Source organism: Adiantum capillus-veneris, chromosome 10, assembly GCF_014529385.1.
Source record: "Adiantum capillus-veneris isolate H3 chromosome 10, ASM1452938v2, whole genome shotgun sequence".
Lineage (NCBI taxonomy): Eukaryota > Viridiplantae > Streptophyta > Polypodiopsida > Polypodiales > Pteridaceae > Adiantum > Adiantum capillus-veneris.
Window position 1 is genome coordinate 34480860 of NC_140940.1, and position 144179 is coordinate 34625038.

At 43.2% G+C, this 144179-nt stretch overlaps 1 protein-coding gene across 1 annotated transcript; it reads right to left on the minus strand.

The window, feature by feature from the left end:
• Window positions 1–37582: 37582 nt before the first annotated feature.
• On the minus strand, window positions 37583–90308 carry LOC147448674 (acetylajmalan esterase 2-like). Its single transcript, XM_086522426.1, has 5 exons — window positions 90001–90308; window positions 89282–89500; window positions 88762–88916; window positions 88383–88644; window positions 37583–38229 (listed from the first exon to the last, which is right to left on the minus strand). The coding sequence occupies exons 1-5, from the start codon at window positions 90254–90256 to the stop codon at window positions 38003–38005; spliced, it is 1119 nt and encodes a 372-aa protein (XP_086378552.1). The 5' UTR covers window positions 90257–90308; the 3' UTR covers window positions 37583–38002.
• Window positions 90309–144179: the final 53871 nt, after the last annotated feature.

Genomic DNA, 144179 nt, shown 5'->3' on the forward strand with positions numbered 1-144179 from the left:
TTCAAAAAGTGTACTTTTAGTAGATTCTTTACCCTTCTGAACATTCATCCGTAATGATTGAGGGATAATCTTCTTTTCAGTTGCATTGAATGAACCTCGTCAACATGGAGGGAACGAGGCTAACATGGAGGGACGAAGCCGCAGCAACTATGCACTTTTCATTAAACCTGCACCTTTGGCTAATGGCGCACTCCTCAAATGGCACAAATGTTACACAGAAACAAGCCAAATATCACCTTCACATTGATTTGGACAACGAGTACCAACCATTGATTAAGCGGAGTAAAACAAACACACATATACCTCCCGCATCCATAGACATGCTCAGAGCTCAGGGAGCTAAACACATAGATATATGGACGAGAGGCTCTCTCTATCCCAAGAATCCAATGACTAATGCGTCTCCAGTATTTGTCACTCCTACAAGCTTATTGACCTTTGCTGGTGATGGAGAAAACGGCCTTCTGCGTTATTGTAAATCTCTTATAATGCAAGCTGAAACTTATAAGGGCATTCTCCAAGCTCAACAGTGTGAGATTGTTTGTCTCTCACATTTGCATTCTACAGATCAGGTTACCATTTTGCAACACAAAGCAGAGGTACATGAACTGAAAGGAAAGGTAGGAAGTTGTCAAATGAAGGACACCATCTTGGGTGGTTGTATCCGAAAGAAGAAATTGTGCAATCTTGAAACATTGCAGGTTGCATCCGGAGGTCTTAAGAAAAGAATCTGAGCATTAAGGTGATGCTTCTTGGTTGACTAAATAGTCTTAGTTAAGTACATTTTTTGTTTTTCTAATTATGCATTGTTTTCATGTGTCTAAATAGTGTTAGTTAAGTAAATTTTCTGTTATTTACTTATGCATTGTCTTCATGTAGAGATTCAATCTATCCTGACAAGGAAAACATTGACCCCAAAGACAATATAGGAAAGAGATTGAAGCCACTTATAAGTAGAAGCCTTGCAGCAGATATAGTACATGACAAGAAGTTTAAGGTCCTACAACGAAATGTAGTGGACCGTTTTATTTCAGAGAACTCAGTGCCTGCAAAAGAGATACAAGGCACACTTGATTCACTTGGTGTAAGCAAAAGAGGATATTTGGCTATATAGAAATCTATCTCATCCATCTTTGTTAAGAAGGGAATAAATCCAAACTTCTACCATTAGCTTCAAGTGTTTGGAAAGAGAGGCTTCAACTTAACGACGCACAGGGAGAATATCTTGGATAGCCGTTTCATATTAAAGCAACTTACAGTGGCCGTGGAGCAAACATAGCATATAATGAGTTCAATAATATTTTTATGGACCCGCAAATGTTGCAGAAGAGAATGGTGGAGTTTTACAACATCACATTTGAAGAGTCATGAGGGGTATTACATTTTGTGTTGAAACTGGATGAGTGTGAGCTTGTTAAAGACAAGAAGCTAGAGCGTGTTACTATTAATTTAATGAATAGAGCCCTCTCAAAGTGTCCCACTGATGATCCTTTGTATTTTAGTGTTCAATCAGAATCTAACATATGGTGGCTTGGTGCTTTTGAGGTAAGTGAGATTCTCAGCTGAGCTCAAATGTTCACATCTACTTAAGTCTCATTTATTTTGTGTTGCAGGTAAAGAAAGAAGATCATGACATTCTATATTGGGTGTTCCATCAAACTAATGTTCCAGAGGTGATTGATCGACAGACTAACCAGGGAGAGGTACTACGTCTAGATGGAAGGGGAGACTTTCAAGTTCAGTGGCATCTTGCAGGTGACCTCAAAACATTAAAGTGCATGTATAATTGTGGAATAGGTGCAATGGCAAAGTCGCCGTGTTTGTTCTGCATGGAGCTTGCAAAGGTCATGGACCCAAAGTGGTGGAGAAAAGCTCCAACACGTCACATTGAGGACCCTGCTTTTCGACCAGTTTTGAAAATACCACTACATTTGTACAATGCATGCCCTTTGTAGAATTGTATAGAAATTGGTCTACTTATATATCGAGTTTGCTTGAAAAATCAAGAACTCAGCAGAGCGACAGATGGCCTTGCAGTGCTTAGAATTGGATATGGGGCTTCATGGTGGCAATGTGAAAATCCAGTGGGATGAAAAGAGATCAACTGCTGAGAAGGATGTCCCATGCAAACCATCCATCAGTGGGATGAAGGCACGGAGGTTTTTATCTAAACCCCAAGGAATACGAGATCCGAAGCTAACAAAGCATGGAAAAATATATAACACATCTTATGTTAGCAAGGTAGAGTATCAGAGCTGGAAAAATCTACATATTGCAGTCAAAGATCAAGAACCAACTACTCGTAACACGAAGGCTGAGGTTTGGCGATCGATAGACATGCTATTTTTGATGTGTGACAAAGATGACTGGTCACAAGGTGATATGAACAAGTTCAAGGAGAATCTCAACCTTCTCAAGAAATCATTCAAGACAGCATGGACAGACACCCAGATTACTCACTACATGGTATTATTGTGTATTTTGATTCTCTTTTATGTGTAACTATGTGAGTGTAAAACATTCTAAGTAATCTGTTCTCATATCCAGCACATCATTTTCAATCATTTATCATATTTTATACAAAAGTATGGGAACCCGGCCATATGGAATACCCAAGGGATGAAAAAGTCTCATTACATGGCCAAAAATGCCTATTTCAGGCACACACGACATGGTGGCTCTCGAATCAAGGCTAACAATTTGAGAGAACTATTTGAATGGTTCTATCGTAGAATCATTCATCGAATGCAGGCAAAATAAGTCTTGGCCTCTTCAACAACAGCACAAGCCATCAGACATTTACAACAAAATAAAATTAAAAGATCAATGGCATACAACAACTCCAATGCTCGTGAAGGTCAACGAAGGTGGAGAGAGACAATGGTGTATGTGAACCACAAGTGGAGAAAGATACTCTCAGTGGAGAGAGACAATGGTGTATGTGAACCACAAGTGGAGAAAGATACTCTGAGTGGATAACATTGTACAAAATTTCAATATTTCTGTAATACATGCTCTTAATACAATTGCTACTTGAAGTGTATCAAGATTTTGAAGGTTCAATTTTGTTTTTTGGCACATCACCCTTGTAACAAATCATGAGATGTTTGTCATATTCTAACAGTTCATCCGGGTTTTGTCTGCCAAGAGCTAGTGCCATTGCTGTGTAAGTGTAGTAATACGCCGCCCGACCACCTGTATAGCCCGGGCAATAACCAAAACCATCTCTACTTTGTCCACAAGAATGACTTTATCTTCACTTTTGGGCAGCACGGGTCCACCCAAGAAGCGTGATAGTGTCTTTAATGTGTAAGTTGCTGTTGTACCCTCTTGTGACATTCCATTGTGAAAAACTATTATCGGCGCCTTGTAAAGCTTTGAAAGGTACTGTGCTAGGGCCGCATCCCTTCCATGATACTCTTGAGTCCGCCGCGTCGAAGGAAGTCATCCTTGTCAGCAATCCAAGACTGCACATATCATGTCTGAGTAAGTGACACGCACACGCACACGCACACGCACACGCACACGCACACGCACACGCACACACACACACACACACACACACACACACACACACACACACACACACACACACACACACACAGTTACCATGAAGCTCTCATCCTGCAAAAAGAGGTTTTCTTGCCATAGGTCCACAGATGTAGTTGACTCCTGACCTGAATGGTTAAACCAATCCGCCACTTCTTTGTGACTTGTTGATGGTCTTAGGCTTTGTCTTATTGCTTGGAAGGTGGCTTCATCCGGTAGTGTCTCCTTTTATTTTTCAGCTTTCTCAAAGCAACTTCGGAGGCATTCCATTGGATTGCTGGATGTTTCCATTGTCTCATCATCGCTACTATCCTCTGAAACAAATCCACTCCTCTCCTCTTGGATTCTGGAAATGATAGCCAGGGAGAAGTCCTCCCTTAAATAAAATATGCTTTGCACATCATGTAAAAAGATATAGGTCCTGTCTCCAATCCTGAACTCAGGCACAACAGGCAACATCATCTGAGTATGCTTCTCAGTGAAGTTACTGACATCCAAGGGTAGTTTGATTTCTGTTGTTTTCACAGAGAGCATCTTACTTCTTTGAACTTCAATTGCCTCAACCTCAAGGTCGACTGTATCTTCAACCTCCTCGACTTCTTGTATGTGTGTTGTCTCCTTGTATTCTTCGTCTGGTGCTGCATCCTGCTCCTCTATCACCTCATCAGGATTCTGCATGAGGAATCCAAACAGGCTATTCAGGTAAATCATAAAGCCAAAGGATTCCTGAATAAGTTTGCACTCTTTTTGGTGCAAAGGGAAAGTTGAATGTCAACAAGCAGGTGGTTATTCCCTATACTTCTTCAGTTCGTGTCCTTTGCCACCGCAGTCATTTAAATGAACCACAGCCATACTGGGCAAAACAACCCTCCCTACCTGCACCATAAGTTCAAATTGATCTCTGTAGCGCTGCAAGAATTCACTGTGCTGAGCTAAAAGGTCTTCAATATCAAATTTTGGGTTAAACATAGAATGAACTAGATCACATTTGTCCCCAGCACCACACAATGCTGCAAAATAGAACAGCCTCTCATCAGTTACAGCTGGCTATTCCAGAGAAGGCACATCCTCTTTGGCTTTACCTTTACTTGCACAAGGACTGCTTACTGGGAGATGTGCATCATTTGAGAAGTCTATATTCCTCTTTCTTGTATTTTTCTTGACAAGTACTGTAGAGGGTGAGGGAACCTTGTAGGGTGAGGGATCCTCTTGGCTAGCCGACTTGTCTGACTCATCTTCACAGATGGACTCTTCTTGATCCAAGTCCTGACAAAAGTCAACAGTTCTTTTGGAAGAAGCGCTAAGCAACTGAGCCTATAAAGGTTGGAATCCTTGTAGGGTGAGGAATCCTCTTGGCTAGTCGACTTGTCTGACTCATCTTCACAGATGGACTCTTCTTGATCAAAGTCCTGACAAAAGTCAACAGTTCTTTTGGAAGAAGCGCTAAGCAATTGAGCCTGTAAAGGTTGGAATCTTGGCACAAGCTCTGGGTCCGGTTTTAGTCTCTTCTGCCTACTGCACCTTAATCCTATTAATAAGGAATCAATGTCAAGTCTTTGTTCTCTCTCTCTCTCTCTCTCTCTCTCTCTCTCTCTCTCTCTCTCCAAAACACATCAAAACACACACACACACACACACACAAACTCTCTCTCTCTCTCTCTCTCTCTCTCTCTCTCTCTCTCTCTCAAAACAGACACACACACACACACAAACTCTCTCTCTCTCTCTCTCTTTCTCTCTGCCTCTCCACAATACTAAAGGCATGCGTATGGACTTCCAAAGTGTACCTGGTTGTCTCCGCATGCCTTTAGTACACACACACACACACACACACACACAGAGAGAGAGAGAGAGAGAGAGAGAGAGAGAGAGAGAGAGAGAGAGAGAGAGAGAGAGAGAGAGAGAGAGAGAGAGAGAGAGAGAGAGAGTTTCTCTCTCTGTGTGTGTGTTCAACAGTATAGATTTGTTTGTTTCCACACACACACACACACACTCTGCTAGCTATTGTTAGAGAGAGAGAGAGAGAGAGAGAGAGAGAGAGAGAGAGAGAGAGAGAGAGAGAGAGAGAGAGAGAGAGAGAGAGAGAGAGAGAGAAAGAGATGACATTTTTTGGGAGGAGTCTACAGAAACTCCTTGGGAGGCGTCTGCTCCATTGCTCTCTCTCTCTCTCTTTGACAAGAATCAGTCCCTCTCTCTCTCTCGCTCAATTTCTGAGTCTCTCTTTCTATGATTCTCTCTCTCTCTCTCTCTCTCTATGTCTCTCTCTCTCTCTCTCTCTCTCTCTCTCCCTCTAGACACGTATAACAGTTAGCACCTGGCGGTACCCCACGTGTGTCATTAAAATAGTATCTTTACGGAATGATGCCCCACGTTTGGTCATTTAATGTGGCGCAATTGGTTAGTGAGTGAAACGTAAAAAGTATGAGAGAGAAAGATAGAGACCAAGAGAGTGAGAGACAGAGCAACCAAGAGAGTGAGAGAGTGAGAGTGAGAGTCTGCAACATAGAGTGCGTCTGCGACGACAGAGAGAAGGAGAAAGAGAGACAGACTCTCTGTGACAACGAAAACCAAGGTTTGGCCGCGTGTGTGTGTGTGTGTGTGTGTCTTTCTCTCTCTCTCTTTCTCTGTCACAGGAAATTTCCATATCTCTCTCTCTTAAACACACACACACACACACACACACACACACACACTCACACACAAAAACTCTCTCTGTGTGTGTGTGTGTGTGTACTAAAGGCGCGCGGAGACAACCAACTACTCTTTGGATGTCTCTACGCACGCCTTTAGTACTGTGGAGAGGCAGAGAGAATGAGTGAGAGAGAGGGAGTGTGTGTGTGTGTGTGTGTGTGTGTTTTGGTCTGCTTTGGAGAGAGAGAGACAGAGTTTGTGTGTGTGTTATAGACAGAGGGAGAAATAGGTGGAGACAGGGGGGAGAGAGAGAGAGAGAGTGTGTGTGTTCTCTCTCTCTCTCTCTCTCTCTCTCTCTCTCTCTCTCTCTCTCTTTCCTTTTCACTAATGGCACGCGGAGGCGTATTTTATCGTCATAAACTTCTTTCATGCGCGCCGTTAGTGATGAGATAAGTTTTGGTGAGAGACACGGAGAGTTTTGGAGAGAGAGAGAGAGAGAGAGAGAGAGAGAGAGAGAGAGAGAGAGAGAGAGAGAGAGAGAGAGAGAGAGAGAGAGAGAGAGAGAGAGAGAGTTAGTTCTATTATCGTCCTGGGAGGTCAAATATGACCTATGGGACCAAATGAACATGTCACGTGGTGTGAGTGGAGTTCATAAGTGACTCTCGATGCTCAAAAATGGCTGAAATGAGCGTCACAATAGAGAGTCCACATCGTGGTTGGGAGAGGAAGGTATGTAGGGAGAGATCATGGCTGAATATATGGGGAAAAGAGGACCTAATGTGGTCAAAAGCTGAGCACTCCTCAAATGCATAATAGGCCCTCTTTCCGGCTTCCAAGCGACGCATTGCACAATCCTTCCATTTATGATTGGATGGAACCTCAAGGCCAAGGTACTTGAAGTGATCTACCACTTCAAGTTTCTCATTGTTGTATACAATGCATGGATTTTCATCATTGAGGGTCTTTACAAGCATAACCTTGGTTTTGGATCCATTCACGATCAGCCCGCTATGTAGGCAAAAGCGTTCCAAGACACTCATAAGCTTTTGTGCATCTTCTAAGGTATGTGCCAAGAGCACTACATCATCGGCATAAAGCAAAAGCATGATCACCGCATTTCCGATCTTAACCTCTTCTATGCCTTCTTGCTGCATAAAGTCAAGAACCATGCATTCCAATTCATCAATGAGTAGCCCAAAGAGGGTTGGGGAAAGTGGGCATCCTTGTTTGACACCATTAGTGCTTGCAAAAAATTCTGAAATTCCATCTCCAATATGTAATCGACATATCACTTTTTGGTAGAGGCGAAAGATTGCATGCATAAATTCTCTCGGCACTTGAAGGCTTTGCATACGTCTCCAAAGATTTCCTCGCGGTACCATGTCAAAAGCTTTCTTGAAATCCACAAAGCAACAATACAACTTTTTTCCTTTCAATCGAGACGCTTCCATAAGAACTCGAAGAGTGATAAGGTGATCAATAGTGCTATGATGCTTTTGAAAACCTGCTTGGCCAAGTGCACGTTTGCCATTCTTTTCACCCCATTCACTTATCTTCATCTCCATGATACATCCAAATAACTTTGCCATCAAAGAACCAACCATTATAGTGCGATAGTTGTTCACATTGTTTACATCTCCTCCTTTGTGCAAAGGTTTGATCCAATTTGCACTCCAATCATGAGGCATGCCATACTGAAGTGCAAGGTTAAACATATCGCATATCCAATATCGTGTTTTCTTGCTTGTCCATTTAATCATTTCAGCCTTGACACCTTGAAGGTCACCTGCCTTGCGAGTAGCAAGTTTCTCAAGCGCGCGGCATACATCTTCAATGGTAAAGACGGGAGACATAAACGGAAGGGAGCTACAACACTCCATCTTATCAACATTGGGTTGCTCATAGAGGTTCTTACAATGCATATACATATCCTTAAGAGTCAAGTCACCAAAGCTCTCAACGCGCTTGCCTTTTAGATTTTGCCAAAACTTGCCACATGCATGTGCTTTCTCTTGTGCTAAAAGAAGTTGTTTTTCGACTTGCCACCTTCTCCTCTTCTTTTGAACAAGTGCTTTGTATGTGTGTGAACATTCCAAGTAAACTTCCTTGTCTTTGATTGCATTCAATCTTAGCAAGTGTTTTCGGGCTTGACTACATTCCATGTCAAACCATTTCTTCTTGGTGCTACCCTTCTTAGACCTTTTGCAAGACATGTGTTTCGCCGAAAAGCATTCCTTCGCACAAGAGAAAATTACTTCTTTGAAAACTTTCCACTTGCATTCTAATGTTGGGCTCTCTTGATGCTCTATCATGCTTAACATTTGGTCCACCATATCAGCATATATAAGTGCTCGTTTGAGGTCTAGACGTAGGTACAAATGATTCACATCATGATTGAAGGCTACATGCTCCTGAGAGAGAGAGAGAGAGAGAGAGAGAGAGAGAGAGAGAGAGAGAGAGAGAGAGAGAGAGAGAGAGAGAGAGAGAGTGTCTGTGTGCGCCCCTGTGTCTGTGTGTGAGTGAGTGTGAGTGTGTGTGTGTGTGTTTTGTAGAGAGAGAGAGAGAGAGAGAGAGAGAGAGAGAGAGAGAGAGTTTCTCGTGTCTGTGTGCGCCCCTGTGTCTGTGTGTGTGAGTGAGTGTGAGTGTGTGTGTGTGTGTTTTGTAGAGAGAGAGAGAGAGAGAGAGAGAGAGAGAGAGAGTTTCTCTCTCTCTCTCTCTCTGTGTGTGTGTGTGTGTGTGTGTGTGTGTGTGTGTGTGTGTGTGTGTGTGTCTCTCCGTGTCTCTCACCAAAACTTATCTCATCACTAACGGCGCGCGTGAAAGAAGTTTATGACGATAAAATACGCCTCCGCGTGCCGTTAGTGAAAGGAGAGAGAGAGAGAGAGAGAGAGAGAGAGAGAGAGAGAGAGAGAGAGAGAGAGAGAGAGAGAGAGAGAGAGAGAGAGAGAGAGAGAACACACACACACACTCTCTCTCTCTCCCCTGTCTCCACCTATTTCTCCCTCTCTCTATAACACACACACACACACACAAACTCTCTCTCTCTCTCTCTCTCTCTGTCTCTCTCTCCAAAGCAGACCAAAACACACACACACACACACACACACACACACACACACACACACACACACACACTCCCTCTCTCTCACTCATTCTCTCTGCCTCTCCACAGTACTAAAGGCGTGCGTAGAGACATCCAAAGAGTAGTTGGTTGTCTCCGCGCGCCTTTAGTACACACACACACACAAAGTTTCTGTGTGTGAGTGAGTGTGTGTGTGTGTGTGTGTTTAAGAGAGAGAGATATGGAAATTTCCTGTGACAGAGAAAGAGAGAGAGAGAGAAAGACACACACACACACACACACACACACACACACACACACACACACACACACACACACACACACACACACACACACATGGGGCCAAACCTTGGTTTTCGTTGTCACAAACTCTTTCTCCTTCTCTCTGTCGTTGCAGACGCACTCTATGTTGCAGACTCTCACTCTCTCACTCTTTCTCACTCTCACTCTCTTTGTTGCTCTGTCTCTCACTCTCTTTCACTCTCTTGGTCTCTATCTTTCTCTCTCATACTTTTTACGTTTCACTCACTAACCAATTGCGCCACATTAAATGACCAAACGTGGGGCATCATTCCGTAAAGATACTATTTTAATGACACACGTGGGGTGCCGCCAGGTGTTAACTGTTATACGTGTCTAGAGAGAGAGAGAGAGAGAGAGAGAGAGAGAGAGAGAGAGAGAGAGAGAGAGAGAGAGAGAGAGAGAGAGAGAGAGAGAGAGAGACTCTTCTATTTGTATACAGTGGGATGGCTAGAACAAAGGCCACTGCAAGAAAGGGGGGCAAGGGACCAGGATTAGCAGCTAAGGCGAGTAGCAGATCTGCAACCCCAAAGAAGAGACCTGGAAAACCAAGCAAGATTTTGAAAGGTCCAAGGATGAAGAAGTTACAAAGCTGCATGGGACTTTTCAGAGAAATCAAGAAGGCGCAGAAATGTGTTGATTTGTGCATACCAAAGCTGCCCTTCCAGAGGATGGTGAGGTCCATTTGTGAGGAAGCGACCTGGGGCACTAAAAGGTGGAAAGTGGTTGCATTGATGGCTCTACAGGAAGCAACAAAGGACTTCCTGCTTGAATACTTCAGTGACATGACCATTGTAGCAGCCCATGCCCACAGGGTGACTGTAATGAACAAAGACAGCGAGACACTAAAAAGGGTAAGGTGGAGGTATGACAAACTTCTAGTACCCAATGACTGCAGGGATAAGAAAATGAGGGAAATTTTGTTATACCCCCCTGAACTATTGCCACAAGTCACAGTTATACAATGTGACCTGATCCATAGATGCCAGCAACAAAGATACTCTACTTTCAATGAAGGATGGTTTGCTTGCAGAGATACCATTTATAGATGGAGCCAGAAAGCTGGCTCTGGATACAGTGGACGTTAATATATTGCTGGATCCAGATGCTCAGATAACAGATACAATTATCTACGTTTGTCTTAAGTAAGTTTTAATATTTTGCTAACTTTGAAAACTCAAATGATAGGTGTACTAAATCAGGCACACTCCTTGCAGTTTGATAAAAAATCAACTTCCACCGCACACCCACACGGAGGTGTTTCTTCTTGATCCACAAATGTCTATGATTATTAGACAGAAGAACACTCCATCTGGCACATTCGAAAGTTGGTTTCTCCATTGTGCTAAGCGGGAAGTAACTGTCATCATCTTTCCTTATGAGAACAACCATCAATGGAGTCTCATATGCCTTGATGTTGACCATCCAACAGTGTGGGTGTTCAATTCAATAAAAGGAACCCACCTTGAAATTAGGCTGTAAGTGTTATGTATCAAAACCTGTTTCTTATGGATATCCATGTAAATTTGAAAGCCTCAAGCTAACATCGTGATACTCCTTTATGCAGTTGTGTAAAGAGATTATTGCTTTCTTATGGCAAGCTATGTGGAAGGTATGAACTATACAAGGCCCCAATCAAAGATGTGCTTGTACCAAATCAAACCGATGCAACTTCTTGCGGTTGGAGATGTCTTCTCCATGCAGAATATTTCCTACAAAGCTACTTTGCATTACAACCTTTCATGACTAAGGTAACCATTTGGCAATGCATTCTGTCAGTTTTGGTTTTCTTTATACAAGACTTCTCACTATGTGGTCTTTCAATTTTTCAGAGTGTTGTGGAGAACTATACATATGATTATTTGCAAAGATATCGGGCAACTATAATACAACACCTGCTCACTATGTCGAACCCAAGAGAAGCTGAAGATAGCTGCTTGGACGACCGCACAATCAATATGACAATATGTGAAGAGCCACCACCACAAGCCCCTGCATCAGACACAGTGGAACCACAACAGGCCGAGAGGGTCATACCAGCCAAAGATGAAAGGGCTCACGATGCAGAAAGGCCAAACGAGGATATGCAAGGTGCTAGTGTACAAGCAGAGGGGCTTATGGAGGAGACAATGAAAGAGGCAAGTAGGCCAGTGGAGGAGCCAAAAAAGCCCATGGAGGAAACCCTGGATGAGGCAAGCCAGTCTCAGGAGGAGCCCCAAAAGCAAGCAAGCATGGATGAGGAAAGCAGGCCTATGGATGAGGCAATCCGGTCAATGGAGGAGCCCCAAAAGGATATGGATGAGGCAAGCCGGCCACCGGAGGGTGAGGAAAAGACCTTGGAGGAAACCATGGAAGACAAGCGAACTGATGAGGCACAAAGAGCCATGGGGGAGACCCTTGATGAAGATGAGAACGATGTAAAGACGACAAAGCAAAATCAGAGGATAGCAACAACAACAACAACAACAACACTATAGAGACCCAGTATGGACCCTTGCTACCTGTAGATAGGGTTGTTCCGGTAATGTCTATTCAAGTATGGCAAAATATGTTCAGCTTCTAACTACTTATATGTACTTGTCAACTTTTGCAGAGGTTGATTATCTTGAACAAAATGGATTGCTGTTGATGCGCCCGCCTCTGGGTATAACAGACACCTACGAGGATTTGCAAACATTTTGAATGGGTACTTATCGAGTTGTGGTTCGTCCAGGAACAAAAGAATTTATTCAGTTTCTTCTTATGCACTTCAGAGTTGCCGTATGGTCTTCAGTGCAAAGGCAAAACTTGTTGCCACTAGTTAGAATAGTTTGCATTGTATCCGGTGCTGATACGACAGATTTTGCCTTTTTGTATGATCAGAGAAGATGCGTTACCATCGAGGGCCACTACCACCCTAAAAAACCCAACTTACACAAACCGTTCAGCCAAATTGATGTACCCTTTGATGCAAATAATACACTACTGATTGATGATACTCCTGAAAAGGGAGACCTAAATCCACCAGGAACAACTATCTCACCACCCTCTTTTGAAGGGCATACCTTTGATTTTTACCTTGAAGACATTTTGATTCCATACTTACAAAAATTTTATCTCAGTCCATTGTTCACGGACAAGTTTGTACTTTCTAATGAATTAAGATGACTCTTCTATCATGTCTTTGTGTTGCCTTACACACACACACACACACACACACACACACACACACACACACACACACACACACACACACACACACAGAGAGAGAGAGAGAGAGAGAGAGAGAGAGAGAGAGAGAGAGAGAGAGAGAAAGAGATGTGGCAATGGCTAAAGAAATGTATTTCAAGAACACTTATATTCACAGACCACAATTGACAAATGAGCTCAAAAAAACTTCATGTATTGAAAGTCACTCGTATATACTTGGGTTCACAAGAATCTCTATTACATTGACACTATTTCAACCTGACCATTCAACTCTTTGCACAAAATATCCTTCTCCCTATGCCGCATCAGCTTAAAGCGCGACCTCACACCGTATGCCAATCTCTTCCTTTACATACCATCCTCTGTCAAGAAGTTTGTCACAGGATGACTGCTGAAATGACTTGCACATGAACATAGTTTTCATAACACGTATATTGTAGGTATGAAACAACTCTATGAACAGTGCAGTAGGACAAAAGTTTTCAATTCTAACCAGTTTGGTGGGAATAGAGCTACGTAGAGACCTCTGTATATCCTTGTAGAGCTTACTTCGCATTGCCTCCACCATTGTTCCCTCAGGAACTAGCCAGTCCACAGTGTTCCAATCGGTTGGTAGAGGCACTTTCACCAACATGCCATTCTTATTCCCTGGGCAAAGTTGGTAGAAGTGGTCATAGAAAAATATTCCTTCATCAGCCAGGCTTTTGCTGGTTCTCCCTGAATACTGTAGAGAACCAATGTGGGCATGAACGACAAGGAAGAGGCCTATTATGCACTCCACAGGCTCCCATTGCTCATAAGAAGAGGGATAAACATCTGCAAAATATATAACAAGAGTTAAACTAAGAGTATCAATAAGTGAAAATGACAAATCTAATGTAGTTGAGATGTGAAGAATGGAGCCATTGCTCATCAGAAGAGGGATAAACGTTGCAAAAGATATAACAAAAGCTAAACTGAGAGTATCAATAAGTGAAATGACAAATCAAATGCAGTTGAGATGTGAAGAATACTTACAATTGCAACGTGGTTGATGTATGTCTGACACATTTCCACTGTTTGCTATCACGTCTGGATGGGTAAATACATGCTAAACAAGAACTTCCTTTACAGATCTTTTGCCGATTTCAACTTTGAAATCCAACACTCTGGCCTTCCAAGCTGAGCGGTAAACATTGATAGCACTAGATCTCTTGGCTCTTCTTGGTTGCATTAGGACCCATGAACCTTTGTTTATCCTTTGTCCAACCCATTGGTTCTCTGCACTTATTGAAGTTGATATTGTAATTGATGATATGCTACTACTTGGCCTTCTAGGCAAAGTGCAGGTATTGCTAGTTGGTGTGAGAGACCATAAACACCTAGAGCTTCTTGGGCGGGAAGACGTGGAAGCCATAGCTCTGAGAGAAAAGCTTTAGTGGAGGGAGATTCACTTTGAAAGTATCCTAATGGAGGGAAAGTGTTTTACAATTCCAATATCTTGTGTGGGTAATGGCCACCCTCCAGTACGTTAATGACCATAAGAGAATATCAGCAATGGGACCACACACATGCACATAACAACTCGGTAAAAGCAAAGAAGTTATGATGCCACAATCCTAGATTCATGAAAGTTTTTAAATAATTTTACTATTTCTTGAGTCTTTCCACGTATTTTCCTACGTAACGAAGCCCTGAAGCTCATTGGACGCGCTCTATTTTCTCTCTCTTTCATATGGCCCTCTAAATGACCTCCAAATTTTTCATGATATTTAGCTATGATTTACGCAGTATCGCTACCACCTTCTTGCCAACAAGTTTGTTTTCTATGTGGATCATCAAGCATTGATGTATCTAGTAAATAAACCTTGTTCCACGGGAAGAATTACACGATGGTTGTTAATTCTCCTTGAGTTTGATTTTACCGTTGTGGTGAGACCTGGTAAAAGACATGTCATGGCGGATCATTTGTCTCGCATACCCAATGGTGAAGCCCCTATTGGAGTCGATGATGAATTGTCCCCGATACTTCTCTATTCCTAGTCGAAACCATACCTGAATGGAGTGAGAAGATTGTGAACTTTCTAGTTAATGGTTTTCCACCCAAAGAGCTTTGTAAGGACATAGCTCGAAAACTGTTAAAAGAATGTGAACCTTATTCTCTCATTGCAAGAACTCTCTACAGGCTAGGGAAGGATGATATTCTTAGACATTGTGCTTGTGAGGATGAGTATTTGGACATACTGCAAGAAGATCACATGGGTATAGAATGATGCATCACTTTTTGCAAAAGGATGTGATGAATGCCAATGTTACAAGATCACACAACAAAAGGATAATATGCCCTTACATCCTGTTAAAGTGACTCAACCATTTGAAAAATGGGGGTTGGACTTTGTAGGCCCAATTAGTCTGGCAGCTCGTAGCACTCAATCTGGATATATTATTGTTGCCACTGACTATGTGACAAAGTGGGTGGAAGCCAGAGCGACACGTAAGGCTGATGCAAGGTCAACGCCAAGTTTCTCTTTGAGAACATTATTACAAGATTTGGTTGTCCCTTTGAGATTGTGAGTGACAATGGCACTCATTTTATAAATGGAGTGATAAAAGAACTCACTACCAACTTCATGATAGCTCACTATAAGTCCACACCTTATTATCCACAAGCAAATGGCCAAGCTAAGAGCACCAACAAGACCTTAATCTCTATCTTGACCAAAATGGTGGAAGCTCATCGCACAGATTGGGATTTGAAGCTGACTTCAACCCTATGGGCTTATCATACTTCTTACAAAGTGACTATTAATTGTACACCATTCAAAATGATATATGGCCAAGAAGCAGTTATGCCATGGGAGTTTGTAATTCCTAGTCTGCGTGTAGCTTCACAAGAAGATTGGGATGGTAACCCTTCAGTTGAGCGCTTATATATTCTTGAAAGGTTAGATGAAGAAAGGAAATCGGTTGTACAAAACGCACTCGTGGAGAAAGATAGGAGGAAGAAATGGTTTGACCGTCATCTAATGAACAAGAATATGAATGTTGGTGATAAAGTCCTTATGTATGGAGCGCATAACGAAAAGAAAAAGTTGAAATATGTAGGAAAAGGACCATATAGAGTATGTGAAATCACCCCACAAGGGACAATTCGTGTGGAGACTCTTGATGGAGTTGAAACCATTGGATTCCTCAATGGGAGAAAATTTAAAAGATACTATGATTCTTTAAGCCAACAGGAACTACGTGCCATCCATAAAAAAAAGGTAGTCAAGTCACAAGCAGAATTGAAGAAGATACAAGCTCAAGCTGAGGCTAAGGAGTGATAACAGCGCATAAGACGCCAACGAGAGGCTAACTTGGGAGTTACACATGCATTCCACGTTGAAACACCGACGAGGATTGATTGGACTCTGACACACCTCTACGATACCTATTGAGCTTAATAGCACCTATGGAAAAGTAATGTATAACGCCTTATTGAACACGGGTACTAAGTATAATCTGCTATGATATGGGGTGTGGTGTCGGCTAGGAAAGCCATCTCTATCTGAGAGTATTATCCATGTCAAGGGTGTCAACAAGAAAAAAACCACAATTTTTGGTATGTGGCACACTTTCGTTAGTATTGACAATGGGGTTGTAGCTCAAGACTTTTTGGTCATGCCTGCTAGAGCTATGGAGTGTAACATAAACCTTGGATGCACGTGGATGTTGGCAACCAAATGCACTATTGATTGGGGTACTGGTAGTGTCACGACGCGACCACCGACTCTTACCCCTATCCTTGAAGCAAAGTCACTTACGTTGTAGACTCTAGCAAAGTTGCATGATAGCCAAGATTCACAAACCAAAGTGGTTAACTCGTTTTTGTTGGCTGCCCATGAACCTAGCACTTCAATACTTGTAGTTGCAGCAAGCAGTAATATTGCAAGTACTCAACTTGCACGACCTAAGAGTACATATCAATGGTCCCCAAGGCCTTACTTCCAGATACCTCAACCCTTCCTCCATTTCAAGAAAAATTTCTCATGGAAAACCAAGAGCGCGCTCTAGGAGAGTCAATATCAAATCACGATGGATTCGAAAATGACTATTAGAAGCCCAGGGCTACTATGATGGAAATGATAAAATTTAGGTACCTAAACATAAAATGTGTCTTTCCCTATCACCTACAAAACCATGTGAATCAATCAGTGTAACTCCATGAAGGGGATTGGGGAGCACCACAGACGGAGAGTGAGAGAGAGAGAGAGAAGGAGACACACAACACACAGATATGGGTGGGGAGACTCAAAAGAGTGAGTAGCCCCCTATACACTTATGCTATGTATAAGGTATACAAGTCAGTGGGTGCCTAGACTCTGGGCGGCCCGGGCAAGGCACAGACGCCTATACCCCAACAACCTCCCACTTAAAGGCGACTGTGCCTTTAAGCAAGAGAACCTAGTCTAAAGACTACAAAAGGCGAGAGAAAACCGCTCTCAACCGATGCCCACTGACTGGCTGTGATCGTGTGCATCCGGCTGTCCTGCTCCTGTGTAAGTCCATACACCACCAGACGTACCGTACACGTACTGCAAGTATGTACGCAATACCTGCATATCTCCCTCATGCACTATGCCATCATCAGTCAACAAACGACTGACAACCCCAACTGCAAATGCTCCCACTGCAGCTGCTATGTCGGGCCTCGAGATCAACATCTCGTACATGAGGACACCGAATGTTGATGCAACCCTGGCAACCTCTGCCACCTCCAACTCAGAACTCAACTCATGGCAATCCTGTCCCCTATCATAGAGACCATGGCACTCTGACTCTGAGCTCTGGAGTGACTCCTCGTGCCCACCACATATCACATGTGTACCAAGAGTATCCATATGTCCTGAATCTGCATCAAGCTCTAGCATAAGCATATCAAGAAATGACTCCACAATAGCCGACATCTCAGCATCCATGTGAGTCATCTCTGTCATCACCTCTGATGACTCATCCTGCTGTGACTCACTAGAGCTGTCCCGCTCTACTTGTGCAGCCATAGACGCAACCTGCACAACAAGGTCACTGCTCTGCACTCCATGCAAAGCATCCTGCAACCCACAAGCAAAAGAGACTCGCCTGCTCTTTCGCTCTCTACTTGGCTGCATGATCACAGAGACAACACCGTCTCTCTCGTGATCCACATGCAATGGGTAACCTGTATCACTCCTGGCACCTCTCGCAATCACTAGCGAACCCAAATGCATCACAAAATCTCGCTCTCGTAGCGAAATCTGACATCCACAATCTCTAAGCTGACCAATCGAGATCAAACTCACTGTCAAATCTGGTACATAGCGCACATGTCGTAACAAGTAAGATGCACCACTCGGTAATGACAGTCTCACATCTCCTGCACCTGCTATCGCATGCACCGATCCATCGGTCAAACGTACACTGCCAAGCATCCCGCTAGAATAGCTACAAAACCATTCACGATGCGACTGACATGAAACATAGCATCTGCGTCTAGCAACCACTGCGAAGGGAGTGCACTATCCACATGTATAGCATCTCGTGCATAGCTCGAGGTAAAAGTGACATCCCCGTCACTAGTATACTCCGACACTACATCTGCCTCAACTGTCAAAGCAACTGAGTCCATGGCATCACTACATACATCTCTGAGACTGCCATGTCTCCTACGATGTCGCATACGACGAAAACAACGCCGTCTAACGTGTCCAGAATGACCACAATACCAACATGTCACCTGTCGGCATACTCGTGAATGTACATGTCTCACACGAGTCCTTGATGACTCATATCTATCATACATATCATGTAATCTGCGCCAAAGTGCTCTCGAAGTAGCCTCATACACAGCAAGAGCATATACAGATTCCGCAAGGTGCAAAGAGAGTGTAGATAGTGCCATCTTCTCTAGCTCCTGCCACTGATCGTCAGACATGTTTGAAGGTCTACCTACATCACCACTCAATGGTCGATGCAACCCTCGCTGTGTCAATGCATCAAGCATACACTCTCTCCATGCCGCAAAGTCTGACCCATCAAACACGCGCATCTGTGAGAGGTCACAATCTGATCGATCACCTGTCTCTGCCATGAGCACAATGTAGCAAACTAGAAAGCAAAACCACCTCACCAACAACACCTGGAAACTGTCTACCAATATGGCCAGAAACACAATGTAAAACCTGTGAGACACACTCCAAAATAGAGCTCCCGCAATGTCAATACAAGCCTCGCATGCTCTAGTATCACACTGCAATCTGTGAGCTAATCACCAAGCCCACACTGTGCGGTATCGATGCATACACACGCACAAATCTCCCACCTGCAGAGAACACCGCACACAAATGCTGAGTGCAACTTGCAATCTCTACCTAGATCGTATAAATGATACGCATAAAACTCCTGGGAAAATTTCGCCAGAGTTTCGACGCACAATGGCTATCAACACAAAATAACCATTGTCCGGCAAGCTCAATACAATGAGCAATCAATGCGCATCAAACTACACTCAACATACATGCATAAGCTCTGCAAAACTATGGCAAACAATGCTCGAGATCACAAGACTCTCCCACCCGAGAGCAAACCACTGTCTCAAGCAAAGAAAGATACACAACTCCTCACTCTTGCGAGAGTGGATACAAAAACACAAAACTGTGTCCAAACTGACAAAACCTGTCAAAGTTAGAGTAAACACTCGATCACAAACTATGGCGAGAATCTGGGAAAAATCGGACAGAATTTCCCCTGAAAACTGAGCAAAAAACTCAAGTACAATCTCTACCATAAACCATAACACTACTCAATGCCAATGAGTAGAAATGCCAAAATGGCTCCACATTTTCACATACAATGGCAATCCGCACTCAACGTACATCAACGGAGTGACCGCGCATAAGCAAGCGCCAAAAGATTTGCAATCCGGAAACTTATTCAATGCGAAAACAATGCTCTCAAGAGAGCTCACCGGCACTTGAAAGTGCTCGTCAAAATGCATGTATAATTGGCATCAACCATGCGCCATAACCATATGCAAACCATCCGCAAAGACCATGAATCCAAGCACAAAATCACTGCCAAAGTATCCTGTGAAAACCAGTGAAAGAAGCTCCACTTGTGTGCTCCAAAAAACTGCGTCTCTCAAGAGACCGCTTCTGTGGTGTGTAAACGCCTCCGTACTTCGTTGCCCAAGTCTACCAAAAAACTCTCAAACCACTAGCTTAACACAAGCTGCAATTGCATCTTCAGCTCAGAATTTATGCACTCAACTTCAAGCATCTCCCATGCTTCCAAAAGTGCATCAAACTCGCACACAATGCGACAACAAAAAATCTGGAATTTCTGTATACAGTCAGTCTGAGCTGAATATCAGCAAAACGGTGAGGAATTTGCAAAAAGTTTCTTCTGCAAAGTTGTAGACCACGTCGAAACGGATGGGCAACCCCGACAAAATTCTCAGATCTGCATTCTACAAGGAGAAAAACGAATCTGAAAACAGTGCTGCTGCGCACACAGTTTTAGGACAGCACCTTCACTTACACACAATCTTCCACATTCCTTTCTGAGCTTCCACAAGAGCATACATCACTCTCAACTGAGTTCACAAGCTCCCATTGCATTCTCACAAAGCTTCCAAGCTTTCTTAATCTCTCCACCGCCGAGAGCGAGCGAGCTATCGTCTCGAAGCTCTCAAAGCCGTCGTGCTCTCCGCGGTCACCATAGCTCTGATACCAATTGAAGGGGATCGGGGAGCACACCACAGACGGAGAGTCAGAGAGAGAGAGAAGGAGAGACACACACGATGTGGATGGGGAGACTGTGAAGTGGCAGCTCCCCCTATACAATATACTCACTATAAGTATAGGGTAACAGTGGGCGGGCGCCCATGACCTGGGCGACCGGTCAAGGCACATACGCCTTAACCCCAACACTCCAAAGCCAATGGCAGACCGTGGAAAGGGAAAGATCACAGAATGCTACACACCTATTCCAGAGCTAGTTTGGGTTCCAAGGCAAAAGCAAATCATTCCACCTAGCTCAGGAAGGGGGGAGTCCCATGAAGCTTCTAGCTCCTTATGTAATGCATCCATAGAGGTAAAAGCTTCTCCACGGCCTCCACCTACAATAGTGGATCTCCATGAAGCTACAAAGGAATCCACACCTCCCAGTGTTCAACAATCACTTGATGAACCACTTCAAGCTCGATCCTGGGAGAGTACCTTAACACCCTTGCAACTCGATGAGGAACCTAAGGTAATAGAAAACTAATGGCAAAAATCCTCACCTATTACCAACTGGAACAATTGTTTTCAAAGGGTGACGAGCACATTTCAAACAGTATGACCTACCCAAGGAAGGGGGGAGCCCTCACTCACGTCAATATTTTGGATCCCCATCCTCTTAAACTTTCTTCCCTGACATGTAAACTCTGCAATTGAGGGGCTGCATATACATAGCCTTATACTAGTTCTAGCAAAAAAGAAAAAAAAAAGAAATAGTAAAAGAGCAAGAGCGACTAGCAACGAGAGAGCACCCTATCAGATCCTACACATAAGTCCAAATTCACCATGTCACATCAAGCAACACACAAAAACAACTCTTGTGTTTTAAAGACCTAACCAAATCTATGTGTATACTCAGAGATGACTAGTTCACCAGAGGCATGCGCTTCTATTTTTTATGAAAGGTACTCTTTTTATTTTTCTCAAGTATTTCACATCTGCTACCTTGTACTTTCTTGCGAATGGGATTTTGTAGAGAGACTTGCACGTGAGAGAAATTTTGAGGAGTTAGAATGGTTGATACGTCTATGGATAACTAGTGATCCCTACCCAGTAGTGAATGTTTCTCCAGTGGCAAATGCTTATTCTTTTGCACAAGATGAGTATCCACATATAGCAAGGTTCTTGATTAACACGCTTGCGCAAGAGGATGATGAAGAAGAAATAATAGAGACCGAGGAAGACTATGGCCTCACGAAAAATGATTTTGTTTATCTAGATGATGAGGATAGAGGCCTAGCCGTAGGGATACCACCCGATTTATATAATATCCTCTTTCCTTGATTCTAAAAGGGATGACAGATAGGTAGGTTATGGGTCTGGATTGTGTTTTGAGTTTGTTTTCTAGGAGTTTTAATTTTTTCACACTGACGTGCCTCCTAGAGGTATAGTGCCTTGTTGTTTGATATTGTTATGTAGGACTTATATGGATTTCCATCCACGTGGATGAGGACATCTGCTTCGACGAAATGAGCAACTCCATACTTTCACGTGTACTACTTTCCATGATTCATGCTGGTGGATATGTATAATTGCTAATTGTGGTTTTTCATGGTTTGTTTGAGTGCAATAGTTATGTTTGTTATCTGCCATTATAGACGTATAAATTTTTCTTTGCTTAAGTTGATTGAACTAGAGTTTAATCTTATAGATGAGCCTTGAGATTAGGAGACCGTGACTTTAGATTAACTAATTTACTTGACCACTAAGTCCTATTTGATAAAATTATCTGAGTGTTTGAGACCTTAGGAATGTTTTAGGCATAGAGAAGCTTGCTCACTTAAACAACAAAAGACACTAGTGAGAATATCAAGGAAATGGAAGCAAAACACATAAGTGCCACAAATGAAAAATCTTACGCTGGAAGAGAAATCCTGGCCTCATTTGGTACTTCACTCACATGTACTATCTATGGTACTAGATCCCTAGAGGTTCCCAGTGTGGGCGCTTTTTCTTGAGAAGCAAAAAACCCTGGGCATGCAAAATAAGCACACATGTCAAATGATTGTGAACCAAAGTAAAAGAAAACCCTGGGCATGCAAAATAAGCACACATGTCAAATGATTGTGAACCAAAGTAAAAGAAAAAAGACAAAAAAATGACATTTAAAAGACTTCCACTGAGCTTACAGTTAAAATTTCAACCTTTTGTTTGGAGTTGTGAGAGCTAGTTGGCTAATCAAAGCTGAAAAGCACAATCAAGGAATCTTGCATTTAGATAATCTTCTTAGCTTAGCTAGTACTAGAGTAGTTGTTTTAACCTTAGTCATAGCTAACTAATTGATAAACTCACCCATAAGCCCAAAACTCTTGATTAATTAATTTCATCAGTGTAATTTATTTGTCCTTAGTGGCAACCTAGCATTTCATAAATCTTGCATTTACTCATTTCCACATGTACTTTACATTTCTCTCATGATTTATTGCCATATAATTTCGCTTGCATAAAATAGTGACTTTGCCTTGCAGATTCAATCCAGATGCTCTACAACATGGACAAAATGGGTTTTTTCTCACTAGCTTCCGAGGGTGGAGTCTACATCAGGAAAGGGGGCATGTTACCACCAAGCGACCACCTTTTATGTAGCCATGGACCGGGCTTGTCGGACCCGCTAGTAGTGTATTATTTTATTGGTCAGGCTTGTCGGTCAAGTAGGAATGGTTAAGAGTAATCGCCGATGAGAGGCGCACTCTAAAACTGGAACCTATAATGTTTGGGTAAGATTGGCTAAGTGTGGGCACCCAAATGTGAACGGGCAACCCCATATTAAAGTCAATCTAAACCTAAAATACCTCATTCTCTCATTCGTGCAATGCAAGAAGAGTGCTCTTGCTCCATGTCCTTCTCCGTCTCCTTTGTGTACTAGTGTGTGTGTGTGTGTGCTTGAGAGAGAGAGAGAGAGAGAGAGAGAGAGAGAGAGAGAGAGAGAGAGAGAGAGAGAGAGAGAGAGAGAGAGAGTGATCGAGCATTGCGGTGGCACGACGGCAGCGAGGCAGTTGAGAGCGGGCCCAACGGCGGCTCCCTCTTTTTTGCGGCGAGGAATTCTCCACGACAACAAGCGTAGAGCGGTGAGTGACACACCATTGTCATCTTTGAGCTTACTAGTTTAGGATAGTTGCGTTCTTGGAGCCATCTGTGGCTTTCACACAGTGCTAGGCAAGTCCCTTGCTTCGATATGTGCGATAGAAGCCCACAGGGAATTACTCTCTCTCTCTCTCTCTCTCTCTCTCTCTCTCTCTCTCTCTCTCTCTTCCCCCCAAATTGAAAGGGTAAATTTTTTGCATCCAAGGCACAACATTTGAAATGTATGTCAAAATTCTTATTTATGGGGATAATGCTTTTCTACTTCTCTTGTAAAGAGGTGGGCACTAACATTGGCACACTACCAATTGTTAAGAGACCTCTATACACGCTATTGGGGACAAAGGGGTAGAGAAACTCAATGAGAAGGGCTTCCATACATGGTAGACAAAGCTACGGGGATACCTCATGAGTAGTTTGATTAGAACTTCCTTATCATCATTTATATCCTTAATTCTCTCTTCCTCACCTCTAATAATTATTAGGCTAATTAGTTGTGAGCAAGATCATACTAGGGAGAGTTGCTAGGTGTTGCAAGCTCTTCTTTATAGGAGAGTTTTGCTGCATTTGATCATATTAGGGAGTGAAAAAGGAGGAAGCAATTCATAGCCATGACAAAAGGGGTGAGAAAAACACCTAACCTACTACACATATAAAGTGAGATGTACAATTTCATTAAAAATGAGGTGCAATGAAAACAAGTAAATGGGGTGCAAGACCAATGAAAAAAATGCCAAAAGAAGGTAGAAAATAAATTGAAATAAGAGAAAGAAAAAAATCCCTTAAGGAAACCAAACCATCTGAAACTCTTGATAAAACCAAAAAGGGAAAGGAAAAGGAGATTCAAGTAATGAGAAAGTGACCTCCATAACCCCTTGAGAAGAAGCTCAATAATGTGAGAGGAATAAATCAAAGAGGTCCATTGAAGGCCAAGGAGTACTATAACTAATGCAAGGACAGATTGTGGCAAACTTGGGAGAATGTTTATGATCTTAATTCGTATCTAAGGAAGCATCTTTAAAACAATCTAAAAATTCATGCTTGAGGAAAAGAAGATAGTGATGGAAAACCATAAGCAAACACCTGTTGAAAACAAGGTGAGTCTTATGATGGCCAAAAACATTGAAGCAAATTGAGTCCGTTAGTTAGCAGATAGTAATGGAATTTTCATGTTGTACAAGGATTTGAACGGGGTTGATCCTGCAAGATGCCAACACCTTATCCCTCTCAAAGAAGATGCTAAGCCAAAAAATAGAGGCACTACACATATATATAAAATGACATTTAAAAAATCAAAGAAGGGATAAAAGACTTTCTAGATGTGGAGTCTTACAAAATTGAGCACACTAAGTGAGTTATCTTCTAATGTAGTGGTTGCAAAAAAGAATGAAAATCTAACCTAAGAAGTAAGTGCAAGTGCATCTTCTAGTAAGGGAGAATTTTGGGCCGCCATATTCTATCAAGACATTGCATGAGTATCGATCTAGGGAAACAAAAGCTTTAGTGAATCTCCCTATACGTAAAGGTTCCAAGCATGTTCAAATCTTCATGGAGCATTGAACATATTTTCAAAGGTCCATCTATGTATGTTTTTCAAGTTTGACTGGATCACCTGATTGCACTTGTGCTTACAAGAGTCTCAAGTAGGCATTGATCAATGCAACAATGTTGAGAGATTGGGGTAGGGGTAATTTTTTTCCATGTGCACATTTATGCAAGGAGCATTGCTATAGCATACATCTTAGCTCAGGTTGGGAAAAAACTTTGATGTATGCAAGTAGGCAACCAAATAACCAACAAAAAACTATAACATGATAGAGAGTGTGTTAACAAATGGATGCAAACCTTATGAACTACATCATTTTGAGTCATGGGCGGTGCTTGTCAGTTCCGTATATAGATAATAGGTGATTGGGTGATCACCAATTGTATATGAAAGGTGAACCGCAACTCTAACAAATAAGGTTCAGTGTTGGCCGTCTAAGTGTGGATGCCCGTGTGTAAAATTGTTGGCCCATATATGAGCCATTATAAACCTAAAACTCTCTCATTCTTTGAAGTGCTAATGCAAGTTCTCTTGCTCCTACTCTCCTTCTCCAGGCAAGTTTTTCATTCCAAGTCTTCATGTGACTCCTCAAGTAAAGGTTACATTAGCTCTCCAAGCCTATCATAACGATTACAAATTCGCCATTAATTGCACCTCATTTAAAATGGTATATAGCCAAGAAGCAGAAATACCTTGGGAGTGTCATTTCAAGTCTTTGAGTGACTGCTTGAGAAGCTAAGATGGTAATCCCATAGGAAGAAGTGGTTTGATCGCCATTTAAAACACAAAGATACCAACCTTGGGGATAAAGTTTTTCTATGTGGAGTGCATAAGTTAAAACACATTGGGAAAGGACCCTAGAGAGTATGTGAGATTGCCCCACAAGGTACCATTCACATGGAGAATTTAGACAGAGTTAAAACTATTGGATTGTTCAATCGGAGTAAATTCAAAAGGTACTATGATCTACTAGGCCAAGCAGAACCATGTGCCATCCATCAAGAGAAAGTAGCAAAAGAACAAGCAGAGTTAAGAAAGATACAAACCAACGTTGAGGCTTGAGAACAACAATAGCATATTAGGTGCCAACGGGAGGCTAACCTTGAAATTACACATGAATTTTTCATGGAGTCTGATGAGAATTCCGTAGTATGATCCACCCCTTTGATACCCAATTGAACTGAACAACCTCTACGGAAAGGTGTTGTACAACGCATTACTGGACATAGGCACTAAACATAATGGATAATTGTATGGAGTGTGGTGTCAACTAGGGAATCCATCCTTATCCAAAGGCCCCATCCAAGTCAAGGGTATAATAAAAAGAAGGTGATAGTGTTGGGAATATTGAACACTCTAGTTGCCTATGATAATGAGACTGTAGTGCAAAACTTTTTGGTTATGCATACCCGTGTTATGGAAGGCAACATAACCATATGACAAATGTAAATGTCTACAACCAAGTGCACCATTGATTGGGGAACTAAGAGTATCAAAACACAGAAACTATCTCCTAGCCTTATCTCTCAAGAGACAAAACGCAAAAGCCAACCCCTAGCCTTATAACTCAATACTCGAGCCGATAGCTCTTAAAGTGATGCAGAGGACTGGCACTCCACAATCACAAGAGGTTAAAACATCCCCCATCGTTTTCAACCACTCTAAGGCTTCAACCTCCACAATTAACACAACACATGTTGTTAGGTTATGGTGGATAGGTTAGTGTGCCATTCATGGCATAAACATGATTAGAATAGAGTTAGCTTAGGGCTTGATATTGGACACACAGTACAATATAGTATAGTTGAAAATGATAGACTTAGTTTTTATTGATCATAATGTTCCTCTATATAGGCATATACAAGGAAATAGCCTTTTGACACATGAATCATGTATGTGGTTGCCTATGCACAAACACAAGATGTGGCTGCCTATGCACAAACACAAGATGTGGCTTCCTATGCACAAATACAAGTGGTTGTGCTTTACACATGGATTGTAAGAGGTTCTTCACATGGGTTATTGACAAATCACATCCCTTTTCTAGGTGGAAGAGGTTGTTCACACAAGAGATGCAACAAAAGCCCGCATCCCAACAATCCTACCCTATGTGGGTTTCGATTGCATAGTGTGTCCACTTTAAGTTCTTTTTGTGATTGCGATTGTAGCGGTTGAATGAGACAATACAAGTTCCATTTGTCGTTGGTTGATTACCTTTCAACTTCTTTTCGTGCTCTTGAAGAGAGTTTATTACATCCTCAAGTTTAGGGATTGGATCTTTGTCTTTAAGCACTGTTACGATTTGTCCAAAATCTGCATCAGCCTTAGCTTTGAGAAGCACATCAATTTGGTCTTTTTTTTCTATTGGGCATTTTATATATGTCAACTATGTGCATATACTTTTGAGCCTATTGGCAAGAAATGACACATCTTCTCCAGGCTCCATAATTAATACGTAGAATTTCATTTTTAACGCAATTTTAGAATGCTTGGCAATAGCACCAAAATGATGCTCGAAGGCATTCCATGCTTCGTGTGTAGTGGTGCAATCATCCAAATGATGCACAAAGTTGTTGTCAAGGGATGTGAGAAGAATGTCGAGAGCTTGCTCATGTTTAGCTACAAATTGTGCAAAGCTTTACCGTGTTTCTACTCTGTCATCTTCAGCTAGTGGCTCAATAACATACCATAATTTCTTTCGCATTAAGTAGCCCTTAGTCTTTTCTTGCCATGCGTGAAAAAAATGGCAATTAAATTTATCAATGGCACCGTGTGCGCCCTCTCATCGGGTGATTGGGCAGTGTCTAGTCCTTGTGATCACTTAACCTCGTTACAAAATTATTTGTGAAGTCACTCTCCAATAATATGGAGTACCCCTTCACAAAGCTTGTGGTATACTTCGAGGCTCAAAATATTTGAAATTGAAGATTACAAAATTTTGAGGACCTTGGGGGTTTAAAAACCTTGAGATGATAGCTTGTGGAAAGGCTCCCTTAAGAAGAAATTGTTGGTAGTCCATGAGAATCAGGTCCCTTGATAGTGGCAAGAGGCCTTCTAGAGGCTTGGTAACTTTCAGGAGAAGAGGGCGGCCTTGTGGGAAACAGCCCCAAGGGGGTGAGGGCCTTTGAGCTTGAGGGTGAGCTTGAGGGAGGCCTTGTGGGAAATAGCCCCAGTCGGGGTCAGCGGACGACCGGACGGCAAGGCACAACAAAATTTGTGTTCGGCGGCCAACTGTTGCAGGCCACCAGTCGGAGCCAATTAGACAGAGGAGGATTCACATGCAGGAGATTTTCCTATCAATCGGTCCGTTTGGACCCAAAATCAGGAAAAATTTGGATTTGATGCTGCTGAAGTCTTCCGGATTGGCCTTCCTTTGACCGTGGTTGAGACACCTAGTTACCCACCAACTGAGCCTATTGGAGAGGTGTTTCCCACTCTCGTTTTGTCCATATAGCCACACACACACACACACACACACACACACACCACGATTAGAAATCTGATTAGTACTTTCAATCTCAGCCAAATTTGGAGATTGAGCAGTCTATTGAAAGCTCTCACAAAGCACAATCAAAGTACACAATTGTAAAATCGAAATGGAGCTTCCGGATATATAATAAAATCAAGCAAAAACCACACAAAATTAGTGCAAAATAGAGCTTAATTGATACTAATTATTTAATAATTAGCTAAGAATTGAATCGATAGGGGCTCAATTACCGCAACCAATTAGTGCATAAAGAAAAACTAGGCTATAGTGCATACTTATTGAGACCAAAACCTATTTCAATCACTTATTTAAGGTAGTGGCTCTAGGCATTACCTCCATAGGAGTTAGTGCAATCCTTGACGTAGATGGGGAAGGGTCAGAAAAACCTCCTGGTGGGGAAAATTCTTCTTCGCCTCTCTCATGCTCATCACCTCCAAGCGAAGTATCCATTCCAATCTTGTGAGCAAGAAGGAGACCCACAAAATCTAGCATAGAAGGGGATGCCTAGGATCTAATTAGATTAGGAAATGCTAATCTAAGCCACACTCTGATACCAGTTGTTAGGCTATGGTGGATGGGTTAGTGTGCCGTTCATGGCATAAGCACGATTAGAAAAGAGTTAGCTAAGGGCTTGATATTAGACACACAATACAATAGAGTATAGTTGCAAATGATACACTTAGTTTTTATTTAAGCATAATGTGCCTCTATATAGGCATATACAAGGAAGCAGCCTTTTGACACATGAACCATGTCATAATAATCAATATCTAATTCTCCTAAATGATTTTCTCATATTAAACTGATCATTTAATGTGGGGAAGGCCAGGGGAGAAAAAGCTAGAATATTGGTTAAGCTAGCAGACCGGCCACAGTAGGGATCCAAAGGGGGGGCCATCTGCAAAAGAGCCATGTGCAACAATGGGCTAAAAAGACCCTAAGGTTCAGCCCATTAAGACTTCCAAAATGCCAAGGTTCCAAAAATTCAAAGGTTGTGTCCAAAGGTCAACCCTAGGGAAAATTGGATGCTTTGTGTGTGCCCTAAAGGTCTTTGCACATCCCTACATGGGAGGGGGCGAGCCCTAAAGGTAGGGGATGAGAGAGAAAGCCACACACACACACAGGCTCCCTTTACACAAAGGGAATGAGGGACACATGTCAGCTCCCTAGGCCAGATGCCCACAAGGTGTGCCCAATTCCTATTGGAAGACCCTTGAAGTGGACCAATGAGAATTAAGCTAGAGTAAATGTAGTTTAATTAATTTAAAAACATTTAATAAAAGAAACCAATGAGAATTAAGTCTCCTAGAAGACTATTGGGCAGTCTCCCAAAGGGTCCAATGAGCATTCAGAAGCCCCATGGCTTGCCTGATTTCTATTGGCCAGGAGGCAAAGGGGTCCAATGAGAGTTTAGTTTAATTATTTAATTACCTAAAGCTCTCACAAAAGGGGAAAGGGGGACACATGTCAGAAGGCTATCACTTATGCTGCTTAATACCCATTGGCTTGACTTGGGGAGGTCCAATGAGGCAAAAGCCAGACCAAATTAGCAACAAGGGCTCGCCCAAGAGAGAGAGGGGGCTGATTTTTGCTTGGCATTGACACACACACACACACACACACACACACTCTCACTTGACCATGTGTGAAGGAAGAATACTCTATCTCCTCCCAAGCTTTAATGGAGAGCTCATCACCTACTCCAAGCTTGTGAGATAGAAGCCTACATCAACACTCTCTTGGCATGTGGATGCAAATCCAACCAAGAGCCAAGCTTCAATGCATGCTCATCTCCTCTACCAAGCTAATTACTAAGCTAAGTTATGCTAATATGAGTGATTATGTGAGGAGATGTACATCTTTCTTGTGAGATACTCCTTCTTCCTCTCAATCTACTCTCATATCCTGCTAGCTCTCACCATCTTCGAAGGTGTGTGAGGTCTTGGGTTTGAGAACGGGGATAATTCAAGTTGTGTTTGATTAAGTGTTTTGCTTGGTGCATGAAGCTTCCATCTTCATTGCACTAGCTAGTCTTGAAGGAACACAAAGAATTGTATTGTACAATGTCTCTCTTGATGGGAGAAACCATAATACAAAGCCTTTTGGAGGGGGGACCGGCTCCATGCAAATCTGGTCCTCAACTGTTGTCAATAGCTTAATTTCTCTCTCTTTTGAAAGTATTGTCGATGCTATCTAACTAGGTGTTATGCTTTTTGTTGCTCTCTCCACCCAAGCACTCTTGTAATTCTCATTAGGAATCTATTCTAATGAAATGCCCACTATGTTCATGTTAATTTCCGCTACACATAAGTTATTAGGCCATTAAATGTTACAAACCATATATGTGGCTCCCTATGCACAAACATGAGTGGTTGTGATTTACACATGGATTGTAAGAGGTTTGTTATAAGACAAACCGAACAGGTGCCCAACTGGTCGGACATGTAACCGCATTTGTATATTAGTTTTTCGAGCTAGTGTAGTAATACTCTGTGTAAATCCTGATTCCAGAGTAGTGGATCAATTCTCTGGGTTGTAATGTTGTAATGATATTTGTAAAGGTCCATGTGAGTCGGCCCCACTGACCATTTAGAATGCCCTAGGTATAAATGTCAATAACCTTAATGTGAAAAGAAGGCTTATCTTTAGAGAAGAAAGAGCTATGTTGTACATACACTCAAGCTATGAAGCTGCTCCAACTTGTAATCTTCGCAACTAATGATTGGGTAATCCATTTTCAGTTTTGAAACTTGCATTGTGTTCCTCTTTCTTTGCTCTTTTATTCAAGTGTAAGCATTGTCAGTTTTGCTATGGTTCACGACTACGCATTAATGAGCCTCTTTCTTTGCTCTTTTATTCAAGTATAAGCATTGTTAGTTTTGCTATGGTTTACGACTACGCGTTAATGAGCCTTAATTGCATATTTGAGTGCTTAAATCACTGTTTTTTGTCATTTTGACCATAGGAGAGTGTTCTTAGACCATAGGACGACCTTTCTAGATAGTTCTGTTACAGTTTTCAAGACCTTTTTCATGATGGATCGTGATTTTGATATCTTGTTGAATTGCGACTAGACTTGGTAGGATAGTGCCCCGAGCTGTCGTAGACCTCCTCCTAAAGTTTCGTTGCATTTCGAGTCCCTTCAATGGAATGATGACCTAGAGTTGTGAGAAAGGATATAGACAAATTTCTCTGATCATTGAGTGTTGGTTTGCTTGTTGAATTAGTGTGTTTGCTTGTTAAGGTTCACTTCTTGAGATTGACGATCTCAAAGAGTCTATGTGCCCCATCCAAGTCACTTCCCTGAGTATTAACATTATGTTAGTGCTAAATCGCTATGCTATAGACGTCTGTCGTGGCGGCGATCTGCTAGCATTGGTGCCACTGTCGGGAACGAACGTTTGTAGCATAGTGATCTAGCACTAACATAATGTCAATACTGAGGGAAGTGACTTGGATGGGGCATGGAGACTCTTTGAGATCGTCAATGTCAAGAAGTGAACCTTAACAAGCAAACACACTAACTCAACAAACAAACCAACACTCAATGATCATGAAAATTTAGCTATGTTCTTTCTCACAACTCTAGGTCATCACGCCATTTCGGCACTCGAACGGACTCAAAATGCAACGAAACTTTAGGAGGAGGTCTATGATAGCTCGGGGCACTATCCTATCAAGTCTGGTCGTAATCCAACAAGGTACCAAAATCGTGATGCATCATGAAAAAGATCTTGAAAACTCCAACAGAACTATCTAGAAAGGTCGCCCTATGGTCTAAGAACACCCTCCTATGGTCAAAATGACAAAAAAACAATGATTTAAGCACTCAAATCTACAATTAAGTTTCACTAACGCGTAGTCGCGAACCATAGAAAAACTGATAATACTTACACTCGAATGAAAGAGAAAAGAAAGAGGAACACAATGCAAGTTTCAAAACTGAAAATGGATTACCCAATCATTAGTTGAGATGATTACAAGTTGGAGCAGCTTTGTAGCTTGAGCGTACGTACAACATAGCTCTTTCTTCTCTAAAGATAAGCCTTCTTTTCACATTAAGGTTATTGACATTTATACCTAGGGCATTCTAAATGGTCAGTGACTGACTCACATGGACCTTTACAAATATCATTACACCATTACAACCGAGGGAATTGATCCACTACTCTGGAATCAGGATTTACACAGAGTATTACTACACTAGCTCGAAAAACTAATAGAGTACAAATGTGGTGTCCGGCTACATGTTCGACTAGTTGGGCACCCGTTCGGTCTGTCTCATAACAAGGTTCTTCACATGGGTTGTTGACACATCACTTTTCTAGGCGGAAGAGGTTGTTCACACAAGAGATGCAACAAAAGTCCGCATCCCAACAAATGTTACCCCAAGGTTTCAACCTGCTGTGACACACATTAAGTATGAATGGGTTCCCAAGACTTTATCGATTAACTCTTCTATTTAGTTCCAAGGAGAATTCTCATAGAAAATGCACCCATACTTGCAATCTCAAGGTTACCTCTCATTGTATACCTAAAGCATTGCTAAAAGCCCAAGACCACTATAATGAAAATTGTCAAATTTGGGTACCTAAATATAGGCTGAGTCAGTCCCCGTCACTTGTGAAAAATTGACAGTCACCTTCTATAAGTCCAACACTTATTGACAACCATAATAAGGAAAAGATTACTGATCATGCTGTGACCAGACCCCAAAATAATTTTGATGCCCAAAAGATATCAATCCTTCCCATCTAGCTCAAAAAGCAAAGATTCATTTGAAGTTTACATCTCCTCATGTAGTTCATCAATTGATGTCAAATCTTCTACAACATCACTCTCTTCCAATGTACATTCTCCTGAAAACATAAAATGACATACATCACACATTGTAAATTTACTATCAAATAGAATACTTCATGTTCATTCATGAGAAATTACCTTACCACCTTTGTAGCTTGAAATTGCACTTAGGGTCATACATTTTTTTTTTCAAAGTCACCACCTGTTGATAGCTAGACCAATTAGTTTCAAAGGGTGACAACATCATTGCAAAAGGTATGATCTACCCAAGGAAGGGGGAGTACTTACTAATATATTGCTTCCCTATTAACCTTCCTTCCCTGGTCTCGTAACTTTTAGATTTTAGGGAATGTGTATATATATACTCAATCACATAAAAAAATAAAAACTAGTAAACGAGCAAGAGCAATATAACCATGAGGATAACAACACAAGATTCATGTCATATCACACACACACACACACACACACACACACACACACACACACACACACACACACACACTATGAAACAAAATTTTAATTATCTTCTACAAACCTGATGATACATTTATTATGTTCACACATATGGAAAATTTGTAAGTGTCACCCACTTCATCCACTTTTACTTTCGGTGAGAGATATCCTCTTTACTTTTCTCGAGTGTGTTGCATAGGCTATCCTATACTTGCCTCTAAATGGAATTTGGTAGCTAAACTAGCGTATGGGGAGAATTTTGAGGATTTTGAATGGTTGATACGTCTATTGACCACGATGATTCCTACCCGGTAGAGAATGCTTCCCCAATTGGATAGGGTTATCCTTTTGCACAAGATGAGTATCCATGCCTAGTGAAATTCTTAGTGAACCTATGTGTATAGAATGAAGAGAAAGATTTAACAATTCGAAACTTATGGTCTCGTTGAAGACAATTTTAATCATCTTGACAATGAGGATAGAGGTTTAGCCTTAGGACTACCAGCCAACTTATACAACATTGTCTTATCTTGATCATACAATGTTAGTATGGTGGTTGATAGTAGGTTAGTGTTCAAACTAAATTTTGAGTTTATTTTTGCTTCAAGTGAATAAATGAGTTCTTTTCATGTTGATATGCCTCCTAGAGGTACAATGTTCTCTTAGCATACTTGTACAAGTAAAAGATGTTTGAAATAGGTCTAGCCATTCATAGTGCCGAGACCATCGCCAAAATTGACACAAGAATATCCAAATCGACATGCGGCCATCTTCATCGACAAAAGGAGATCCGCATTATAGGAAGAGATTGCTGGTCACACATTATGATTCCACTTTACACTTCTTCAACTACATCTACTCTAGGAACTGAGTGCCATGATTACAAGTGTACTACTTCCTATGATTTTTGTTTTGATTTTGGTATTTTGTATTTGACGGCATGGTTTTATATTGTTGATATAGTCATATGTGCATTATACTTGACGAGTAGATGCTTATATATTTTACATATGCGTAGGTTAATTAGTTCATTTGTTTCATTATTAAATAGTGTTTAAATTCAAATTGTATTTCAATTAATTGTTTGAATTTTTCTTAGATGCATGGTACTTCTTTTCATAGCATAGTCTTAGAATTATCTTGTATTGATGGAGGCTTTGCATGTGTCTTAAACCTATTAGGGATTAAACTAAGTAACACTCCTAGTGAGTAAATGACCTACTCAAAGGATTGAAAGTTAAAAACAATGCTCATAGGATATTCAGTATTTGTATCCACAAAAGGGGATTACCCAAAATAAATCCAACAAAAAATTTCAATAAATATGGCCAGTCAGAGTTTTTGCCTTGAGCACTAGAGATTTCCTTGAGAGTACTCTACTAAATCCAAAAGCAAAAAGGCAAAAAATGAAAATTAAAAGACATATTTTTATGAGCTTTAAGTATAGAATTATTAGTTGCGCGAGTTGTGAAAGGCTAATCATTGAGAAAGCGTAGGATGCTAACGAGTCCCTTTATTATGTTATAATCCTCTACCTTTGCTATGAATTAAGTGCTCCATTTTAGCTTGACTGACAGATGCAAACCTTATGAACTGCATCATTTTGAGTCATGGGTCGACGGGCTTGTTGGTTCCACATGTAGATAGTAGGAGATTAGGTGATCATTGATTGTATATGAAAGGTACATCGCAACGCCAACAAATAAGGTTCAAGGTTGGCCGTCCGAGTATGGACGTTGTGAAATGGCTGACACATATATAAGCCATTGTAAACCTTAAACTTTCTCATTCTCTCAAGTGTTAATGCAAGTGCTTTTGCTCCTACTCTCCTTCTCCACATGCATGTCTGAGTTCGAGTGCGTGTGTGAGAGAGGGAGAGTGTGTGTATGCGATCGAGCATTGGTAGTGGCGTTGAAAGTGGTGAGGTAGTCGAGCAGCAACAATGAGCTTTTTCTTCTCTATGGTGCGAGGATCTCTCATCCATGGGGGTACAAAGAGGTGAGCGATAGACCCTTTGCTCTATATCGAGCTTGTATGCACCTTGGTTGTGTGCTTGCAGCTTCTGTGGCTCACGCATGGCGCAAGGCAAGTTCCCTAGCTCCAACAAGTACAATAGGAGTGTACAAAGAGAGGGCTTGTCAATCATATACTCGATAAAGAAATTGCAACATAACTTTCAAACAACAAATTTATTTCTTCATGGATACCATTGTCTACATTGTTTACGCAATAAACCTAGCGCTTTAAGTAGAATAGGGAGATGGTTTGTGCCCCTTCTATAACTCGATTTAAACTTGAAATATGCCAAAGCACAAAGCACCAAAGAGAAAATGACTTATCACACATCCCAAGCAAAGTTGTTCGACACGTTCGTCTTCACTACAATATTACCAACCATGCTGAGTAAGTGGAATCCCAAGCAGACTTTGTGCAACAAATTGTGGGCACCTACTAGCACAAGAAGTTTTGGACAAATTCTCACAATAATTCCCACATTGTGACTTACCTCAACATCAGGAGCTTCTGTGAGGGAGGCACCGCATACCTAGCTAGGTACGATTGAAAAAGACTACATGAGAAAATTTCTAAATAATCTTGTGTAGTGGAGAGGAAAAAATATTTATTTGTATGAAGATTCTTCAACATCTCAACCAAGTAAAACTATAATCCTTGGTGGTACACCAAACACCGACTCAGGAAGCCACCCTGCTGCTGCTGCTATGGTGACCTGCTATTGGTCTCCACCCACCAACTGCTGCAATGGATGTCCCCTCCGCAGCCTGCTGCACAAATCCTGCATGCAGTATGGTGCTCTTGTCCCCCTTTTAAAAATACAGCACCCCATGCCTAGCTGCTAAGCTGCCACACTAACGCCATGCAAACAAAATGCTAAAAAGAACTGCTGCATCCACTACACTCTTCTTTACCTTCTCTTTTTGCCCCTTCCACCAATGGACTCTTTTTCGATTTTCTGCCAACCTTGTGCTTAAGATCGTCTTCTTGGATGATATTGTTTCAAGCTTTAGAGCTTTGACACCTAGTCAAAGATCGTTTCGTATGACATATCAAGCTGCATGTCTCACAAGAACATTTAGAGATTTTCTCATGTAGGAAAACGAAGTCTTTTCCAGTGTTTTGCATAACATCATGAGCTTCTGCTCGAGAGGCACCCCATATCTAGCTAGGTACGATTGGGGGCAAGGGACCACCGGCCCCCCAGAAGCTCATGATGTTGAGGTAAGTCACAATGTGGGAATTATTGTGAGAATTTGTCCAAAACTTCTTGTGCGATCTATTGGTGGTGGCTAACAATGAAAGAGGATCCAAGGTATGTAAATGCAAAACTAACATGTATGCACTATTTTAGCAACAAACACTAGAGTGCAATATTAAAGAAAACTTTACATGTGCGATCAATTAAGAACATACCAACAAGAGCCCGAGTAGCCAATGTAACTTAGTGCATGGCTCCATTCTTCGGCTTGCATAGTTGACCCTACTCACCACAACACACATTCCTATCAAAGGCAACGAGCAATCACTTGGTGAAATAGGGCTCATCTATTGTTACAAGCTCAAAATTAAAAACCAAAGCAATCACTTCCCATAAGGAAGACTTACAAACCATTTGACGACAATTTGGACTGTATGAGAATATCATGTGCTAGAACCAAACAAAGCCATGAGATTCTATGCCTCAACTTAACCATCAAGAAATGTACAATGTCTTAATATAATTGATTCATCAATCAATACATATACATTCATCCTTGTAAAGACAAGATAATATTTGAGGGCCAATTGTAGGCTTTAAAAATGTATGTGCTTAATACGAGCAATAAATCTTGTCATGAATTGACAATATGAATTCCTACTATGTATGCATCCAATATAATTGGAGTAGAAAAATTCCTAATCAAGTGGCTCCAGACCTGCTGAACTACTAACCATGAAAGCTCTAAAGCATTTGCTCCAATCTCTCTCTCAAATTACCCAAATATGATTACCCACGTATGTGGCTGTAGATTACCCAAATATGATTATACACATATGTGAATGATCCATAGAAAAAGCTTCTCGAGCATGGAAGTTCATCTTCATGACAATGCTTTATGGGCACCATCAAGGAAAGAGCCAGTGATAAAAGTTTGGTTGAAAATCTGGACATGGAAAGCATCTGTGAAATGCACCCCATCCCAACTTATGTACGCGGTTGGATCAGAGCAAAGCGAGGCACTGTTTTCATTGCACTCATCATCAGCGTTATAATTATAAGGATAGTCATCTCCGGCACCACAACATGCTTCTAAGCTCTTTACAAAACCTGTCCCATCACCAGACAGTATTAGTGTCACTGGTTGCAGTCAGGAAATCTGAGTCTCATTTTTTCCTTTTCAAGCCAAAAAAGGTTCCTTTCGAAATGAAAAGACGTGTTTTTGTGTGCATGTGCGTGCATGTGTTTGTGCAGTGTGTGTGTGTGTGTGTGTGTGTGTGAGAGAGAGAGAGAGAGAGAGAGAGAGAGAGAGAGAGAGAGAGAGAGAGAAGAAGAAGAAGAAGAGAATTTTAACGTCGTAGGAAACTATCCGAAGAGACCTTAAAGATCTATCCAACGAGGAGAGTTGAACTCAAGACCTGTTATTCAAGAGGGAAATGGCATAACCAATCTACCACACTTGAGAGAGAGAGAAAGAGAGAGAGAGAGAGAGAGAGAGAGAGAGAGAGAGAGAGAGAGAGAGATCACTACCGTCCTCAAAGGTCAAATATGACCTATGACCTATGGGACCAAATAAACATCACATGTGGGGAATAAGCTGATAAGTGACTTTCGTCACAATTACGCTTTAACGTGGTCAAAAGCTAAGCACTCAAGTAGGTTTTGATCCTCAAATTCGTGTAATTTTTGGGGCAGAAGAGAGTTCATAGTCGATGAGACTCCTCGTTGGTGCCCCGCTATTAAGAGTTACACTGCTTCTCCTTAGGTAGGTTAAGCATACTTATACAGCTAGTGCGCTCCCCGGGCCCATCTCGATAAATTTCGAGCGCTGGCACAATTGAATGCCATCGGATTCCTCTCATCAAGTCTTTTGAAGAGCGCTCGCTAGTGCCACGTAGGCACTAGCGCTCGAAATCTATCATCGCCCGGGCCCGGGCTGGTCATCCACATGCACGGCAAATTATGTTGCATTTGTTCGAGGCTGGGCCACATTGGCAGGCCGGACATTGTCTAGAGCCCACACTTAGGGGGCCTTCTCAGGTGTCCTCTTATTTTCCCATTCATAGATGTCGTGGGGTTTCTTATGAGGCTGGCCAACCTGAGGCTTAGTCCCTATATAAGTAGCCCTTGTCTTCACCCTTTGGGAATGGTTGTTTCTATAGGAGGCATCCCTTCTAGGGAGTCACCGTCCACCCTTTGGTCATGAGCATGGGCATTCAGCCCCTTCACCTCTATATAGCCTTTGCTCTTTCTCTCTCTCTCTCTCTCTCTCTCTCTCTCTCTCTCTCTCTCTCTCTCTCTCTCTCTCTGGCACTCACACAAGGTACCTCAAGGTGATCAAGGTATAGTCTTGGGCAATCCCCTTCCTCCTCATGAAGTCTAGCGTTTTTTGCCCAAAACGCGAATGAATGTTCCACAATAGACTGCTTGAAACCAATCCTCATCAAGAACTTGCTTATCTTCTCACACCACGCTCTAGGTGCCTACTTCAAGCCATAAAGTGCTTTCTTCAATTTACACACACAGTGCAGAAAATTAGGATGCTCATAACCTTTAGGCTATTAAATATTTCATGTAAACTTCTTCTTGCAAGTCACCATTCATTTTTGAAATCCATTTGTCACAACTTCCAACTTTACTTTTTACTTTTTTGGGCTAGAGCCGGCGAGCCAGCAAGGAACTGCCTTTGCTTCGCGTGCACGCAAACGAGTCAAAGACAAGTTATCTTGCGGACTTGCCGACAAGGGGAAAAGCGCCTCCATGCCGTATCGTGGCATGTCAACGGGGAATGGAAGCAAGTTTCCCCCTCGGGGGAGTAAAAAGTCTTTTCATGCCATGTTAGTCAGTCCATGTTCCCTTGTTAGTCACGCCACCCGAGGGTAACGTCGGGAAATCACCAAACGAATTCAGTGATGCATTTAAGGACCAAGGCTGAGAGAGAGGGACATACCCTTGTAACTCACAGACCGTGTTGAATCCTGCCCAGGTACTCCAGGATTTTCGCCTGGTAGAAAAAGGCCCCCGTCCAGCGGATGTCCGGTAGGACTGCCATACCCAAAGTGGGCGTCGGCTCAAAGGAGGCATCCCGATCCGGCCAACCATGGTCACCAAGGCCCGCTCGGAAAGCCCCAGGACCATGTTAGGCGAGACCGCACCGTACACAATAACTACAAGCCCTACGAGCTTCACAACTTCCAACCATGCAACTCACCATGGCTATTACCATTCTCATTGTTTTTATCTTTGCAATTGGACTAAATGTCCCATCGTAGTCAAGACCTTGTGTTCGTACACAACCTTCAGAAACCAGCTTTGCCTTGTATCTTTCCAAACCACCATCTGACTTGCACCTCACTTTGTATACCCATTTTGAACAAATTGCTTTCTTTCCAATGGGAAGGCAAACCAAATCTCAAGTGTCTTTCTTAACAAGAGCATCCATCTCTTCATGCCATGAACTTTCAACCAAGTTTATTGATTCTGGTCCCAAGGTCGGTCTGGAATAGGTAAAGACTTTGGGAGTCTTGCCAATTTGTGACCGGGAGCTATTCATTTCCAAGATTTTCTTTAGAGAGAAGTGTTTGAACAGCAATAGGATCTTCCTCATCACTTTTGGAGCAAGTTTCTATGGCTATGTTTTCTCGGAGGAGATGGATTGGCAGATTTGCTGTGCCTTTTGCAAATGCACGTCTCTCTTGGAATTGTTGACGGAACTACCTATCCATTAAGTAGCAGGTTGATGATTCGGTTGCACTGTCGTACCAAATTGTGGATTATGGATGACAGAGGGTGATCTCTTCCCTTCTTGAAGCAGAGGACGTTCCATGATTTTCCATTGTCCATCTAAGGATGGAAGTTCCACTTCCGGCTTCAATTCACTCTTGTTCATCCGGTATGCAGCTTTTCAGGTGCATGTTCCAGTGCATGTGTTTGAGTTGGCTTTGACATGCAGAGGGGGATACTTTTCTCTCTAGAACCACTTCTTGTGTGATCATCCAACTCTCTTGGATGAGGTTTAGAGGTGGAGCATGTGGTGCCAAACCCTTACCCAACAATGACAACACTTTGAGGAGGCCTTGATGGAGTTTGGACCTCCCCTTTCTCCATATTCTTTCCTTCCCCGGTGGTAGTGTGGCCCTACAAATTTGGTCACTCCTTTGCCCTTTTGTGAGCTTGTCAATACTAGTTGTGGACGATTTACGATCTTTTGTGAGCTTGTTAGCACCAGTTTTGGGACATCTTTGCAACCTTCTATGTGCATTTTTTCTTGATGATCGACAACAAATTTGTCGAGATCCTTTGGATGACAGGTTTGCAAGTGTCGACGGGTGGTGGGGACATCTAGTTTCTACTCCCACAGTCAGCAACGTTCGAATGCTTCTTCCATACATCCCTTTGGAGACCTCCAACCTTGGGGGCAGGCCTCTTCGGGTGTAAATTTAGCCACAGTTGGCTAGTATAGCAGGTTCTTCCCTTGCAGTCTTTTGCCCCACTTTCTAGCATGTTACAAATCAGCCCCAACGTCTTTACGGGCTTGTTCCCCGAGCCGGTTCCTTAACTCTCCCTTTGAGTATTGGAGTTATGTTGTGTATTGAATATTGATTGCACAGTTTAGTTGTGGATGTTCTCTTCAGCACAAGTACAAAGGACATAATAAGAGATGAAGATTTTAAGGAAGCAAGTTACAACATTGGGAGTATATGTGCTCTTTCGAGTTTGTGTACAATTTGGGCATATTGTATTGGATTATACCTACAAGTTTGATATTGGCAGATGCACAGAAGTGACGGACATTTGGTTTGATCTAAAGGAGTTTGCTTGAGTAGCTAGGTCTTTTTGGACCCGGACAGCTTCTTTGGCAAACATGGTCCTCTGGTGATGACCTTTCAAGTCTTCCTATTCTTAGCAGTCTGAGTTTACAGATAGTGTGATTCTCTTTGAGTCTCGAGTTTCATGAGATTCACGTTTCGCTATTCAATTACGGAGGAAGCAGTTTTACTCCAGGTTGTCTCAGATTTTTTACTGGTGGTACTCGTTCTCTTTTCCCAAGATTGAGCGAGAGGGGGACTTCTTATCTTGAGGGGAGTTCTCAGCTTTAGCTGTGGAGCTTTCAGTGGTAGTGTTTGCTCTATTTCGACGTGGGGGTGAGTCAATTGTTACCTCAGAGCGTACTTTTGAGGATACTTCTCTTTCATAGGGGGGTTCCAGGTTATTATCTTCAGTCGACTACCGGTGCTCCATTTAGCAAAGTACCACAGACAATGTCTTCTAGTCCTTGGTTTCCTTACCCATTTCTTGCGGCTTTGGATAGTGTGCTTTAGCCCACAATGCAGTTAGTATCTCGGCGGATGTTTTCTTCAACCATTTTGGTGGTTGACTCGTCTTTCGGAATCGTGGTGTGACGGTTGTGCTCTTCCCAGTGCATCCAAGCAGTAGTTCCTATGTCTCGACCTCTAGATTGATCCCGGAAGGCTGTACCATTAAAGACGCACGTAATCCTTTATCCTTAGACTGGCATGTTATCCCGTGTGGATAGTGGTCCTTCTCGGACTAGGAACCAGTTACAGTCAACCGACATAATCTAGGAGGGGAGACAGTCTTCTTAGCTCTCCCAGATTTGGTTCCAGGTTCCACATGTATATTTCCTTTCGAATTCACCTACCTTTGGTGATCGAGTTACACAGACAAAGACTGTTGGTTATGATAGTTATCCATGGTTCAGGTATTCTCCCTTCAAAGATGTGGAGCGAGCTTGGGAGTCAGTCTGTGCACACTACTTCCATATAGTTCTTGTGGTTCCATGTGCACTGGACAGGATTGACAGTCTATTCGGTGGCTTTCTATAGCACCTTGTTTTTCTCTTGCAGAGCTTGAGAGCAAGGTCTCTTGATCTTGCTGTTTCAACTACAGTCTCAGTATTGATTTGTGTTCTTTTCTACTGGATGTTTATTCTCGATTCATTTGAGAGTGGGGTGATATTCTCTCGGGTGGTTTTCAGACAGATGAAGATCAATAGCACGTTTTCACTCTCAGTTCCGATGAAGTTCCTTTAGATGCGGTTCGCAGTTCATCATTGTATATGATGGTTGGTGCAATTCTTTGGTTCTTCATTTTCGGAGATATAATTCCTCAGTAGCCTTGGTTGCCCCATTTTTTGGACTTCCGTAGCAGCTTGGAGATTTTGGCATGTGGTATGTAAGATGTGAGCTTTGTCCTAGAGTAATAGAGTATGAGTCAAGAAGAGAAAAGGTGGAATTATCCCACATGCAGTGGTGCAAGGCTGTAGAGCTACTTAAAGCTCATTTCATGAATAAGCAAACCTATTCTATTTTGCATTACATCTCTCTTGTTTATGGTGAGCTTATGATGGCTTAGAAACTACTCAAGATCGTGTTTATGAGTTCAAGTTAATTGATCTTGGAACCTAATTCGCTTGAGTGATAATCTAACCAACACACACTCACTTGTGTGCACAATGTTTCTCTTTCCTCCGCCCTAGCTAGCATGGTCCCATTCCCATCAAGTGGTATCAGAGCACAGGTATGCTAGCTAGGTTTGTTATTATGCATTTGCGTGTAAGTATGATTAGCACTTCTTAATCATCATTAGCAAGATCCATTAGGTTTACTCTCCTATTGCATATCTCATGCCTAATTAGTATTCCATTGGCTAGCATGAGCATGTTCTTGAGTTAAAGACTCTTAGGCCACTACTCACTGGCTAATTGGAAGCCTAATTAGCATTAGAGTTCATTAATCTGTCATTAGCAACTTGCATTTGCATTTTAGATTGCATTCAAGCCTATTTCTGCTCATCTTGCGTCAAAAGCTGCTCCTCACTCTAGCAAAATTAGCGCTTGCAATTGTGGTGTGTGCGTAGCCCATCTCGAGAGCTTTCCATAGAGCCCTAAATCATTGAAATTGGTGGGCATTAGCATCCCCAATTCGCTTGGCAAAATTATGCTCAATCTCTGTTTTTCTGCAGGCAACAGACATAGAAAGTGTGTGTGTGTGTGTGTGTGTGTGTGTGTGTATGTGTGCGCACGCTTTAGGGCATTCAATGCTCAAAGCACATTTTTGATGGAGCAAGAACCCTTTTTTCCCCTTTTGTTGCCTTCAACCACGTGGGAAAACCCCCTTTTTTGGGGAGTTCAAAGTCAAAAGCCACAAGGGCGCTCACACACACAAGGCCGCCCAGGCAGAACTCAGCCGCTCGATCAAGTGGATTTAGTAGCCCCAGGCGGGTCCGCCACTGGCCTGACCGGCGGTTCCTGGTTATCCCCTCCGTCCAGTGTATTCTTCTCCACGGGGCCGATCGGCCGCCTCTGCTCCTCTGGTTTGTCGTCCAATTAGTTCGGCCACGAACCTCACCCGAGCGGTGAACAACATTTCAACAACGGTTCGGATCCACCCTTATAGGGCGTCCCTTTTCCCACGGCCAGCTCATCTCAAGGGGCACTTGAGCCTTTCACCTTGGAGTTCCTTCCCACCTACTCCAGAGCACCCCACTCCCGCAGGCCCTTGTTCACATGGCTTGACCTGGAGTGCAGTCCCGCCAGCGGCATCAAGTCCTACAAAGGGCCGATTCCCGTCTGCAGACAAAGCTAAAAGAGCACTCAAATTCCCGAGCTCCAAGCAAAAGCTTCGCACTCCAAAGCATTAAAAAGGCTCACAAGTTCAAAGGAAAAGCCATCAAAACTTCAAAGAAAAAATTCTTGCAACCAAGGCACTTTGTGAAGAGGAGCTTCACAAAAGGGATCTCTCTCTCTCTCTCTCTCTCTCTCTCTCTCTCTCTCTCTCTCTCTCTCATTAAATCCTAAATTTTTGCAACCAAGCGCAACATCTTTTGCAATGTATATCGTCATCTACATTTATGGAGATGATTTTCTAGTTGTACTCATGCATGGGTTTAGACACTGTCTATACATTATGTATATGGTGAGACCTACCTCTCACTCACTTGCCTCGAGCATGTACATGGAGCCCATAAACATGAAATCTGAAGATCATGAAGACCATCAACATGAAGACAAAGCCTAGCGGAAGAAGAATTGGACGAAGTAGAAGACAAAGACCATGAAGCAGTTGAAGACAAAGCATTGAAGAAGACGAAGGTGCTCTTGGATTAGAGCCACGAAGACATTTTTCAGGATTTTGCTCTTGGATTAGAGCGTTGTTTTTTGCTCCTGGATTGGAGTGTTATTTTGTTTGTCTCCTGGATTGGGGATGTATGTTGTCTGTGCTCCTGGATTGGAGTGTTGTCTTTCTTCATCAAATTATAGCCCAAAGTTCAAGGGGAGGATTCCTCTTGTATTGCCATCCTTGGTGGATAAAGAACCTTCATTGTATTGTCCTAGTCCAAACCTCAAGGGGAGGATTGTAAGGTGTGAGCTTTGTCCTAGAGTACTAGAGTATGAGTCAAGGAGAGAAAAGGTGGAATTATCCCACATGCAATAGTGCGAGGCTGTAGAGCTAATTAAAGCTCATTTCATGAATAAGCAAACCTATTCTATTTTGCATTACATCTCTCTTGTTTATGGTGAGCTTGTGATGGCTTAGCAACTACTCAAGATCGTCTTTACGAGTCCAAGTTAATTGATCTTGGAACCTAATTTGCTTGAGTGATAATCTAGCCAACATACACTCACTTGTGTGCACGATGTTTCCTTTCATCCACCCTAGCTAGCACGATCCCGTTTCCATCATGGTGTATGACTGGAGGTGCACATTTCCGACTCTTACCTCAAGGATGGAGTACTTACGAGTTGAGAAATGATCCGGATACCAATATTTTTATGCCTTTACCCTTAGGTTTGATGCATTCTCTTGGAGCGGTCAACAGCAGTAGTTTCTGCAGATGCTCATTGTGCGACTTGTGAGTCGGTTGGGTTGAGGAGATTCTTGAGGAAGGCGCCATTTGAGATTGTTGAGGGTGTCAGAAAGGTTCCACTGATTCTGCGCATCAAGGACAAGATTTTTGAAGCAGATCAGTACACACAAGATCTAGACACTGCTTTTGCCAAGGTGAAGGAGGCTTTGCAAAAGTCTCAAGCACGGCATAAGAAGGCAACAGACAAGCATTGATGCGACTTGAAATTGAAGGAGAATGATTGGATGCTACTTCCGTTTGAGAAAGCATGCCTAAGAAAGCGGAAGGGTAAGGAGAGGCTTTTCCCACACCTTAGCATGCCATACTATGGGCCTTCCCAGTTGCAAGAAAAGATCAACGATGTATCCTTTCGACTGAAGTTGCCAGATAATTCGCAATGCATTTCATTTGAGTATATTGAGACCTTTCAAAGGTGAAGTGCCAGAGAACAAGGAGCCAAACAAGCATCCAAAGTGGAAGAGACGGAAGAGATTCTCATTCTAGAACAATTCCTAGTGCACAAGGTACGCAAAGTGAAGGGTAAGCTGGTCCGCCAAATATTTGGTCAAGTTTAGAAACTATCTAGGTCTTGATGCAAAGTGGATAGAGGAGGACTTAGCAGATTCTCCTCAGATACAAGAGATTTACCTTGAGGCTTTTATTTTAGCACCAACTATTCCGAAAGTGTCCGACTATTTAGCAAGCTAAATCTGGTCAGGTGCGAACTGCACAAGAGGGGAGCCACGCCACTCCCTTTGTCACAGGTTGCCTAGAATGGAATAAATTCTCCATGAGATTTTAGGGATACTAACAGGCCGACGGTATTTTGTGTTAGAATTATGGCATCTCTCTCAATTCGCCTAGTCAATCCTCATATCTCCTAGGGACAAGTGACAAGGAGTGAGGGTTGTTTTATGGCGATGCGCGGCCAAAGTGAGGTAGTTTTATCACGTCCGGACTTTCGTAGCCTGGTTTAGTCCCTGGGTTTGGCCTCTTTTCCAACCATATAGTCTCCTACTAGCCTAGAGGTTTTTTCCCTCGTTTTCTGGGTGCTCGCAGTTGCTCTATTGGCCGCTTTTGACACTTTTTCCTGTTGAACTGGCCTATTTTCAGGTCTGGGGGGCAGCATGTGTGTTGGGCAGCCAGGGTTTTGGCCTATATATGGGCATGGTGGGGGTCACCTCATTGAGCCCAGCAAGGCACCATCCATGGGCTGCCCTTTGCCACGCTCGGCCGGCCATGTTTTAGGGGCATAGTCACCACCGTAAACGGAAACGGCAGAAACGAAAATGAGAAAAAAGTGTTTCGAAATTTTGTCCGAGGCAAAAACGGTCAAGAAAGGGCTTTTTTTAAAATAAAATTATTTATAAACAAAGTATTTTATAAAACAAGTAGCCTAGGGATGGCTATAGGTGTATTTTTAACCAAAACATGATTGAGAAGTTTCAAAAAACTTAAGGCTTCAAAAGAAGAAACGGTAAACCGTAAACCTACAATCTACAACCCTACAAATTACAACTTAATAGACTATTTTTAAATACTACAGAGTGTCAAATCACTTACAAGATACATCATACAGGTCACAAGTCAAGATTGTCTATACGCTACAAGAGCCTATCTTTTCCTGTGTGCAAACACTCATTATTAGTTGACTTCCGATGTGTGAGAGCGAGCAGCGGAGAGGGTGAGCGCCACGCACGCTGAAAACGCTGGAGAGAGAGAGAGAGAGAGAGAGAGAGAGAGAGAGAGAGAGAGAGAGAGAGAGAGAGAGAGCACAAGTGCTTTGCAAATGATGCTCTCAATACACAATGTATGACTATAAGACCCTAACCATTCTATTTATAGAATGTTAGGTTGAGGTAGGGCAAAATGTGTAACTGGTGCAAAAAACATAAAAGTCCAAAAATGGCTAAAAATGTATGCACCCAACTAGGCTCAAAATTTGACCAGTTGGACACGTGCTAAGGTGTCCACCCATGCAATCTACATGATGTGTGATGGGTGACCAACCCGAGACAATCACTAGCCATACAAAATGGTGAGCAACAGTGGTGTAACTCTAACACTCTCTCAGCACCGGATGTTGAGACAACACAGATGAGTCGAAGGTGAGAAGCCAAAGTCCGCTGAGGTACAGCCTTCGTGAAGATGTATGTTGCATTGTCTGTTGTAGGGGCATACTCCAAATGAAGATCTCCAACCAAAACCTGCTCCAAAACATAGTGGTACTGCACCTCAATGTGCTTTGTCCGAGCGTCAAAGATAGGGTTCTTGGCAATAACAATGTGTAAGGTGCAACGGAATGAATGTTGAACTTTGCTCAAGATGAGTGCTCCGAACTATGCTCAAGGTTCCTTTTTCTTAGGGAAGGGAGAGCCTTCCGTTCTTAATGAGAGAGTACAAGTGATCACAAACAAAGTGAATGGACAATGTGAATGAAGGTGCATGAGACTGAGAGATAGAGAGAGAAGAGAATACGACACCAGAGACGTTGTAAAACCCTCCTCCGAAGGCCCCACTCTCGATGGCGAGAGTGGTCTACTATTGATTGCACAATCTGGTACAATGATTGATGCAAATCTAATGGCTATGTCGAGGTCGACAGTGTGGACGACGAGGACGAGGCTAATGCTGAAAACTGAGTGCTTGAACGCGTACTTGCTACTGTTGCAAAAACGCTGGCTTGCTAGGCTTCATGTCGCCGAATTGGCTGATGTTGCTCTTCTTTCTGCTGAATTTTGCCTTGCTGAAAACGCTGGTATGGCAGTGCAAAAACGCTGATGGAAGTTGGCAAAAACGCTAAAGTGGCTGGTCTCTTAAGCGCTGCTTTTCTGCAGCAAAACGCTGATCATAGGCTGCTGAAAATCGCTGGTTTTGAGGGCTGAATATCTGTTGCAGAATCGCTAATTGCAGGGCCTTGCTTGTTGAATGTCCTTGCTGAAAACGCTGGAGTCCAGGTGATGAAAAACGCCAGGCTGATGGGGGTCTATTCTTGTTGAGAGGGAGAGGGAGACGCCTGCTGCAAGGGGGCCTTGCCTGTGCACTTTCCTCTTCTTCTGCCAGAAAGTGCTAGCTCTGGTTTGCTTATATATTATCTTAGCAAAATTGCCCTACCTAGTTCCCAACAAAAGTCACTTAATAAATAAGTGAAAAATGTCAAATATATGAAAAATAGGTTTAATGCAATGGAAAATTCCCCTGATGGATTCTGATGGTAATGCTGATGATCATGCTGTGTGTAACCAGAGGATATGCATCTACTCTTCAGTGTCTGGACATGCACGGTCTGTGAACAGACTCACAAAAGTGTCAGATCACTTCCTATTCTAGACTGACTTGACTAAACTGAATCCTGGTCATGCTCTAGCTTGTCCACGGACACATAAGGTTGGATGTGTCACGTGACATCCCCTCCTTTTCAAAGTGAGGTACTGGTACCGAACTGTATGGCGTCGAGGGAGATCGCCAACAACATCCGGAATCCTGGGAAGGTCTCTTCGCCGGCCCACTCTGATGTGTGGGTCGTGCGATACTGGAACTTCATAAAGGTCTGCAATGCCTTCTTCTTTGGGCCGCGCCGAAAGCGACACAATCTTCTGTGGCTTGTTCCATGCTTCTACTTCGTCTATAGTCATGCTTCTTCCTTCTTCAAGAATCTCCATGGCTAAAAATTCCTGAAACCACTTTCAACACAAAAACATGAACATACCTATTCCATGTAAGGTGACTGGAAAAAATCTCATCTTTTCGAAAGATTGTGCATGCAATGTAGATGAACAAAGAGACGGAGTGCCACACCGTTCACCACAAACACGCAAACAATGAGATCGAATCTTTCTCTTCTAATCTAAATCAATCAACTGTGGCAATTCACAATGGAAATGCCCATACTTTCTCGTGCTCTTTCTACGACTGTGTCGTGCCAAGGAAGAGACATGGAATGTGACTTCCTTGACCGCACACTTTTCAGCTTTTCATGAATAACCCGCATACATCTGTGCTCATTCATGAGTGAAACGTGCTCAACATACAATATGTCATGCCTAGGAAAAGGGATCACATAAAGACACTGACTAAAATACAGGAAAGGATCACGAATAAAACAATCGAACAATGTGTGTTGACGAATCATTCGAACACATAGTACTTTCTATAAGGGTTCTTTGGAACTAGGCTCGAGAGCGAAGATCGGTTCGTCGTGTTTGATCAAACCTGCCTGGGGGGTGCTGTGGACCTTGACTCGAAAGCCAAGATCGATTCTTCGTGATTGATCGACTCTGCACAACGAGGTTAGCTTCGCTAGAAAAAACATCAACTAAACCATCATCCTTGTGAACAATCACGTCTTGATCATACAAATCATCATGCTCGTGAGAAATCACACCTTGATCATGCAAATCATCATGCTTGTCCTTATCATCCAAATTATCATGCGTATCATTATCATTCAATTCATCATGCTTATCATCATGCAAATCCTGTGTGTCATGCTTTGGAGAAGAAGAGACTGAGAGAGTCTCCTTCTCCTGAATCCTTTCAATCTTCGCCTGCACATTAGAAATGAGAGATGGAGAATGAACAACTTGCTATCCACGAATGACAATGGGAGAGTCACTTTTGGCATTGAAAGTAAACGTATTTTCCGCCCAATCAATGAGAGGGTTATGCTCACGAAACCATCAAATGCCCAAAGTCATATCACATCCTAAGAGAGAGAGACGAAAAATTTTCTACGGAAAGCAGCTTGTTGAACTGTAAACAACACATCAAGGCACTCCTTCGTGATGAGAGAATCCATACCGGGAGCGAAGCCAGAGACCTCAAGAGGAGATTTCTGACTAACCTCTAGGCGGGCTCTCTCAACAAGAGAGGGACTAATCACATCATGCATACTACCTAGGACAAACAATATGACAAAACACTGCCCCGTCATATGACCATAACATTTAATGAGAGACTCATCAAAGGGAGGGTCATGAGAAACTTGGGACACACTTGTGTTGTCATTGATTGCATTGACAGAGGAAGTGGGTTCTGTGGATTCTTTACATCATTAGAGTCAAGCTTAGGACATGTTCTTTTTATGTGACCCTTAATGTGACAATGAAAACAACGACCTTCCTTAGAATAAGTGCTTTGCTCGTCCGACGTGATGTATCCTCCTAAAATTCCTTGTGCTACCTTTTCATCTAGAGTGAGCTTAGGTTTAGCAATTGTGTTAGCTTTACCCTTAGGTTCACTGTAAGAGTTCTTATCTGAGAGACTATTGGAAGATTGGTTAAAAGAGTTACCGTTCTTACCGTTCTTACCATTCTTACCGCTCTTACCATTCTGAGGGTTCTGAGAAGTCTGAGAGGTACTTGTTGACGTCTTGTTTTCCTTGGGCTTTCCCTTGTTGTGCTTCATCTCCTGTGCGAGAGCAATCGCTACCGCCTTGTTGAGATCAATTGGATCAAGCACCTCGACATCATACTTGATATACTCGTCCAATCCATAAAGGAATGCCTCCTTGCGCTCCGCATCCGATTTGCGTAATTGAGTGCCGATCTGCAAAACACGATTAGAGAAAGACATAACTGGCATACCATTTTGCTTGAGACCGCGCCAATCGTCCTTCAATCGTGCGAGATACTGAGGTGGCATAAACCGCGCCTCGAGCTTGTCTTGGAAATCGGCCCAATTGAAGGATAGGGGCGTGAATTCGTCGGCTTCCTCTAGGTGCGCGGCTAACTATGCTTCTTGCCATGCGTGATACCAATTTATGGCATCACCAACAAGGTACATGGCTGTCGTCAAAACCTTGCTATTTCCTGTCTTCTTAGTTGTGCAAAATAAGCATTAAATTGATGCAACCAAGAATGAATTACCGTAGCATCCATCTTACCATCATACTTACTGAACTGGATCTTCTCTGTGACTGGGTTGTTGGAGTCCGAATCTCGGCTCGCGCCACTTGATGAACTACCAACATCTTTGGCTGGCTCGGACTTCGAGGTGAGAACATGTCGGACCAACTCTTGCATGCATCATTCACTCTACGCTGCACGCTCTGCATGTCTTTCTTCGGCCACCAAACAATTCGCTTCTTGTTGTGCCATCATGTCCAACATTGACTTGACCAAAGCCTCCATAGGATTTGGTACAATCCGTGGCGTAGATAGGGAAGGAGGAGGGTCGGGAAAACCTCCTGGTCGGAAAAACTCTTCTTCGCCACTCCCATGCGAAGTATCCATTCCGCTTCGGGTGATGACCATACACTGTGATCTTGGTTCTTAAGTTCTCGAGGAACTTGGGTTCTTGTGGGTCTTGGGTTCCTGGGTTCTTGGGGGTCTTGAGTTCTTGAGGTTCTTGAGGTTCTTCTTTCGCTTGCAATCTGTGTTAGAGAAGGATCTTCTCTTCACCCGAGTTCTGCTCTTTTCCGCGGGCGCACCCCTTGGCGGCCTTGCGCTCACACCAAGGTTGCTTTTTCCCACCTCACGTCGATTGGTCGGTCGCTAAGTGCACGGTCCGCTCTCAATGAGTGAAAAGAGTTACAAGGGGAGGCTGGACAAGCCCTTCTTTCTTGGGTTTCCTGTCACTCTTCAAAAACACGATTAGGAACCGACACGCCCAAGAAGTCTTGGGTTACGTGCGACCGCAACAAGCAAAAAAAATTATGTGGTTCTTGTGGTTCTTTCCTTGAGTGATACAGAACACTGCCAAAGCTCTGAGTCTTCCGTTCTTAATGAGAGAGTGCAAGTGATCACAAACAAAGTGAATGGACATTGTGAATGAAGGTGCATGAGACTGAGAGATAGAGAGAGAAGAGAATACGACACCAGAGACGTAAAACCCTCCTCCGAAGACCCCACTCTCGATGGCGAGAGTGGTCTACTATTGATTGCACAATCTGGTACAATGACTGATACAAAACTAATGGCTATATCGAGGTCGACAGTGTGGACGACGAGGACGAGGCTAATGCTGAAAACTGAGTGCTTGAACGTGTACTTGCTACTGTTGCAAAAACGTTGGCTTGCTAGGCTTAATGTCGCTGAATTGGCTGATGCAAAACGCTGATATGCTGCTCTTCTTTCTGCTGAATTTTGCCTTGCCGAAAACGCTGGTATGGCAGTGCAAAAACGCTGATGCAAGTTGGCAAAAACGCTGAAGTGGCTGGTCTCTTCAGCGCTGCAATTCTGCAGAAAAACGCTGATCATAGGCTGCTGAAAATCGCTGGTTCTGAGGGCTGAATATCTGTTGCAGAATCGCTAATTGCAGGGCCTTGCTTGTTGAATGTCCTTGCTGAAAACGCGAGTCCAGGTGATGTAAAATGCCAGGCTGATGGGGGTCTATTCTTGCTGAGAGAGGGAGAGGGAGACGCCTACTGCAAGGGGGCCTTGCCTGTGCACTTTCCTCTTCTTCTGCCAGAAAGTGCTAGCTCTGTTTGCTTATATATTATCTTAGCAAAATTGCCCTACCTAGTTCCCAACAAAAGTCACTTAATAAATAAGTGAAAAATGTCAAAAATAGGAAAAATAGGTTTAATGCATTGAAAAATTCCCCTGATGGATTCTGATGGATTCTAATGGTAATGTTGATGAGCATGTTGTGTGCAACCAGAGAATATGCATCTACTCTAAGTGTTTGGACATGCACGGCCTGCGAACAGACTCACAAAAGTGTCAGATCACTTCCTATTCTAGACTGACTTGAATGAACTGAACCCTGGTCATGCTGTAGCTTGTCCACGGACACATAGGGTTGGATGTGTCACGTGACACAATGCAACTTTGATTGTCGCACAAAAGACGAGTTGTAGCAGTCTGGGAAAAACACAACTCTCCCAGTAATCTTCGTAGCCATATGGCCTCACAAGCAGTATACCAAGCTACTCTGTACTCCGCCTCTGTAGAAGATAGCGCAACGCTGGGTTGCCGCTTACTGCTCCATGAAATGAGTCCAGAGCCGAGTGTGAAAACTACTCTTGTAGTAGAGCATCGAGTATCTGGATTTCCTGCCAAACCTGAATCGCACCAACTAAGTAAGGTGCAACCCTTGGACTGACCATAGAACACACCATGGTCCAAGGAGCCGCCAATGTACCGCAAAGTACGTTGGGCACACTGCCAATATCATTGACGAGGTCAGGCGTTGAAGGAACTGAGGATAGAAGCTGTGTAACAAATGCCCGGTCGAGAATAAGTCAGCCTGTCACGTGACACATCTAACCCTACGTGTACGTGGACAAGCTACTTCATGACAAGGGTTCAGTCAGTCCAGTCAGTTTAGCTTACGAAGTGTTCTGGCACTTTTGTGAGTCTATTCGCAGACCGTGCATGCCCAGGCACTTAGAGTAGATGCATATCCTCTGGTTGCACACAGCATGATCATCAGCGTTGCCATCAAAATCCATTTAGGAGCATTTTCCAATGCACAGAACCTATTTTTTCTATTTTTGACGTTTTTCACTTATTATTTTTAAGTGACTTTTGTTGGGAACTAGGTAGGGCAATTTTGATAAGATAATATATAAGCAAACCTAGCGCTAGCACAATCTGGAAGAAGAGGAGGAATGCACAGGCAATTCACTTTGCAGCAGGCATCTCTATCTCTATCTCAAGCAAGGACTTGAAGGCTTGGCGTTTTCCCAACAGTTAAGCCAACGTTTTCAGCAGAGATCTCCTGGCGATTTTCAGCCAACTATCAACAGCGTTTTCAGCACCAAGTCCACAGCATTTTCAGCCAGCTGTCCACAGCGATTTCAGCCAAGTACTACAGCAATTTTCAGCCTGCTGCTACAGTGTTTTTCAAGGCCAACACTTCAGCGTTTTCATAACCAGTAGGTAGCGTTTTTGGACAGCATAGAGTAGCGTTTTGGGACAGCATAGAGTAGTGTTTTTGGACAGCATAGAGCAGCGTTTTGGGACAGCAGAGATCACCGTTTTTACAGCAGCCAACTCGGCGTTTGCAGCAGCCATTACAACAGCAGATAGCATTCCCAGTAGTCGTTACCATCGTCTCCACACATTGAATCATAGTCTCTCAAGTTTGCATCAACATCTTGTACCCGATTGTGCAATCATTAGCATAGACCTCTCTCGCCATCGAGAGAGGGGCCCTTGGAGGAGGGTTTGACAACTTTCTGGTGTCGTATTCTTCTCTCTCTTTCTCTCAGTCTCAGCACCTTCATTCACAATGTTTATCCACTTTGTTTGTGATCACTTGAACTCTCTTATTAAAGGCACGGAAGGCTCTCCCTTCCGTAAGTAAAAGGAACCTTGAGCACAGTGCGGAGCACTCATCTTGAGCAAAGTTCAACATTCACTTCCGATGCATCTTACATTGGTATCAGAGCTTAGACAGTGTTCTGTATCACTCAGGAAAGAACCACATTTTTTTTTTTTGCTTGTTGCAGTCACACGTATCCCAAGTTTTCTTGAAGAGTGACAGGAAACCCAAGAAAGAAGGGCTTGTCTAGCCTCCCCTTGTGTCTTTTTTCGCTCATTGAGAGCGGACCATGCACTTAGCGGCTAACCATCAACGTGAGGTAGAAAAAAGCAACCTTGGTGTGAGCACAAGGCCGCCAAGGGGTGCGCCCGCGGAAAAGAGCAGAACTCGGGTGAAGAGAAGATCCTTCTCTAACACAGATTGCAAGCTAAAGAAGCTCAAGACCCAAGACCCACAAGAACCCAAGTTCCTCATGAACTTAAGAACCAAAGATCACAGTGTATGGTCATCACCCGGAGCAGAATGGATACTTCGCATGGAGGTGATGGGCATGACAGTAGCAAAGAAGAATCTCACCACCAAGGAGGTTTTTCTGACCCTCCTCCTTCCCCATCTACGCAAGGGGTTGTACCAAATCCTATGGAGGCTTTGGTCAAGTCGATGATGGACATGATGGCACAACAACAAGAAGCGAATCGCATTGCGATGGCACAACTAGAAGCGAATCGCATTGCCATGGAGCGTGAACGCCAAACCAAACAGGAAACCTTAGACCGCGAAGCGCGCCAAGCGGCCGAGGAACGAAAAGAAAGAAAAGCACAAAGAAAGGAGGCGGCCGAAGAAAGACGAGCGGCCTTGGAGGCCGATCGTGAGACATAGAGAGAACTACGCATGCAAGAATTGGTTTGTCAGGTTCTCGCCTCGAAGTCCGAGCCAACCAAAGATGTTGGTAGTTCATCAAGTGGCGCAAGCCGAGATTCAGACTCCAACAACCCAATCACCGAGAAGTTGACTTTCAATAAGTATGATGGTAAGATGGATGCTCCTGTTATCATTCTTGGTTGCATCAATTTAAAGCTTATTTTGCGACAACTAAGAAGACAGGCAATAGCAAGGTTTTGACGGCAGCCATGTACCTTGCCGATGATGCCATTAATTGGTACCGCGCATGGCAAGAGGCACAGTTGGCCGCGCACCTAGAGGAAGCCGACGCAGACGCGCCCCTTTCCTTCAATTGGGCTGACTTCCAAGCTCAAGGTGCGGTTTATGCCACCCCAGTACCTCGCACGATTGAAGGAGGATTAGCACGCTCTCAAGCAAAATGGTATGCCAGTTATGTCTATCTCTAATCGTGTCCTTGCAGCTCGGCACTCGATTACGCTGTTAGGAGTTTTTTGGAAGAAGTGATTGCGCATATGTACATACACATGCATGGTGCATCGAATAAAGGATTGCCCATTTTCCAGAGCCAGGTGGTTACGTGGGGCCCACATGTGTACAGGTAGGGCAGCATGTACATAGTGCATCGATTTTCATCGTCACCAGTATCAGTGTGTTTTTCCTATAATAATGAGGAGTTGGTGGCACGTAAAACTTCTCGAGGAAGCTATCCGCGGGTCGACGCCATGAGGTAAGCAGGTGCGTCAGATGGCATCTAATGGCGTCAGAAGATCGAATGGGGTCAAGACTTGCACGTGGATAAGTACGAACACAACGTGGGTGTTTTCTTGTGATAATTATGCAAAAAGGTCATCATGAGAATTGTATTTGGTGGCCACTTTTTGGCCTGTTCGGGGTCCGCTTGAGGTCAACTAAAAGGCCAAAGGTGCCCAAGTAATAAAGCTAAATGTGGGAACTGAAAAACCTGAGAGAAGACTAGAAAAAATGTGGAGAGAAGAGGAGGAACAGCCGCAACTAAGTTTTTGCTGTTTTTGGAGCTTGTTTTGGCCATAAATTGCTCATCCGAGGTCGGATTTGAGCACTTTGACATTGTAGACTGGGGTTTTGGGCCATTCCGGACACGATGGCGCTGTCCAATTTGCCAAATTTCTCACTGTTTTTCTGCTGTTTTGGCTGTGTAAGTTTCTCCTATGAGCGAAGCTTCTGCTCCAATTTGTGATTGTATCTGGCATACTTTACCCATATTGTGTGAGCTATTTGCCCCATTGGTGTTGGCCCAAGCTCAATTGTATCTAAACATCAAAAATTCTCCTCTTTTGAGCTTGGGCCAACAACAATGAGGCAAATATAGGAGATTCACACAGGTACAGGTAGCTGGAGTAGAGTGATACACTGGCAAGTGGGAGTCACTTGTAGTTGCCGTGGTTATGCATCATTTGGCGCCTGTTTGAGCACATTGTCTGCTAGTATTGTACATTACTTGTGGAAACTGCCATTGTATGCTTTTGTGGAGCCATACTTGGTTTTATTTGGCAGTCCCAACCATTTCTGAGACTTGGTCTGGAAGATAGTCATTTCTGAGACTTGACTATACGAGATTTGCATAAGCTTTCATGAGAGGGTCGATAGTGTGAGGTTTTATTGAGCTGGGGGATTCTCAAATGTGAGATCCTTTCGGTGATACAGGTGGCTGGAGCATCTTTTTCGTGACCTCGCAATAGGCTATGTACTAGTGATTCCTACTTGATGCTCGGGTTCTATTTGTGGCAGGTTATGCATACATTTACAGTCTATATTTTGGGTTCTTACTGCTCTACTTATGGGGAAACTCTGCCAAAATTTTTCCAAGTTATGATGGCTGGTTTTTTGGTCTTTTGAGTCATTTATGCTGTTATGCTGCTGAAATTCTAGCAAAATCAGAGGATAAGTCAGGTGTGTCTTCTTGGGAGCTGCATGGTTGGCTTTAATGGATGATCAAAACGGACCTCAATTTACTTCTTTTCATTTAACACAAAGAATCCAAACAAATGTTCATATATTCATGAAGATTTTTTTCCAGCAGCGCATAGTCTTTATGTTCGGGCCAAGAAGATTAAGAGAGATACTGGAATGCCCTTTGCATGTTGTAATTCCAATGATTAACTGTGAAAACTCATTTGATGTGCATGTGTTTGTCCTTATCTAAAGTTGAGCTCCATTTAAGTTTCTGAGGATTGATTCAGTCAAAAGTTTTGGGTTCTTGTATGTGTGTTCGAAGGGGTTCTCAAAGCATTGAAACTTAGGTAGCCATGGCTTTCTCTTATCCGGAATTTCATGGAAGAAGTGATGAAGATGTGGAAGACTTTTTGGAAAAGATGGAGGTTGCTTGCATTAGCAACCAGATTCATGATCCGGCACAGATGCTACGTCTTCTTCATATTTGTTTGAAGAGTGATGCACCAGTTTGGTCCAAAGCATTTGAAGAGGAGTTACGTGCGGTGGATCCACCTGTAAGATTGAGTTGGGACAATCTAAGGCATGGATTGGAAGTGGAGTTTGTGAAGACAGAAGATCCTGACAAAGTGTGGCAAGAAGTACAAGGTTTGGTGCAAAAGGAAGGTGAGCCAGTAGATGCGCACATACGTAAGTTTTCATTGGCATGGGAGCGGATGTGTAAGGCCTTAGCACCACAAGTATCCCCACCTGACATGATGAAGAAGGACATATTCTTGGCTGGTTTTTGGGAGAATATACGTTGGAGAGTGGAGCTAAAGAAGCCTAGAACATATGAAGATGCATTAGAAGTGGCAAGGAACAAAGAGTGGAAGCTGAGGAAAATGAGCCAGCTAGGAGTAGTGTCTTTGCCCATGAGGTCTGAATTTCAGTCCATGGATTCTTTGCAAGGTCGCATGCCAGGGGTTCATCATGAACCAGTGGTTTCGGTTACTCCTCAGGTTATGCCAGCAATGGTCACTACAGCAGTGCAAGATGATGGGCTAAGGCAAGCAGGGTGGTCTCGTACGGTCACGTACGTTTTGTCCACGTACGAAGACGTACGGTACTCATCGAACTAGAAAATTTTATGTCGTACGACATGGTTACGTACGTTCAAAAATAAAAACATGCAATTCTTAACCCTAGATTTTACGCTTGGGACAATTAGACAATTGATTATCACAGTGGGGATGTCATGGTAGTTAGTCAATACTATGCATGATGGAGCTGATGGTTATATTGTCTTGTGGGTGACTACCATGGGTCTATACCTTGCACTTTCCTTTACGGGTGAATCTAGGCTTATCCTGGATTCATTGAGCCATTGAGCAATCTCTCATAACTCATGAGAGAGCTTGAGAATGACTCGTGAGCTTGAGCCTTGAGTTGGAACATAATGCAGAGGAACAGAAAGAGAGCATCCATATATAGATTTAGAGTGTAGATACTTGCCCTTGAACAAGAGAGAGTTAGATGAGAGGATGAGAGAGAGAGAGAGAGAGAGAGAGAGAGAGAGAGAGAGAGAGAGAGAAAGGAGCCTAATGGAATCCAAGGTGAAGGACCAAAGCAATGAGAGAGAGTGTGTGTGTGTGTGTGTGTGTGTGTGTGTGAGAGAGAGAGAGAGAGAGAGAGAGAGAGAGAGGAGGCTCAGGGCATGTGGGAGATGGGAGGAGGGAGGGGTGGGATCCTAAGCTAGGTGGGAGGGATCCTATGCCAAAAGGTAACCCAAAAACCTCCCGAAAAAAGCACAGTCAACGGACTAAAAAACCGGTCAAACGTACTAAAAAACCACCGGACGCAACGCACGCCTTGACCAGACGGGACGCCACCGTACGCCTCGTTCCGTCCGACGGACGAGAACAACCCTGAAGGCAAGACATGAGGTAGATTTAATGAAGAATCTCAACCTAAACATGCCAGGTAATGTGGGAAATAATCGAGGTCGGGGAAGGTTTGCAAATCAACAAGGAGGTTAAGAAGAACCCAGGAATGGTGTTGGACAAAGCAATGGTAGGTTCTGGAGGGAGACGTCCACGTGTTATAATTGTGGAGAGTTGGGACACATCAGCCCGCAATGTGATAAGCCACCAAGGATGGGAGGAGACATATATCCATTGCCAAGACAGGTGCTAACGAGGTCAAATGATTATGGCATTGAAATTAAGGAAGAAGAAGGAACCAGTGGATTAAACCCAAGAGGAAAAGTGAAAGACAAAAGTGATAAGTGTGGTTACCTTGAAGAAGGCATCAAAGCTAGAGGATACATTAGTGATGCCTATTAGGAAGAGGACCACAGAGAACAAGGAAGGAAGAAGTGCCCCAGGTCCCAGTAAGAAGAAGGGAAAGAGCCATGAAGGCGAAGATGTCAAGGCCAAGAGGAAAAGAAGGGCTCGTCGCAAGTTTCATGTTTCAGATTTTCTACTAGGGGATGGGCAATTAAGCTATGACTTGAAGGAGGATCTGACAAGCAAGAAGGCAAATGTTACTTTTAGGCAGCTTATAGAGATGGTGCCTGAGCTAAAGCGACAGTGGAAGAGGATGGTTAACCCAATGGAGAAAGAACCAGAAAGAGATTCAGTGAAGGTGTTGGCGATGGATGAGCTACCAGACATTTGCCCAATAGTAGATGTGTGGCACAAAAGAAAAAAATATGGGACAAGGTTATGTAGATGGTGGAGCCCAAATATGTGTCATAACACACTCATGCGTTGAAAAGATTGGTCTTACAGTGACTCGAGTGTCAGGCTTCCGGATTAGATTGGCAAACCATCAAAAAGTAAAATGTTTGGGTGTTGTAAAGAGCTTAGAAGTGGAGGCGTATGATGCAAAGGCGGTGGTTGATTTTCATGTGATGCCAACGGGGTTAGGAGCATATCCTATTATACTGGGCAGACCATGGTTACGTGCAGTGGGAGCTGTTCAAGATTGGCGACGTGGTACGATTAGTCTCTATGGAAAGACAGGTGCCAAGAAGCTATATAATATGGACACAAGGAAATGATTGGAGGAGCTTTATGAAGATAAGGATGAGTCTAGTGATGAAGACTATTCCACAATGACTGATGAGGACAATGATAGTACTACCAGCAGTGATGAGGATGTTGATGTTGCATTTCTTTTGATAGACAAAAAAATCCAGGAGTCTCGTTTAGTCGCATTTGCAAATGATATTGAAGATGAAAGTGAAGGGCCTTATGAAGTGATTGAAGGGCTGATGCAAACCAAGGTTGAATTGTCAAAGAAGCAAGAATTGATGACACAAATGATCAGTGGAGACCTCTCAACTATGGAGAAGGAGACATATTTGCACATGCTGGCTAGTTTTCCTGATTTGTTCATTACTTCATATGAAGAGATCAGAGGGTTCAAGGACGAAGAGATGCATATAGAGCTGAAAGAAGGTGCTAAGAAGGAGACATATTTGCACATGCTAGCTAGTTTTCCTGATTTGTTCATTACTTCATATGAAGAGATCAGAGGGTTCAAGGGCGAAGAGATGCATATAGAGCTGAAAGAAGGTGCTAAGCTAGTGCGGCAAAGGCTAAGAAGGATGGGTCAAGAGGAAATGGAAGCCTTGCGGGAAGAGGTAGACAAGTCATTGAATGCAGGGTTCATAGTTCCAGTGGAAACCACAAAATGGGTGAGTCTAGTAGTAGTCAGTCCAAAGAAGGATGGGAAGTGTAGAATTTGTGTAGATTTTAAACCCTTAAATGCAACAACTAAGAAGAACCCATATCCTCTTCCATTCATCGATCAGATCTTGGATTCAGTGGCAGGTTATGAGAGGTACAGTGTGTGTGATGGTTTTTCAGGCTATTTTCAATTGAAGATTGCTCTTAAAGACCGAACAAAGACAACTTTCATTACGCCATGGGACTGCTATTGCTACATGGTATTGCCATTTGGGTTGTCAAATGGACCATCTTTCTATCAAGAGAGAGCAAATTGGGTATTGGAACCATTCATTGGTAGTTATGTTAAAGCTTTTATGGATGACTTCTATGTCTACAGCAGTAGAGCTAAACACCATGAGAAGCTACAGATGGTATTAGCTTGATATGATAAATGTGGAGGACAACTAAATCCAAAGAAATGTCATCTAGCACAGCCAAGGGTAAAGTTATTGGGCCACATGGTGTCAGAAAATGGCATTGAGGCTGATCCAGACAAGGTTAAGTCTATTATTCTTCTTCCATCACCTACGAGTACAAAGCAATTGGCAACCTTTATACACAAAGTGAAGTATATGGCGCGGTTTATTCCATTGTCTTCACAGCTCCTTTATCCATTACAACAAGTGGCAAAGCATGATCCATTGCAATGGGATGACAAGTGTGAAGAAGTGTTTCAAGAGGTGAAAGAGGTGTTAGGGGGGTTGTCAGCCATGCAGGCTCCTGATTGGGAGAAAGTTTTTTATGTAAATCCATCACTAGGGGATGATGCCATTGGAGCCATGCTATTGCAAATGGGGAAGGGCAGTCATTATATGAGGCTAGTGTATTGTGCAAGCCGAGTGAAGTTGGTAGCAGAGAGAAAATTGTCAGAAGTAGAGTTAGTGATGGCCAGTGTAATATTTGCTTGTTGACGATTTCGTCATTACTTGCTACCATGACCTATTGTTTTCTTAACAAGTTACACCTTTTTACCACAGTTAATTAATGGCACGAACATATCAAATGTGGTCAAGAAATGGGTAATTGAGCTGCAAGAGTTTGAGTTCTCTTTTCTAGTGGAAGACGGTACAAGGGCTACCCTAGCTGATTTGCTGACTTACAAGGAGAATCCCCTTATTGTTAAGGAACAGGCGGTGAGAAGGGTAGTTGAAGAAGTGCCACAGATTAGCAATGCTCATGTTTTGTTCTTTGATGGCTCATACAGGAAGAGCCATGATGCGGCTTCAGGGGGTATAGCACTCTATGATCCAGAGGGGAAGCTAGTATGCAAGAGAGGGTTCAAATTGGATGCGCATAGTAACAATGAGGCTGAATATGCTACATTGGAAGCTGGATTACACATTTGTTTGAAGCATGGGATTAGAAGGTTGAGCATAAAAGGTGATGCCTTGTTAGTTGTGAAGCAAGTGTTGGGTGTGTGGAAGAGTAAGAACACCTCATTGAAGGAAATGTGTTTCAGAATTAAAGGCCTATTAAAAAAGTTCGAAGCATGGAGCATCAGACACATTGAACGTGCTCTAAATGGAGAGGCACATGAAGCAGCTCAAAGCATGATTGGGGAGCTATTTGTGTTGAGGACCAATTTACCTCTTTATCATGGCCGGGAAAGTTTGGCTCAAGAAGAGGGGTTTTGCTAATAGGAATCATTTCGAAGGACATTCAGAAGTCTAAGAAGTATGGTTTTGTGCGTAGAGCATCCAGGTACAAATTGATTGGTGATGTCTTGTACATGAAAGGGGCTGATCTCGTGTTGAGACGTGTACTTAGCAGGAGGAGCTTTACAGAGTGCTGGAACAGAATCATGAAGGCGCATGTGGCGGCCATTTTGCTCTAAAGATCACCTTGCATAAGATCTTGCAGGAGGGGTATGTATGGCCTAGTTTGCACAAGGATGTTCACCATTGGTGTAGGTCTTGCAATAGGTGTCAAGCATTTGGGAAGAGAGTGTTGAAGCCAGAGCTACGAAAAACCATTATGGCCTTTGATGTGTTTGAAAAGTGGGGGATTGATGCAATAGGCCCGTTACCTATCACAAGCATGGGCAAAAGCTATATTTTGACTGCAGTAGACTATCTCTCTAGATGGGCAGAGGCTATAGCAGTAAAACAAATCATAGCAAAGGATGTGGCAAAATTTGTGTACGATGAAATATGTTGCAAGTTTGGGGTGCCCCTAGAGCTACTTTCGGATAAGGCGCCAGGATTTAGAGCCAAACTGCTAGACTTTTTATGCGCGAAGATGAAGATTAGGCACTAGCATACCACTCCTTATTACCCACAGTGTAATGGCTTAAATGAAAGATTTAATGGTGAGTTGGTACAAATCCTTTCAAAAGTGACAAAGCACCAAGGAAAGAATTGGGATTTGGAATTGCCTAGTGCATTATGGGCTTACCGTACTTCGGTGAAGACAGGTATAGGGTTTACTCCCTTTCATTTGGTGTATGGAAAGAAAGCACTATTGCCTGTGGAAGTAGAGTTGCCTCTGCGGTCAAGAAGTTAGAGAAGTTGCTTGGGCAGCCTAGTGATGCATTCAAAGAGAGGCTCTTACGGTTACAAGAGGTTCGGCTGGATAGGATGAGTGCATTGGAACAGTATGGGCATATGCAGGATAAGGCTTTGGCAAAGATAAATGAAAAGGTCAAAAGCAAGGGTATCAAGAAGCATGACTTGGTTTTGCGCTACAACAATAAGCTGGAAAACACCTTCCAAAAGAAGTTTCAAATTAAGTGGGAAGGCCCTTTCAAGGAGGTGGAGTGTTTTTCAAATGGTACATATATGAGTTGGCTAACTTGGATGGGATTTTACATAAGTCAAGGGTAAATGGATTACGTCTTAAATTATATCATGCCAGGTTAATGATGGTGGAGCAAGATGAGCTGTCAGTGGAGCAAGAAATGTGTGTAAGGGATGACGAAACCTTTGATGCAGCGAGTCTCATATCTCTTTTTGCTACTGCTGATCATGAATGATCTAGCAGGCTAGGCGATGGGCAAATTATGTTAGCAGTTTTTTGGAAGAAGTGATTGCGCATATGTACATACACATGCATGGTGCATCGAATAAAGGATTGCCCATTTCCAGAGCCAGGTGGTTACGTGGAGCCCACATGTGTACAGGTAGGGCAATATCTACATAGTGCATCGATTTTCATTGTCACCAGTATCAGTGTGTTTTTTCTATAATACTGAGGAGTTGGTGGCGCGTAAAACTTCTCGAGGAAGCTATCCGCGGGTCGACGCCATGAGGTAAGCAGGTGCGTCAGATGGCATCTAGTGGCGTCAGGAGATCGAATGGGGTCAAGACTTGCACGTGGATAAGTACGGACACAACGTGGGTGTTTTCTTGTGATAATTATGCAAAAAGGTCATCATGAGAATTGTATTTGGGAGCCACTTTTTGGCCTGTTCGGGGTCCGCCGTTTGAGGTCAACTAAATGGCCAAAGGTGCCCAAGTAATAAAGCTAAGTGTGGTAACTGAAAAACCTGAGAGAAGACCAGAAAAAACGTGGAGAGAAGAGGAGGAACAGCCGCAACTGAGTTTTGCTGTTTCTGGAGCCTGTTTTGGCCATAAGCTGCTCATCCGAGGTCAGATTTGAGCACTTTGACATTGTAGACTGGGGTTTTGGGCCATGCGTTATCCATTTTGGAAAATTCCTCACTGTTTTTCTGTTGTTTTGGCTGTGTAAGTTTCTCCTATGAGCGAAGCTTCTGCTCCAATTTGTGATTGTATCTGGCATACTTTACCCATATTGTGTGAGCTATTTGCCCCATTGGTGTTGGCCCAAGCTCAATTGTATCTAAACATCAAAAATTCTCCTCTTTTGAGCTGAGTTTTTTTTTTGGGGGTGTGTGTGTGTGTCTATGTGGAGTGGGCAAATGGATAGTCTCTCTCCTCTCACTCCATCGGTGTGTTCCCTGTCTCGGCCAGGTGGGTTGTGTAAGCCGAGTGGTGCCCCATAGTGTGTGTGTGTATCATCCCAAGAGTGTGTGTCGGGTCATTATAGAGGCGTTGTGTGTGTTTTCATCTTGCTCACAACGCAAATCGGATGCGTAGCGCAAAGAGGCATTCCTTTATGGATTGGACAAGTATATCAACTTTGATGTGGAGGTACTTGATCCAATCAATCTCAACAAGGCGGTAGGATTGCTCTCGATGGCGTACAAACTGTGGTCCTAGATATTCCACGAGACAATCCTCACGGGGTTAATGAGAGAAGAGAGATGCCTACAATAGCAAGGTGAGCAATCTTCGAGCCCGGTTTGGATGGGAAGTTATCCGCACCCCAAGACAAACGAGACTGCATCACATGCCCCACAAAGGCCCAAGATGCCTGTGTAGGGCCACATCCTTTGCCAAAGAATCCTCATGAGTGTATACATAGCAAGGTGAGAACTGCACATTTGCAAAAAAGTGAACAATAATGTGTCTGCAATCTGTGGCATTGGGCAAAGTCACTGTGAACTTGCCAATGGCCAGAGGGTATGCACCACCAAATCAATAATCCCAAGGTCCCCCATGTGATGGGAGAACTGTAACAAACTACTGACGTGTCGAAGCCTAAAGAATGGAGCCAACTTACAGATGCCGACCGAGGGGCCTAAACCCTAAGAAGAACAAATAACATAAGAAGAAGTCCTACCAACTTATGGGGACCCCGTCTGATGGGGCCCCAAGTGACATAAAGGATTAAAATAAAGCAGGACCCGCAAGTGATGACGTGGCAGTTTCTGAAAATTGCGTTGGCATGATGACGTGGCAAGCTATACGGATTTCTGCGTTTTGCGCTCACTGATGTATAGATTTCCGTGATTTACGCTGGCAGCTTTTTGGCTTTGCTTTTGGACCAAATGCTTTTGAGTTTGAAGGCTTTTCACTCTAATTGCTTTTTAGGCCAAGGGCCTTTAAATATGAGATTAGGGCTCATTCTCTGGCATGCTTCCTGGAGAAGGTGCAGAGTCTAGAGTACCGGCTTGTACTGTGTTGATGCAATATGAAGAAATACCAAAAGGGGCGCCAAGGTTTGGGGCCAATACTCTCTTGGGTGGAATTCCGTCACTCCGTGTCGCGTGTCGTCTCTCTCTTTCAGTTTAGTTGTAATTGAAGTGCTAAAAGTCTGTTCAGTCTGTTCTTTTCTATTGGCACGTGGTGCCCGTCTTGTGACAAGAACTCACGGCCCTAGGACTGGAGCCAACAAGTGTTGAATCCAAGTCCAATCCCGCTAGTCCCGACCACAAAGTGGAAAAGAGTATCCCACAGTTTCCCACTGCAGAGTCTAAAGCATCTGTGCCGTGTGCTGTGAGAAATAGGGCATGAACCCGAAAAAGGGGGGATGGGGAAAAGGAGAATGTCGCGTGTGGGAGAGCAAGGGGGGGAGGGGTGGTTTGAGCCCTCCTTTCCGAAACAAGTGGAGGGTCAAGGGTTTGGGGTGGTCTCTTGCTACGGAGGTTCGAAGCGGTTTCACGTGGGAACCCACTCCTGGTGAGGAACTGTGGGACAACCTCCCGGACGAGGTGTCTAGTCCTGTCGATGGCAGCCTCTCACCTACTGCCATCCCTTCTCACTCGGGCTATCTATTGCTGCTGGAGCTGCATCTCAGGGGGTCTCCGAAGCCTTGGTAGGGGAAACCTTGGAACTAGAAGAGGGGCTCGCCCTAGGGATATGTGGCTCTGGAGCTGTTGCGTAGCATGCCGCCTTGGTAAGATGGCCCAACTGTCTACAAATGAAACATTGGTTCAGGAGGCCCAAATACTCCACACTCTCCAACCACCACTCACCCGAGGCAATAAAACCACCCTCAGAAAAGTGTGTATCCCCCGAACAAGAACCCGCACAGTGGGTGACCCTTCTGTCTTGGCCACAACTGAAGTTGAGGTGCGCGGGGTCTCCAAGACCGCCCCAATCATAGAAGCAATCCTAGAAAGTAGGGGGAGATACTCCCGCCTCAAGCTTGGGAAGCAAACTGAGATAGGAAGATGTTAGGTGCAACTGAATTGAAATGTTGAATATCTAGGTTTTACATTTCAACAAATCCTTTTCTTTCTTTCCTTGCTTTAGTGGTTGCTTTTAGCTTGAATGATGGTTCCTTTTACTTTTTCCTGAAGAGAGGAATGAGAGAGTGCGGTAGAGATGTGTACACGGAGAGAGAAAGAGAGAGAAGAGGAGAATGACACCCAAAGGGGTCCCAACCAACCCTCTCAAGGGACCCCCACACCGTTGCTGATGTGGTATTTGCTTTAGAGTGCGTAAATGGAATGTACACACATGCAATACCTCAAGTGCAGACTTCTATTGACTCGAATGGTGAATGTCGGCACAGTAACTCTTGAAGACGAGGCACCTCCAAGGCTGATTTGATGCACCTTTGGATCCTTTTCGATGTGGGATTACCGATGGCCACCAAGGGGAAGATCTAAAGGGATGAATTTCTCTCCCGATGTGAGAGGAATGAAGGGATGAAAGTTGGATGCAAAAACGAACATTTGACATGAAAAATGCAGCAGATCTCTCGTGAGAAACACAGACAAAAACGCAGCTGATGATGGAGCAAATGATGGACAGCGAAGTGAGCACTTGATGAGGCGAGGGAATGGCCGGGAGAGAGGCTCGCTGTGCTGCAAAGGCTCTGGCTGCAACAGAGAGTCTAGCATTAGCAGATCCGTGGCTCTTCCAGTGAGGGAAAGGGCTGAAAACTGAAAACGTTGGCTGCTATGGCTTATCCGGCGTAGATGATCGCGACGCAGGTCCAAAACACCAAGGGGCTGATCTACAAAAACGTTGGGCTGATCTCTGGCACTGGCTCATCTGATCCAAAACGTTAGCTCTACTACTCCCTTTATAGCACAAGATATTGGTTATAAACCTTTTTTAGGTTGAGGTAGCCTCGGGTAGGGAAAATTGTCCACCAAACTCAACAAAATAAACCATAAACATGACTTATTAATAAGTTTGGCCAAGGGGTCAATTTCCAAGTGAGCTTATCGCACATCTGCCCAACTCGGAATCTCAGCGACGCGGAGAATGGCTCGTTGGATTCCTCTATCCTAAAACTACATGTATGTCATGCCAGATGCCAACCGTAGTGCCATAACATCTATCAAAACGCGTGTACAAACCATTGATGCAAGAAGGTTCCAAAACTAGAAAACCTAATCTAATAGACTCGTCCAAATATGCCATAGTTACCCGGAACGCGGAACGGGAACGGTGACGGGATCCCTGCGGAACGGGGGAACGGCTAGGGGTCCGGAACGGGAACGGCGCGGAACGGGAGGTATAAAAAACACCCAAATAGTGCATTTTTTAGCTCCTTGTGTTTAAATACAAGGAGTATTAGAGTGCTTTGATTGTAATACTCACAAAAAACACGTTTTGAAGACCATTCAACCTTGCTATGACTAGATGATGATGATGAGAGAGGGAGAGACTCGAGAGTGAGAGGGAGAGGGAGAGATTTGAGAGAGTGGGAGGGAGAGGAAGAGAGCTTGAAGGCGTGAAGCCTTGAGCCTTGAGAGAGTGAGTCTTGAGAGGGAGAGATCTTGAGAGTGTGAGAGGGAGAGAGCTTGAGCCTTGAGGATTAGCTTGTGGAGAGAAAGGGGGAGGGGGGTGCATTTTATGTGTCCTTGAGGCCTTGCACACTTCAAAAAGAAGCCCAAACATTTACTTCAATTTTTTCAATTTTTGCCAAATTTGTTTGTAGCCGTTGGCCGTTCCAAGGGCATTCCGGAACGTTCCGGGGGCGTTCCGGAACGGCCGTTCCGGTTTGCACTGGCCACCCGGAACGTCAAACGTTTCGGGACGTTTCGGAACGTTCGGGAAGGGAACTGCCCCCCGGAACACCGGAACGGAGGCTAGGGGGCGTTCCCCGGTAACTCTGAAATATGCAAGTCCTACGAACAGGCTCACAAAATTTAAGGTACTAATCCTCCTAGGATTCTAGACACTCCTACCTAGGAAGAAGGGGAAAATTGGCTCTGGAAGTTGATGAAGCATGTCCACATGGCACATAGAGTCATGTGCACGTGACATCCCCTTCTGCTTAAGGTGAGATACTGGTACCGAACTCCATGCACGTGACATCCCCTTCTGCTTAAGGAGATGTCATGTGCACATAGAGCCATGTGCATGTGACATCCCTTTCTTAAGGTGAGGTACTGGTACAAAACTCCATGCACGCCATAAGATGGTTTCGGATCAAGTTCCTTTTGGATGATGTCCTCTACAGCGACTTTTGAGAGAGAGGCTTCCCTGGGTGATGTGGAAATGTCCAAAACACAAGGATGGTGATGATGCATCTACTCGCAAACAATGGACTGCCTCTTGGATCGACGATGCCCTTGTTGGGTATCGGCCAATAATAACCTTTGCTGCCCCAACTCAGATGGTGTGAACCAAGCTGCAAATCGGATGGATGCTCATATAGCGAATGGCGGGATATGCAAACGCCGATGTCCACGAAGGTTACCGGCCTATGTTGCCCCTATGCGGGAAGATTGGTGAGAGCAATGCCGAATGGGAGATGAAGATGGATATGTGCTTTGGAATGCCCCGAACCATGGCAAGTCCTCTATCTGATGTCTGATGAAACCGCCAAGTAACTCGTCATAGATACAGGATCCTCTTGGGGCTTCCACTAGATTGTCGTATGATGGAAGCTCTAAATGAATCCTCATCTCTACAGCGGATGTGGCTGTGAATCTAAGCTCACGATGCATACGAACTCCCATGCTAATTTGTCTCTGATTGGAACCCTTTGGCTCCGGATTGATGGTGGCTACTGATTGCTAAGAAAATGCAAATGGTGTGGACCCGATGTGCTACCAAAAGATGTGTACTGATCAATGACAATGCAATGCCTCTTCTGGAATGAGCGAATTGTCCAAGTGAATGGAAGAGATGATTGTTCAAACAATGCCAAGACTCCAAAGCTAATAGGCCGATCTCAATGGCCCCTTCCTTTGTCATCATATCCTGCTAACAAATCCTGACACTCGCAATCATTATCTTCACGTTTCCAATGCATGCCTTCAATGATGCAATCTGTCTGATGTCATGCCAAAGAAGTTATGACTGCAAATATCCATAATAGGATTTCTTTATGTCGAGGTGATCAAGCGCGCACACCAAGTCAACTACCCTCTCGCAGGTGCACCACAACCACCCCCAGTATACAGTGTTTGCATGTCCTACGCTCAAGGACACGGTCCTGCACGCAATGGCAGGTCCTGCAATTCCCCTGAGTGAGAGAAGCGTCCTTGGGTGAAACGCTACAGCACATACTCAAACACTAGAGAAAAAAAAATTCCAAAGATTAGCCAATTACTGCAAAATCTTCAAAGCTCTGATACCTATCACGGAGACGGACACCACGTGCCAATGGGAAAGAATAGACTGAATGTCACGTGACACATCCAACCCTATGCGTCCGTGGACAAGCTACAGCATGATCAGGGTTCAATCAGTCCAGTCAGTCTAGATTAGAAGTGGTCTGGCACTTTTGTGAGTCTATTCGTAAACCGTACATGCCCAATCACTTAGTGTAGATGCATATCCTTTGGTTGCACACAGCATGATCATCAGTATTTCCATCAGAATCCATTAGAATCAGTTAGGGGATTTTTCCAGTAAATTTAGCCTACTTTCCCTATTTTTGGCATTTTTCACTTATTAATTTAAGTGACTTTCCAACAAAAGTAGGTAGGGCAATTTTGCTAAGTTTGTATATAAGCAAACTAGAGCTAGCACTATTTGGCAGAAGAGGCAGCAGGAGCTCCACGCTCAATAGGCAACTTCTCAGCAGAACCCCCCCAAGGGACCTAGCGTTTTTGCTCCACAGCAACAGCCTAGCGTTTTTGGACCAGATCAGCTAGCGATTTACACTTGCAGATTCCAGCAACAGCAGGACATTAGATCAGCCTTGCGTTTTGCATTTGCAAGACAAACGGCGTTAGAATTGCAGATTTTTAGCCCTAGCGTTTTTGCATCTCTAGCCAACCCTAGCGTTTTGCAGATTCTCCGCGACGGAAAGTCAAGGAACATCAACGTTTTCAGTTTTCAGCAGTTAGTACCCGCATATCATCCCCGAACCTCGCATATCTCACCTTCCCGCAGCAATTCCTCGCCGCACGGTCAATTTCCACAAGGTCTACAGTTTCAGCCCGGAAAACGCAGATTTCAGCATCTGCGTTTTCAGCGTGTCATCGTCGCATCGTCGTCATCAACATCATCACCGACATAGAGTCAGAATTCAACAGATAAAAGACTAGCAAATTTCAGCCCATAGCGTTTTTGGACAGCAGTAGAAAGATTGCAGATTTCAGCCCTTAGGTCGACTTCGTCATCCCCGTCGTCATCGTCGACATAGCCTAAACTTGCATCAGTCTCATGCATACCATTTGTACCAGATTGTGCAGTCAATAGTAGACCACTCTCGCCGACGAGAGTGGGGCCTTCGGAGGAGGGTTTTACAACGTCTCTGGTGTCGTATCTCTCTTCTCTGTCTATCTCTCAGTCTCATACACTTGCACGAACAGTGTCCATTCACTTTCTTTGTGATCATAGCATTCTCTCATTAAGAACAAAACGTTGTCCCTTCCATAAGAACTAAAAGGAACCTTGAGCACAGTTTGGAGCACTCATCTTGAGCAAAGCGCAAACATTCATTTTGCTGCACCTAACATTGGTATCAAAGCTTTGGCAGTGTTCTGTATCACTCAAGGAAAGAACCACAACAATCACAACAAAAAAATTGCTTGTTGCGGTCGCACGAACCCAAGTTCGCTTAGGCGTGTCGATTCCTAATCGTGTTTTTGAAGAGTGACAGGAATCCCAAGAAAGAAGGGCTTGTCCAGCCTCCCCTTGTGTCTCTTTTCACTCATTGAGAGCGGACCGTGCACTTAGCGGCCGGCCAATCGACGTGAGGTGGGAAAAAGCAACCTTGGTGTGAGCGCAAGGCCGCCAAGGGGTGCGCCCCCAGAAAAGAGTAGAACTCGAGTGAAGAGAAGATCCTTCTCAAACACGCTTTGCAAGCGAAAGAAAACCTCAAGAACCTCAAGACCCTCAAGAACCCAAGACCCACAAGAACCCACGACTTCGGGATAGTCATCACTCGGAGTGGAATGGATACTTCGCTTGGAGGTGATGAGCATGAGAGAGGCGAAGAAGAATTTTCCCCACCAGGAGGTTTTTTTGACCCTTCCCCGTCTACGTCAAGGATTGCACTAACTCCTATGGAGGCTTTGGAGCAATTGTTTCTGGAACAGAATTTAGAACGTTGTCAGGAGTTTTTTGGAGCAAGGGATTGCGCATATGTACATACACATGCATGGTGCATCAAATAAAGAATTGCCCATTTTCCAGAGCCAGGTGGTTACGTGGGGTCCACATGCGTACGTGTAGGACAGCATGTACATAGTGCATCGATTTTCACTATCACCAATACCAGTATGTTTTTTCTACAATAATGAGGAGTTTATAGCGCGTAAAACTTCTCGAGGAAGCTATCCGCGGGCCGACGACATGAGGTAAGTAGGTGCGTCAGATGGCATCTAGTGGCGTCAGGAGGGCGAACGGGGTCAATATTTGCACGCGGATGAGGACGGACACAACGTGGGTGTTTTCTTGTGAGAGTTATGCAAAAAGGTCATCATTAGGACCACTTTTTGGGGCCACTTCACGTGGTTGCGAGACGCATTATTGAAAAGAAATGAGTGCAGGTGTGCGGATGATGTAAAAAGGTGACAACTATGCACTGCGAGGTCAGTTTTTGGCCTGTTCGAGGTCCGTTTGAGGTCATCTAAAAGGCCAAGGGTGCCCAACTAATAAAGCTAAGTGTGGGAACTGAAAAAACTGAGAGAAGACCAAAAAAAACGTGGAGAAGAGAGGAGGAACAGCCGCAGGTGTGTTTTTTGGGTTTTTGGAGCCTGTTTTGGCCGTAAACTGCTCATCCGAGGTCGGATTTGAGCACTTTGACATTGTAGACTGGGGTTTTGGGCCGTTCCGGACGCGATGGCGCTGTCCATTTTGCCAAATTCCTCACTCTTTTTCTGCTGTTTTTGTTGTGTTAGTTTCTCCTATGATCGAAGCTTCTGCTCCAGTTTGTGATTGTATCTGGCTTATTTTACCCATATTGTGTGAGCTATTTGCCCCATTGGTGTTGGCCCAAGCTCATTTGTATCTAAACATCAGAAATTCTCCCCTTTTGAGCTGAGTTTTTTTTTTGTGTGTGTGTGTGTATCTCTCTGTGTGGAGTGGGTAAACGGATCGTCTCTCTCCTCTCACTCCATAGGTGTGTTCCCTGTCTCGGCCAGGTGTGTTGTGTAAGCCGAGTGGTGCCCCATAGTGTGTGTATGTGTATCTTCCCAAGAGTGTGTGTCGGGTCGTTATAGAGGCGCTGTGTGTGTTTTCATCCCGCTCACATTCTTTTGGCGCCCCCACGGAGGATCTTCTTCGAGTACCTTCTGCTTCGAGCTTCGAGCTTCGAGATTGGGGATTACAGGTTACAAGTTGCAGGTTGCAGATTACAGGTTACAGGGACAGGTACAGGTACAAGTGATTCACGCAGGTACACGTAGCTGGAGTACAGTGATATACTAGCAGTGATGTCACTTGCAGTTGTTGTGGGTATGCAACACTTGGCGCCTATTTGAGCGCATTGTCTGCTGGATTGTACGTTACTTGTGGAAACTGCCATTGTACGCATTTGTGGAGCCATACTTGGTTGTATTTGGCAGTCCCAGCCAATTCTGAGACTTGGTCTGGAAGATAGTCATTTCTGAGACTTGACTATACGCGATTTGCATTAGCCTTCGTGGGAGGGTCGATAGCGTGAGGTTTTTATTGAGCTGGGGAATTCTCAAATGTAGAGATCCTTTCGGTGATACAGGTAGCTGGAGCATCCTTTTTGTGACCTCGCCATAGGCTATGTACTAGTGAGTCCTACTTGATGCTCGAGTTCTATTGTTGGCAGTTTATGCATACATATACAGTCTATATTTTGGGTTCCTACTGCTCTACTTCTGGGGAAACTCTGTCAAAATTTTTCCAAGTTATGATGGCTGGTTTCTTGGTCTTTTGAGCCATTTATGCTGCTGAAATTTTGGCAAAATCAGAGGTTAAGTCAGGTGTGCCTTCTTGGGAGTTTCATGGGTGGCTTTAATGGATGATCAAAATGCCCTCAATTCACTCCATTTCATTTAACTCAAAGAATCTAGATAAATGTTCATGTGTCCAGGAAGATTTTTTTCCAGCAGCGCATAGTCTTTATGTTCGGGCCAAGAAGATTACAAGAGATCTTGGAATGTCCTTTGCCTGTTGTAATTCCGATGATCAACTATGAAAACTCATTTGATGTGCATGTGTTTGTCCTTATCTAAAGTTGAGCTCCATTGAAGTTTCTGGGGATTGGGTAGTCAAAAGTTTTGGGTTCTTGCACGTGTGTTCAAAGGGGTTCTCAAAGCATTGAAACTTGGGTAGCCATGGCTTTCTTTTATCCTGAGTTTCATGGAAGAAGTGATGAAGATGTGGAAGAATTTTTGGAAAAGATGGAGGTTGTCTGCATTAGCAACCAGATTCATGATCCAGCACAGATGCTACGTCTTCTCCATATTTGTTTGAAGAGTGATGCACCAGTTTGGTCCAAAGCATTTGAAGAGGAGTTGCGTGCGGTGGATCCACCTGTAAGATTGAGTTGGGACAATCTAAGGCATGGATTGGAAGTGGAGTTTGTGAAGACAGAAGATCCTGACAAAGTGTGGCAAGAAGTACAAGGTTTGGTGCAAAAGGAATGAGCCAGTAGATGCGCACATACGTAAGTTTTCATTGGCATGGGAGCGGATGTGTAAGGCCTTAGCACCACAAGTATCCCCACCTGACATGATGAAGAAGGACATATTCTTGGCTGGTTTTTGGGAGAATATACGTTAGAGAGTGGAGCTAAAGAAGCGTAGAACATATGAAGATGCATTAGAAGTGGCAAGGAACAAAGAGTGGAAGCTGAGGAAAATGAGCCAGTTAGGGGTGGAGTCTTTGCCCATGAGGTCTAAATTTCAGCCTATAGAGTCTTTACAAGGTCGCATGTCAGGGGTTCATCACGAACCAGTGGTTCCTATTACTACTCAGGTTATGCCAGCAGTGGTCACTACAGCAGTGCAAGATGATGGGCTAAGGCAAGACATGAGACAAATGGTAGATTTGATGAAGAATCTCAGCCTAAACATGCTAGGTCAAGTGGGAAATAATCGAGGTCGAGGGAGGTTTGCAAATCAGCCAAGAGGTGAAGAAAGGCCTAGGAATGGTGTTGGACAAAGCAATGGTAGGTTTTGGAGGCAGACGCCCACAAGTTATAATTGTGGAGAGTTGGATCACATCAGCCCGCAATGTGATAAGCCACCAAGGATGGGGGGAGACATGTATCCATTGCCAAGATAGGTGCTAACTAGGTCAAATGATTATGGCATCGAAATTAAGGGAGACGAAGGAACCAGTGGACTGACCTAGGAGGAAAAGGGAAAGACAAAAGTGCTAAGTGTAGTCACCTTGGAGAAGGCATCAAAGCTAGAGGATACATTAGTGATGCCTATTGGGAAGAGGGCCACAGAGGATAAGGAAGGAAGAAGTGCCCCAGGTCCTAGTAAGAAGAAAGGAAAGAGCCATGAAGGCGAGGATGTCAAGGCCAAGAGGAAAAGGAGAGCTCGTCGAAAGTTTCATGTTTCAGATTTTCCACTAGGGGATGGGTAATTAAGCTATGACTTGAAGGAGGATCTGACGAGCAGGAAGGCAGATGTTACTTTTGGACAGCTTATAGAGATGGTGCCTAAGCTAAAGCGACAATGGAAGAGGATGGTTAACCCAATGGAGAAATAGCCAGAGAGAGGTTCAGTAAAGGTGTTGACAATGGATGAGCTACCAGACATTTGTCCAATAGTAGATGTGTGGCATAAAAGGAAAAATTTGGGACAAGGTTATGTGGATGGCGGAGCCCAAATATGTGTCATAACACACTCATGCGTTGAGAAGATGGGTCTCACAGTGGCTGGGGTGTCAGGTTTTCGGATCAGATTGGCAAACCATCAAAAAGTAAAATGCTTGGGTGTTGTAAAGAGCTTAGAAGTGGAGGCATATGATGCAAAGGCAGTGGTTGATTTTCATGTGATGCCAGCAGGGTTGGGAGCATATCCTATTATACTGGGCAGACCATGGTTACGTGCAGTGGGAGCTGTTCAATATTGGCGACATGGTACGATTAGCCTCTATGGAAAGACAGGTACCAAGAAGCTTTATAATATGGACACAAGGAAACGATTAGAGGAGCTTTATGAAGATGAGGATGAGTCTAGTGATGAAGACTCTTCCACGGTGACAGATGAGGACAGTGATAGCACTACCAGCAGTGATGAGGATGCTGATGTTGCATTTCTTTTGATGGACAAAGAAATACAGGAGTCTGGTTTAGTTGCATTTGCGAATGAGGTTAAAGATGAAAGTGAAGGGCCTTATGAAGTGATTGAAGGACTGATGCAAACCAAGGTTGAGTTGTCAAAGAAGCAGGAATTGATGACACAAATGATCAGTGGAGACCTCTCAGCTATGGAGAAGGATATATATTTGCACATGCCGGCTAGTTTTCCTGATTTGTTCATTACTTCATATGAAGAGATCAGAGGGTTCAAGGGCGAAGAGATGCATATAGAGTTGAAAGAAGGTGCTAAGCCAGTGCGGCAAAGGCTAAGAAGGATGGGTCAAGAGCAAATGGAAGCCTTGCGAGAAGAGGTGGACAAGTTGTTGAAGGCAGGGTTCATAGTCCCTGTGGAGACCACAGAATGGGTGAGTCCAATAGTAGTCAGTCCAAAGAAGGATGGGAAGTGGAGGATTTGTGAAGATTTTAAGCCCTTAAACGCAACCACTAAGAAGAACCCATATCCTCTTCCATTCATCGATCAGATCTTGGATTCAGTGGCAGGTTATGAGAGGTACAATGTGTGTGATGGTTTTTCAGGCTATTTTCAATTGAAGATTGCTCTTAAAGACCGCACAAAGACCACTTTTATTACGCCATGGGGCTGCTATTGCTACACAGTATTGCCATTTGGGTTGTCAAATGGACCTTCCTTCTATCAAGAGAGAGCGAATTGCGTATTGGAACCATTCATTGGTAGTTATGTTAAAGCTTTTATGGATGACTTCTGTGTTTATAGCAGTAGGGCTGAACACCATGAGAAGCTGCAAATGGTATTGGCTCGATATGATGAATGTGGAGGACAACTAAATCCAAAGAAATGTCATCTAGCGCAGCCAAGGGTGAAGTTATTGGGCCACATGGTGTCAGAAAATGGCATTGAGGCTGATCCAGACAAGGTTAAGTCTATTATTCTTCTTCCATCACCTACGAGTACAAAGCAATTGGCAACCTTTATACACAAAGTGAAGTACATGGCAAGGTTTATTCCATTGTCTTCTCAGATTCTTTATCCATTACAACAAGTGTGAAGAAGTGTTTCAAGAGGTGAAAGAGGTGTTAGGGGGGTTGTCAGCCATGCAAGCTCCTGATTGGGAGAAAGTGTTTTATGTAAATCCATCAGTAGGGGATGATGCCATTGGAGCCATGCTATTGCAAAAGGGGAAGGGCAGCCATTATATGAGGCCAGTGTATTGTGCAAGCCGAGTGAAGTTGGTAGCGGAGAGAAAGTTCTCGGAAGTAGAGCTAGTGATGGCCAGTGTAATATTTGCTTGTCGACGATTTCGTCATTACTTGCTACCACGGCCTTTTGTTTTCTTGACGAGTTATGCCTTTTTGCCACAGTTAATTAATGGTACTAACATGTCAAATGTGGTGAAGAAATGGGTAATTGAGCTGCAAGAGTTTGAGTTCTCTTTTCTAGTGGAAGATAGTACAAGGGCTAACCTAGCTGATTTGTTGACCTACAAGGAGAATCCCCTTATTGTTAAGGAAGAGGTGGTGAGAAAGGTAGTTGAAGAAGTGCCACAGATCAGCAATGCACATGTGTTGTTCTTTGATGGTTCATACAGAAAGAGCCATGATGCAACTTCAGGGGGTATAGCACTTTATGTCATTATGATCCAGAGAGGAAGCTAGTATGCAAGAGAGGGTTCAAATTGGATGCTCATAGTAACAATGAGGCTGAATATGCTACTCTGGAAGCTGGATTACACATTTGTTTGAAGCATGGGGTTCGAAGGTTGAGCATAAAAGGTGATGCCTTGTTAGTGGTGAAGCAAGTGCTAGGTGTGTGGAAGAGCAAGAACACCTGATTGAAGGAAATGTGCTTCAGAATTAAAGGCCTGTTAAAAAAGTTCGAAGCATGGATCATCAAACACATTGAACGTGCTCTAAATGGAGAGGCAGATGAAGCAGCTCAAGGCATGATTGGGGAGCTATTTGTGTTGAGGACCACTTTACCTCTTTATCATGGCCGGGAAAGTTTGGCTCAAGAAGAGGAGTTTTTGCTAACAGGAATCATTCCAAAGGAGATTCAGAAGTCTAAGAAGTATGGCTTTGTGCGTAGAGCATACACGTACAAATTGATTGGTGATGTCTTATACATGAAAGGGACTGATCTCGTGTTGAGACGTGTACCTTGGCGGGAGGAGCTTTACAGAGTGTTGGAAGAGAATCATGAAGGCGCATGTGGTGGCCATTTTGCTCTAAAGATCACCTTGTATAAGATTTTGCAAGAGGGGTATGTATGGCCTAGTTTGCACAAGGATGTTCACCATTGGTGTAGGTCTTGCAATAGGTGTCAAGCATTTGGGAAGAGAGTGTTGAAGCCAGAGCTACGAAAAACAATTATGGCGTTTGATGTGCTTGAAAAGTGGGGGATTGATGCAATAGGCCCGTTACCTATCACAAGCAGGGGCAAAAGCTATATCTTGACGGCAGTGGACTATCTCTCTAGATGGGCAGAGGCTATAGCAGTAAAACAGATCACTGCAAAGGATGTGGCAAAATTTGTGTATGATGAAATATGTTGCAAGTTTGGGGTGCCATTAGAGCTACTTTCAGATAAGGGGCTAGGATTTAGAGCTAAACTGCTAGACTTCTTATGCACAAAGATGAAGATTAGGCACCAGCATACCACTCCTTATTACCCGCAGTGTAATGGCTTAAATGAAAGATTCAATGGTGAGTTGGTACAAATTCTTTCTAAAGTGACAGAGCACCAAGGAAAGAATTGGGATTTGGAATTGCCTAGTGCATTATGGGCTTACCGTACTTCGGTGAAGACAGGTACCGGGTTTACTCCATTTCATTTGGTGTATGGAAAGGAAGCACTATTGCCTGTGGAGGTAGAGTTGCCTGCGGTCAAGATGTTAGAGAAGTTGCTTGGGCCACCTAGTGATGCATTCAAAGAGAGGCTCTTGCAGTTACAAGAGGTCCAGTTGGATAGGATGAGCGCATTGGAGCATTATGGGCAGATGCAGGATAAGGCTTTGGCAAAGATAAATGAAAAGGTCAAAAGTAAGGGTATCAAGAAACATGACTTGGTTTTGCGCTACAACAGTAAGCTGGACAACACCTTCCAAAAGAAGTTTCAAATTAAGTGGGAAGGCCCTTTCAAGGTAGTGGAGTGTTTTCCAAATGGCACATATCAGCTGGCTAACCTGGATGGTGTTCTATATAAGTCAAGGGTAAATGGATTGCGTCTTAAATTGTATCATGCTAGATTGATGATGGTGGAGCAAGATGAGCTGTCTGTGGATAAAGCAGTGTAGGTTAGGGATGAGGAGACCTGTGATGCGGCGAGTCTCATATCTCTCTTTGCTGCTGCTGATCATGAATGATCTAGCAGGCTAGGGGAGGGGCAAATTATGTCAGGAGTTTTTTGGAGCAAGGGATTGCGCATATGTACATACACATGCATGGTGCATCAAATAAAGAATTGCCCATTTTCCAGAGCCAGGTGGTTACGTGGGGTCCACATGTGTACATGTAGGACAGCATGTACATAGTACATCGATTTTCACTATCACCAATACCAGTATGTTTTTTCTACAATAATGAGGAGTTTATAGCGCGTAAAACTTCTCGAGGAAGCTATCCGCGGGCCGACGACATGAGGTAAGTAGGTGCGTCAGATGGCATCTAGTGGCGTCAGGAGGGCGAACGGGGTCAATATTTGCACGCGGATGAGGACGGACACAACGTGGGTGTTTTCTTGTGAGAGTTATGCAGAAAGGTCATCATTAGGACCACTTTTTGGGGCCACTTCATGTGGTTGCGATACGCATTATTGAAAAGAAATGAGTGCCAGGTGTGCGGATGATGCAAAAAGGTGACAACTATGCACTGCGAGGTCAGTTTTTGGCCTGTTCGAGGTCCGTTTGAGGTCATCTAAAAGGCCAAGGATGCCCAACTAATAAAGCTAAGTGTGGGAACTGAAAAAACTGAGAGAAGACCAGAAAAAACGTAGAGAAGAGAGGAGGAACAGCCGCAGGTGTGTTTTTTGGGTTTTTGGAGCCTGTTTTGGCCGTTAACTGCTCATCCGAGGTCGGATTTGAGCACTTTGACATTGTAGACTGGGGTTTTGGGCCGTTCCGGACGCAATGGCGCTGTCCATTTTGCCAAATTCCTCACTCTTTTTCTGCTGTTTTTGCTGTGTAAGTTTCTCCTATGATCGAAGCTTCTGCTCCAATTTGTGATTGTATCTGGCTTATTTTACCCATATTGTGTGAGCTATTTGCCCCATTGGTGTTGGCCCAAGCTCATTTGTATCTAAACATCAGAAATTCTCCCCTTTTGAGCTGAGTTTGTGTGTGTGTGTGTGTGTGTGTGTGTATCTCTCTGTGTGGAGTGGGTAAACGGATCGTCTCTCTCCTCTCACTCCATAGGTGTGTTCCCCGTCTCGGCCAGCTGTGTTGTGTAAGCCAAGTGGTGCCCCATAGTGTGTGTGTATCTTCCCAAGAGTGTGTCGGGTCGTTATAGAGGCGCTGTGTGTGTTTTCATCCCGCTCACAATGCGAAGCAAGAAATGCAGAAAGAATAGCAGAAATGAATCGCAGACACGCAAAAATAAAAGCAGAGATTCGCGTTCTAAAGCAAGGCTACCAAGGGGTGCGCCCGCAGAAAAGAGAAGAACTCGGGTGAAGAGAAGATCCTTCTCAAACACGGTTTGCAAGCGAAAGAAAACCTCAAGAACCTCAAGAACCTCAAGAAAACCTCAAGACCTAGCGTTTCTGCATCAGCAGGCCCTCGCCAAAAGATCCCAGCAGATAGAGTTTTTGCATCAGCATCCTCGCCAACAGAAAACCTCAGCCTAGCGTTTTGGAACTTCAGCCTCTAGCGTTTTTGGTCCCAATTTCAGCCCTTTGCAGATTCAGAATGCAGCGTTTTTCATCAGTGAAGTACCTGCAAAATCAGCCCTAAAAGATAGCAGATTCAGCCGGCCCTAAACCTGCAGATTGCGTCAAAGACCCACCGAAAACAACCCCCAAATCAGCGTTTTTGGACTAGTTGCAGATTTTCAGCCCTAGCGTTTTGCAGATTCTCCGCGACGGAAAGTCAAGGAACATCCCTATGTCTCCTTGGACAAGCTACAACATGATCAGGGTTCAGTCAGTCCAGTCAGTCTAGATTAGAAGTGATCTGGCACTTTTGTGAGTCTATTCGTAGACTGTGCATGCCCACTCACTTAGTGTAGATGCATATCCTCTGAAGCACACAGCATGATCATCAGAATCCATTAGAATCAGTTAGGAGATTTTTCCAGTGCATTTAGCATACTTTCCCTATTTTTGGCATTTTTCACTTATTGATTTAAGTGACTTTCCAACAAAAGTAGGTAGGGCAATTTTGCTAAGTTTGTATATAAGCAAACTAGAGTTAGCACTATTTGGCAGAAGAGGCAGCACGATCTCCACGCTCAACAGGCAACTTCTCAACAGAACCCCAAGCGTTTTTGCTCCACATCAACAGCCTAGCGTTTTTGGACCAGATCAACCAGCGATTTGCAGTTGCAGATCCCGACGACAGCAGGACATCAGATCAGCCTAGCGTTTTGCATTTGCAAGACAAACGGCGTTAGAATTGCAGATTTTCAGCCCTAGCGTTTTTGCATTTGCAGCCAACCCTAGCGTTTTGCAGATTCTCCGCGACGGAAAGTCAAGGAACATCAGCGTTTTCAGTTTTCAGCAGTTAGTACCCGCAAATCAAGCCCCGACCTCGCAGATCTCACCTTCCCGCAGCAGTTCCTCGCCGCACGGTCAATTTCCATCTACAGTTTCAGCCCGGAAAACGCAGATTTCAGCATCTGCGTTTTCAGCGCGTCATCGTCGCATCGTCGTCATCAGCATCGTCGTCGACATAGAGTCAGAATTCAGCAGATAAAAGAATAGCAGATTTCAGCCCATAGCGTTTTTGGACAGCAGTAGAAAGATTGCAGATTTCAGCCCTTAGGTCGACTTCATCATCCCCGTCGCCATCGTCGACATAGCCTAAACTTGCATCAGTCTCATGCATACCATTTGTACCAGATTGTGCAATCAATAGTAGACCACTCTCGCCGACAAGAGTGGGGCCTTCGGAGGAGGGTTTTACAACATCTCTGGTGTCGTATCTCTCTTCTCTCTCTATCTCTCAGTCTCATACACTTGCACACACAGTGTCCATTCACTTTGTTTGTGATCATAGCATTCTCTCATTAAGAACGGAAGGCTCTCCCTTCCATAAGAACTAAAAGGAACCTTGAGCACAGTTCGGAGCACTCATCTTGAGCAAAGCGCAAACATTCATTCCGTTGCACCTTACACTGAACAACTTTAAGCACTTCAAATAACAACTGAACTAAAAGAGATGCACAACACACGAGACGAAGGGTCGCGAAGTTCCACCCCAAGAGAGCACTGGCCCCAAACGTTGGCACCCCTAGCGGTATTTCTTTATATTGCTTCAACTCAGTACAAGCCGGTACTCCACGCTCTGCACCTTCACTTGTAAGCGTGCCAGAGAATGAGCCCATGGCACATATTTAGAGGCCCTTGGCCTATGAAAGCAATTACATGAAAAGCTTAAGTTCTAAACGCATCTGGCCTCAAAAGCACGCAGCGCATTTTGCGAAGATCTGTACAGTTGCCACGTCATCACCGTAAAACATGGAAATTTGTATTGTCTGCCAAGTCAGCATGTCAACGCAAATTGCAGGCGTCCGTACAATTGCCACGTCATTAGCAGCTTACGCAAGAGATTAAGTGTGAGTGTGTGTGGTCCTGCTTTATTTTCATGCCTTTAGGTCCCCTGGGTCCCATCAAACAGGGTCCCTTAAATTGGTGGGAACTCTTCTTTAAAGAAAGGCCACTCCGTAAGACTTTGCAAGTTGGTAAAAACTTTTTCTGTTGCTTTGCTTCTTCTGTTACTTCTAGGGTTTAGGCCCCTTGGGTAAGATCTCTAGGTTGGTTCCGTTCTTCAATGGCTTGACACGTCAACAGTTTGTGACATCCCCCCCTTCTTGAAAAAAAGTAATCCTCAACGATTACAACATATTTGCAAAACAACTCGAGTTAGCTCAAAAATTTTCGAGAGACAATCAGATTTCTCAATCCAAATTGGAGCTCTTGATATCCTAGGTCATTGGCTTCCCACAAATCTCATCCAATAAGGAGTATTCAATGGTTGGCACATCACAATAAAACACAAATGCTCACATATGCATGTTACAAGACAGAGAAACATAGTCACCGGGTAGAGATGTGTACACGGAGAGACAAAGAGAGAAGAGAAGAATGACACCCGATGGGGTCCCAACCAACACTCTTAAGGGGGCCCCACACAGTTGCTGATGTGGTATTTGCTTTAGATTGCATAAATGTAATGTACACACATGCAATACCTCAAGTGCAGACAATATTGACTTGAATGGTGAATGTCGCCGCAATAACCCTTCAAGACAAGGCACTTCTGGGGCTGATTTGATGCACTTTTGGATCCTTCTCGATGTGGGATTACAAATGGCCACCAAGGGGAAGATCTAAAGGGCTAAATTGCTCTCCCAACGTGAGAGGAATGAAGGGCTGAAAGCTGGCTGCAAAAAGTTAAAGCGCAGATTCGGCATGCAAAACGCAACAGATCTATCGCAAAAACCGCAGCTGATGATGGAGCAGATGATGGATAGCAAAATGAGCACTCGATGAGGCGAGGGAATGGTCGGGAGAGAGGCTCCATGTGCTACAAAGGCTCCGGCTGCAACAGAGAGTCTAGCGTTAGCAGATCGGTGGCTCTTCTGGCGAGGGAAAGGGCTGAAAACTGAAAACGCCGGCTGCTATGGCTGATCTGGCGCAAACGCTCGCAATGAAGGTCCAAAACACCAAGGGGCTGATCTACAAAACGTTGGGCTGATCTCTGGCGCTAGCTCATCTGATCCAAAGCCCGGCTCTACTACTCCCTTTATAGGGCAAGGTGCAAGGTACTGGTTATAAACTGTTTTTAGGTTGAAGTAGGGCAAACTGCCACTAGACCCAACAAAATAAATCAAAAACATGACTTATTAATAAGTTTGGAAATTGGCCCATCTGCCCACCCGGGAATCCGATCGACGCAGGGAATGGCTCGTTGGATTCCTCTATCCTAAAACTACATGCATGTCATGCCAAGTGCCCACCATAGTGTAATAACATCTGTCAAAACATATATACAAACCATTTATGCAAGAGGGTTCCAAAACTGGAAAACCTAATCTAATAGACTTGTTCGGACATGCAATTCCTACGAACGGGCTCACAAAATTTCCGGTACTAATCCTCCTACGAATCTAGGCACTCCTATCATCTAGGAAGAAGGGAAAACTGGCTCTAGAAGTCGATGAAGCATGTTCACATGGCACATAGATCCATGTGCACCTGACAAAAGATCTGCCTCCTCCGCAAGCACATCTGAAGTTGGGTCGAAGCCGTGGTGCCACTATCTGAAGTAAGCTCAAGCCGCCCGAACACCAAGTGGGCTCATCAAGATCACTTTGGCTGCCATCTCTAGAGACTCAAACTCTATCTAATAATAACCTCTCTGAACAATCTGCACATCGAGGATCTTGGCCACTTCGGTGAGGAGTCAGGCGTAGAGTAGGTCCCGAACCTCGCCTCTGCTGGCCATGTGCCGACAATCTTACAGATGACCGAGGTGGCCTGAAGCTATTCCACCTCAGCCATCAAGCTCACTTGCTTTTCTGACGAAGAGCAAGTCCAAGGGTCGGCTCCACGGTGTCGATCAAGGGGGCTTCAATAGAGTCCCACTGAGGTGAAGCAGGGCCGCCATTTTGTGTCTGCTGCTAAAAAGGAAGAGGAGGACGACGAGGAAGGTTACCAATAGGCTGAAAACAGGCGCGAAGAGGAAGGAAGGGGTGGGGGAGGCAATCGCATGAACGCATGCGATGAGCAAGCGAGGGGCAGCACGAACGGCGGGCCGAGGGGGGGATCAAGGGGAGAGATGCGCGATGGCGAGGGTCAAGAGCAACAAGGGTTCGAGTTCCTAAGTCCTTATACAAATATCATTTGATCGATTTTCTGCTCAAGGGCTTCGTCAAACTCTTCTTGCGAGTACAATTTCTGCAATCGGAATTGCTTTGGTCTTCATGGCTAACCTCATAGATAAGTGGCTGGCCTTCTCCCATCGGGAGTAAACCTCATCAAGTGGATAATTCATTAGATACTTCACATAGTTTGGGTCCTTGGAGTACTTGATCATTCGCTTTAATAGTTTGGGTCCTTTTAGTACTTGATCATTTGCTTTGCATAAGTATCAACCTGAATTATACTCCGCTTTGTAGAGATCCCACACCATAAACTTACCATTGTCCTCTCTCGATTCCTCGAAAAAAGGTTTACTTCCGTTTGAATGTCTATTGGTTCTTTCCATTTCTCCACTGGGGGTGAACTGCTCTTCAACCTCTCGCATACATGTAGTCGGTGGGATGGTCCTCGGTCTGATTCACTGCTAGAACCCATGTGCGCTGCTGAAAAAGGATTGGATCCTTCAAAGGAGAAGAATTGTTTGAGCTCTAATACCATTGTAACGGCTAGGACACCCAAGCAAGAAATCAATAACACACGAACAGAAACTGCAACAACTGAACTTGAAGAGAGAGAGAGAGAGAGAGAGAGAGAGAGAGAGAGAGGGGGGGGGGGGCAGACTTCCGCTTCAAGAAGCACTTGCCCCAAAGGCTGGCGCCCCTCTCGGTATTTCTTTCTTCTTGATGATCATAAAAGCACAACGGCCAGAGCGTCTTCTTTGCAATCTGCTCCCAAGCCAATCTGCTAGAGAGGACCCCTAGGCACAACTTATAAAGGTTTTACAAGCCCCTAAACCAGGCACCGGAAGTTGTGCTTCTCATCTTCAAAACAAATTGGAGCCAAAAACTTGTGCAAAAATTACGAGCGTTGCCATACAGACTACAAATAGCCTCACGTAAACCGCGCCGTGTTTTATGATGGGCAGCCACATGTCATGCCTGAGATTTTTGTCATGCATGAATTGCTTGGTCCGGCCTCTCAAGTCCAATGGCCATTGTATCGCCATTGGCCACCATACAGCCATGTCACGTCAACTCACTTATGACAGTGGAAACCGCTTGGAGGGGCTCCCCAATCCTGCTTCGGCCAAGCCTGCAGCAAATCCTCACGTACATGGCCCTATTGAGTCGCTTTTGTTGGTCTTCGTAGAAGTGCAACAATAACTCGGCGGTTCTCATTGTCCTCTATAAACTACCTTTTGGGTGAGTAAGTGAGAGCGTGTGAGTGGGTGTGTGTGTAAGTGAAGTCTGTGTCTAAAGCATATTCTTCATTTGAAGCATGTTCTTCATTTGATTTCATTGGTTTCCTTATTTGTTGTTTCTTTCCTTGTGCTCCTTGTTCCTTGCTTTCCTGTGTTCCCCGCATTGGGTTGTTTGGGTTTGCAATTGTTGGCTTCTTGCTCTACTCTCTGCTCGCTCTACAGGGTTTCTACATCAGGTTTCCAAAGGTTGTTGTCATCAACACCTCCTTCATTGGCTTCTTGGAGTTTCCTTCGAAGCTTTGGTGCTCAGGAGCTACCTTCACCAACAAGTGGATTGGTTTCTAGCTAGCTCCTTGTCAGCTCCCATCCACTGCTTTGTTGCTCACCTTTGGGTACCCTCTTGCAGTTTCTTCGTGATGTCAGTTGCCTCATCTCCATTATCAATTGCTCTCTCCCTTCTGTTTATCTATTGCCTCTTGTTGTCAGATGATACTAGTTGGCAGGCACCACCGTTCAAGCTATTGCCATTGCAAATGTTCCTTGTCTTTTTCACCCATGGTGGCTTTTGGTGGTTCAGGTTTTTGATTTACAGATGCTTAGTATGCGCTTGGTGGAAGTGAATATCTTCTAAGGCTGCTCTTATCCTCTCTCCACTTAGCTTGCCAGGGCACTTTTTGCTCTCTTTAGGAGAAGTTTTCTACCCTCACTTAAAATTTTCTACAGTTTGTCATATGGCTAGTTGTATCCAATTTTTACAGTTTTCAGATTGTCGCCTTCAAGCCTGTTATGTAATCCGTGATGTACTTGCCCTCAGAATCAGCACCATTAGGGAGTTCTACGGGATTTTCCAAGTAGTAAAATCCGCCTTCTTTGAGAGAGAGAGAGAGAGAGAGAGAGAGAGAGAGAGAGAGAGAGTAAAATTACATACCAAATTCTTCATTGTGATTTTGGACATATTTATAAGCACCATAAAAGTCCATAAGAAGAAATGTATCATTTGGATATGATATACGAAGGGTTTCCACCATTGTTTGTAGATGTGCCCCATGAAGAAAACTTGCTTGATTGTACTCTTCGAGGCAGCCAATACTATCTTTAGTGCCATTATACCGTGAAAGCAACGCTGGCAAGCAACCCAAAGGTGTGATGGTTACAAAAAGAAAGTTTCTTGCTCCATTACTGATTAAAGTCTGCAAACCAACACCAAATTTTAGCGCGATTTATTTTATTTGTACAAATGCTTGGGGATTAGACATCCTAGTCACAGCACAACCTTCAATTGAAATACGCATGCAAAATAAGCTTACATTAACAGCACTCTGAATTTTCTGGACGACCAAGGGTATCAGAGTGAAGTTTATAAAAGAAGGTGTATATCCTGCAGAATATGCGTACACATAATCATTGCCTCCAGATTCTATAACATAGAGAGCTTCGGCAAATGCTGCTTCTGTGGGGCTACCTGACCACATTAAAATGCAAGATGTCAATCAAAAGTCATCTCCAGTAAAACTGCAGGTCTTATACAACACCTGACCTTTAGAAACAAAAAATTTTGCATCACAAATTCAGGACATACACCTTCCTCATAATTGTTCATGCTAATACCAATACAGCACCATGCAACCGATCTCATACCTAGATTAATCCTACTTTTCCCACCATAATACATATGGGCTAATAAGATCCTGCTATCTTTACAGAAATAAAAAGGCAACACAATGCATACCTAATGGAATTATGACCCTTGGCACAATCCAGCACAAAATGTAAAGAATCGAGAGTGTTCAAGAGCAACAAGGGCTGAAATTAAACTACAAGGTTTACCTTTTAACAAGCCAATCGAAGACTCCACTTCTGCCTTGAATTTCAGATGCCAAGAGATTTGCACGTCTAGAGATAAGTTGGTTAAAGATTTAACTTTAAGGCTGGTGAGACAAGAGGGATTAAGAGCTGTAGAGCCTGCAACAGCAAAGTTCACCCCTCCTACAAAATCTGCACTGGCATTTAAGAAGGGATTCGGCAAGGGGAGGTCGAAATGAGTTGCTGTACATGAAGCAGAATCGACACAAACGAATGTGAACATTATGTTCAAAATATTAATTACACACATCATTGTATCTTCAATACTGTACATGAAGCAAAATTAACATAAACAAAATGTGAAAGTTTTGTTCAAAAGATTAATTGCACACATCTTTGTATTTTCGGTGCGTTAACTCACTCTGACCATTTGGCTAAAAGCCCCTATAATGGAAAGTCAAAATGATTTTCTGTGCATGACAAGGATTCAACAAAAACAAATGTGAATGTATGTGAAAAGTAATAATTACACATGCCATTAATGCATCCTCTGTATTCAGTCTCTCTGACCCTTTAGGTAAGAGCCCCTATAACATGCACATTTGTGTATGCTGGCGTGAGATGGACAGTAAGTGTAGGCATACATGTGTGTATATGTATGCATTCAAGAGCATGTAAGCAGGCATAACTTACAAAGGCGGGCTTCATAAAAGATATGTCAGGAATGGAGGAGCACGTAATACCCAAGAGGTCGACGAGGAGATGACCGTCGCTGAAGCGGCCGGAAGGCCAGCCAGGAAACGTCTCCCCATAAGGCAGATGGGTTGTCTTCATTGCATAGGGAAGGGCTTCGAGAGCAGCATTGCCAGTGTCAGACAATGAGTCTCCAAATATGAAAAGTGCTGGGTAGGCGCCCATTATCTGTGCAGACTCAGCTGCATTGATGAAGGCGAGAAAGAGAAATGCACATAACGAAATGAGCGTGCCTGCAATCTGCATCTCTATCTACACTCCCTTACATACTTTCGCCAACCCAAGATCTTATAGTGAAGGAGTTGCTCGGAAGGATAATTTAAGTCATGAAAAGACTCCCTTTCTATAGCGTTTGAATTAAAATTAAGGGAAAATTAACAAAATACCTTATAATTCGTGGAAATCCCCCAAATACCTCTCAAATTTCAAAATTCCCAATATACCCTTGCATTGCTCAAAAAAAGATGAACGATTTCATTTAAAGAGTCCTCAAAACAATCTAAAATTCGAGTCCTATCATCTTCTATCAAGGAGAAACAATTTTCCTATGAAGAGTTGCAAAAAAGATTGTTTTTAGAGATGTTTGCGAGGTTAATTAGGGGTCTTTCAGGAATGTTGTCAAAATCAAAGGGCTTTTTGGGAAATTCTGGCCAAATATGAAAGGTACCCTGATAATTTTTCAAATTTGAGGGGTATTTTGAGAATTTTTACAAATTACAACGGTATTTTGGTATTTTTTCCTAAAATTAAACACACCCTAAAAAAAAGACTTTATAGTGGAGAGAGCATCTTTCAAAAATGTTTGGTTGCCCATCCTCTCTTGCCAGTATATCACACGGGGTCGAGCCAAAGGAGATCTAGGGTCCAAATTTGGGGGCTTTGATCTCGGTCCTCTCATCTTCTGATGAACTAGAGGTGGATAAACTAGGGGTGAATTCGGAGCATATACATTCTAGTATAGACATGATCATCAATGCGTGCTCACGTGTCAGTAGGGCTTTTGTGTAGCAACCAGGAGTTTCAAGCTTGACGTACACCACGCGAGGTCGGTAAATTAGGATTGAACTCGGGGTGGGTAAACTAACACGCTTAGGACTGTCGGGACACTTTTTCCCTCACTAGGAGGGTTTTTCTCCCGTGCATTGTATATATGTCCGTCACTCTGGGGCTAGCTTATCTTTTGATTTGCACACTAAACAATACACTCTTTGTTGTGTGCCTTGAGCTTCTTTATTTTCTCCAAGTTGTGTGTGCATCCTACAACCCTAATTCCAACAACCAATATTAGTGAGTGTACCATTCATGGTGTGTATGTGTGTGTGTAATTAAAGAGAGTAGCGATACACAATGTAGATTGTAAAATGACTCTTGATTATGCAATAGAAATAAGAGATTACAAGCCACTTATATAGGATTCATATAGGTTAACATCATGGGGTGAAACCTCATCACATACATCGTCATCTTAGGTGGAAAGCTACACATGCAACCACACGGACCATCACATGATTTATGCCACATAGGTTGTGACTTGACAAGGAATGATGCACACCTTGATAGTTGGTGCATAGGACAAAGACCATATACCCAACACCTTTTGTACCCTCCCTTGGGCAGAATGGTCTGGGATTTGTTGTACAATACTTTCCATGCTGCTTACAAGCAAGCATGGTGCTAGAGCATGTTGTGCGCTCCTTGCCGCACTGTCGAAGCAAGGGACTTGCCAATACACCGTGTGCGAGCCACAAACGGCTCCAAGCACACAACAAGCCTAAACTAGCAAGCTCAAGAAAACAAAGGGTGTGTCACTCACCGCTCTACGCTCGCCTTCGTGGTGGATTCCTCGCCGCGATGAAGAAGAAGCTGCAGTCGTGCCGCGCTCAACCGCTTCGCCGTCGTCGTGCCTTCGTAATGCTCGATCGCACACACACTCTCCCTCTCTCTCTCTCTCTCACACACACACACACAAGGAGGTGAAGAAGAAGAAAATGGAGATGGAGCAAGAGCACTCTTCTATTGCACAAATGAGAGAATGAGTAAAAATTAGGTTTAGTTGGCTTTTATAGGAGCTCACCCCATTCACACTTGGGCGCCCATGCTTAACCAACTAATCCCTTGAATGTCCAAGTTAAAGTGCGCCTCTCATCGGCGATCACTCTACCTTTCCCTATTGGACCGACAAGCCCGGTACCTGACTCTAAATAATACAACGTTTATAGATCATAGGGTGTCCGTGTGCCGTGAGGGTTAACATGCCCCCCTTCCTGATGTAGATTCCGTCCTCGGAAGCTATTGAGTTGAAGCTGGTTCGTCGAGGTGGAAGAGCATTTGAGATGAATGTCCTTAGCCTTCTTCAGTCACTGCAAAATCAAACAACATTGGCACAGTAATTGCATTCTCTTAAAAAGCATATGCAGTTTTAGGTAGACAAATTGATTGGTAAAAGAATTTCAAACAATTTGTCAGCAATGAACATTAAATTTCAATGTAATCAAATGCATAAACAGATGTAAAGGTAGAAAATTAAACAAGTCTGGGGTCGCTAATTTGACGGTCGAAAAGCACTAGAGATCGAATATTAATACCATGGGTAAGCTTCTTAATTTTCTGTGGTCAATTAAGTTGTTTAATCGCGAGAGCCAAGTATTCATGTTCGAGGGCTGACTAGAGGCTATACCTAGAAGACTTTGTAGTTAAGCTACCATAAAAGGAATTTCTCATGAAATCATCGCCTGACTGATTACTTTTTCTTTGACCCCCCAAAGTCTTTTCACATTGATTCAATTATGATGTGTGTGCTTATTTTGTATGCCTTGGGTTTTTTGCTTTTCAAGGAAAAGCGCCCACACTGGGAACCTCTAGGGCTCTAGTACCATAGGCGATACATGTGAGTGAAGTACCAAATCAAGCTGAGATTTCTCTTCCAGCTTAAAATTTTACATTGTGGCACTTTGATTTTTTGCTTGTTCATTTTCAGCATTTAAATTTTGTAACTTTGGGGGGTCATATAACATTGTTACCCTCCCCAAGCTCATCACATTAGTAAACTCCCTTTATAATACTTAAGCTAAAGGTCAATAGGGTCAAGCCCACTAGAAAGCCCTAGTACATTTCATACAATGCTGCCTAAATCGGATTAAGAACCTAAGTAACCATTGTTTATTAGGAAGGCATTCCCCATGGTATTAAGAGAAGATTTCTAATACCTAGCTTGGTCAAACTAGCTTAGTCGGACTGCTTGATTTTTAAACCTAGACAAGTGATTATGACAAAACATTACATTGAATTAAATGTTTGATACTAAGCCAATGCGCTGAATATTATGCTACCAATCACAATCAAAGCAGACAATCATAGATGCAAAAAGATAAGGGCAATGCTAATGGATAAGAAACACCTGTTTGTGTTGATGGTCGCGCTTGATTTGAAGTGTGAACGAGAGAAAGGTTCCATGAAGGTCCAAATCCTATCAATAGCAACACGCTCCTGTACACACTAGAAAACAAAAGGAATACCTCCAGGAGGCACATTAGTAGAAAAAGAGAACTTCGCTAATCACTCAACTCTAAAACAGAAACACTCCTATCGTACTAATCTTACTTACCCTCCATCACTCAAGTGATGAGGATCAAAGGTGTTTCATGGCATAGGTTCTGTTTCACTGTACCAGATGTGACATGTGTAGGTCTGAGTCAATGTTTTGACTTTTAATGTGCATACTCGTTTGCTAATTGCTCTTGCTCTTTATTTTTATTTTTTTTGTGAGTATAAAGCTTTATATGTACATTCCCTAAGATTGGAATTGAGAGGTCAGGGAAAAAGGTTGAGAGGGAAACAAATGAATGATGACTGTCAACAAACACTCCCCCCTTCCTTGGGTAGATCATACCGTTTGAAATGAGCTTGTCACCCTTTGAAACCAATTATTCCAGTTGGTAATAGGTGAGGATTTTTGCCAGTAGTTTTCTATTACCCTAGGTGCCTTGTCAAGCTGCAAGGGTGGTAAGGTACTCTCCCAGGATTGAACTTGAAGTGGTTCATCAGGTGATTCTTGAACACTGGGAGGTGTGGATTCTTTTGTAGCTTCATTGAGGTCCATTACTATAGATGGAGGCTGTGTAGAAGCTTTTACCTCTATGGATGTATTACATGAGGAGCTAGAATCTTCATGGGACTCCCCCCTTCCTGAGCTAGGTGGAACAAATCGTTCTTTCTTTGGTACCCAAACTAGCTCGGGAGCAGGTGTGTAGCATTCTGTGATTTTTTTCTTTCCACGATCATTGATTCGTTTTGGAGCTACGAGATTGGGCTCACTTGGGTCAGGTGATAGGTAAGAGCACAATCTACGTTTTGGCACCCAGATTTGATCATTTCCTTGATAGTAGCCTTGGGCTTCCAATAGTCGTTTAGGGATCCATCGCAACATTTTCTTACTTTTCTTGGAGCGAGTGGTACGTTTCTTACAAGGCTTCTGTTTTTTAGCACTAGCTATGGTCACTAAAGAAGCTTTAGGGACCCACTTGTATGTTTTCTCTGTTACATTAGGATGAGTCTTGTCGGACGCGATATGCATTGCTTGTAGCATATTTAAGGGTATAGGCATTTCATCCCCCTCAGGTGTTACCCAGGTCGTCCCCCTATTTCCCCAAGTGTCTATGGTTGATGCTAGGTGGACCCAATCCACATTGTCTGATTCCGTCATACCCGGTAACACATCCATGTAAGGAGAATCTTGGCCAATGTCTGTATCCTTCTTACAAGTGTAACAATATTGTAGTGGGGCCGAGTGAACTGTGGTGTCAGAGCGATGATCAATAATGGTTTTACTCCCTAAGGGGTGTACCTTACCAGTCACCAAATCCACTCTAAGGACAGAGTCTTGGAATTGCAAATAGACATGATTTTTAGACCAATCATGAACCATTTGTGCTTCCCTCATGAATGGTCGTCCTAAAATCATTTCATATGACATAAGGTGTTTAGAGAAATCCATTACAATGAACGTATGTCGTACCTTGTGTCCTAGAACTTTGATCTTAAGATCCTTGAGCATCCCCATAGGTTTGGCTATGGTACCATTTGCCATCTTTACCACAATGTTAGTAACACTGAGGCGGGGTTTTCCCATGGATTCCCAACAATCTTTTGTAACGATGCTAACTCCTGCACCACCATCAAGAATTCCCTTTATAGTTAATCCCTTGGCAGTGATGGGTAGGGTCGCATTAGACTCGTCGCCTTCAAAATACTGCCCTAATTCGTTAATGGGTACCTCGATCACAAACTCGTGTCCATCTAAGTCAAGTGATTGCACATGATTTTCCTCATCAATCATAATCGAGTCAGGCCTATTTGGTTGCGCAAACTGCGGTAATCCCGTTCGTAGCTCTCCATTAAGGAATGCTCGAAGTGCAAGGAATAACTCAGGATCTCCATACAGCTTTGCTATGATCGTGGTTCGGACCTCAGAAGACATGAAATCCACTAGTTTGGCAACATTCATTGGCGTTTTGCAGGGTGTAGGTCCTTGACTAGGAACTGGTGAGGATGGAATCTCATATTCCTCAATGGGATCAGGTATACCTTCGTTAAACATCCTTTCCAACAAGAAGGGTGTATGCTCACTTTCTGATGTCCCGTCCTCACTCCCTTCTTGGATGATACTAGATATGGCTAACGGTCTATGGTTCATGTGGGGTGGATGAACTTGCGTGGGAAACACTGTGTCATGAATTTTGACCTGCATGGGTTCTGGTTCTAGTTTCCTTTGAGTCTCCTCCACTAAACCTCTTAGATGTTTCACCTGCTCAATCTCGTCTACTGGATTTGGGTACGTCCCAATCTTCTTTTTACGATTCTTCCCTTTTTGCCCCTGCGGTTTATCTTGGGGGTCTTGGATTGGATTTGGAAACACTTGTGGTGTTCTCAGAGGCTCTTTATGATTTTCTCTTATTCGGTTTTCATTTGGTTCCATGTTACGGTTTTCTTTGTCGGTCTTTCCCTTTGTGGTATTGGTTCTAGTCTCCATTGTCTCGACTGAATCTGAATCATCCTCGAGGTCATTCATATACACGGGGTCATCTCCTGTTCCTATGTTTGTTTTGGAACTTGGCTTTGAATTTTCTGTATTCTGCGACTTCTTCCTTCGTGTCTTCTTTTTCTTTGCTTGGATAACTGACGCGGTATCTCTCTCTTCGAGGATATGTCCTGGCCCTTGAAGCATGGACCGTGTAATCGCATAAGCGGGTGCGATGGGTGGTATTGGCGATGTCACACTAGCAATTTCGACCAAATTCAAGGGTGTGATTTTAGGCGCATTTGGGTTATAGGGGCACTGGGCAATCAAGTGATCTATGCCCCAACGATTACATGTGAGTATTGGCATTGCAGACGTGCTCCCTTGATTCATTTGCATCTGTGCAGCATTCTTTTGCAGCCTAATAGGACACTCCGCTACTCGATGTGGTCCACCACACTCGTAGCATTGAAGAGGTGGCCTCCTAGCCTGGGTGTTGATATTTTGACCTCTGGATGCGAGAGCAGCAGCTTGATAAACCGGCTTGACTTGTCCCCAACAATCTTCCATGTAGTATATAGGACACTCTTCCAATGTATCAAGTCCGTAGGCAATACTAGTGTCTATTTCCTCCTCACAACCATCTGCATAAGCATTAGATGGCTCGCAACCCACTTGGTTCATAGGGGCGACTCTTGGATGCGGGGGCTGCGGTCCTAGCACAGGAGGTGGTAGCGGTGTAGCTTGTACAACATTTTGAGGTCTAGGGACCATGTGTTGCGGTAGTTGCTCAACAGGTGGAGTAGGCATCAATACAGGAGCTCAAGGTGCATCCGTCCAGGCTACAGGTGGTCTATTTGCCATCATACGTTTGATCATTAAACAATCCTTAGCTTGGTGACCATACCTACCACATGCGTTGCAAGTTCCATTAAATTTTACTCGAAACGTAGGGCACTCACTAGTGCTATGTGGACCTAAGCAAATGGAACACCATTGTTGCTCCCTTCTTGGATACATGTGACTATTTTGAGGGGGTCGATTATCCTTAAGAGACTCTTGGATTGCCTTGGTGAGGTCTGTCAAAAATGTCTCAAATACCTTTGGCTCATTGGCAATGGGCTTTGCAGTCATGGGTTCATACTCAATGGCTTGTGAGCTAGTGGATCTCGTGTCAGTAGACACCCTCATGCCTGCTATCATCAAGTTGTCCTCTAATTGGATTGCATTGGCAGTGACATCTTCCCAGGTTGTGATACCTCTAATCACTAGTCCATTATAGATTCCTTCATTCCTCAACCCTCGGATGAATCGATCAAGCAGTTGGTTATTGTTGAAGCGCTCATTTACAAGGCAGCGAGAGTTTAAGTGCTTTAGACGACTAATGAAGTCCTTTACTGACTCTCCTTCCTTACGTTCGGCCTTCTGTAGCTGAGATGCTACACCCCAAAGCACACCTTCTCGTATGTACTCCTTTAGAAACAACCTTCGAAGGGTAGGGTAGATTGTTTTCTCGTCCACCCTTAGGGTTCTATACCAATCTCCAGCCTTCCCACTTAATGTCAAGCTTAAGGCATTGCACTTATGTAGTTCGTTGCGTTCCCCTAAGGAATCACATACTTGTTCAAACACTTCAATGTGTTTTCTAGCATCTTCGTCCCCATTGAATTTTTGCGTGAGTTTGGCAATTTGTACTGCCTTACTTCTAGGCTCTCTATCAGATGCGTGACGCATATTTTCCGCGATAGATCGACCTATGGTTTGAGCAAACGCTGCCAAGTCACCTATGTGAGGAGGTAGGGCCGGTAGAGGCACTCTTGGAATCATATGTGGGAGAGGGACGGGTACCGGTCTTGGCATATGTGTGGATGATGCAGGATATGGAACATAACCGGGCATAGGTCCACTCGGATAAGGGCTAGGGAGCGGCACTCGAGGAGCATAAGCAAGTGGTACAATTGGAGGTGTGGGGGCCATGTGTGCATAAGGGGCTAGAGGCACATATGGTCGAGGCCCCATATTAGGTACTACGACACTAGGTAGTGGCACTGCGCTAACCGTAGATGTCATCGGTACATTCTCTGTCAGGCTTATCCCTGGAGTGAGCACTGTGTTTTCCTTAATAGAGGGTTGAGCCAAGTTAGGGAAGCTAAAGTTTTCGCTCGGAGGCTCAGATTGCATAGAGACCCCAGGTGAAATGACGTAAGATGGGTCCATGGGGCTCATTAGAGGAGTCTCCATTTGTGATAGAGTAGGCTGTTGAGCCTTACTCGTATCCAAAAATCTCATGGGGCCAGTTGAGAGTATATTTACCCCTCGGTTTTGCCTTTCTGATTGAATAATGCCATGGATAACATTACAGATCATTTTCTGTTGATCTTCGATGCTCGTGGCACTAGAGGTGGATTGTACAATCTCTATCCATCCTACATGGTAGGCGTGGCCAGAGTGTAGATCCGTCAACACCTCAGTGTGGAGGTCGTATGTCCAATGATCATTAATGAACAATCCTTCTAGAGTCGACGTGTTAATGGTTTCTTGTGAGGTAGAAGCAATGTTGCTCCCCATGGTTTTACTTGTCACCAACGGTACTCTAGAGGGAACTTCTGAAGGAGGCAGCTCAACAGGGCCTTCTTGGTAAGAAGTTGGCAGGATATCCACATGGACACTCTTTGGGGGTGTGGGGTCCACGTGCGATGTGAAAGGAGAGTCCACTTCCCCACCCCCTTCGTGTGCTTCATTTGCATCAGGTTCCGAGCGAGTAGCTCTACCTAATGTTTCCATGAAACGGCTAAACATACTAGTACTAGGTTGTGGAGCTTCGGGAGGTGCATGGCCTTCTCTCTCAGTGTTTTGGTTAGCGTATGCTTCCATGATTTCTGAGTCGGAGGAGGAATCACTAGCGGCTATTTTAGGGTCTTGGGTGGTGCTACCTTGTGTCCCCGCTGAGGGTCTAGAGCTTATCGTGGATGGGTAATGGGTGTCCGTATGAACAGAGGCACCCTCAATATGCGGGTGTTCTAGCACCCGCCCAGAGCGTAAGTGCATGTGCTTTTGATACCCTAAGGTGTCAAAAAGCTGCTCTAGGAGGCCTTGTGACTAGTTTTTAGCGTGTTTTTTGTTTGTTTTTTTGCTAGATTTTTTAGAGCGTGTCGTGGAATGGGCCGTGTGATAGCTCGAAATGAGCGTATCGGTCAGAGGGTCGTGCCGTGATTTACAGCCCTCAGTTTGGTCACTCTATGCCCTCGAAATCCCTAAAACTGTCAATTTCCAGTAGGGAACTAGGCCCAAACTAGAAAGTCTAAGGGTGCAAGTGGGAAGAGAAAGGAGGAGAGTGGAGGACTTGTCCCACATGCTCTCATTCTCTCTTGAGGGAGTAGGGTATATATATAAGAGTGAGTCTAGTATTTATTATAAGACTGAGGCCTGGGGCCTGGGCTTGGGCTTGGGCTTGGGCTTGGGCTTGGGCTTGGGAAAACGATCCCGATCTATCTTTTATACAAACCAACCCGTCCGTTTTAAGAGTCACGTTTTTGGGAAAATGATCCCGATCCCGATCTATCTTTTATACAAACCAACCCGATCCCGATCTATCTTTTATACAAACCAACCCGTACGTTTTAAGAGTCACGTTTTTGGGAAAATGATCCCGATCCCGATCTATCTTTTATACAAACCAACCCGTCCGTTTTAAGAGTCACGTTTTTTATTTTCGAAAAATTTCGCCGCCCGCTAACTCGCGTTTTTAATTTCCGAAATTTTTATTTTTTTATTTTTTTATTTTCAGAATTTTTATTTTCGTTTTTTTTTAAAATGCAGAAGATACAGAATTTGGAAACGCAGAAATTGAAAATGCAAAAATGCAGAAAATTGAAAAACGCAGAAATGCAGAAACTGCAGAAATTGCAGAAAAAACGCAGAAATGCAGAAAATGCAGAAATTGCAAAAAATTTAAAAAACGCAGAAATGCAGAAAATTGCAGAAATTGAAAACGCTGAACTTGAAAATGCAGAAATTGCAGAAATTGAAAAAACGCAGACAATAGCAAAAATTGAAACTTGACAGCAAATGCAGAAAACGCAAAAAACAGAAATCTCCACACACTCCTTCCCTGCCTTTCCTATGATAGAAATTGCACCACAAGGAAGCGTAAAGTGCTAACAGAGCTTAGTGTAGGGCATATCCCCGGCAACGGCGCCAAAATTGTGCGCTCCTTGCCGCACTGTCGAAGCAAGGGACTTGCCAATACACCGTGTGCGAGCCACAAACGGCTCCAAGCACACAACAAGCCTAAACTAGCAAGCTCAAGAAAACAAAGGGTGTGTCACTCACCGCTCTACGCTCGCCTTCGTGGTGGATTCCTCGCCGCGATGAAGAAGAAGCTGCAGTCGTGCCGCGCTCAACCGCTTCGCCGCCGTCGTGCCTTCGTAATGCTCGATCGCACACACACTCTCCCTCTCTCTCTCTCTCACACACACACACACAAGGAGGTGAAGAAGAAGAAGATGGAGATGGAGCAAGAGCACTCTTCTATTGCACAAATGAGAGAATGAGTAAAAATTAGGTTTAGTTGGCTTTTATAGGAGCTCACCCCATTCACACTTGGGCGCCCATGCTTAACCAACTAATCCCTTGAATGTCCAAGTTAAAGTGCGCCTCTCATCGGCGATCACTCTACCTTTCCCTATTGGACCGACAAGCCCGATACCTGACTCTAAATAATACAACGTTTATAGATCATAGGGTGTCCGTGTGCCGTGAGGGTTAACACATGTACCTTTGAAGCCAAGGACTCTACTTTGAATCCCACTAAGGCATGAGAGCAGGGACAAGAGTTGACTGACAATGTGAGTTTTTGTTTGATATAAGTAAGATAAAATTGTAGTTGGAGTTTAGGTAACAAAGATTTCTAAAAGTGAGACATTTCACACACTTGGTGAGAAGAGAAGAGAAGTCTTTAGGAACGAACACAAGAGACCGTAAAGATCTATTTGAAGAGTTTTGAACTCAAAACAAAGAAGAAACTGGGACTTGTGACTTGGGTGGCCGGCCTCGACACTATATCACATGGGGTTGGGTCAATTGAGGGGGGCGGGCAGATTTGATCTCAACCACGATGAGCTAGGAGTGAATTAGGGGCAAAAATAGTGCCTGAGGTCACCCCTCACACACATCACGTCCACACATATGGTAACAAACCCCCCCCCGGGAGTGATGCGATGGATGAGAGTTGGCATGTAGAGTATGGAAAAGTGTCGTGCCTAGAGGACCTGATCAATCCACAAAGGGAAGCAGACCCAAAGCTTTGAGGAAATCTTCTCACTTCTCACAAGGCAATGTCTTTCTGAATAGATTTGCAATGTTGTCCTATGTTGGCACATAAGCCAAGGTGATCTCTCCTATTGAGAGTCTCTCTCTGACATAGTGATAATTCACTTGGTACATAGATCGTGATCCATGTTTCACCATAGATGAATCTAAAATTTTCTCATTGATTGATTTTCTCCAACAGGTTTCTGCAGTTTTTGCCCTATCAACCAATTTTGATGTGATTTTGAAATTTCTTGCAACCAAACTTTCTCAGGGCAATGTTCTATTGATGTAGAGTGTCATTGACAATTTTCCTACAAAAATGGCCTCTGAGGTACATGGATCGCGATCCATGTTCCTCCATAGATTCTGATGAAACTTTCTAGATTGCTTCTGATAAGTTTCCAGAGGCCTTGAGCACGAACTTTTTGATTTTAGATCAGCTTTTAGGTCTCCACCACCAAATTTCCTAATTTTCAAAGTTTTGGTCTTTTTGAACAAAATAATGCGAACAAAAGTCATAACGGAGAATGGTACAACACTCTAAAAGTAATAAGAAAATTGAAGAATGAAGTGCTTTTGGTTATCTCACTCACAACTCTCTTTACCTCTTGAGAATAGATATAGCAGTCCCAACTTCTAAACTCTATCAAGAAGTAAGCCCCAACTTCACAACTCTCTTTACCTCTCGAGAATATATCTAGCAAGCCCCGACTTCTAAACTCTATCAAGCACTAAATCCCTCTTTAGCTACTTTGATGCTAGTGTAAATGGAATGAAAATACTAAACTCTAGAAAAGAAAACTCAAAATATGCACTAGGTCACACACCATCTAAGCATCATCCCCTGAAAACGGTGCCAAGGTTAGCGAGTCACCACGATATACATCAATAGCATAGCTATTTGACACTAACATAATGTCAATACTTAGGGAAGTGACTCGGATGTGGCATAGAGACTCTTTGAGGTTGTCAGTCCTCAAGAAGTGAACCTATCAAGCAAATCACCACTTCTAGATTGGAATATCTGCCTATGTGCTTTCTCACCGCTCTAGTTGGTCATGCCATTTTGTTGACTAAACGGAATCAGATCGTTATAAAATTTTAAGGAAAGCTATATTAGATCTAAGGGGACAAGGCTACAAAGTCTAGTAGCAATCTGACAAGGTACAAAAAATGTGATCTATCATGTAATAGGTCACAAAAACTACAACAAAACGGCCCAAATAGGTTGCCCCAAGGTCTAATAAAACTCTCCTATGGTCAAAACATCAAAAATAGTGATTTAGGCACTCAATTATGAAAATTAGGCTCACAGATGCGTGTTCGCCAGCCATGGTAGAACTTAACATGATTACACTTGATTGAAAGAGAAAGGAAAGAGGAACACAATGCAAGTTTTGGAATTGAGATCGGATTACCCAATCGTTAGAAAAGTTGGTTACAAGTTGGAGGTGCTTGGCCACTAGAGCACACGTACACAACAGAGCTTCCTTTCTCCAAAAGATAAGCCTTCCTTTTCATACTAAGGTTATTGTCTTTTATACCTACAGCTTTCTAAATGGCCAACGGACGGCTCACATGGGGCTTTACACATATCAGGACGTAATTTTTTGGTGAACGCTTTTTTGGAATCCAACAAGCAGATTCCAAGAAGATTCTTTCTTCCTTCTCAAATTTATTCTCTCTCTCTCTCTCTCTCTCTCTCTCTCTCTCTCTCAGGTATGTGTGTGCTTTGACAATGGTTGTATGTGTGTTAAAAAAAGTGATAAATGGTTCTATCACTATACCACCCAAGCTTCTTCTTCTCCATCATCATCTACCTCTTTCTCTCTCTCTCTCTCTCTCTCTCTCTCTCTCTCTCTCTCTCTCTAGCAAACATTCATAATTTATAAATCTCTCTCTGTCACTATCCTCTCACTCATACATGCGACTTGTCTTCTCAAATGTTGTGATATATGTTGGGCAACAAGATTAACCACCAAAGTGATAAGTGTCCTTCTATTTTGTCACACTTGTGAGCACTCGGACACATACAACAAATCAATTTCAGCGGTTCACACTCCATAATAATGAAATTTGATTTTGAGCAACGTTTAAAGACTGCAATAAAAACACCACATACTGTTATTAAAATGGTTTAACGTACACAACTTAAAACAACAACTACAATAAGATAGATATAGAGGAAAAAACAACACAATATGCTTATATGGTTTTAAGGCTTTATTTCTCCAACATTAACGAAGAAAGATGAGATCTAGTTGTTGTTGTTGTTGTTTTTGTTGAATCCATTGGCTATTCCTTGCACAACAATGTATGCCATCCACACTTCTACCCAAGCCTCCACGTGTCGTTCGAAGGATGCACACTCTTGTGGGGTGCAAAAACCATGTTCCCTCCAAATCATACTTGCATTGTTGGCTAGTGCGGCAACTTTCCCTTCAGTTGGATGTGCATTGAAATCAAGGTTTTGCATGGCGTTGAATATAGAGCTTGTGGCCTCGTCGATTGCACGGAGAGAGTCCGTGTCGTTGTGTGCACTCTTTGTTGTGCATACTGCATTCATAGCATATACACCATTGAGAACATAAGTGGCATGCACATTGTTGATGGGGTCAAAACGGGGAGGGGGTTGACCATGCTGATTGCATTGTCCGTGATTTCTCCTAGGCATGGTAAATATGTGAATGAGAGAAAACTCAAGGAGAACAAACAGTGCTTTCAAAAGCATATAGTACTTACTCCAAATGACTAATCCGTGTCCGTGCAACCTCGGAGACTTTGAAGGGGCTCATTTTGCAACCCTTCTCTCCCCTACCCACAAAAGAGATGCATTTTTGGAAAAAAACTGTTCCATTTTTGAGATTGGCTATGACTGCTATCTCTAGTTCCTTTCGCACAAAAAACTTCTCGGTCTCTTTCATAGCCAATTCATAGCTTGCCTTATAATCATCTTTGTGCATGTGGTACTTTTTACTCCCCTTCACTGGTAAATTTTGTGTTTTCAATCGATACATTGCATCGAACTCTTCCTACAATACAAATTGCCAAATCAAACTCATTTCCAAAAAAAAAAACCCATGTGCTTACCTAATGCATGTGTATTATAAATTTACAATTACCTTCCACAATAGTTGCGTTAGCAAAGACATAGGTAGTCTCAACCATTTTGAACGGTTCATTGCCGTCCCACGAAGTGCCCTATAAGCTTTCGCCCAATCTTCTTCATTGAATTTGTCCAATAAGGACTGTGGGTTCGCAAGCGCTAATTTTTGCATCATAAATATGTCATGTGCAGCGGTGTGAGGCACATGGACTTGCGTTGCCTTAGTTTTAAATGAAACATTATATCAACAATTGATAATATCAAGTGCACCAATAGAAGTGTGAAGAAACTTACTTGTTGATCATGCCGAGCACTAAGAGAAATTCCTCCATCTTTGCAAGGTCGCACTTCACAATCATGCACTCAACCTTTGGTGTAGACAAGTCATGCAACCGCTCCCGCAATGCCCAATCTTTCCACGCATGGAGCCGGTGGTTGCTATCCCTTACAATAAACATTTTCTTATACATGTGAGAGAGCTTGAGAATGTCTCTAATTTGGTCATCAAATGTGGCCTATATCACTAACTCTCTCTTGTAAGTGCCACGCCTATCGAATGGTATAGGATCTTGTCCATTGGACACAATGAAGCGAGCCATCATGGACTGGTAACCTCTTTCGGCTATAGAGGTCATTGGTTCAACCACACAATCATCATTCGTTCTAATGGCCAGGTTGGCCAAAAGATGGCAAAGGGGGATGTGAGACAACAAATGATTGTATGGCACAACATGTGCATCAATCCAACCCGATGAGATATGGCTATCGACCACGGATCCAAAGAAATTGGTAAGAGGATCATTACCTGTGTTTTCCGCAAGGATGGTCGTCGACGTGACTGTACTCGTCAAAGGAGGCACTTGCATTGTCATCAAAACGGACGCTCTAACCAACGGAACTGCTCTCTTGAGTGGTGTGCATAGTATTTTCTTCTTGGGTGATTTGAATGGTCATTTCTTCTTGGTGACGGTCCACGTTTTTGGACTGCTTTCTTGTTGTTTGTTAATTAGGATGCTTATGGCTTCTCAATATTGCACTTTGAACATGAAGGTGGGAGTTTGTGTTGTTGCCCTTCCCAAGCCGAATAAAAGTGATCAACTCATTCATGCTCCCTTACATTGCCTTCACCAGTCCTCTCCTCAAAATAGCAAGATGCAACTGGAAGGAGTTCTTGAAACCTGTTAAGATATTCTTATGGAAGAACAACACCAAAGTCTCGTCGCCATGGCAGTGGGCAAAATGGGAATTCATTGCTCGTCCGACTTCCCAAGGCGGCCTCGGAATCCATAACCCCGTCGTGCATGTCCAAGTCTTCTGTGCCAAGTTTGTGGTTGCTTTAGCAAAGCAAGATCCTGGGCTATCATGACCAAGGATATGATTGACAAATCAAAGCTTGTCTCTAAAGGAGGACAATGGAAAGAGATCAAGATGCACGATAAACTCTTAGCACCTGGATGGGCTACTTCGAAATTGGGGGGGTTAACGAGAGAGCTGGTTCAAAAATGCAACTGTGCCACTAGGGTCTTGGAATGGGGGGAACTAACCAAGTACTTTCAGAACTCCACTATGCACTGGTCCATTTGGCTGTCAAACGCGAATGCTGTTAATCTAAACCTTTACTGGAGGGAAATAGCACGAGAGCTAAACAATAAAGGCCTCCAACGACCAATCCACTTATGGGATGAAACCAACAAGCACTGGAAACCTTTTGAAGATTTAGCGGATCAACTTCAGCTAAATGGCATGGAGAAGATGCTTGTCTGTAGAGTTCTTGAAGGCGTGAACAACGGTCTAATGCCAATTCAAGGCTCTACGTTTGAGTGGAAAGCCTGGAAATGGCCCAACGATATGTCTTTTTTCAAACCCCAAACCAAGATCATATATCAGGAGCTCATGCACAAGGATGACTGGTTTACCCCCTTAAACAAACAGTGGAAGATACAGTGGACAGAAGCTTGGTGGATTGAGGTCACCTTAAACATTTGGAAGCCACAGTGGCCCCACTTCATGAAGGTGTTTTTATGGAAGGTGCTTTGGGGAGCCCTACCGACGGGGTCAAGATTCAGGCACGAGGTATAGGATCCGATAGATGCTCTGGCTGTCGGGGGGCTAGTGAAAACCTGTCACACCTTTTTATGGAATGCCCAACCATAAGAGGTTTGGCAGAGAAGGTGTGCCAATGGATTCAAAGAATGTGGAAGCTTGGTTTCTTCAAGAAGGATCTTTTTCTTGGAGGAAAACACTTTCAAAGTCTTGCCCTTCTTATCTGTACCCAAATTTAGATTTTGCTTCTTCTACAATATCTAGAAGGTCAGCAACTTCCATGTCTTCAATAATGAAGTTTATGTGGCCAGTTTCTCATTAATTTTTCAAGAAAGCAAAGAATTGATATATACGATAAGTAAAAGTCATGACTCGGATGATTGGATTTGGGCAGCACAAGCCATTCGATCAAAGCCTTTATGTTGTAAAGTCTGATGTAATATCCGCCTCTCAAGGCTCGACCTGGGCTTGAGATTGATTTGTAATTTTCTGTTCTCTTTCTAATACAATCACTCACAATTGTGAGTTTTGCCCAAAAAAAAAAGGATGCTTATGGCTTCTAAAGAAATGATGAAAGGTGAAAGTAATATGAGAGGTTTGAAGGTGTGGAAGAAGGTTCAAGAGAACCGAAATAAAAGAGAGTGGGAGGAGAACTTTTGGAAAGGTATGAAGCAATGAATTAGATCCTGGTAATTTGTTTTGGCCTGAAATGTTGGGATGGATTTTGATACCTAGACCAAATAAAGGGATTTGAGGACTGAGTCTGAAAATAAAATTACTGTGATGGTATGGAGAAAGACGATAAAATGAAAACAGCTTAAATGAGGTGCTTTGACTAAACATTAAATAATTACCTTACAAAACATTTTAGGTATTTTTAAGAAGACTTGGGGAATTTTTTCTTAGACACTTTGATCAGAAGGGGTTGTGGCCTTTTGATCAAAATGAGATATATATTATTATCTATTTAAGGTCTAAAAAATGGGGCTATGTAGGAACCTTACATAAATCTAAGAGATTTTGTCTTTTGTCACAAACTGATATAAAAAATACACACATCTTATACTCTACTAAAACTGGATTACATACACACTCTGGACGTTTGTTTTAAGTTAAAAATTTGTAAGTTGGACATGGATAACAAAAAACTGATATAGCCCAGTAACACCTGTAAAATGCATTCAAGGCTAATGTATATGTTGCCTTGTTTGAATGGATGTAGGTGAGGACTCTATCCTTTCTTGGCATTTTTTGGCTTGAAGCAAATGACTGTCCGTGACTTCACTTGCTCCTACTACTTGGGAATTACTTCTTTGATGGGTTATTATTGTTGTATACTAGAATGAGACCTCATTCTTATAGCCATGTACAAAGATAATTCTAAGACTCAGTTGTTTTTGTACTAATCATTGTCATTTTTCCTTAAGCCAGTTGTTTTTTAAGCGTGAAAGTTCATTTATGTCTTATTATATAAGTAAAAACAACTACACACACGTCCTATACATAAGGTTTTTCCAACTCTTTGGGAAAACCAGGACGCTGGCTTTGGAAACTAACTCGAATCTTAGTTCTAAGTTGGACCCACTACCTATAATTCCTTTTTTTGGTTGGCTGGTGTTAGGTGGTCCCTCTTAGGCTAATATTCTAGATACCTGCTCACGGCTATTATAGTCTCTGACTTTGCCGATTTAAGGAGTGCAGGCCCAACATAAAGGACTAATTATATATTTTTCTATTAACTTCTAGGATCATAAACATTTTAGATTGTCAGCTCGCATGAGAGTGATCTACGACCCAGAGAAGCGATTTTAGAACAAATTAGGCTTTACCTAAAGGACCATTCTCCAACAAAAAGTCTTGGATGTTAGAACTAGACCTTTTCTGGCTCGACGGGCCAAAACCTGTGTTACCCATTATTCTAAGTAATCCCTTGCTTACTAATAATTTTGTCTATTACAGACCCCCTTGCTCTCTCGCAAGGCTTGGAATTACCCTTTGAGCCAATTTTCGTGGCAATCTCTCTTGTCCTCGGATGTATTTGTAGTTTGGATGCTTCTGAATTAATCTATGATTCGGCTCTTGCCTTGGATAAAAAGTTATCTATCTTACACATGCTTTCTTTCAATGATTGGGTAAGATTTTGGCTACCCTGGACAAGGATTCCAAAGATGGGGTTACTATGATTTCACATCACATAGCCCAATTACCTATACTTTCTGTATAGTACGAACAAGAGCTAACCATGTTCCCTTCTTCTGGGGCTGACCTATCTAACTTTCTCTAAAAATTATGTGGCCTCAATCCATCTTTTATTGGTACCCCTGCTGCTCTGACTATCCCTCAAATCGGTGGCATCTTTTGCAGAGATAGTGCGACACTTGAAGCTGTCAAGGAGTTTCAAAACAATCTTTGCTCCCTTAGTGATTCTAATATTTTGAAATGGTACCCAAAGTATCCAAAGTTTTTCCTTTCCTACCAGCTAGACAAATCAAAATTGAATCTTTTGGAGTGGACCATCAGCTCTGGGTTTTACCTAACAAAGCCTTTCTGGTACCAATTCTTAGTGAAACCTGGGTATATTTGACTAATCTTCCTGCCTCCACAGTTGAGGATTGTAGACTCAAGATTCTAAAAGGAGAATAATTCTTAGAGAAAGGAGAACTCATTAAAGCCCCCTTCAACCTTAACTTTATTGACCGTTCCAAATGCTCTTCCAATATAGGATTGTACATTCAGACAAAAGGGAACATGGATTTTGCTAAAAGTAATCCTGATTTCTACACGGAATCAACTTGGAATGTATTTTAGACACATGTTAAATGTGCATGCAAGTTTTTGACCCTAAAGCGTCATGCGAATCCAACATTATGTGGTTTGACCATGCTATCTGGTTTATCCTCAACCATCTTGACCAACTCTTCCCTGAGAAGCTAGTGGACTGTCATCTATCCCTTATATGTTCTTGGTTAGCGGGCCAAGCCAAACAACTAGTGATTGCTCAAATTGATTTCAATATTTTTCGTAGGCTTATGCTAGATATCTTTAAAGAATTGAAATTTGATGAACCAAGACTATATTTGACCACTTATGCCAATTACAAAGGTGTTAAGATTATCACCAGTTTACTCAAGCCTTGTATTAAAGATGATGATTTCCCCTCACTGAAAAGACCTAACTCTTTAACCACCCCCATTAATACATTCACATTGTTTTTGACACCTAGTTCTTCCTCTAATTTTAACAGAGGAAAATCTCGTAGCTTTACTAGGGGAAGAGTAAGAAATACTCCTATACGACACCTCCTTCACTTATGATCACTTATGCTGTGCAGGTTGCTTTTGGCCCATTGCTTTTGGCCCATGTGGAAGGATGCATCTTACTAAGAAGACTTCTTGCAAGGAGTATATTTACGAACATTGTCTTTTCCAAAATGAACTTCTGGATTGGGTGCACCCAAAAACATTATTTTGTGAGTGTTTTGACTTACTTTTTGGAAACCATGAAATACTTGATAATGTAATTAATGGTTGGAAGTATCAACAAACTATTAAGAATCTTGTCTACAATAATTATTTTTTACGACACAACACCATTCTTGATTGTGCTTGTGATAAATATATCTCTTTTTATAAGGATTTTGATACTTATGGTAGGCATGTATGCACTTGTGAACTTGACTTAGTTAAGGATGCCACAATGCAGAAAATTTTAGCTAAAGGACTAAATCACATACCCAGTTTCCCAAACCCATATCTTGCTTTATCAGCTTTACTTAGCTGTTTAACTGACATTGTTAGTACTCTCCAACTAGAGAAGACAATCCTACTGGACTTAGCTAAAATGGTTGAACAATGTTTTTTCCAAAAATCTCTCTTATACCATATAAATGGTTGTCTACTGAGAGTTCTTGGATCACACCACAACTTGCGATTGAATTTCACAAGCTTTAACAAGATTGGTTTATAGTAGGGCTGGATAAAAGCTTCAACAGTCCCACTCTTTTGTGCAAAAACATGGCTTGGAAAGTAGCTCACTCTCGAGTATATGGGAAGGAATTTACACCGCTAAACATACCTCTTTGTGAGGTCACTAATAGGATTTCCAAACATCTTGAAAACCTTAGCTATTCTCTTCAAGCTACCAAGCTTCCAGTGATTTTTCCCACCTATAAACTTCACAAGCATAAATTCAAATGGATATCTTATGCTTCGAATGGTATTTTTATTGACATTACCAAAGATATCACCCTCTGCCTTGACCTTGTACTCTCAAAATTTGAATCTGTTTGTGCAACCAAACCAAAAAATATGTTCTAACTTTCTCCAAATACACTATAACCCTTTTTGGCTTGTAAAAAACTCCACTGAAGTTACTCTTAACATCCCAAAACAGATATTTGATCTCTTCATAGCAGATATTACTTAATGCTATGAGAATATACCTCTGGAAAGTGAATTAGGCCTGAAAGATGTCCTACTACAAATGATTGGGTTAGCCTTTAAACATGCTGGGAGGAATGGTTTTTTCTACATTTCTCTCTCTAAAAAACCTAGATGGATTAAGAAACCCCAATCTTCTCACCGCTTACGTTTTGATGAGGAAAAAATATTTAATAATATATCTTGGCTTCTTGATAACTACACTATTCTCTTCGGAGGACAATGCTTTAACCAATGCCTGAGCACTTTCATAGATTTTTCCTGTTCACCCCTTATGTGCAATTTATACTTAGCCTTCTTTGAATACAAATGGTTTCTTAGAACCATGGGTGGTAAAATCGACTATCATAAACTTTAACTATTTAAGCACACTTGTAGATATATGGATGACATATTAAGGCGTTGAGGTGCAGTCATAGTGCATCCCAAATGCATGGGTAAAATATTATCAAAATGGGACATTCAAGCTATGTTTAGTCATTGGTTGGAACTATTTTATGCATAAAAAGTTCATGTCTTAAGGGCCATGTGTGTGGGCTCAGTTTGATTGTAGTGGATATGTCAACTCCTAGTGTGGGAGTTGGTGCAATAAGGAATATGGTTTATGGTCAAGGGGTAAGATCCCTCATGGATTATGGTTATAATTTTGATTGTGAAAGCCAATGTGGATCTTGGATTTTTTATTAATTAAAAGGTGTTCCTAATGGTTTCAACAAAATTAAAAGGCGTTTTTAACTCAAAGATTCCAAAGTGATCCAAATAAGGCTACTTTGGAAAGTGTGCTCGCACTGTCAAGTCCAAAGCGTGCATAGGGGATGAACCCTTCCACGGAGTGGGGTTGACTTGAGATAGAAGGCAATCTGTGTTCAATGGGGCATAACTAAAACCCCCCAAAAATAAAATTCCCTTCCCCCTCTTGATCACCGCCAACTGAAGCTTGTGATTATCACTCTCACCATGTCCCTCACCAACATTAGCTCATGACTAGCAATCTCATCGTCCCTCTCGCATGACAACACAAAGTAATCACATGCAAGCCATGACTAGCTAGTAGGGGCCTCGCAAAGAAGAAGAAACATCGATGAACAACAAATCAATGATGCTCTCACCCAACATGTAAGGTGAGCAATAGGAAGAAAAAACATCCTTGCTTGCGATGCAGGGCTAGAAAGAAGAAACTCACAAAGAAAAAAATGTTTCTTCTTCTTCTTTTTGCACGTCCGTCAATTTTGCCAAGTCGTGTATTGCTTGTCCTACTGAAAAAAGTAGAGAGAGAGAGAGAGAGAGAGAGAGAGAGAGAGAGAGAGAGAGAGAGAGAGAGAGAGAGAGAGAGAGAGAGAGAGAGAGAGAGAGAGATGCCTAATGCAAGCTAATCAAACCCAAAGCTTTTTTTTATCCTCCTTGTAAGCTATCCATTGTAAGCATTGCAGTCGTTGACTCTCCATTTTCCAACTTCCAAACTACACGCATTCGACCGTATGAGTACCGATTTAATTTTTCTTTGGAATCACTATCCGTATTGAGAAACATTTTCTTTTCTCTGAAATTGGGAGGACCTACTAAGCCTCAACAAAAAACTTTCTCAAAAGAAATTAATCATATTTACCCTAACTGCCCGAAGACTGAACCAACTTATGGCCATGGGTTTACTACATCCTATGGCTTCTTTTCTACTTCGTACAATTCCTTAACTTCACAATTACACTTCATAACCCATGTAATGGTGGCTATGACCAACATTTCACTTGGAAAAGAGACCTATTAGATATCCCTCCCATAGAATTCATAAAAAAGAACAATAATCAACCTCATAAAGCTTCTCTTAGTACTTGCATCAACTTCCTATAGTTGATCTTATATTCCTCCTCTAACTGCTTCTTAGCATGGGAAGACATCAAGCTGCTTATTCACAAGTTTTTCCTTAATGGATTCAAGAGAAGTGACATAATTAGCAAAATCACAAAAACTCTTTCTCAAAACGACTGGCCTGGCTTACAATTCAACCACACCAACATCATCTTTCTAATTAGGTAGTAGACCCATTCACAATGGGCCTACAACCGACCCATGTATGGTGTCTGGGATAGGGCGGATACACACACACACACACACACACACACACACACACACACACACACACACACACACACACACACACACACACACCTAAGTACTTATACAACTAATGATTTGTATGCACAGATATACCCATTCACTACAAATTGTCAGCCTAGTACAAAGTCTGACTCTATACCATGTCTGGTTTAGGTTTTGTTTTTTAAGAAAAACCCTGCAACCCCACAAAATAACACATCCCCCCCCCCCATGGGGCCTGATCCTTCCTACACCACTTTGATAGGTTTTTTCTTGGTCTCTCAAGATTGTTTTTTTGGCATACATGGGCCTTTACCCTTCATAGGGAGCCTGAATTATGGGACACCACCCCAAATATGGTAATTGGCACTCATTTTTTGGGACACCGTATTAGGTGTCTTAATGATTGGGGTACATTTGTTGTAAGTGCTTCATGCTTGTTCTCTTACCCTCTCTACCTCACGACTCTGCTGTCAACTATTCTCTTTGCTCTTGCACACAGTATGATGGTTTTCCCCCCCTCTTCTCTCCTACTCTGTCCCCTATGTAGGGTGCAATGGAGGCGTCTGTTTCTAGCCAGGCGCTTTGGGAGCCGAGCAAAAATAGAAATGGAATCACTTAGCCTTGTCTTTCTTGGTGGCTTTAACTATAAAGCTGGTTAGAAAAGGATGGTGCTTCTCAAGTCCGCATTCTACTATAAAGTACTTTTTTACTGGGTTTTTTCGCACCAGACGTTTTTTATATACTGCAAAACATAGTATGATTGATGGTTCTATAAGGATTCTTGGCCCTTGTTGCTCACGTTACATGTTGCAATGTATGAGAATCTTTGTCTAAAAAGAGGTTCCTTGTTGCGATTACAGATCTCCTTCAAGAGCATGGTTTATAGCTCTAATAGTAATTCTTTGCGTCTTGCTAACCAAAACTTTGAGTTTGCTTTTTATTTTATGATGATATGGCTCGCATATTCTCTCATCGATGTGTTGTAGGGCTAAATACACCTGGTGTTGGTTACTACACCTAGCTCTGATTTGAGAGGTTTTATTTGGGGCGAACATGGATATGTTGAGACTGGGTACTAGTTATGGTTTTGGGCTTGATTAAAATGAAACTGCACTGCCCGAGTTTTCTTACAAAAAAGGGAGGAGGATGGTTGGAAGGTTGCTTTGATCTATTATGGTGGATACTTCTGGCACAAAATGCGCCAGTCAATTGTATTTTTTGGATTAGAGTTTGTACATATTTTAGGTATCAAATCTCTTAGTGACATGCTTTAAGTAGCTTCTACTCTTCTACTCCACGTAAAAAGGAATGTAGTGTGGGTGCCGCTCTCTCGACACAGCTCACTGGTTTTTTGCAGGTTTTGTATCACGAAAGTATGGTTGGGCAAACCATATCCTATAGTAGGTATAAACATGTCACTTGCTGAGTATTCAATTAGATCCCGATAATTTGTTTTGGCCTAAAATGCTGGGTTGGATTTTGATGCCTAGACCAAATAAAGGGATTTGAGGATTGAGTCTGAAAATCAGATTATTATGATGGTATGGAGAAAGACGATAAAATGAAAACAACTTAAATGAGGTGCTTTGAATAAACATTAAATAAATACCTTACAAAACATTTTAGGTAGGTTTAAGAAGACTTGGGGGGGTTTTATATGAGACACTTTGATCAGAAGGGATTGTGGCCTTCTAATCAGAATGATATATATATTATTATCTATTTAAGGTCTAAAAAATGGGGCTATATAGGAACCTTACATAAATCTAAGAGATTTTATCTTTTTTCACAAACTGATATAAAAAATATACACATCTTATACTCTACTAAAATTGGATTACATATACGCTATGGACGTTTCTTTTAAGTTAAAAAGTTGTAAGTTGGACATGGATAACAACTGATATAGTCCAACAACACCTGTAAAACGCATGCAAGGCTAATGTATCTATTGTCTTGTTTGAATGGATGCAGGTGAGGAATCTATCCTTTCTTATAATTTTTTGGCTTGAAGCAAATGACTGTCCGTGTGACTTCACTTGCTTCTACTACTTGGGAATTACTTCTTTGATGGGTTATTATTATTGTGTACTAGAATGAGACCTCACTTATAGCCATGTACAAAGATAATTCAAAGACTCAGTTTTTTTTGTACTAATCATTGTCATTTTTCCTAAAGCCAGTTGTCTTTTAAGCGTAAAAGTTCATTTTATGTCTTATTATATAAGTAAAAAAAACTACAATACACTCTCTCTCTCTCTCTCTCTCTCTCTCTCTCTCTCTCTCTCTCTCTCTCTCTCTCTCTCTCTCTCTCTCTCTCTCTCTGGTGGAGCGCTACATCGTCATCGTTGGAGAGTAAAGGATGGATCGTGAAAAGAAGACGTGGGATCGTAAGAATAATCAATCGCGCAAAAGCTCTACACAAGAGGATGCCAAGAAGATAGAACTGTGAACATAGAGCAAGAGGTAAGCTTCTTTACCAACCCACCCCTCCCTATTGTCTCAAACACACATACGTTAGAATAGATAGATGAAAAAATCTCATACCTTTTGCATATGTGTAGACGGTGCTTGCTTCCTTGCCCTCACTTTGCTTGTTTGCTTGAGTTCTTGGTTGCCCTCACTTGAATTACTTGATTGCTTGTAGAGAGCATGTGATTAGCTTGTAGTTGTTTGATTGTTTGGTGTGTGATTAAGAAAAGAGCAAAAGGAGAGAGAGAGAAAAAGAGGAGAAAGAGAGAAAAAGAGAGAGATTAGTGTAGATTTAATGCATAATGTTAAGCTAGGGTTGAAGCAGATAGAAAAAGCTTTTTTCTCTCGTAGGTTTAATGTTAAGTAAGTGTTACATTAAAGTAAAACGTGTCATTTTTAAAAGATGTGTAATTGAAACAAAAAACAAAAAATGAAAGAATGAAAAAAAGTTAAAACATTAAACAAAAGATAAAAAGAAAGAACTTTAAAAGAGAGAGAGAGAGAGAGAGAGAGAGAGAGAGAGAGAGAGAGAGAGAGAGAGGATAGAGAGAGTAAGGGATATAGGTTAGAGTGAGATAGAGAGAAAAAGGGAGATAGAGAGAGAGAGAGATAGATAAATAAATAAATAAATAAATAAATAAATATATATAGAGAGAGAGAGCATCATTGACATTCCAGAAGTGGTCGACGAAATTTTGGCAACACGCACCGACGTTTGTCTCAGGACAACGAGCGCCATGAGAGACAGAGCGGCGAGGGATCCTGTGGCTTTGCTTGTTTTGGTAGTGGAGGGGGGGAACGGAGTCTCCTATTTTAGAGTGTACACATCCAGATGCAGATAACAAGGACACTGACTCACCTGCACCAGACATGCATGGGTGCTACTATAAAGTAAAGTATGGTGGCGAAATGGACTTTGGTACAACATAGGGCAGTGTTTGATGCCATCTTAGATTCTTAGACACTCAACGTATAAGAATTATTTTGTAAAATTCAAAGACCAACAATCCGATCATGCACATTACGTCGAGGAAGTGTTACATGCTCAATTTTTAAATGCCTCCAATGAGTGTTTTTCAACATAGTGGTTGGAGGGATATATCATTTTTTTTTCAAAAAACAAGCAATCAAGTCTACGAGTGCAACAACCAACCATGTTGCAAATTTAGATAGGATCTATCGTGATGACAACATGACATATGTGGAGTAGGAGTGGGAGTGGGCAATGCAAGAAAAGGGCAAACAAGTTGCAACAAACTCATCCTATAGTCAACAGCGCGATGCTCGAACCAGACAAACTCCCACACACTATGGTTCCGAAGGCAAAGCAGCTTGGAAGGACAAATATGTAAGTTTTTTTTAAAATTGGAACCTAAATTGATTCAAAAAATATTTTAATTTATGAGTAATCAATGCAAGCATGCTGTGCGACGGACAAGACGCGTTTCTTTGCAGCATGTTCACGAATTTGGCGAGTTTGATCCATCTATTATAAATCGTGTTGTTGCCAATTATAACGCGTCGGACTTTGACACTGGCCAAGAGGTAGCAATCTTGCAACCCAATAGATGTGTTCGCAGGCGCTTTGGTCAAGCAGCATACGTGAGGCCACAAGATGTAGCCTCTGACAGCTCAGAGGATGATCATGCAGATCACATTTCCAACGAGGCAATGTTTGAGCCCGAGATCGATGAAATGATCAAAACGATCATGGATTTAGAAAGGCTTATCTATGATGATATGAAAAGTGAAGCCGATACACCATTGTATGATGGAGCACGTGTGTATAGATTGAAGGCACTCATGGTTCTTCTCAACATGCAGGAAAAGTTTGGATGGAGTGACACTAGCGTCACAACGCTTTTCAGGGGATCTATTAAAATGCGTTTACTTTAATAAAAAACTCTAGATGTAGATTACTTACACAAGTGTACTGCATTTTTTTCGCTGTGTAGATTGCTCAAAGAGCACATACTGCCAGCTGATAATGTGATGCCAGATTCCAGAGAGGAAGCAAGAACGATCTTGCAAAACATGGGGATGGATTACAATTCGATTCACGCTTGTCCTAACGATTGCATTCTTTTCAGAGGGGAATACATAGACATGGAGAAGTGTCCGAAATGTGATTCCAAGAGATATTGAGTAGATCTCCATGGAACAAAAATTCCACAAAAGGTTTTGCGACATTTTCCTCTGCTTCCTCGCATCAAGCATTTCTTTGAATGTAAGTCCATGGCCGTCCTAGCATGCATGAGGAGAATAAATCTTCAGATGGTGTGCTACGGATTCCTGCGGATTGCGCGGCTTGGAAACATATAGACGAAACATGGCCGGATTTTGCCAGGGAAGCTCGAAATTTGCACCTAGACCTGGCTATGGATGGCATAAATCCATTTGGTCAAATATCAACATCTTACGGTGTATGACCCGTTGTCATCGTCAACTACAACATTCCCTTGTGGTTGACTACCAAGAAGGGGCACCTGTGGCTAAGCTTGATTGTGCTGGGGCGGTATAAAGTGAAGAATATGGATGTGTATCTTCGTCCACTATTGAAAGAGCTACAACAATTGTGGATTGGCATAGAAGTGGTGGATATGAGCCGACACACAGGTCGACGAAATGCTTTGATCAGAGGCATTCTAATGTGGACCATGCATGACTATCCTGGACTAACAGAATGCTTAGGTGATTTACACTCAAACTCAAACATTGTAAATCTTGGTTTTTCTCAAGCTTATCTATTGTCATGTGTATACATGCAGGGCTTCAAACAAGCGGATATAGAGCATGTGTCACATGTGGACCTAGACTGAATGCACGTCGGGCGCCCTCATTGAAGAAGCACACCTACGAAGGTCATCAAGCGTATCTTCCAGATAATCATGTGTTACGCGATGGCTTTTTGGGAAGAGAGCCATCGAGGATGTCTGCACAAGCATGGTTAGAGCAGAAGGAGACGTGTGATGACGGTTTGCCCCAAGGGATGAAGAGACTCTCTCTATGGTACAAGTTACCATATTGTTCCCGACTCATGATCAATCACTTGCTCGATCTAATGCACATATTCAAGAATGTGGGTAATCTACTATGGGACCATCTGACAGGCAAGAAAGATACTTTGGGAGCCAGGGTTGACCTTAGAAATGTGGATCGTATGGAGAAATATTGGCCGCAAACAGCATCCGATGAATCGATAAAACTCCCTAAAGCGCCATGGATTTTCACAGGAGCCCAAGAACGCAAAGTAAAAGAGACCATTCGATCTTGGCAGACCCCAACTGGCGTAATCCACTCACTTTGAACGTGTTTCACTAAAGAAGGAAAGCTTACCGGTTCGAAGTCACACGACTGTCATAAAATGTATCAGGTATGTTTGAAGTGGAATATATCATAGTGAGAATTGTGTAACAAATTCATGTGTGGACTTTAATATCATTGCTAGATGTGTTTTGTAGTTTATTTTGCCGGTGGCCATTGAGGGATGTTTGTCTCCTGACATCCGTAACACAATCTACAAACTTGCGAAGTTGGTGCAACGGATCTCACAAAAGGAGATCAATGTAGACTCCATACCATTCACCAAACTAAATGCTGTGGAGGTTGTGTGCATGTTTGAGAAACACTTTCTTACTATTATGCTAGCCATTCAGGTGCATCTTCTTGTTCACATAGTTGATGAGGTGGAAATAGTTGGCACAGTACATTCCAGATGGATGTTCTTTTTAGAATATTTCATGAAACTTACACTTTAGGGATATGTGCGTCAGAAGGCACGTTCAGAGGGTAGCATGGTAGAAGGTTGGCTGGTATCAGAGTCCCTAGTTTACATTGGAGAGTGGCTGGATGGATTTGATAAAGCCTGGGACATGCTATGGAGAACCATAGATGATGAGCGCATATCTGGGATTGTCATGTGCAATCTCAGTATTGAGAAGAAGATGACGGATTCCGAAGATCTAGAGGCTAAAATCAATTGATTTTGCATGATTCACATTCCAGTGATGCAAGTGGATTTCACAATACGAGGATGCAAAGCAAGAGCGACAAAGGGCACGGATCGAGTGGAGACGACCACCGATGTGTTATCTAGCGGATCTGGAGAGCCTACCAACATTCATGAGCTTAAGATGTTTGCAATAGCGCACAACGGTGCGGTGAAGAAGTGACTGAGGAGGAGTGGGAGTACTCTCGGGGTTGCGCGACCAAGGTAAGTTTGCAATGTACGACTAGTGACTTTCTAGATGTTTGAACGGCCACTCATAATCTTTGTTGGTTGTAGTATAAGTCATACACAGCAGCATAGTGTAAAGGTTGACATTTTAGGATGGAACAGATCGACAAAAAGCGTTTTACTCAAGATTGTGCAATCATGGAAGAATTTGAATAGTTTAGTCGATGACGGTCCTCTGATGCAGATCTTGTGGTGGAGGAACTCACTTACTTCGGCATGCTTCAAGAGATTTTGAGTATCGATTATAGAGGATTTTTTGTCGACTTGTTCGACGTACAATGGTTCAAGATAAACATGGAGGATCGCAACGTTACTGTGCACAGAGGAGAGTCTAGTTTCTTTGAAGTGGATTCTGTTAGGAAATAAGACGTAGCTAAATAGATAATTGAGTAGATTACTTAATGGAGAGAGATATATTTCACACACAAAAGATTATAGAGTAGAGAGAGAGAGAGAGAGTACACACGATATACGTGGTTCACCCAATGTGGGCTACGTCCACGGGAAAGCAACCACTCAATGGCTTTAGTACTTCAAAACAAGAAGTAGTTTACAAAGGGATTATACTCTTAATGGAGCTTCCGCCTTGCTTCACTCTCACCACCTCACACTCACCTTGTTACATCAACTTCACACTATATAATGTGTGTAGAAATGGCCTCCTTTTATAGGCCAAAAGGGCTGCCCTCTCTCATGAGAGGCAGCCATGTGTAGCCGCCCTTGTGTAGATAAGTCCAGATTGGACCCTTCATTCCGCCCATGTGTGGCCGCCCTTGAGAAGACAAGTCCGCTTTTGAATTCGGCCATCGGCCATTGACTTCCGACCACCAGCCACCGGCCATTGACTACCGACCACCGGCCAACCGACGGTTGTTTTCCGACCACTTTTCGGCCGCTGTCCGGCCATAGTATTCCGGCGAGGGAAAAAAACAAGTCTCGGGGGCTTCCGCCCCCGAGGCCCGTAAAGTTGCCCCTGATTCTTGGCGGTGAAAATTTTGGTTTCCGTTGAGTGATTTTCCTTCACGCATGTGACTTCTCCTCATAATGGGGGCCTTACAAATGTGCGCTTTTACCATAGAAAATTACAAGGGTAAATTAGGCTCCATACTTAACAGATTCAACTAAAAAATGGACCGACCTAAGAGACACTTTCGTACTACCCGAGCATTGTGAACAAGTAAGTTATGTGCTTGGAAGTTATCCAATTCTAGAAGTTATGTGCTTGGAAGCTCTCATGTAAGTTATGTGACTCTGGCAGGTGATATTTCATCCTACAAAGTCTGCATCAAACTGGTGGTACGTAATAGAGATAGCCCCTCGTAGTGCACGGACATATGAGGGCTACCATGTGCCAATCACAACGGCATCAATGGAGGAGATTGGAGAAAGATTCTCAGTGGTGCCAGATGAGCATCAAGCTGCTACTCTCTATGGGGTGCATGTAGAGGATCTACAAAATGAAATGGAGGACATCTGCCTAAATGGAGAGCTCTATATAGATATAGAGATTTATGTTGAGCTATGTAAGGATGAGAGAGAGATCTCTTAATGTTAGACACGGGGAACTAGAACCTAGGAGTCCACCTCCCAACCACCCACTATATAGCATGGCTCCTAGCCCTTTGCCCTAGTTGGACTCCCTTTCCACACTGCCTAGCCCGGGCTTGCCCTTGTCTAGTCCGGCCTTGCCGTTGTCCTGACATTACTCCCCCCTTAAAGAAGAGTTTTCGTCCTCGAAAACAATAGAGAGAAACTTCTTCTTAAGAACACTAATGTTTTCCCAAGTGGCACCTTCCTCAAGTCGATCTTTCCACTTGATTAAGGCTTGTTGAAGTTGTTAGGCATTTTTTGGATGAGTACAAAAGCCATAAATGATGCCAAAAAAAACTTGCTAACCACCCTCATGTATATATGTGCATAGTGCTTCCAGCTTTGAAAGTGTCCGTGTAAAAAACCCTGTACAAAGGCTTGGTTTTGGTCAAGCGGTTGGTTGAGTTTTGGGTTGGTCGAGCTTTCAAAAAATAGTTTTTAATGAGCATTTCTAGCCGTGCTTGATAGCTTGCAAATCGGACTCCGACATTATGAGTTACATGCACTCGAAGTGGAGGTTTTTTCACTTAAAAAGTGGCGACGGATGCACGTGGGAAGACGGCAAGTGGACCGACTTGATGGTTTTTTTTAGCAATGGCATGTTTAAAAATTTCTGGAGTTAGTCGAGGTAATAAGTTCCAAGCCGTGCTTTACTGCGCTATATTTGGAGGTCGGGGTCACCCGCTACGCCTCCGAGAAAATGGCTCAGTTTGGGGGTAAAACAGAAATTTCAGGTTTGGACATGGGGAAGATGGGGAAGTTGGGGAGAGCATGCCATGTGGCAATGGACTAAACCCACATGTGGGGGGTTGAGGGGAAAGTGGAGGGTATATATACTAGAGGAGGACTAGTCTATGGTGTACCAAATGGTAAAGGAATGCACTCAAGGCCTTGCAAGGGATGCTCGTGGGCATTTTGGGGAGCTTGGGGCGCCATCTTGAGTTCCCACCAGCCTGGCCAGGCGCCTGGACAAAAATTTTGGTCCCCTGAACACTTTCCCCACCTCTCCCTTGGTCAAAATCACCGACATGGAGCTTTCCTTTCCCAAAAAGGGCCAAAAATAGCCCAATTAAAAGGGGAAATGAGAGAGAAAGATGACGGCTGAGAAAAGGAAGAAGACTCCACTTCAATAAAGTGGAAAATGCCCCCATTAGCTGTATTTTCCTGCACATCCCTTTTTGCTTACAAAGACTTGTTTTTTGGAGCTTTTGAGAGACCTTCCATCTTCAAAAGCTTGTAACTTTCTCGTCAGTTATTAGAATCAAGCATATGGATGCTCTACGGAGATCCTCACGACACAAGCTTTGTTTTCATGGTCTCGGTTTTCTTAAATTTTAGCCATGGTTTGAGTTAGAGCTGCTTCTCGCCCATCTTCACAGGTGTTCGACTTTGGTGTTTTCTACCGTCATACAGGGTTTCTTTCCAACGGTGTGACTCGTGCAGAGCTATAGAGGCACTTGTTTTCCTTGTCGTTTGCACGCTAACAACGTACATGATGACGCATACGTAATCATGATAGTCGAGAATACGTTCAGGTTCATGCGGTAAGGTAGGAGGTTCAACAAAATCAACGAAAATTTGTTGGTCAATGACATTGTCGTCCCCATGTAACCGCTTACGTAAACGGCTTACATGAAACACCAGATGAATATGAGAATGTGTAGATAGCAATAATTTGTAGGCACTATCATAATAATCAATATCTAATTCTCCTAAATGATTTTCTCATGTTAAACTGATCATTTAATATGGGGAAGTGCCAGGGGAGAAAACGCTAGAATATTGGTTAAGCTAACATACCGGGCCATAGTAGGGATCCAAAGGAGAGAAAATAGGGATCCAAAGGGGGGGTCATCTGCAAAAGAGCAATGTGCAACAATGAGCTTAAAAGACCCTAACACTAGAATGGTAACCTAACAGGACATAAAAGTGTCCTTTCAGGGTTTTGGGAAAAAATTCCAAAACCATAGTAGATCCACTCATTTTGGAAAATCCTTTCATGAGCTTATAGTTCAATAACTACTACATATGGAAAAAATGAGAAACTTGTAATTTTTCTCATCCCTTGGTCACTACAAGTCTCGAAAGTTGATGGACCAGTGCATTTTGCCCAAAACAGCAATTTCTTACGATTGATTGCATATAAATAAGAGTGGGGATTTTTGTAGGACATGAGATAAAATGCCCCGTTAACTTCAATGGGTTGGTGACCAAAACATATGGTTGCTTTTACCTCACTAATGTTTTTTTGGGCAAGAGAAATAGGTACAAAAAAGTTGCATTTTTGCCATTCTACGGACCTATCATCAAAGTTTCTATAGTCACGCTCAATACAGATACTATATACATGTTTTCTTAGTTCCCTTTGGGCCTTTGGATTCAAAAGGAGCCATGGAGCATGTCAAAAGGATAATGGATCTCTTACGATTGGAACCTTGGGGGCAACGATAAAGTGCTAAATACAGCAAACATAAAAAAACTGGGTTTAGCATTATGACCTCTAGAAACCCATAGAAACTACTCAATATCTAGCCAAGTTTGTACTCTATGATTAGATATGGTTACTACCTACAAAATACACACAATTGGCCTAAGAAACTAGCAATATTGAGAAAGTTATACTTGCTACTCTAAAATGTATCGTATTCTTCAGCAATCAAAAAACTCAACCATCATCATATACTATGCTATGTACCATATTAGGTCCCCCAAAACTCAAGGAATATTAGCTTTATGTTATACATTACACACAATCAAAATTGAATTTGGATATCAAGAAAGCCACCAAAAAAATCATAAAAGTGCTAAATTTGGCCAAAAAACAGGATTATGCAATTCTTGTAAATTGGTCATAACTTTCAATTTTAACACTTAGCTCTCCCTACAAGCATCAAAACATGTTGAGAACTATGAAGGCCTAACCTCTAGCCATCTAAACCTCACAAACATGAATTTTAGAGTCGTATAGTTGCCAAAAATTGAAAAAAAGCCAAAAACAAGACCCGTTTTTTCACACAGTTTAGGTTCAAAAATGTTGTGCAAGAGTAAGGTTAATGGTGAGATCGATACTCCAAAAAAAATGCTAAGTTTTTTTCAGCTCATAAGGCAACTTTGTGGATATATAGCACCTAGAAATTCATTTTCATACTCTTCAAATAATTCAAGCAAAATGGTCACTTAACAGGACACAAAAGTGTCCAAGGACATAAAAGTGTCCAAGGACATAAAAGTGTCATGTTACCATTCTAGTGCTAAGGTTCAGCCCATTAAGACTTCCAAAATGCTAAGGTCCCAAAAGTCAAAGGTTGTGTCCAAAGGCCAAACACTAGGGAAATTGGATGCTTAGTGTGTGTCACAAAAAGTCTTTGTCAATCCCTACATAGGAGGGGGCGAGCCTTGCAAGTAGGGGATGAGAGAGAACTCTCTCTCTCTCACACACACACACACACACACACACACACACACACACACACACACACACACACACACACACACACACACACACACACACACACACACACACACACAAGCTCCCTTTACACAAAGGGAATGAGGGACACATGTGAGCTCCCTAGCCCAGATGCGCACAAGGTGTACCCAATTCCTATTGGATGGCCTTGGAGGTGGACCAATAAGAATTAGGCTAGATTAAATCTAGTTTAATCAATTTAAAAACACTTAATAAAAGAACCAATAAGAATTAAGCTCTCTAGAAGACTATTGGACAGTCTCTTAAGGGGACCAATGAGCATTTAGCAGCCCAATGGCTTGCCTGATTCCTATTGGCCAGGAGGCAAAAGGGGTCCAATGAGAGTTTAGTTGAATTAAATAATTACCTAAAGCTCTCACAAAAGAGGAAAGGGGGACAAATGTCATAAGGCTATCACTTATACTGCTTAATTCCCATTGACTAAGCCTGGGAGATCCAATAGGATGCCAGCAAGAGCAAATAGCAAGAGGGGTCGACCAAGAGAGAGAGGGGGCTGATTTTTGCAAGGCATTATCACACACACACTCACACAATCTCATGTGAAAATTAAAGAAGACTCTCTCTCCTTCTCAAGCTTTAACGGAAATCTTATCACCTACTCCAAGCTTGTGAGAAGGAAGGCCTACACCAACAACATGAAAGCCTCACACCCAAACACTTTGAGAAATGCATAATTCACCGGTTTACCTGTCCATGCCTCTTCTGGAACTCCCCCATCCAATGTCGTTGAGGGTGACTGATTGATTAAGTACACAAATGTACTTACAGCTTTCGCCCAAAGCTCAAGCGGTAGGCCTGCATGTAGTTGCATGCTTCGTGCTCGTTCCATGGTTGTCCTGTTCATCCTTTCCGAAATCCCATTTTGTTGAGGTGTCCTTGGGGTTGTCCTTTGCCTCCAAATGCCATTGCTAGCACAAAAGCTTTGAAAAGATTGGCTGCAATATTCGCCTCCATTGTCGGATCTGAGGCATTTAACCTTGGTACCTGTTTCATTCTCCACAAAGGCTTTCCACCTTTGAAATATGGAAAATACATCAGATTTATTCTTCATGACATAAACCCATGTTTTTCTAGTCGCATCGTCTATGAATGTTACATAGTACAATGAGCCACCAAGTGATGGTGTACTTGCAGGACCCCAAACATCAGAATGAACCAACTCATGTTTTTTATTTTTTCTTTCATTTCCTGATTTTTGAAATTTTACCCTCTTTTGTTTACCATAAATACAATCTTCACAGAACTCTAAGTCCAATTCTTTCAAACCTGGTAGAAGCTTCTTTGTTTGAAGGATTTGCATTCCTTTGGCACTCATATGCCCAAGTCGGTAGTGCCACACCGCACTGTCAACTTTTGTAGTTGCTGCACAAGCTGAAGGTTGCGTGCTAACAGTACACAAGTAAAGTGTACCGACTTTTTCTCCCTTGGCAACCACCAAAGATCCCTTTGAGATCTTCCACCATTTGTTTCCGAATGCAATGTTGTGACCTTCATCGTCCAATTGTCCTGTAGAGATCAAATTTTTGCGAAGAGAAGGAACATGTCTAACATCTTTAAGCTTCCATTCATTTTCGTTAGCAGTTTTGACAGAAACTGTACCTTTGCCGACAATCTCACAAGCTTCATCATCTCCCAAGTATACATACCCAAAATTACCTTTGGTGTAGTCTTGGAAATGTTGCTTGTGTGGTGTCGCATGGAATGAAGCCCCGGAATCTACTATCCATGAATTAGACACATTGTCTAATGAGAGAATTAGAGCATCTTGCTCTACTTTACCTGCCACATTGGCCTCCGATGTTGGCTTGTTGTCTTGAGACTCTGTCTCCTTCTTCTTCTTGGACCAACAATCCTTCTTGACGTGGCCCTTCTTGCCGCAGTTCCAACATTCAAGAACTGACTTTGTGCGTGACTTGCTCCGCCTTGAGCGATCACGACCCTTTTGGTTTTTGAACCTCTCCTTAGGCCTTCCTCTTGTTTCCACTGATAGTGCAACACTTGATGATTCTCCTGTGCTTCTCCTTCGCATTTCCTCGCTTAGGAGAACACCCACAACATCATCAAACTTAAGAGTATTTGTGCCAGAGATAGAATTACTTACATCCATCACAAGGCTGTCCCAACTATCCGGTAGAGATGATAGTATAAGGAGAGCTCGCACTTTGTCATCGAAATTGATTTTCACGGATCGAAGTTGACTTATGTTTGTGTTAAAGTCATTTAGGTGTTCTGCAACTGAACCATTCTCTACCATCTTTAGATTGAACAAGCGCTTCATAAGAAATACCTTATTGGATGCCGATGGTTTCTCGTAGAAGTCGTCAAGTGACTTCATCAAGTCCTCCGTGGTCTTCATCTCCGAAACATTGAAGGCCACCGTTGACGCCAAGCTTAACCGGATTGTTCCCAGTGCCTTTCAATCAAGGACAATCCATGCTTCATCTGCCATTGTTGCGGGCTTCTTTGCAAGACCGCCTAGTGGCAAATAGAGGTCCTTCTAGTAGAGATAGTCTTCAATCTGCATCTTCCAATGTTGGTAGTTTTTGCCGTTGAACTTCTCAATCTTGAGCTTCTCTTCCTCCGCCATAACTCCCACTCAATTCAAGGAATCCTTTCCTTGAGATAATTTAGCTACGAGCAAACCTTGCTCTGATACCAGTTGTTAGGAAATAAGATGTAGCTAAATAGATAATTAAGTAGATTACTTAATGGAGAGAGACAGATTTACATACACGAGATTATAGAGGAGAGAGAGAGAGAGAGAGAGAGAGAGAGAGAGAGAGAGAGAGAGAGAGAGAGAGAGAGAGAGAGAGAGTACACACGATATACGTGGTTCACCCAATGTGGGCTACGTCCACGGGAAAGCAGCCACTCAATGGATTTAGTACTTCAAAACAAGAAGTAGTTTACAAAGGGATTATACCCTTAATGGAGCTCCCGCCTTGCTTCACTCTCACCACCTCACACTCACCTTGTTGCATCAACTTCACACTATGAAATGTGTGTAGAAATGGCCTCCTTTTATAGGCCAAAAGGGCTGTCCTCTCTTATGAGAGACAGCCATGTGTAGCCGCCCTTCTGCGAATAAGTCCAAATCGGACCCTCCAATCTACCCATGTGTGGCCGCCCTTGAGAAGACAAGTCCGCTTTTGAATTCGGCCACCGGCCACCGGCCATTGACTTTCGACCACCGACCATCGGCCATTGACTACCGGCCACCGGCCAACTGACCGGTTGTTTTCCGACCACTTTCCGGCCGCCGATCGGCCATAATATTCCGGCGAAAAAAAAAGTCTAGGGGGCCTCCGCCCCCGAGGCCTCTAAAGTTGCCCCTGGTTCTTGTCCGTGAAAATTTTGGTTTCCGGTGAGTGATTTTCCTTCACGCACGATGGCTTCTCCTCATAATGGGGGCCTTACAAATGTGCGCTTTTACCACAGAAAATTACAAGGGTAAATCAGGCTCCATACTTAACATGGAGGGCGGGTGCAGGTCTACCGTGTCCGTAGCAATTTCTTTTAGTTCCACGCCGGATGCCTTGCATCTGCTCTTTATGCCCTGTTGTCGCCAAGTCAAATGCAACTGTGGCGGATTCTTCCTTTGTATAGCCTGCACAGCTAGTAGGTCCAAAAATGCATAATAGGCCTCATCTAATCCTTTTTGCTGAGATTCAGGCTTGGCCTCTTCTTTTGGCTCAGGTTCTTGCCTTTGCTCTTGCTCTTCTGCTTGTCTTTCGTCTTGTTTGTCCTCAGCTGCATTATCTTCTTGTGGAGGGCTGCTGGGAGGTGGTGATGGCGGTGGAGATGGTTGTGGGCTGGGTTTAGGGCTATCTGGTAAAGCTACCGGTTTGCCCTTTAAGTCCCTATCCGCTTTTGTTTTTCTTTCTCTTTCTTGGCTTTCTTGTTCATCTAGCAGTGTCTGCCTTATCTGCTCCACTTCCTCCTCGGTGAAAGGTACATGGGGGATGTTTTCCGCTGCCGCATCAAGAATCTCGAAATTCTTGATATAATCTTCAAAGCGGTCCCTTTGCACTCTTCTGGAAGATCCGGACATAGACTCGAGAGATGGATTCCAGAGTTCGTTTAAATCCCCCTTGAGGGCTCTTTCTGCTCGGAAACTCTCCATCAGCCTCTCGAGTCTTGCCGCTTTTTGTGACCTTGTCTCTTTGGCCGGCACTTGAGAAAACTCTTTCTTTCCTTTCTTCTGCTCGGGTTGCTCCTCTTCAACTTGCTCTAGCCGTCTTTTCAACCTCGTAGCCACCCTTGGTGCCCTTTGCGGCTCATCTTCCTTGTCTTCTTTTACTCTTAGCCAATCATTCTGAGATGGGGGGTCAAGCCACCTTCCTTTAGCGTGTAGTGCCCCATAAACCACCTTGGTGATCAGCTCTGCTGGCACTATGTAGGTTGGCTTTTTGTTACCCATCTTTACTGAGCTGTCATGTATGTATGCAACATAGTTAATTATCTTTGGGGTGCCTTTTGTCATTGCCCAAGTAAACGTTGTGGCACTTGCACCTGGCGGCATCCTGTACTTCTGTGGCTTCTTAGTGCACATGTGGAAGTACTGGTTGTACAATTGGCTCATAATTTCCACCTTTGGGTTGGCAATGTCTTTAAAAGTGTAATTCGCCTTTTTCTCCTTGTACACCTTGACTTCATCCCTTCTTTTTGTTACACTGTCCCCCTCATTGGAGAGGTCGAGTGCATGGGTGTTAACCCTCACGGCACACGGACACCGATCACCTACGACGGACGTGTATTATGTATTTGGTAGAGTCAGGTACCGGGCTTGTCGGACCAATAAGGAAAGGTAGAGTGATCGTCGATGAGAGGCGCACTTTAACTTGGACATTCAAGGGATTAGTTGGTTAAGCATGGGCGCCCAAGTGTGAATGGGGTGAGCTCCTATAAAAGCCAACTAAACCTAATTTTTACTCATTCTCTCATTTGTGCAATTGAAGAGTGCTCTTGCTCCATCTCCATCTTTTTCTTCTTCACCTCCTTGTGTGTGTGTGTGTGAGAGAGAGAGAGAGAGAGAGAGAGAGAGGGAGAGTGTGTGTGCGATCGAGCATTACGAAGGCACGACGGCGGCGAAGCGGTTGAGCGCGGCACGACTGCAGCTTCTTCTTCATCGCGGCGAGGAATCCACCACGAAGGCGAGCGTAGAGCGGTGAGTGACACACCCTTTGTTTTCTTGAGCTTGCTAGTTTAGGCTTGTTGTGTGCTTGGAGCCGTTTGTGGCTCGCACACGGTGTATTGGCAAGTCCCTTGCTTCGACAGTGCGGCAAGGAGCGCACATTTTTGGCGCCGCTGCCGGGGATATGCCCTACACTAAGCTCGGTTAGCACTTTACGCTTCCTTGTGGTGCAATTTCTATCATAGGAAAGGCAGGGAAGGAGTGTGTGGAGATTTCTGGTTTTTGCGTTTTCCCAAGCCCAAGCCCAAGCCCAGGCCCAGGCCCAGGCCTCAGTCCTCAGTCTTATGATATATACTAGACTCACTCTTATATATATACCCTACTCCCTCAAGAGAGAATGAGAGCATGTGGGACAAGTCCTCCACTCTCCTCCTTTCTCTTCCCACTTGCACCCTTAGACTTTTTAGTTTGGGCCTAGTTCCCTACTGGAAATTGACAGTTTTAGGGATTCCGAGGGCATAGAGTGACCAAACGGAGGGCTGTAAAGCACGGCACGACCCTCTGACCGATACGCTCGTTTCGAGCTATCACACGGCCCATTCCACGACACACTCTAAAAAATCTAGCAAAAAAACAAACAAAAAACACGCTAAAAACTAGTCACAAGGCCTCCTAGAGCAGCTTTTTGACACCTTAGGGTATCAAAAGCACATGCACATACGCTCTGGGCGGGTGCTAGAACACGAGCATATTGAGGGTGCCTCTGTTCATACGGACACCCATTACCCATCCACGATAAGCTCTAGACCCTCAGCGGGGACACAAGGTAGCACCACCCAAGACCCTAAAATAGCCGCTAGTGATTCCTCCTCCGACTCAGAAATCATGGAAGCATACCCTACCCAAAACACTGAGAGAGAAGGACATGCACCTCCCGAAGCTCCACAACCTAGTACTAGTATGTTTAGCCGTTTCATGGGAACATTAGGTAGAGCTACTCGCTCGGAACCTGAGGCAAATGAAGCACACGAAGGGGGTGGGGAAGTGGACTCTCCTTTCACATCGCACGTGGACCCGACACCCCCAAAGAGTGTCCATGTGGATATCCTACCAACTTCTTACCAAGAAGGCCCTATTGAGCTGCCTCCTTCAGAAGTTCCCTCTAGAGTACCGTTGGTGGCAAGTAAAACCACGGGGAGCAACATTGCTTCTACCTCACAAGAAACCGTTAACACGTCGACTCTAGAAGGATTGTTCATTAATGATCATTGGACATACGACCTCCACACTGAGGTGTTGACGGATCTACACTCTGGCCACGCCTACCATGTAGGATGGATAGAGATTGTACAATCCACCTCTAGTGCCACGAGCATCGAAGATCAACAGAAAATGATCTGTAATGTTATCCATGGCATTATTCAATCAGAAAGGCAAAACCGAGGGGTAAATATACTCTCAACTGGCCCCATGAGATTTCTGGATACGAGCAAGGCTCAACAGCCTACTCTATCTCAAATGGAGACTCCTCTAATGAGCCCCATGGACCCATCTTACGTCGTTTCACCTGGGGTCTCTATGCAATCTGAGCCTCCGAGCGACAACTTTAGCTTCCCTAACTTGGCTCAACCCTCTATCAAGGAAAACACAGTGCTCACTCCAGGGATAAGCCTAACAGAGAATGTACCGATGACATCTACGGTTAGCGCAGTGCCACTACCTAGTGTTGTAGTACCTAATATGGGGCCTCGACCGTATGTGCCTCTAGCCCCTTATGCACACATGGCCCCCACAGCTCCAATTGTACCACTTGCTTATGCTCCTCGAGTGCCGCTCCCTAGCTCTTATCCGAGTGGACCTATGCCCGGTTATGTTCCATATCCTGCATCATCCACACAGATGGCAAGACCGGTACCCGTTCCTCTCCCACATATGATTCCAAGAGTACCTCCACCGGCCCTGCCTCCTCACATAGGTGACTTGGCAGCGTTTGCTCAAACCATAGGTCGATCTATCGCGGAAAATATGCGTCATGCATCTGATAGAGAGCCTAGAAGTAAGGCAGTACAAATTGCCAAACTCACGCAAAAATTCAATGGGGACGAAGATGCTAGGAAACACATTGAAGTGTTTGAACAAGTATGTGATTCCTTAGGGGAACGCAACGAACTACATAAGTGCAATGCCTTAAGCTTGACATTAAGTGGGAAGGCTGGAGATTGGTATAGGACCTTAAGGGTGGACGAGAAAACAATCTACCCTACCCTTCGAAGGTTGTTTCTAAAGGAGTACATACGAGAAGGTGTGCTTTGGGGTGTAGCATCTCAGCTACAGAAGGCCGAACGTAAGGAAGGAGAGTCAGTAAGGGACTTCATTAGTCGTCTAAAGCACTTAAACTCTCGCTGCCCTGTAAATGAGCGCTTCAACAATAACCAACTGCTTGATCGATTCATTCGAGGGTTGAGGAATGAAGGAATCTATAATGGACTAGTGATTAGAGGTATCACAACCTGGGAAGATGTCACTGCCAATGCAATCCAATTAGAGGACAACTTGATGATAGCAGGCATGAGGGTGTCTACTGACACGAGATCCACTAGCTCACAAGCCATTGAGTATGAACCCATGACTGCAAAGCCCATTGCCAATGAGCCAAAGGTATTTGAGACATTCTTGACAGACCTCACCAAGGCAATCCAAGAGTCTCTTAAGGATAATCCACCCCCTCAAAATAGTCACATGTATCCAAGAAGGGAGCAACAATGGTGTTCCATTTGCTTAGGTCCACATAGCACTAGTGAGTGCCCTACGTTTAGAGTAAAATTTAATGGAACTTGCAACGCATGTGGTAGGTATGGTCACCAAGCTAAGGATTGTTTAATGATCAAACGTATGATGGCAAATAGACCACCTGTAGCCTGGACGGATGCGCCTCGAGCTCCTGTATTGATGCCTACTCGACCTGTTGAGCAACTACCGCAACACATGGTCCCTAGATCTCAAAATGTTGTACAAGCTACACCGCTACCACCTCCTGTGCTAGGACCGCAGCCCCCGCATCCAAGAGTCGCCCCTATGAACCAAGTGGGTTGCGAGCCATCAAATGCTTATGCAGATGGCTGTGAGGAGGAAATAGACACTAGTATTGCCTACGGACTTGATACATTGGAAGAATGTCCTATATACTACATGGAAGATTGTTGGGGACAAGTCAAGCCGGTTTATCAAGCTGCTGCTCTCGCATCCAGAGGTCAAAATATCAACACCCAGGCTAGGAGGCCACTTCTTCAATGCTACGAGTGTGGTGGACCACATCGAGTAGCGGAGTGCCCTATTAGGCTGCAAAAGAATGCTGCACAGATGCAAATGAATCAAGGGAGCACGTCTGCAATGCCAATACTCACATGTAATCGTTGGGGCATAGATCACTTGATTGCCCAATGCCCCTATAACCCAAATGCGCCTAAAATCACACCCCTGAATTTGGTCGAAATTGCTAGTGTGACATCACCAATACCACCCGTCGCACCCGCTTATGCGATTACACGGTCCATGCTTCAAGGGCCAGGACATATCCTCGAAGAGAGAGATACCACGTCAATTATCCAAGCAAAGAAAAAGAAGACACGAAGGAAGAAGTCGCAGAATACGGAAAATTCAAAGCCAAGTTCCAAAACAAACATAGGAACAGGAGATGACCCCGTGTATATGAATGACCTCGAGGATGATTCAGATTCAGTCGAGACAATGGAGACTAGAACCAATACCACAAAGGGAAAGACCGACAAAGAAAACCGTAACATGGAACCAAATGAAAACCGAATAAGAGAAAATCATAAAGAGCCTCTGAAAACACAAGTGTTTCCAAATCCAATCCAAGACCCCCAAGATAAACCGCAGGGGCAAAAAGGGAAGAATCGTAAAAAGAAGATTGGGACGTACCCAAACCCTGTAGACGAGATTAAGCAGGTGAAACATCTAAGAGGTTTAGTGGAGGAGACTCAAAGGAAACTAGAACCAGAACCCATGCATGTAAAAATTCATGACACAGTGTTTCCCACGCAAGTTCATCCACCCCACATGAACCATAGACCGTTAGCCATATCTAGTATCATCCAAGAAGGGAGTGAGGACGAGACATCAGAAAGTGAGCATACACCCTTCTTGTTAGAAAGGATGTTTAACGAAGGAATACCTGATCCCATTGAGGAATATGAGATTCCATCCTCACCAGTTCCTAGTCAAGGACCTACACCCTGCAAAACACCAATGAATGTTGCCAAACTAGTGGACTTCATGTCTTCTGAGGTCCGAACCACGATCATAGCAAAGCTGTATGGAGATCCTGAGTTATTCCTTGCACTTCGAGCATTCCTTAACGGAGAGCTACGAACGGGATTACCGCAGTTTGCGCAACCAAATAGGCCTGACTCGATTATGATTGATGAGGAAAATCATGTGCAATCACTTGACTTAGATGGACACGAGTCTGTGATCGAGGTACCCATTAACGAATTAGGGCAGTATTTTGAAGGCGACGAGTCTAATGCGACCCTACCCATCACTACCAAGGGATTAACTATAAAGGGAATTCTTGATGGTGGTGCGGGAGTTAGCATCGTTACAAAAGATTGTTGGGAATCCATGGGAAAACCCCGCCTCAGTGTTACTAACATTGTGGTAAAGATGGCAAATGGTACCATAGCCAAACCTATGGGGATGCTCAAGGATCTTAAGATCAAAGTTCTAGGATACAAGGTGCGACATACGTTCATTGTAATGGATTTCTCTAAACACCTTATGTCATATGAAATGATTTTAGGACGACCATTCATGAGGGAAGCACAAATGGTTCACGATTGGTCTAAGAATCATGTCTATTTGCAATTCCAAGACTCTGTCCTTAGAGTGGATTTGGTGACTGGTAAGGTACACCCCTTAGGGAGTAAAACCATTATTGATCATCGCTCTGACACCACAGTTCACTCGGCCCCACTACAATATTGTTACACTTGTAAGAAGGATACAGACATTGGCCAAGATTCTCCTTACATGGATGTGTTACCGGGTATGACGGAATCAGACAATGTGGATTGGGTCCACCTAGCATCAACCATAGACACTTGGGGAAATAGGGGGACGACCTGGGTAACACCTGAGGGGGATGAAATGCCTATACCCTTAAATATGCTACAAGCAATGCATATCGCTTCCGACAAGACTCATCCTAATGTAACGAAGAAAACATACAAGTGGGTCCCTAAAACCTCTGTAGTGAGCATGGTTGATGCAAAAAAACGGAAACCTAGTAAGAACCGTACCACTCACTCCAAGAAATGTAAAGAAACGCTGCGTTGGATTCCTAAACGACTATTGGAAGCCCAAGGCTACTATCAAGGAAATGATCAAATCTGGGTGCCAAAACGTAGATTGTGCTCTTACCTATCACCTGACCCAAGTGAGCCCAATCCTGTGGCTCCAAAACAAATTGAAAATCGCGGAAAGAAAAAAATCACAAAATGCTACACACCCGCTCCCGAGCTAGTTTGGGTACCAAAGAAAGAACGATTTGTTCCACCTAGCTCAGGAAGGGGGGAGTCCCATGAAGATTCTAGCTCCTCCTGTAATACATCCATAGAGGTAAAAGCTTCTACACAGCCTCCATCTATAGTAGTGGACCTCCATGAAGCTACCAAAGAATCCACACCTCCCAGTGTTCAAGAATCACCTAATGAACCACTTCAAGTTCGATCCTGGGAGAGTACCTTACCACCCTTGCAACTTGACGAGGCACCTAGGGTAATAGAAAACTACTGGCAAAAATCCTCACCTATTACCAACTGGAACAATTGGTTTCAGAGGGTGACAAGCTCATTTCAAACGGTCTGATCTACCCAAGGAAGGGGGGAGTGTTTGTTGACAGTCATCATTCACTTGTTTCCCTCTCAACCTTTTTCCCTGACCTCTCAATTCCAATCTTAGGGAATGTACATATAAAGCTTTATACTCACAAAAAAAAAAGAAAAAAAAAAAAGAGCAAGAGCAATTAGCAAACGAGTATGCACAATAAAAGTCAAAACATTGACTCAGACCTACACATTCACATCTGGTACAGTGAAACAGAAACCTATGCCATAAAACACCTTTGATCCTCATCACTTGAATGATGGAGGGTAGGTAAGATTAGTACGATAGGAGTGTTTCCGTTTTAGAGTTGAGTGATTAGCAAAGATCTCTTTTCCCACTGATGTGCCTCCTAGAGGTATTGTTTGTATTTCATAGTGTGTACAGGAGCGTGTTGCTATTGATAGGGTTTGGACCTGCATGGAACCTTTCTCTCGTTCACACTTCAGATCAAGCGCGACCATCAACACAAACAGGTGTTTCTTATCCATTAGCATTGCCCTTATCTTTTTGCATCCATGTTTGTCTGCTTTGATTGTGATTGGTAGCATAATATTCAGCGCATTGGCTTAGTATCAAACATTTAATTCAATGTAATGTTTTGTCATAATCACTTGTCTAGGTTTAAAAATCAAGCAGTCCGACTAAGCTAGTTTGACCAAGCTAGGTATTAGAAATCTTCTCTTAATACCATGGGGAATGCCTTCCTAATAATCAATGGTTACTTAGGTTCTTAATCCGATTTAGGCAGCATTGTATGAAATGTACTAGGGCTTTTTAGTGGGCTTAACCCTATCGACCTTTAGCTTAAGTATTATAAAGGGAGTTTACTAATGTGATGAGCCTGGGGAGTGTATCAGTGTTATATGACCTCCCAAAGTTACAAAATTAAAATGCTGAAAATGAACAAACAAAAAATCAAAGTGCCACAATGTAAAATTTTAAGCTGGAAGAGAAATCTCAGCTTGATTTGGTACTTCACTCACATGTATCGCCTATGGTACTAGAGCCCTAGAGGTTCCCAGTGTGGGCGCTTTTCCTTGAAAAGCAAAAAACCCAAGGCATACAAAATAAGCACACACATCAAATTGAATCAATGTGAAAAGACCTTGGGGGGTCAAAGAAAAAGTAATCAGTCAGGCGATGATTTCATGAGAAATTCCTTTTATGGTAGCTTAACTACAAGGTTTTCTAGATATAGCCTCTAGTCAGCCCTTGAACATGAATACTTGGCTCTCGCGATTAAACAACTTAATTGACCACAGAAAATTAAGAAGCTTACCCATGGTATTAATACTTGATCTCTAGTGCTTTTCGACCGTCAAATTAGCGACCCCAGACTTGTTTAATTTTTTGCCTTTACATCTGTTTATGTATTTGATTACATTGCAATTTAATGTTCATTGCTAACAAATTGTTTGAAATTCTTTTACCAATCAATTTGTCTACCTAAAACTGCATATGCTTTTTAAGAGAATGCAATTACTGTGCCAATGTTGTTTGATTTTGCAGTGACTGAAGAAGGCTAAGGACATTCATCTCAAAGGCTCTTCCACCTCGACGAACCAGCTTCAACTCAATAGCTTCCGAGGACGGAATCTACATCAGGAAGGGGGGCATGTTAACCCTCACGGCACACGGACACCGATCACCTACGACGGACGTGTATTATGTATTTGGTAGAGTCAGGTACCGGGCTTGTCGGACCAATAAGGAAAGGTAGAGTGATCGTCGATGAGAGGCGCACTTTAACTTGGACATTCAAGGGATTAGTTGGTTAAGCATGGGCGCCCAAGTGTGAATGGGGTGAGCTCCTATAAAAGCCAACTAAACCTAATTTTTACTCATTCTCTCATTTGTGCAATTGAAGAGTGCTCTTGCTCCATCTCCATCTTTTTCTTCTTCACCTCCTTGTGTGTGTGTGAGAGAGAGAGAGAGAGAGAGAGAGAGAGAGAGAGAGAGGGAGAGTGTGTGTGCGATCGAGCATTACGAAGGCACGACGGCGGCGAAGCGGTTGAGCGCGGCACGACTGCAGCTTCTTCTTCATCGCGGCGAGGAATCCACCACGAAGGCGAGCGTAGAGCGGTGAGTGACACACCCTTTGTTTTCTTGAGCTTGCTAGTTTAGGCTTGTTGTGTGCTTGGAGCCGTTTGTGGCTCGCATACGGTGTATTGGCAAGTCCCTTGCTTCGACAGTGCGGCAAGGAGCGCACAATGGGCTACAACCCGCTCCGTGATTATGATCTCTGTATCTGGTCTGCCTTGTAAATCTGTTACCTTGGCCACTCCATCCTCCTTGATGCTTGTTACAAAGTCCCATACTCTTTTGATGTCCACCCCTACTGGTATTGCTTCGAAGTAGTTATGGAGGTCAATTTTCTCCAAGTAGCTGGCCATTTTGCTTCGTACAAACTCATTGAGCTCTCTTGGTAGCATTGGTAGCTCTATTACATTGCCTTCATTGTCTTTGAACACTCCCTGATAGATCTTTAGGTCGTTTGACTCTAACAGATCTTCTTGTATCCAGGTGCTGGTGGGCTTTAGTGTTCCCTCTGGAATGACAAAAGGTTCCAACTCGTCTAGATAATCTTTGATTGTCATTCTTTTCTTCTTTGCCGGTGACTTCGTGGCTGCCATAGATCCTGTTGTTGCACTTAGTAGTCCAAACTTAGCGTTTTTTCCATATTAGCTGCGAAACTGAGTTTTACTTATCCAAATGACTTGAAAATTGAAATTACAGCCTAAAAGGAACTTGTGAAGCTGTGCATGTGCTCACAGTGCAAATCTGGCCAAAAATTTCCATCTAGACATGCTACGCGTAGGATGTCTTTTTCATTTGAATTGGTTCATACTTGACATGCAGGTAGTGTAAGGCTCATGGAACATGGCTATAGGCTTGGATTTGAATTTAGCTATCAAAAAGTGGATTTTTTGGACTGATTCAGGCTTTAAGTGACAAAATGTCCATCATAGGTAACAATTGATGTCCAAATGGGTTGAAAATTGGTATATGGGCTCATTGCACCATGGTATTGGCTCCCATGATGTCATTCTTTGCATAGAAGGCTAAATTTATGCTGGAGACATCCTACGCGTAGGATGTCTTTTTCATCAAAATGACATGAAACTTGTTTTGTGGGTTGTCCTTGGCCTATGGAGCATGGCCATGTTCTTGGATTTGAATTTGGACATGATTTGATGCTTGTAGGGCTCTGTGAGGTGTTTTAGGGCTCAAAAAGTGTATCTTGAAGGTGTTGGGGGTCAAAAGTGATTAGAATGGCTTCAAACTTGACATATGGGCTCTTGATGATGAGGTAATTGGATCTGGAAATTTAAAACATCCCTTGTATGCCAAAAAGGTCAATTAGACATCCTACGCGTAGGATGTCTATTTCATCATTTTTTCTCCCTGACCACACAGATTGTTTGCTGATGTGTTGGTGAATGTGTTGTGCAAGTTTCATGGGATTTGGACAAGATTTGGTAGGTCTTTGGCCCATTATTGCCTCTATGCCGTAACTTTGCGTTTTTCCATGCATATGAGGTCAAACTTGGTCCAAATGTGATGAAACTTGGTGTATGGCTTGTAAATGTCATTCAGAACATGTGCATGATAAAAAATGTTGGTGTCTGTGCCAAAAAGTTCCCTTGAGACATCCTACGCGTAGGATGTCTCCTGGTGATTTTTTCAGTGCTAGTGCTCCCAGTGCTTGCCCTTTGCTCTCCTAAGTCCCTTTTGAGCCTAATTTCAACAAAAAAGTCAAATGGATACAGTATAAATCCCTGTGTGGACTTCAGAGCCTCCGAGCCGTTTTCTGACTTTTGGAGTCTCCATAGCTTCCCGATCCCTTAGGGATCCTTGCCGTATGGTTTTTGTCGACTTTGGCTTCATTGGAGCTCCAATTGGCAATTTGTCACTCTAGAAGCACCCGTGGTTGCGTTTACATACCTTTGATGATTTGTGGTGGTCTACCACCATAGGACTTGGTTGTTGATGGTCTAGGAAAGCCGCTCGTGAAGTTTGGTGGCAAACAGACTTGCGGTTTGGCCGCAAGTGCATTTTGACGCTTTGTGTGTTTGATGCCGTTTCTGAGTTTTAGTGCCGCTTCGGGTCACTTTTTGGTCATTCGGGTCATATAGACTTGTCGAGCATGTCGAGATGCTCCTACCCATGAATTTTGGTAGCATTTGGTCGCCGTTTCGCCGATTTCCCATTTGGTGGCCTCTTGAGGGTTTCTGGGAATTAGGGTTTTTCCTGATGGTTTCCCACTGCCTTTGGCTATCGAGGACTGGTCTCCTAGACTAGGGTAAGCTGCCGATGAAGTCTTGTTGCTTTTGGGTTAGCCGTTAGGCCGCCGTCTCTACCTGTAGGTCTCTACCGCTCGCTTTGTGTGTGACCCCTACGTTAGTTTTCACGACATAACGACAAACATGCGCGAAAAGCTCAAGGTGGTGAGCCTACCTCTCATGTCTGGAGCTGGTCGGGTAGTCGTGCGCATCGTAGAAGCTGCTGGAAGGTCGATCCACTCTAGGTGGCAGAAGCTCTCTCCACAAGGTCAATAGTGAAAATGAGCTAAAAATGGGGTGAAAATTTCTTATAATGGAGGTCCTCTAACCACTTTTCATGAAATTTGACATGTGCTCCTATCTTGTTGCGAGATGTGATTTAGGCTCAAAAATTTCTTGATTTGAACTCCGTTTGCTCTGTTTACCAGAAATTTGGCATTTCGGTCAAAACCTGGCCAAAACACGCTTTCCGCTCCAGTCTCATAATTGCACCCCCACTGTACCATAGGTTGTCCTATAGTCACTGATCATCACCATATTTGTTTTATCATTACGCCTGTTTTCCACCTGCTTTTTGTATTTTTGAAGTTTTTCTGTCGAAAATTAGCAAAATTAAAAGGAAAATAGCAAATCAAACCCAGAAAATCCCCAAAAATCATAATAAATCACAAACATCACCGCAACACATTATATAAACTCACATGCAATTTTTATGGCAGGATTTCTCCGTTTTACCAATATTTTGTATGAAAAATGGCTATTTCTACTTATATACACACACACCTAGGGGCTTGATTTGGCGTTTGGCCCCATATACCTGTAGATTCATGCTGTATAAGGGCATATGTACTTGGGTTACTCCAAAAAATTTCGCAATCAAACAACAACCATTAAAGTAGTCGAAAATCATGCCCTTTTTTGCTGTTTCTGTCATTGGTTTCGCATTTGAGAGTGCCTCTAGAATGTCTCCCCCCCTCCTAGCCGGAGTCCTCCCGGACGACAAGGTTTCACCTCGGAGTATGTGCCGTGCATAGGTTGAAAAAGTTGTGCTAATGCTTGGCCGATTAATGTGGCCCTATTTTATGCATACTCTGTCAATGCATGGAAAAATTAATGCTGTGCAAGAGAAGGGAATAAGCAAGATGCTTATTGGCATTCGCTGTCGAGGTTTTATGCTTTTTTTTGCAAGTAGCAGCTGTAACTCTACTGCTCTCTGTTTAATTGTCTTTTTGGCAAGAGGCAATTGCTTTGCCGACACTGTTGATGGAGTCGTAGCTGTGTTTAAGGATAGAATTGGATGGGATGTAATGGCTATGGGCTTTATGGCCTTGGCTTTCCATTGGTATTTTGTTGCTGCCGATTTTTGTAGATGGTTTGGCACTTTCTTGTTTGCCACTGGTTTGTCTTTCATCGGCATCCACATATGTCGGTTTCCCTTTTTGAATTGCAGCTGTCTGCTTTCCATTGTTGCTTGTACGGCAGGTAGTTCCTTTTGATTTTGCTTTGGTATCCAAATGTGAGTGACATTTAGATTTTGGCTAAGCATTTTCTTTGGGATCCATATCTGTTTTATGACTTTGGTTTGGGGTTGAACCATCTGCTTTGTTGGAATCCGTTTGTTACATTGTTGTTTTTCCGCCATTGCATTTCTATCCTTCCGCATCCATACTTGTTTACCTTGTTTTGGTAGCCTAGATTTTTGCATTGTGGCTGGTGACTTCATCTGTCTGTAAGTAGTATGGTTGGCTTTTACCTAATTTTTGGTCTTGGGTTTCCTGTTGTTCTTTGATGGCATTTGTGCTTTTGGATTTGTTTCTAGTGATTGCATAGCTTGCAGTTGTTCATGATGGTAATGCTAAGCAAAAGCTATCATCTGTTGTTCATGTTCGTGTTGAATTTTGACCGCCTTTGCTTTCCAATCTATCTGCACATTGTATGCTTTTTGCCAACGTTGCCCTAGCATCATTGGGTGTTGTGTGCTTTCATCTGTCACCACATAGAATTGTGTGGATAAATATATTGATGTATCTGTACATGCAATATAGTCCATCCCAATGTTTTCAATGGGTGTGATGTGCTACTTTCCAGCACTTGGGGAGTAGGATGAAGTTGATCCGTGACTTTGAGCTGTTGGTATAATCCGTAAGAGATCAAATTTGCTTGAGCACCCGAATCAAGCAAAGCTGTTGATTCAACTTGATTGTTGCCCACTTTGACCGCAATTATTGGCTCCACTGTTTCCTCCTCCAACTTAGTCAGTCGAATGGCATTGATTCGCAATGGTGCTCCACCTTGTTGTTGTTGTCGCAGAAGCCGTCTTTTTGCAATGCGTTCTTGTGCTTCGGCTTGAGCTTCCTCCCGTACTCTCTCTTTTTCCTTCATTCGTTGTTTTCCTTGATGAATTTGTTGGAGCATCTCCTGTGTGAGTGGTAGATGATACATCCTCAGTCGACATCCACTAATCCAGTTTGGCATTTCTTCACCTGCTAATGTAGCAAGCTTGACAGCTCCACTTTGTGATAGATCACTAATCACAAATGGTCCCATCCCTCGCTTTTTAAGTTTCTTGGCATGTTGCTTCAAGGTATAAACAAGTACGTAATCACCTGTTTTGAACTCTTTGGTACGCACATGTTTGTCAAAAAATTTCTTTTGTCTTCTCTTTTTAGCATAGATTGACGCGATAGCCCGTAAGTGGAGTTCATCTAGCTTTTCAAGATCATCAATCCTTGAAGAGAGCTCATGCCCTGTCTATTCCAAGCCTTTTGCTACTCGTAGAGTCGGGATTAAAAACTCTATGGGTAGTATAACATGTAGCCCAAATACCATGTTGTATGGTGTTGTTCCTATTGATGTTTTGTAAGCTACCCTGTATGCCCATAGTGTTGAGTGTAGTTGCTGATCCCAATCTGTTCGTGATTCTGACACTGTTTTAGTGAGAACCGTGCATAGTGTTTTATTTGTGGCCTCAGCTTGCCCATTGGCCTGTGGATGGTATGGTGCGGACTTCCTATGTATGACCATGAATTCCTCTAGCAGATATTCAATGACTTCATTGAGAAAATGTGTGCCACGATCACTGACAATTTCTATTGGTAAACCGTAACGTACAAAAATATTCTCATACAAAAATTGTGCCGTGGTGCATGCATCAGCATTTTGTGTTGCTTTGGCTTCGACCCATTTTGTGAGATATTCCATAGCCACAATGATATATTGGGTATGGGTGCGATATGCAGGGGGTGATATAGGTCCCACAAAATCAATGCCCCATTTTGCAAATGCTCTTGCTCCCATCATTGGCCGTAATGGCATCTCATCTCTTTTTATTGCCATCTTGGTACATTGACATGCATCACAACGCTTTACAAACTCTTCGGCATCCATGTGCAATGTAGGCCACCAAATTCCTGCGGTTAAGACAATTTTTGCCGTCTTATCGCCCGAAAAATGGCCTCCATTTATTCCGCTATGTGCATGTTCTAGAATCAACAGGTATTTGCTTTCACTTGCACAGATTCTAAGTTGATTGTCCTTTCCCCGCTTATAGAGTTGATTCCCAATTAACTGAAAGTCACGAGCTTCTAGCTCTATAGATTTTTCCCGTGCTCTCGTGATGTTCTCAGGGAATGTCCTGGTGGTTAAGAAGTCAATGATATATTGACTCCAAGCAGGTGCTATGCTTACCTGAAACAAAGTTGCGCGATCCACTTGTCATTTGGCACTACATATAGTACAATTGGTAACATAGGAATGTGTGTCCGCATACATAGTTGGCCAATAAACCCCTAACAGTTTCAGTCTCTGGTGTGTCTTCACTGTTGAACAATGAAATGCACAACCCTGGACATGTGCCTCTTCAAGATAGCACTCGAATTCTTCCGGGTTTATACATAATCGTAGGATTAGGTCAGATCCAAGATGATACAGCCGCCCTGCTATCAACTGGAAGTCTTTTGTTTGTCGAATTGTGTGCTATTTGGATCTGCATTCCGTATGATCAAACCTACTTCCGAAGGAAAGAATGCTAAAAATTTCCTGA

Bases quoted from the DNA above. Each gene is read 5' to 3' on its own strand.
- LOC147448674 (XM_086522426.1), bottom strand. From the start codon at position 90,256: ATGCAGATTGCAGGCACGCTCATTTCGTTATGTGCATTTCTCTTTCTC. The intron at 89,501-90,000 runs GTATTACGTGCT...CTTCATGTACAG, and splicing joins TCTCCTCGTCGACCTCTTGG to CAACTCATTTCGACCTCCCC. The intron at 88,917-89,281 runs GTAAACCTTGTA...TAATGTGGTCAG, and splicing joins TTCGATTGGCTTGTTAAAAG to GTAGCCCCACAGAAGCAGCA.